Below are 121,896 nucleotides of genomic sequence, written 5' to 3' on the forward strand. Positions count from 1 at the left end.
AGATTTTGCAGCTTCTAAAGAACAGCAAATAACGAATAACTAGAAAAAAAAGAGCCGAGTTATAGCAGGTTACAGAGCATTAGCTGGCGCTATAATAAAACAGAATAAACCCTTGTATAATGCAAACGTGAATACATTTATAACGGGAACAAGAGCGCACGAGGAAGGACAAGGCATGGAAGCCTAATTCCAAAGTTTTTTAAGGAAAGCAAGCCAAGGTCATTCGGGGATCATCTTCCTGACACAGAAGAACCACCTGTTCCTGAAGGTGCTTTGGAATATTTTTTTTGGTCGCCCAAATATACAGGAAAAAATGTTTTACATTCAGAATCAGACATATATGACTTGGATTTGATTAGGAACAATAATTTGATAAAAGGATAATACTTTGTCCCATAACACTCCTCAACCTAATCCACATTGGCTCCCTGTGATTGTAAGAGAAACTTCTTTGTCCAACGTCTTTACATACCATATTGTGACATGACATAAAAAAATTGTCAAAAGTTGTTCAATCTGCCAGTGACGGATACATTTTTATGGATTCCCAAATAAACCACACCACTTGTAGGGCATGTTCTAAAAATTGTACAAATAATTAAAAGGTCAGGAAGCATATTTAATTTTCTAGGCCAATTTCCATGCTAATATAATTTCCGGCACATCCACATGGGAAATGGCTGGGTTTCAAACGCCTCTGCTGTCATTATGCATGAGGATAAGCCAGCTGTCAGAACTGAGATTCGGTTCCGTCCGGGCTCAGCTTTATCAACAAGTTCAAACGGCGGTTCACTGCCATTGTTATTGTGGGCTAAAAAAGAAAAAGAAGCAAAAAGAAAAGCTAATTGAGAAAGAGGACAGAAAAACGAGAGCTTAGAATTGTATAAATTATGGTAATCAGCTGTCAGAATTATCAACGAGCTGTCTCGTGAGCGAGACGTTTGGCCTCGGGAGGCTGAGGAGCGTTTCGGTAGCCAAGGGGCCGGTTCAACCAGGCCGATTACAATCAGCTACGGAGATGCGACGTCTTTAAAATGGAAGCGGTACTGATACGCACTCCTGCGCAACACTGAGGTGCACGTGGGTAACGCGAGAGAGACGCAAGCTTTTTCCTATTTTTTTAAAATTAAGATCGACTTCCAAAGTTTGGACAGCCCCGATACAGGGGTCACTGACCCGGCATTTCACTGAGCAGATGCTCTCCACCAATCACGAAGTGGAAACAACGACTGGGACTGGAACTCGTGCAGCGCAGGGAACTGAAAGGCTAGATGGGTCTGAGCTTAATTCCAATGCCGGATATAATAAATTGTGCCTCTCATTCGCTGTCTTCAACTGTAAAGACTCCTTTATAATGGTAACTGGTCCTTGAGCAGTTCAGCATGGGGTTAAAATGTTAATACTATTTCATAGAAGTGGTCACATCGAATTCTGCTCCCTGCTTGAAATGCAGGCGTTGTAGCGTGTCGGTGAAATTGAATGGTCATAGGGGGACCAGTTAAGGAGAGCAGAGGAGACGAGAAGGGACGAGGAAGAAAAAGAGGAGGAGAGAGGAGGAGTACCTGTTGTGCTCTCTGGACTCCTTCGCAGGGGTCTGGTCAGCAGTGGGCTCCAGGGGAGAAGGCAGCAGGTTCAGGCAGGAAGCGAGAGATTGGCTGGAGTCTTCCTGAGAAGCTAAAATAAGAACCAGCAATGCCAAAGGCATTTAAACTCATAAAAAAAAAAAACACGACATCACTCTTCTGACTACATTAAACAGAAGATGCCATCATACTTGCAGTAAATAAGTACATAAAAAAGAGCTGTCAGGATCTTAAAGAGAAAATGTGTATAAATGTTGTATGCCAGAAAACAAATGTAGATGTAGAGACATGAATATGCAAGGTTTCAGAAGAAACAAGATGACTACATTTTTTATACATATGGGCATGTGTGTGTATATATAATGTGTGTGTGTGTACACATACATCCAGTCATCCTGTTTTGTTTACATTTAAAGCATTTATCTGACGCTTTTATCCAAAGCAACTTACAATTATGACTGAGTAGAACTTGGGCACCTGAGCAAGGACCTTAACCCTCAATTGCTCAACAGTGTCAACTTGGCAGTGGTGGGGCTTGAACCAACAACCTTCCAATTACAAGCCGAGTACCTTAACCACTGAGCTACCACTGTCCTGTGTTTTTTTTATCTAAAACCTCACTTTTACTTTATTTTCACCTGCTAAAGTGAAACATTTCTGACAAAAAAAAAAGGTATTAGTGACCAATATAGCCTCCCTTCCTTTCAATAAAACAGTCATAAGCCTTCCATTCATGGAGTCTGTCAGTTTCTAAATCTGTTGATGATCAGCAGCTACCACAGCCTCCTTACACTGTTCAGAGAGCTGCACTGTGTTCACCACAAATCTCCCGCTTAAGAAGGACCCACAAGACCCCAATAGGGTTGAGGTCAGGTGAGGAAGGGGGCCATGTCCTCATTCTTTCATCTTTAAGGCCTTTACTGGCTAGCCATGCAGTGGAGCACTTCAGTGTGTGCGATGGAGCATTGTCCCGCATAAAAATCATGGTCGTCTTGAAAGATGCAGACTTTTCCTGTACCACTGCTGGAAGAAAATATCTTCTAAAAACTCACAGTAGGTTTGGGAGTTGATTTTGAGTCCATCTTCAACCTGAAAAGGTCCAACTAGCTCTTCTTTAATAATACCAGCCCATAGCAGCACCCCACCTCCACCTTGCTGGCGTCTGAGTCACAGTGGAGCTCTGTGCCCGTTACTGATCCAGCCATGGGCTCGTCCATCTGGTCTGTCAAGAGTCGCTCATCTCATCAGTCCATAAAACCTTTGAAAAATCTGTCTTCAGATATTTCTGGGCCCAGTCTTGACGTTTCACCTTGTGTGTCTTGTTCAGTGGTGGTTCGGTTTCAGCCTCCTTTGCATTGGCCATGTCTCTGAGTACTGAACACCTTGTACGTCTTGGCACTTCAGGGAGGTTGCAGGTATGGAATATGACACCATTGGAGTATAATGGGTTCCTGGTCGCTTAACGTTCGATTCTTCTCAAATCTTTGGCAGTTAATTTGCATCTTTTTTTCTCAACATGTTTCTTGAGACCCTGTTGACTATTGCAACAAAAACACTTGACAGTTCTGTGATCACAACCCAATATCTCAGCAATTTTAAGAGTACTGCATCCGATTTTGGCTCATTTTGCCTGAGGAAAAGAAGCTTCCTAATAATTCTGCACACCTTGATATAGGGTGTTGCTCTCCTTAGGCCACACCCTCCCTCATTACACAAATACACATCGCCTGTTCTGCTTAAGTCCAATAAGCATTCAAGTTCATACAGGTTGGAGTTGTATAAATATGCATAAAGATGATATGGTCAAAAGACTGTCTTGCCTAATAATTGCGCACACACACACACACACACACACACACACACACACACACACAGAGAGAGAAACACCAAAGAAACGTTAAAGAAAACTACTGATTAGTAGTATTGGGAACAGATTGTGTATGCTTTTTTTTTAAGAAAAATTTTTGGCAAGTAATGTGATTAAGTGCCTTAAATTTGATTTTTTTGTTTGTTTTACATATTACACATTAACTACATAAGCATTCATCAGTACCGCCATCCTGAGGGTTATTCTGTCTCGAGGGTTTGGCCTTGGTGTGTGTTTATGTGCAGAGTCATATGTACTGATGCAAGTGCTCTCAAAAAAACCAGCAGGGGATCTGGAACATTAAGACTGACTAGCTCTAATCTCTGTGGTTGCGCGCATGCATAACTTTCGAGGGCAACATTTTATGAGATATTAATATCACTTAATGTTTCCTTAGCCTCCTAAGAGAAGCCCTCTTGTATTGAAGAGATGGGGGGGACTAACCCCTGCAAGCAATCCAGCCACTGGAGAAGCGTGTAAATGACTACAGCAGGGGATTGAGTGGATTAAGCCCAGGGCTGAACACGAGGCTCGTGGTTCAAGGTAGTATTTGGACAGGCGTACCGTGCCGTTGCCTCTGGTCGTCCGAGAGCTCCAGGTCCAGCATTAAATCGTCCTCGTCTAGTTCAGAGGAGCCAAAATTGAGCATAAAATCCTGTAAGAAGAGAAATCATTTTGTCAGTGTGGCTGGGGGAGGGGGGAAACACACACTCCACTTAACGGCAAGAGAAAATCTGAGAATGTGATCTGAGAATGAGGTCTTCGGGGGGTGGGGGGTTAAATAACGCATCATGTATTGCTTGATCATTAAGTTGCTCAACCTAAACCCAAAGCTTGTTGGTGACTTACTAAAAGAAACATACTGCCATCTTGTGACCAATATGAAGAAATCACTACCACGCACAAAAAACATCAGTTCATTTCTGAATAAATAAATAAATAAACAGGAAAAAAAGAAAAGGGGAAAAAGCTAGACCACTGAAATGCAGCCTTGGGTAGAACTGCGCTTGTGAATGAATGAAAAATTGTAAAGAGAGTCAAACAGGCAGTCTTGAAATCCCCAGTAAAACAGAACAAAAACAGCCGTTCTGTGGGTAATTAGCCTACACACACCATCAGCAGAAGAATGGGTACGTTATTAAGCACTGAGACACGAACAGGAAGTGTGTACATCTCTGTCCCCATCAGTGGAATACTACCAGTGCTGGGGTTGCAACAACACCCTTTTGAAAGGTACAGGTAAATGTACACCCATTTTGGAATCAATTTTCATTGACGTAGGTACATCACTACACAACAAAACTTAAAAATACTACTTTATTTAGGCTTTAGTAGGCTTAAATCTACAAGTCCCAAAACAGGGAAACCCAGACAAGTCCACATTCGGAAGCGGCGTCCATCATCACTTTACACTTTTCATTGTGGGATTTCGGGAGTGACAACGGTGTGGAGGCATTAACTCATTAAGTCTGTTAATGAGTTAACGACAAAAAAACATGGAAACACTCAGCTGTCCGCCGCCGCGTACGAAGCAATGCCCGAACACAGCCTACTGCGGAGCACCTCTCACTGCGGTGCGACCTCACAAATCAAACTTGAACACCTGCAATTCAGTGAGAGTGGAAAGCCTTTTATACAACAAAACCACAATAAGCAGAGAAGACATAACTATGTAATGCACTCCGAACTCCAGAAAAGCAATGTAGCTCAACCCTCCTCGGCACGCCCTGTGTCACTGTGCAAGGTTCTGCTCGTTTCAGGGCAAGACGCTATCCATCCGTGTGAACGTTACTGTTGTGTTAGCACAGGAAGTGCTCCTCTGAGACACTGTAAGCCATCATTACCTGAGGCCCTGAAGGACATAGCATTTGTAAACTCCAAAATAACGGCTCAAAATCTGTCAGTCACTATCACAAGGGGGGGGAAACACAATCACTTCTGCATTGGAGCTCTGTGATGGGAAGTAATCTCCAAGTACACACAATGAAACTCTTGGCTAAGATAGATTGGTTCCTGAAACGGTTTACACTGAAATGTGGAACGCAAATCGCAAACAGAAAACGGGGGCGGAAACAAACGCTCCGGGACTCCTACAGGTTGCAGAGACACTCAGATGATGGAGGAGATGGAGGCCCACCACCTGTCGCTGACTCCATCCCGCTCTGGAAACCAGGCCTGCGGTCACTACGGGCGGAGTCGCTGTCTCCCGCCCTCAGAGAACGTGCGCGAGGGTCAAAAGCTGTGACAGCCGGTTACATAATTCCGAGCATTAGCGGGCTTTGGAGCCATCCCAGACAGCATCCTCCAAAGGACGCGGATAAGCCGGTAAGCAGGAGACCGGCCCGAGACGCGTCCGGCAAAGTCAACAGAAGGAAAGCTGCTGAGCGGGGCCCGATCCCTCACGCTGGCTTCCAGCCGCCCTGGTGGGACGCGGCCCGAGAGCAATCCGGCGCCGACAGAATGTTCGAGGCAGCGGGGAAAAAAAAAAACTTTAAAATCCACCACATCATTCGACGTGGCTGGGAGATTTAGTCGGGGTTCGGACAAACGGCTCATCGTCAACAAGGAGCTTGTGAAGTGTCTTTCTGTAACCCGTCTGCAGATGCCGGCTCAGCCGCCGAAGCCCTGGAACACCAGCGGTGATCTCACAAAAGGGCTTTTGGTGAAAACGATCAAACGATAAATTTTTTTTGGGTTATAGAGGATGCATTAAAAAAACAAACATCAAAAATACTGTAAAGGGTTACCATCTCCTGATACCTTTGAAAAAAACCTTTAATAACTAACTAAATAGATGTTTTAAAAACAGGAGCAGTGCTAGTTTTATTGCCTAGGACCCCTAGGACGCAACAACCTGCAGTAAGAATTTGCAAAGAAACACTTCACCAGGCAGCGGAAGATGAATGTGCTCGTGTTTGGGGGGCCCCAAATTCTGTACCAGGTCTAAATGTAATCATTGCACATGCTTGACAGGATAGCATAATGGGTTATTTCAAGCCAAGGCTAAATCTGGACAGTTACAAACTATTAAGCAAAATAAAACATGATTCCATAAAAAGGCTCATTCATAATTGAACAGCTTTTCCAAACTGCAGACGCTGTAGGAGTTCCGGGGCATGTCCGTTTACCTACACAACGCATAATGTTCTTCTCGGTCCTCGTAAAACGTGGTCTGTTTTTAGGCTGCAGCAAATAAACAACATCTTGGCACTGAACCTGCTTTAGAGGGCAAAGCAGACTCATTAATCCGCTGCCAGACGACTTTAAGAATGCTGACCAGTGAAAACAGGAATTATTTTATCCTTAATGTAGTTTTGAAGTCTGACCGTTCAGCACTTCCTTTGAGAGTTTCGCATGGAGAAAGGACTCTGGTTTTGAACTAATCTCCACTGGTACTTCAGCCACCGACCCGTTAGAGCATACACATCAACCGGCTACTCCGGTCCACCGAAACGGCAGGTCCATGCATCAAAGCGAAGCGATGTTAGTGTTGTGTATTAGCCATAAAGTCATCGCCGGTGATGAACACCGAACCCAGGAGAACGATTACGCAGATATTGACAAAATCTTAAAATGGCAGAATAAAATCACCTCCAACTTTCCCCGAGAGGAAAACTAAAAATGTGCGGGCAGGATGCATAAAAGGAGAAGAAGTAGCAGGCGAACTCATTTTCAAGTTCGTTAACGTACGCTAAAATATGCCGAAGGCGTAAAGATTTCACGAGAGCAGGTGAAGGGGCGGCCGTGACGGATTTCAAAGCTTTCGGATGGAACATCTCCGATCTCTGCAAGCGATGAAGGCTCTTGTTCTTGTTTGCTTCAGCGAGGCCTCTCCATGACGACCCCCTTGTAATATTCTTGCTTGTTTGGCTCACTGTACTGCCAAAACGGGAACGTTCACCTTAGCAGATCGAACAGCTTTCCTGCTACATCTGTCTGTAGTTTGCCGCTGGCTTTTTGTCCTAATCCCGAGTAGATCTCCAGTCCCTGCTGGGGAGAGCCAGCCTAGTTACACAGGATTACACAGGCAACTGCAACCGGCACACTGCACTAAACAGATGTCTCTTTGGCAGAGGAATGTGAAAAGCCGCACCACGTGTCGCACTTTCGAAGTTGGCCCCTCTGACTCACTCGTGTTAACTGAGAAAGGTGGACATGTGGTTTTAGTGTACTAACTTCTTTTTTGCCGGCATCGCCTTGCCTGATGTTAATATCTCCCTGAAGTTCATCATATGGCGATATATGCATTTTTTGCACCTTGCTATTTGCACAACAGGTAGCACCTGTTACAAAAAAAAGTCCCAGCAAATATTGCAAAATATCCAACTTCTTCGGAGTCCTCCAATGAGGACAAAGCCGTTTAAAGTCATCAGTCACCAAACCTCACACCGGACCTCAGGCCGTCAGAGGACCTCACACTAGACGCCATGCCTTCACCAAACCTCTAACATGCTTCCCTGAGCGCTGGCACTCTAACATGTCTACTCTCTACTTTAGTTGCCATGTCTTGTTTATTGAACTTTGTACTTTGAGTTTCTGTCTTTCCTTCATTCAGAAACTGACCAGTAAACACGCACAGAAGTAAATGATTACCATTACTGCAGTAAAGACTAAACTGTTAAATGGTGTAATCTTAAGATAAACGTTTTGCTACACAGAGCACACAGTTTTGCAACCGGTATTTCCGATTATAAAACAATTTGTATTCAGCTATATATGGCCCGCCTGAAATATCCAAGGTTTTTTCAAGAGAAACAGAACATCTTGGGCAGAGTTCCTTCGCTGGCCAAGCCAGTCTTTCTGCTCTAGCAGGTGAAAGCAGTTTTACGAAGGCCCTCGTCACATCTCCATCCACGCACGCAAAACCAACGGGAGAACGATAAACGCAACACGAGTGGCACTCTTCCTTGTACAGCTTTGGCACACTAGCCAAAAAAAAAAAAAAAAAGTCATCACCCCATCTCGGCACTCTGACTCAGATTCAGCAGACTGGATGGGATTTTCTCCCACAAATCCTTTTCTAGTGGTGGGAATCAGAAAGCATGCACCTCACCCCTATCTGGCGGATCATCAAATCTAAGCGAAAATGGCTGCTCATGAAGATTTATAAGCTCAGGTGTCCTACCAAATATTCCACGGCACACTTCTGTTCCTGCTCTAGCTGTGGGCTTTAGAGGATAAGCCTCTTCTCCATAACCCCTCGCCCAACCCCATTAGATGGTCCGTCCCGAGGAAATTGTTTCTCTCAAGATCTACTGAAGCGAGAAAAAGGAATAATGGGTACGGATGGGGCTGGTTTGGGTAGCGCCTCGATCATATATATTTTTTTAAACCCAAAAAAATTATAATAATTCCCCACCAATTCAAATTTTGGATGACATTAAAATGACAATTGATAAACAAAAAATAATTCAGAAACTGTGATATTAATGAAGCTCTTTTCTAAATACAGAATACCCTCACTACTAAAGAAATGTGAAATACATGCGAACAACGAACGGTGCAACATACTGGATGTATATTCTAAACTGAAAAGGGACATGTGCAGAGTTCCCTGCTTTGGCACATGAATGTGAGGCAGCACTTCCTCTGGTGCTCACAACAACAACACAGGATGCAGACCTCTGCTTGGCCGTCACGGAAGACATTACTGTGGAGACAAACAACGCAGGCATTATTCAGCGAGGCGGAAAAATGCCAACATGAACAAAATCGGGCTGAATCATCTCAAATGCTTGGGGCCGACGAAACAGGACCGCACGCCGTTAATGAAATATTTCATACAAAAGTGGACAGAAAGAATATTTCTGAAGAACTGTCTGTGCTGTCTAGAAGGGGCAGAATTAGTATGTTTTCGGAGGCGTTACACCTTGTGCTGTCTGCCACTACACATCAGGATGATGTATAATACATATACTTATCCAAGTATAGGACATATATTTAGAGATTAGAATATGCTTGGTGGAGAACATTTGTGAAGGGTTGGTCTTTCACATGCATTCCTGTCACCAAGTTACATATATATAGCCATAAATCCATTACATATCATAGATGGCCTAGTAATCAGATGACAATAAAAGCCAGTACTTAAAGTTAATAATTTATAAAAGAGAGCCTCGCCTTTTAAGGTCTACAGAACATAGTAATACATGCACAAAGGAGAGAAGTCAGTGTGAAGTGCTTTGCTTTTAAACCCAAACAACTTGCAGCGTGGCGGAACCTAACTTCAAGGCACAGGAACATTGTCCTACTCCGAGAACGCCGAGGATACAAACGAGCTTTACGGGTTGCAAACCTCTGCCTCGTACTCCTGTGGGCAGACGGTATCGATTGCATTACACTACTGCTAATTAACATAACCACCGGCAATAAATGCACAGCAAGGCCAGAACCATGTCAGCCATTTTGATAAATATGGCCCTAATAGTCTTAGCGCTGAAGTGCTGTAGTCTGGCGGACTATTATTTACGATGCTCTTCTGTATTAAAATATTCTCTCCATTAAATAGGCAAAGTTCATATTTATCCACATATTTATTCCAAAAGTGGAAAACAAAGTTCCTTAAAGTAAACAATAATCTGCTATAGTTCTTATATTATTTTTGGGTCGTGTTTTTTTTTTGTTTTTTAGTACTGTTAGTCAAAAATATGTTTAGCGGCTGAACATTCTCTGCAGAGCTCACCACAGCTCGGCAAGAAGCAGAATGAAACTGAGATGTCGAGCAGTCTGTTTGCCTACAGCTCCCTTATTAATAGTGCACCGCTAATCACAATAAAGGCCAAGTGTGCAACTCCCCTGAACGTGTCCAGCTCGGTTACGCTTGAGTTTTAAATCTCGGGGTAAATGATGTTTTGGCTACAGCTGAGGCTAGATTCATGACGATGTAAAAGTTTAAGCCTTTTTTTCTAATATTACACTTGGATTTAGAAGATAAATCCATTTCAGAGCATCTCTGAAACCCTCGACGAATACCAGCCTCTTCATCGAAATAAATGTCACAATAAATATTCATAGCAATGTGGGCTGTGGGCTGTGCCCCCCCCCCGCATCCTGCTGAACTGTAGCTTCCAAGACCCCTGCAAAACAGTGCCACGCTGCCACAGACAGGTTCCCACATTCTGACTGACAAGAATCTGAAACTGTAATGAGAAATTAGGCTTCAGACAGCAGCCTGGGTGCAATTACTGTTCAGCAAGTTTATATATATATATATATATATATATATATATATATATATATATATATATATATATATATATATACACACACGAATAAACAAGTAAATAGATTGCAATCTGCAAAAGATTGCGTACAGATGACAAGCACAGCTCAGGAGGCACGAGCTTAGTCAGAGGCAGTCGAGGCGGGAGAGGCCTCGGTGGCTGGATGCGCCGCCATGACTCCTCAGCGGCCCTGTGGCAGAGGACCCGACTGGTTAATTAAGAGGCTGCCACTGTATGCCCTTTTACAGGATGAAGACCTGAAGGACTAAGCTGTCCAAGGGGCAGCTTAAAAAGTCCGCGGTGGAGGCGGGGCGGCTGGCCCGCCGGAGAGGAGCGCTCCAGCCACCAACCGGGCGGACTTCCAGATGGCACGGAGTGGCGTTTGGTTACGGTGCGAAAGATTAGGCTGGAAACGCATCTCCCAAGCTCTTCTTCTGACAGTCGTATTTTAATCCCGCCACATTACATTAATCATCAAGCTGCTTATCGGCCAAAGCGTACCTTTGAAAAGAAGGACTGGCTGGAAAAAGGATCGACGTGATGCTCCGAGCCCAACGGCGCGTGGCGGTCCGTTCCCCCGAACCACCCCGCCAGGCTCCTCTGGACGCCCCGCACCCAGCTTACCAGGCTGCCCATCTTGGAGGACGACGAGTTGGTCCTCTGCTCGGCCAGGGTGCTGGTCTCCAGGCAGTGCGGCTCTCGGAGGTTGAGGTGAAGCCTGGGCCCCCCGGCGCCCTCCGAGGCCGACCTGAGCCGCTTCTCCATCCGCATCACGTCGTGGTAGGGACTGCTGCTGCACATGGACACTGCAGAGGGGCAAGGCACAGCAGGACTGAGGACACGCCACTCCTGCCTGCCTTTACAAAAACACTTTTAAAACATGTATTTAAAACAGTATTACAATGCGACACAGAAATTAACACTTTTCATTTAATACTTTTTTTTTTTTTTTTTTACTGTTTTAGTTATTTGGGGAGGGGGGGGGTCATATTTCCTTACGCTTTGAGGTCTTGTTTTTCAGAAATGATATTTAGTTTCTAGTCACACAACAATGAACCTCTCACAGGCTTCTCTGTGGCTTTCAACGTCCTACAATGCTACACAACAGCCTAATATTACCCGGTAGGCAAACCTGTGCCACCACCCTGCGTGTCTGGCCCATGCTCTGCGTGCACTCCCCACAGACTCCGACTCTTACAGTCTGGCGTACAGCAAGCCAGATCAAACGAACTTAGCATAAATCACCTTGACATGATCAAACTAATCCACCGAGTCAGTCCTGATTTAGACTAACGGCCTAAGACTTCAACGGCGTCCGCGCCCACCGTTTTACTGCGATGAGATGAGCTCTGACAAGACTCGAATGGAATGTTTAAGAATCGTCTCCTCAGTCGCAAAAGCAGACAACCGCCGCGGAGCGCACGGGGGTGCAATTTCTCCTGCAGGAGCACTGGGAAAGAGATAGATTGCTGGCTGAAAGCCTATATCAGGTCTCCACCACAGGAAGTGCCGCACAGTTTGGCTTACAACAAGCCTCTTAGCCACATGCATCCCGGTGTGAGAGCTCCATAATGGCAGCTTATAAAGTTGTGAAAATGCAGGCCTGAACCATCAGAGAGAGGATGCCAAGGGGGGGGCTGCATTTAACTGGACCTTCGCAGAACGTTTCTGAGAAGCTAAAATGTCCTGGAAAAAATGAAAATCCAACTTGTAATTCACGATAAAAGGGGACATTTGTATTCAGTTTTATTATACAGAGAAAAATATAACAAACACAAAAAAATTGGGCCAGTAAAGTCATTAGATTTGAGTCAGGTGTGAACATCTGAGAATTCTGAGAATAACTTGCCACCCACACTGTTAATTATATTAATAACTTGGCTTATCTGCAACAACCCCCCCCCCCAAAAAAAACAACATCCTACTTGCCTGTCAGCTCAGCACAGTCTTTATAGGATTTACTTAACCTCCTTCCTATTTTTAAAAATGCTACACATCTCAAAAAATGTTATTTCTACACACCACCTTGTTAATGTATGCTATGCTTCCTGAAAGTACGACCTAGGTTCTCACTTGTCTTTCTCTCACTTGTCACAGAGAGTTATCTTTTAGACAACACAGGAAAACTACCACACTTAATTATTATTAAAAAAAAAATAAAAAATAAAAAGTTAAACAGAATCAAAGCGACACCTGCTCCTGTGACTATATGGAAGTGTTTTAGTTCTGACATTTGAGACAAATGTCATAACACACGCTTGCTCACATGAAGGTGGCTGCCTATCTAGATTACTGTGAGATCTTCTGCTCTTATTGCTTAATGATTCAATGATTATCAGCTGATACAAGGGTATAACTGATTTCATATGCAGCCTGCAATGTAGGTAAACATTTCATGTTGGTCTACACTGTCTGTGGCTCATCACACAGATCCAAGTTTAGCAGTCTTTGGCTGAAATGTGAAAAACGATGCTGTGATGCTTAGTGCAGAGTTCTAATAATTTGTTACCAGTACACACAACTGGCTTAACTTTGAAGAACTTTGGCAAAGCATAAAATCCTCTCTCATATGTTTCAGCTTCACATGAGAGTATTTCCATCATGGGACTTAGCAAATTTGGTCAATTAAGCACAGCAACTGGCCTTATTCTAACGACACGTCTTCCCTTTGGACTTGTAAATCACCGTAATACAGCCAAAGGTCCTTAATAAATATACTAAATACTTCCAGATTTTGCATGCGGAATAAACTGGAAAAAATTGCACACCATAAACAAAAACTCATTTTTCAAGCCAAAGATCCTCTCAAACTGGCCACAAAAAAGAAAAAAAAAGACAACTGCTTTCGTCTCCATCAGTCGTGATTAGCGATAAAACTGAAGTATCGGTCATCGGTTCCAAGTCTGCAATATTTTACCTTGATGACTGCACTCTTAACTGGCCAGACTGTGAAATCTTCAACAGTAGTCCGTAAACTAGGCGTATTCTTGGATTCTCTGCATTCTTTTCAACCTCACACTAGGGCTCTGGTCAAACGCAGGATTTCTCCACCTCGGCGACACTGCTCGCCGTCAAAGATGCTGAAACTCTCGTCTTGTGATTCTAACGACCATCCATCTTAGATCGCTGCAACACTTTTCCACCGGAATCCCAACCAGGACCATCGGCTCCCTTCGGTAAGTCCTAAACTCTGCTAGGATTTAGTCTCCTTCTAAAACATCGGTTCACATCACTCTGACTCCTACAGACCTTTACAGGATCTAGAACCCCCATACTTGACTGGGTTTTGCATTCGCATTACCCTGCTCACACACTCAGGTGCTCTGATGCTGGTCTTCTAACAGGGTTATGGAATACTCTAGGGAATACTCTGCCTCTTTTCATCTGTTCCCTCCCTTAAAGCTCAACTGAATGCAAGGGAATTAGATCACTAGTTAGTGGACAGGAAATAGGTTCAAGCTTTTTATTCAAGACAAATATAAACATTCAAATGATAGCTCTACATTTTAGGTTTAGGGTGTGTCCTATAACAAAGCTAGCAGTGGCCTACAACAATACAACCCGCACATGCCCCCACGCTCACGCCCCCACACACCCTGATTAATCAGTAAATGTCCCCCTACGTATGCTGCAGAAGACTCCCGTGTGTCATACCTGTGTGGGGCTTCCTCGGATGTCTGGGCTTGCTCTCCAGTTTAGCCAGGCCGCTCAATTTTCCCACCTGCTGGATGAGAACTGGGTTCCGTGGCTTCCTCTCCCGGGGCTCTGGGTTGGAGCTGCTCTCCTCACTTGGCTCCGGGGCCTGCTCACACCCGCCGGCCTCCTGCTTTTCCAGGTGGATCTCCTCCACGGTCTGCAGGGTTGCCGGCTCTGCGTAGACCGCGGTGCTCTCACACTGCCCGTTGGCCGGGTGGCTAGCGTCCAGCAACAGAGGCTGCTCCGTAGCGGCCTCGCCCGGGCTGAAGCACACGCACGAGGTAGGCGCATCGTGGCCCGAGGTCTCAGGTGGGGCTGCCGGACTCGGGGCGGGCAGCGCATCCACTTCTGAGACAGAGTCCTCCGTGATGTGGACGAAGTCCGAGGGCGTGACGGCGGTCGTACGGTCCTCGGAGATCATGGGGGACTGCAGAGAGCTTTCGGCCAGCTCTCCAGGCCAGGAACCTGGGGTTCCTGTTTTGGGAGGTTCCCCCACCTCCTCCTGGCTTTTACCCTGCTCGGGAACATTGAAGGAGTTCTTGGAAAATCGGTGGTGAGCTGAAAAGGACTTGGGAAGCAGCTGCTTCCTGTGCCTAGAGGACCTCTTGCTGCTGCCATCATCCAGGAACCCCGAATCATCGCCCTCGTTAGTCCCCGAGCTGATGCAGTTGATGAACACGTTGCGATTGCCGGAGGCTTTCTCGAGGTCCTCTGTCTGGGAGCGGCTCATCCGCTTCCTGTGCCGCCCGAAACCGAAGGAATGGCGCACCTTGGAGTCGCAGCCCGCGGCCAAGCCCAGCTCGGACGCCTGGCTCCGGCCGTCCAAGCTGAGCGAGGCGGGGTCGGCGCAGGGCCCCCCGCTCCGCCTGCCGTGGAAGCCGATGGCGGGCGCCCGGAACAGGCTGCGGCGCTTGCCCGTGCTGCTCGAGCTCGAGTTGGTGCTGGAGGGGGAGGAGGTGTGGAGGCCATTGCCCACACCTCCCGAGGAGGGCGAGGATGGGAGCGAGTCCTGCCTCTTACTCACACTGCGCCGGAAGATGGGCAGCCTGGAGACCAGGGTGGAGCGACGTGGTCCTGACTCGCCCATCAAGCACAAGCATGGAAGTCCTCAGTCTGATCAAAGGGAAACAGGCGCATGCTCAGATTAAAAAATGAGGACCTGGCATTTTTGAACTGCAACCCGGTACTTCAGCCTTGTCAGTTGATGAAACGGTTTGTTATTTAAGGGAACGCACACAAAGCAGGATAATTAACGATCAAATGACAGCACTGTCATGGGTAGGGTGGGACGAGCTTTACTATAAATAAGCGGTATGCAAGGGATTTTCCAGTAAGACACATACTCCCTTCCACACAAAAGCGTGCATGATTCACCCTTTTCTACACCTGGTAATGAAATGAACGGTCCGTGGTTCGGTCTAGCTGCTGAACCAGAAACTGCAGCATGTCCACATGCCAGTTTTGTGGCCCAGACACGTTTCTTGGGCCACACTCCGACAGCTCTCCAAATGGTTAAGGCAAAGGTCGCGGAGGTTTGGCTTGCACCGTAAAAACTGCAGCGCAGGTCAGGCGGCACACGGAGATAAACGGCCAGTTAGACCCAAACCCATTCACACAAGCCGGTCTTTTCTCCGGGCGGGCCTCACACGCGCCATCCCGACGTCGGTAACACGCGTTAACGTGAGTGAGCAGAACAATGTGGACACGAGGGAGAGCTCGTGACAGGAGCCTGTCGGACGGAAGTGTTTACCGGTGTGGAACGTAACTAGCTACTTCAAAGCACTACGCGAAAATATGAAATATATATATATATATGTATATACACATATATACACATACATACATACATACATACAGTGCGCATCGCTAATTTTGTAACATGTGCAGGATCTGAATTGTGCAGGGCGTATTGTAACGCGGAGTGCGTGCAAAACGACGGAGCCACCGTGCCTGTCCAGCCAGGCTCGCGTAAGCGCTTGGTGCAAAGGCAAAGCACGGCCAGATAGCAACACGGCTAACTCTGCTAGCTCAACAGTCCGGCCTGGACAGCATAACGGCGTTACCTGCAGGATTCCGGAGCTCTACTACCCTTCTGGTGGTTCGTCTGCTTCCGATCTGTTGATGAAGCCGGAACGTGTACGGCACGAGCAGCGGCAGCTTTCATTGACGTGCCTGATTTCCACACAGAGCCATTGCGCGAGCGTGCAAGTACACCTCTAATGACGTGGAAGATGCTTCTCCTCTTCCGTGTTACGGCCCCCAGCGCATGACGCGAACACCTTGTCGTCACCGACTGCCGTTATACAGGTATGACGCGAACGCCTAATCAATCACCGACTGCCGTTATACAGGTATGACGCAAACACCTAATCAATCAGTGACTGCCATTATACAGGTATGACGCAAACACCTACTCAATCAGTGACTGCAGTCATACAGGTATGTCAGATTTGGTGTTTGGTAGGCTAACGAATGTAGATGATTCGGGTATTTCGAGTATGTTCGTTAGCCTTCTCTACCCTCATGTTGACGATATTGTTAGTGTGCGACTAGGGGAAACTTCCCAACACGGCTTCTTCTTTTTTTTATTGAATTATGAAAATTAACTGTCAAAACAATATGAAAAATTTTAACCCTCCAGTTCATACATAAATTCTGCTTCAGTATAAAAGTATTTTACAGTAGTGTTTCCAAGTCCTGCTTCTGAATGACCTTTGCAACGTAAGCATGTCCCGTCCCCTACTACCCGTTATAAATGAATGAGGGGCTCGTTAGCTGATGCGTGGAGGCCCGCAGAGGAAACACTAAAGTGCGTTGCGGGGGTTTTAACCTGCTCGACTTCTTGCCCTTGAGGCTGCAATTCCTCCGACAGCCACAGGGTGTCGGTGTTACCTCACACTAGTGTTTTGTGCGTTTCAGCAGTGTAATTGCGATTATTGAAACAGAACCAAGGCGCACGATTGTAGTCATCACCACTACCCGATTACTACCTAGATTTTCAAAATACTAAAACAATAGCTCCTCCTCCTTGTATTAAAAAAAATACAAAAACAAATCAGATGTAGAAAAAAATATATATAGCCGACCAATGCAAGCTGAAGACCAGAGACAATGGACCAATCACAATTTAACCACCTTTATTTTATATCAAAACCCAACATGGTAAATTAAAATAAAAACAAACAGTATAGATACATGTGACGGACAGCTTTTCATTTCCATTAAAGCATTACAATCACAAAAGCCAATGCCACACCCCAGCCTTGAACAAGTACAGTACTTCCTGTAAGTGAAACTATATTGCACACCAATTCACACACACCTGCACCAAGCCAATTGGCTAACATGCTATAAAGTGCTAGCTTCAAGGTAAATAGTAAAAATTACAATGTTCAATAAGAGACAGTGTCCTGTTTAATAAGCAAGTAAAGCTTTACCTCAACAATCTACCAATAGACTACTTCAAAAGCAACTAGTGGAAAAACTGGCTTTCTGCCAAAGTTCCCCAATTGTTCACTATGTACAAAGAAAACATTTAGTTGTGTTTCCCCAAACAATTTCACACAGATTATACAATAGCAAAAAAAAAAACAAAACACACCCAGAAGTAAACTAATGTGCATATATTCTTCCTCGAATCCAGTAAAAATATCAACTGGGTGGGGGGGGGGGGGGGGGGGGGGGGGGGGGGGTGAAAATGAACAATTAGTGTCTACAAAAAGAAAATGAAATGGAAGTGTTATTTCCCCATTTCCATGTGTGGCAATAGCAATGCAACTACTAAAATATGGTCACATCACATGATTCATCAATCACAGATTCAATTCTGATTCATTAACCATTTAGCACGAGAAGGAAAAAAACAAAACAAAAAACAAAACAAAAACACGACTTCACTGATAACATTTTCCTGCAAACTAAAACCTTTTGAGAAATTAAAGTTTATGCTACAATAAATTTAGGTTCTGATTAAAAATAAACCTTAGAGAAGGCCCATTTGCCATAAATCTCAAATGTAGCAGAGCATGAAGTGTAAAATTAAAACTCAGTGTTAAAATTCACAAATGTATTAAAAAAAAAAAAAAAAAACCTTACTCTTAGGTTTCCAGCTTTAGCAAAAAGAAACCCTCCAAACTTTAGTGATCGTTACATTTATACAGGCAGAGAAATGCCACCTCCTCAAAACAATCCAAGCAGGAGATCAGTGCTCCAAATCGACTATTTAAAAGGTTTCAGGACTAAGAGGTAGGTAGCAAAAAGCCCACAGGGCAAGTACCTGAGGAATCACACAGCAATCCCACTATATCTACCAAGTCAAGAAGAGAACCCTTCATAGTCAGTAACCCTGTTACCCTTGTTACAAGTCTATCATTTAGTAAGGCCTTGTTCACTTGGTTTTCCAGTAATCCAGCCAGATTTGCATTGGTGGCAATAGTGCATATCGACCTGATCATCTTTTTAAGCAGTGTTAAAAGTAGCTCTGAAACTGTAGCCTAGTTAAGAGCCAACAGCACAGGTGTGATTCCCATGGTGTTTTGCATTAAAAAAAAACAAACACACAAACAAACAAAGATACATTCTTAATGCAAAAGTTTTGTTGCCATGTTAACTTAAATTCAAATCAATCACTTACAATAGTTGCATATTTTCAACAAACAATACAGGACATCAAGATATTTTTTTTTAATTAGATATGACTTCATTGTAAATAATTTCTTCAGCAGATTATTCTCAACAGTCATAAGAGAATCAGCCTAGGTAGTGTTGCATGTGTTTCTACAATGAGAACACAAACATGGTTATTATTAGTGCACAAGTGTTAGGTAGTACCAAATAATTTAATCATGTGCAAGATATACAAATCTTAACGCATCCTTCTTATTCAAAACAACTGCACACAACAGCAAAAACAAGATTCGCAATACTGTGCATCATTAAGGTGTATCGTGGTAACCTGCATTCCAGTACCAACATTGGTCAGACCTTGTGTATTCCATTAATATTGTAAGGAGCACCTGTTTAGATGATCTCATTAAAAGGCACAAGGGTACTGAAGCACACCTTTTCAGGTCACTCACGGTCAAACCTGACCCAAAACGGCCGTTTTCACAGGGTGACGCCAGCAGTAGCAGGTGGGCAAGAGAACAAGTCGAGGGCAGAGAGGGGACGCATCGGGGCACGTGAGCGGCTCTCACATGTAACACAGCCGCTTGGCCGTGATAGGCTCCTCCAGGTGGACGGCCCCGCCCCCCATGAAGCCGAAGGCGGGGTACATGGTGCCGGAGCAGTCGACCTGCCGCTCGTACAGGAGGCGCATGGTGTCTGCGTCGTAGAAGAAGACCCGGCCCGCCTCGTAGTCCAGGCAGACGCCAACGCGCTGCGGCAGGGGTAGCACGCGGTTGCCGTGGTCGCCCGGCGCCGCGGTGACGGAGGCTTTGGGGATGAAGAGCTTGCCCATGCCCATGGCGAGCAGAGTGAAAGGCTGGGAGAGCTCGTAGCAGGTATCCTCGCTACCGCTGTCATGCCCGCTGTCATGGTCGTACCTGGGAAGAGGGTTTGGGTTGGCGCGCGAGGACTAACCACAGACCCTTCATGTGATCCAGCAACCTTACTGCGATACGCTCGGTATACCCACATAAACGCTGCCACGTGGCCAAGCATTTCTGCCGCAAAAGGGCAATAAACCGTAGATCCACCACAAGTGGGGGGCCAACCTCCTACAGCGTCTTGGAGTGGCTGGATTTACGTACAAGTGTGAAACGTGCTGTTCTCACCTCGGGCTGCTGGTCTCTCGGGGGTTGTGGAACCACTCGATGAGCTTCGTGTCTGACGCCACGCCCACTTTCACCATGTAAGAGCTGGGTTCCACATGGAAAGCCCAGTAGTGGCGCCCATGGGAGATGCCGGTGTCACCGACGATGTAGTCGAGGCAGATGTAGCTTCCTGTCTGGACGCGTTCAGCAGCCAACAGGAAGGGCAGGCCAGCCATGCTTTCCACAGAGTCCCGACTCTTGCTCAGCCGAAGACGCTCTACACTGTAGCCACATTTCTCACTGAACAGGAACCCAAACACTGAAATGGAACCAACAGGGTCTTCTTCAAATAGGCAAATTATGGGGCTTTGGTTTAAGGAGGATGTTATACACCTCTCTCTCTCCCCCTCTCTCCCCCAATTCATCTACATTTAGTCACCCGATGCGCTCAGTTACAGTATGTCACAAGCCATTACAGTCTTTAGAGGAAATAAAAGTATTATATTGGGGGGGGGGGGGGGGGGTCATGGGCAATGGTAGCTTAGTGTTTAAGGTACTTGACTAGTAATCAGAAGGTTGCCAGTTCAAGCCCCCACCACCAGGTTGCCACTGTTGGGCTCCTGAGCAAGACCCTTAATCCTCAAATTGCACTCAGTCATAATTTGAAGTCGCTTTGGATAGACCACCATAAATGTATGTTGTGTTATCTAATGCACTTGTAAAATACAACTACAAAATATTTTATAATACCATTTTGATACCTTAGTGACCCCCTCCTTTCACAGCCAAAAAAAGCAGATGTTCAAGACATCCAATATTCCCCCCAGCACTGCAGTGACCCAGAATTCCAGCTCATTAATAACAGCAAGTCCATCACTACACGGCTTGCTTGACACAGGAACGCTAGATTGAATCAGTGGTTGTCAGAACAGGCCTAGAAATACACGCTAGAAATAGAGGGTTGTTTTTAAAAGCATGCCAGGGTTGGGATAAATACTAGCACAAAACCGGAAAATACTCTCCATCGCTAAGACGTTAACCTTGACCAGTTAAGAGAGACTAGTGACCTTCAACGTTGTCAGGGGTTTGACCGCAGCTCAAGTCAAAGAAACCTGGTCTTCATCAACAGAGCTACAATTTGGCAAGAGTTGGAAGTCAGCAAGCAAACCTGCACACTGGCCTGTTGGTCTAAGCAAACAAACATTTTACAAACGGAGGCAACCTGAGGAAGAGCTAACGAGATCATAGTTATAGTAATAAACAGACATCCAATAAGGATATTCAAATGCACATAAAATGTGCTTTGATCAAAGAAGCATCTGTTTGTGTCATTTGTGGGCTAAACTGTACACAGAAATCAGTTACATTTAATCAATTACAAGTGATCATGAAATCCAGGATTTGGATTTGCATTTGAGGTGCTGGTTTGAGCAGCACCAGACCTAGGCCCAGCTCACATGCTGGCGACCAGGCTGGGAACGAGCTCAGCAGCAGGCCAGTCGTTACTGGTTACTGGACCTGTAAACTGTGACGTGGCGGGGTCCTTTACCTGGAGCTGGGGGTGTGTGGAAGGCCACCTCTGGGCTGTAAGGGCTGAGGATGGTGTTGCGACAACTCCGCACCCTGAAAGCGTAGCGGCAGCTGCTGGCCAGGTTACACACCACGGTGCTGGAGTTGTACACCTGCTCGGTGACCTGCCATGGACCCTCCTCTTCACCCTCCACCACCTTCCTGTACTCCAGAAGGTGGAAGTCTGTGGGGAGGGTGTCCTCGGGCAGCCTCCAGTGGATCAGGCCCTCGTTGTACATGCGACTGCGAGACAGGTCAATCATGGGAGGATCAGGAACTGGGGAGGAAAGGGTTAAAGATGAGACGGGATGAACTACACATGCAGACAGACAGTTCCTGTCTTAACGCTGGCTTTTAGGCCAGAGCATGTGAAGGTGGCGTGTGAAACCAAGTCTACAACAGAGCCACCCCAACCCAAGACTAGCTCCGTCATTCTTAACAGAAAGCATGATTAATATACAATGCATGATTTAATAGGTGCATTTTTGCTTTGCAAAAATCTCATTTTGCACTAGCAAAACTCCTTGAGATGCAGTGTTTCAAGTGTATAGATTAAACTGGGACCTAAATTAGGCCCTACATACTTTATCACAGAACAAACTTAAAAAAAAAAAAAAAAAAGATCCATCACATGCAACATTTACACACATCTATAGAGCCCCACAAAGATGAAGACAGTTCTGTTTGCTATACACTGATATGGCCTTAAAGCTGGCTGTGGCCACAGGACACTGGATTTGCACTCAGAGGACAAAGATGAAGCGAAGACCGTCACCGTGGCGACACAGCCCGTCACGGCCAGGACGGCTGCCAAGCCGAGGCACGACGCCAAAAAGAAAGGAAAAAAGCTTTTCTGTGAAAAACAAGCGATTGATGGAACAGTGGACGCAATAAGCCACACACAAGGAAGGAGGGAGCCTGGCGGGCCATGAGACAGCAGCACCAGGAAATGTGGCACAGTAAAAAGAGCAAGCCAAGGAGATGCATGCAGGATCTTCACGCTTCCATCAGCACTGCAAAACACCATTACAGCCAATTCTAAATCGGTGAGGGCTGCCCTTCCTGCTTCGTCCGCTTTTCCCTTCAATCTTTTAAACTGCAGCATCCGCTGCCCCTCCTACCCCTCCCCAACAAACTGCATTTTTAACCGCTGCATCGTGGCCGTCCAGAACAAGTTCCAAGTAAATGTTCTGCGTGTCTTTTTTTTTTTTTTTTTTTTTTTTTAATGAATCACAGCATTTATGATCCAACCAACAAATAATTCTGAAGAAAATACTGCAGGGCAGTCTTTAACTACGATATATGGGTTTACCACTGTAATTGTATTATCTAGCAAAATACAATGCACTCACAGTGTGTATCCATGCAATTGTGCTACAGTATCATGTAACTCTATAATTTTTCAGGTCTACCATTAACAAAATTATGCTAGCTTATGGAAATGACTGAAAACCCAGCCCCACCCTAATATTTAAGAAGCGCACCATTATTTCTGTCACTTCATCAGACCCTATGGCTCCTGTTCTTTTTATTTTTTCCATTTTTATTTTTAAATCAGGGCTAGATACCATGATTCCTAATAATATGCCGATTTCCCCTTATAAAAGTTATTAGAAAAGGTCAACTGCAATACTTTTAAAATACTCTGAACGTTTGTGAACCATGACAGTTTTATTATGCATCCTTAGCAATCTCCTTGGCGTTACTGACTCTGCTGCTCTGAGCATCCTTCTTCTTAAGTTAAATCATAACACACTTGTCTGTCGGTCCTTGGCCCTCATCTTCATTACCTCCATGCTACCTCTTGGTTAGAGCGTAGCCTCCACCTTCATTGTTATGCTGATAGGCGGATTTATTTCTGCACCAAAGCTGCTTTTTTGTCCTACATTCAAGACCTCAGCAGTGGATGAGCATAAATTTCTTGAGGCTAAACCCTTAGAAAGATAAAGTTGGTTAGTACTAGTTGGTTCCAAAGACACTCTCTCAAACATTTCTGATTTTATGCTCACTATAGATCATTTTTAAACATTCATCAGTAGTTCTTGAACAATGAACCCTCCTACATGAGCATTGGCTATGTACCTAAATCATTCAAACTGGCACTAATCAGACCACTTCTCCCAAAAAAAAAAACAACAAACCTCAACCCATGTCAGTTAAACTACAGGCCGATCTCAAACCTTCCCTTTATTTCCAAGATCCTACAAAAACTGATTGCACCGACTGTTCTCAGTGCAGCATTTCACACCATCGATCACATTTTACTAGACAGAATTGAAAATGCTGTCAAGATTAGGGCAACAGCCCTTTCCTTGTTTAAATCTTATTTAGCTGATCGCTACAAGTTTCTCAACAAAAATGGAGACTTCAGCATAGAGCAAGTTTAACTATTGTGTCCCACAAGGATCTGTTCCAAGGCCACTGCTTTTTTCTTTATTACGCTACCTCTAGGTGACGTTATACGTAAACACTGTGCTAGTTTCCACTGCTATGCTTATGATACTCCGTTATATGCATCATCTTGGCTTTAGCGAGGAATGCGTAAAGGACGTCAAACACGCACTCGACGGTCAGAAACTTAATCCTGACAAAACAGAAGTGCTTCCATTGCCCCACAGTACAATAGTGAACTCATATGCATTATGACCCACCACATCTGCTTAGATCAAAAGGTGCAGCTCTTCACTAGTACCAAGAATAAGAAAATCTACCGCAAGGCACAGAGCCTTTTCCTGACGTTCTATGGAATAAGCTTCCTGCATGTGTTCAAGTCTCAGACAGTCTCAACTGAGGCTAGGCTATAGACGTGTACAGTCAGGCATTTTATTAAATACTTCTCATCTTGGGCAAAGTTGTAGATCTGGGGGGTGGGGGGTAAACTGGGATGTGATGCTGTCTCCCCACCTCTTTTTTTTTTTTTTGTCACTCATGTCTGACTGAGAGCGGCGAGGCGTCGACATTCCAGGGAGCCCTCACGCCCGTGTTGCCTTCTGGCTCCATCCTTTTGCTCCCATATCTAGATCTGCCAGTCAGGCTTCTCACACAATTGCATTGCCAATTTACACACCTTCGTATTTGGACACTCCCAACGATCCATTCTGCCGCGGTACACCTAATCTTTCTTTCTGCCGAGGTACACCTAATCCGGATGCCACATCGCCATGGAGTCTCCACCTGTCTCAGCTGCTGCGGCTCCTCCCACCACCCACTAATGCCCCCCTGCTGTGGCCCACCACACCTCCACCCCAGCCAAATACTCCTCCGTTGCCCCCGACGGACGTTCCTGTACGAGACAGGTTTTGGACACACGATGACTAGGACTCCTAGAAAACCGGAAGAGATATTCATTGCTCATTTCTTGATTTGTATTATTCTCTTCTCTCACTACATGTTTGACTCTTTATTGTTTCCATCGTCACTACTGTGTCGCGTGGTGTCGGCCAGAGGAGGACGGGCCCCCCTCTAAGTCTTGGCTTCTCTCAAGGTTTCTTCCTCATGCCCTAGAGAGCTTTTCCCTTGCTACTGTCGCCCTTGGCTTGCTCGCTGGGGGCTCAGACATGAGCAGAGCTGCTTTGCAACAACAATCCTCCAATTTTCCACCATTCTCCTGCAGCCAATTCCTAATTGCATTTTTTGTGATACTCTGCAACATTCGTACGGTGGCCCTGCGTTCGAGAAATGCACCATACGAATTAAATGCATTGCCCTCATCAAAGAGGACGTCACCCACGAAAGAACGTATGGTCATCACCGACTCCAAAGTTAACGCTCACGATGCAAATGAATGACGTGGTGCACCAGTGGGATACCAGCTCCATTTCCGTGCCCTCGTTCCAAATGACATACGAGCGTCACTCCAGCAACACGCATCTTTAGAATACAACATCGTACGAATTTTAACCCTAGCGAGAAATGCAGATCATTGGCAGAAAGTCATGGAGAACCTGGGCCTTAAACACTGCCGATCTGGTCGGCCTGAACCAGGGGAAATCTTACGCTGGCTCTGTGACTGGCCACTGGAGCAGTGCCCGAGAGCCCTGCCCTACAGGAGCGACCGCGGTAGTCAAGGCCAGAGGACTGGTGCCATCACCAGTCAGAAATCAACGTTCAACGAGAAGGCCAAAAGTTACTGCTAGTTACATTTCTTGTCTTTCCAATGTAGTGCTAGGCTCTTGAAGTATTGTATAAAAACATACTGGCATATTTTCTAAACGGAGTTGCAAAATCATTCAAGTTTAGGAGAAAGGCCACACCTGAAACTCCACCCTCTCCACGCCTAAGCATTCTCTCCCTTCTCCCCACCTCCTCTCTGCGTCCTCTCCCTCTCCTCCAGTAGGGTGACGCTGGCTTCCCACATCCACGGAGGTGGCCCAGCGTGTCATCACCAATTCTATTTCCCACTCCAAACCTAGAGCCATTTCCAGTAAGACACCACCGGAGGCAAAGTTTACCCTCACAAACTGCACTGACACAAGAATGCTGGCCATTATGTGAAGGACTGAACTAGAAGCTCCCGCTAGCCTCTGCGCTAAAATGCAAGGATATATTAGGCCTTTAATCAGCCAATTCAATTACAGAGCAAGTCAAAGTGTCTCTTGTGGACTCCAGCTCATTCTTACCTCCCCCAAAGGAAAGTTCTCTTAGCATGGCCTCTTCTTTTGACGTGTCCAGGACAAACTCGTCAAACATGGGGTTGGCTGCGGGATGAAAGGTCTTCAGTGACTCGGTGGCTTTCTGAATCCTGTACAACGTGAAGAAAACCAAATTCCACACACAGACTTTGCTAGATTGCCACAATACAGTTCGTGAGCAGGTTTGGAAGGGTGAACTGGCATAGCGCATGCATGAAGCTTCCTTTCGTCTAATTGAGATTAATCACCGGTGGATCAAATCCACTCATGCAGGTCAGTTTGCAAAGCTCAGGGCTCACAGGCACATGGCCAGCTTCCACAGTCATAAGATCATAAGACATAGCATTGGCCCCTGCTAAAGAGCTCGTCAGTACAAGAGCCTCAGTGCTTTTTATCATTAGGCCTGCTTAACAGTAAACCGAAAGAATGACGTGTGCAAGTCCCAGGGCTTGGTCAGTAAAGACAAGGGATAATGAGAAGAAAGAACGGTCGAACCTGATGTGGAGCTGCTTAGCCGTCTGAACGAAGCAGGACTGGTCGGTCTCTTTCAGGACTTCCTGGGCGTAGCCCACTAAGCCACTGTTCTCCAGCATGCCCTGGTACTCCTCCACCTGGCCCCTGAGCTTGTCCAGCCGCCCGTTCCTGGACTGCTCGATAGACCGCAACATTTCCGACTTCCTTTCTTGGAGGGCTTTGAAAAGACGCTCAAAGTGTTCGTTGGCCTGCCTCTCTGCAAGCTGTCCGTTGTCCTACGATAACGAAGGTTAAGTGACCTTAAACTTTAAATATTCACAAAAATAAAATGTAATGTTTTTCTATTTAAAATAAATACATTAAAAAAACACTTGTAGATTTCTAAGGGATATACCGAACTTTCAACGTTTCCATAATGGAGCACTAAAGAGATGGGAAATACCACCAAGTACTGGTGAAAATCTTGGCTATATATGAGACCCGTTTCCCAGCCAAAGGTTTTCATAATCCACACCTTATGAGATTTTTTTTAAAGATTGAAAAAAAAAAGCAGGTTACATTAAACTGCCAAAGGGTAAAAAAGTCAGAAAATACGTCATACAGACAAGGATCAATACAAAAACACTGCACAGAAGAGCACCTAAGCAGGTAATTAACATCTGCATGAACAGGCTCATACGATGCATATGGCAAGGGGAGAGATCCACTCAACATTACTGTGTAAGGATCACTGAACGTTTCCGACAAAAGGCACTTGTGCATTCCACAAACCGGTTACCTCTGTGTGACGAATCAAGACCTCAAGTTCAGAAATCTGAGTCCTCACTTGGTCCTCTTTGCTAATTAAGAAATGGATACTCTTCGATAGCTTCTCCTGTTGACAGAAAAATGAAGTCTATTAGACTACAAAATGTACATGGTGGAAAACTGACCCAACCACGTGATTTCCAGGCAGTTCTGAGCATGCAGCACTACTGGGGGGAGGCACAAAGCAGAATTAAAGAACCTTGTTAGATACAATCGACTGCATTAAAAATACATGGCTCGGGTCCTTGGCGAAGTCATCTAAATGTTACACGGTTCACACTAAAGGGAAAAAACGGTGTTTTGCTTTTTTTTTTGGAATGTCTTTTCAGACAGATGCACACTCACTTGCCCCACTACCACATTCACATGCAACACGATCCCCAGAGGACTTGCCAAGCAGGGTCAAGTGCCTCCCACCATTGCTTATTAGCTACTGGGGGGGGGGGGGGGGGGGGGGGGGGTTACAGACGGATGCGACACCACATCTACGTGCTTGAAAAAGTCCCAGAAGCAAGGACGTGCTGGACACCAACACGAGCAACAAAACGAACATTTGTTTGGCCAGCGAACCTTGAGGATCTTGTAGGCGCTGCTCATGGAGGTGACCTTGTGGTTGGCGTGGGAGCCACCCAGCTTGCACAGGTGGCAGACGGGACGGCGGCACACCTCGCAGTACATGTTGACTTTCTCCATTTCGTGTTCGGGACACATCAGCACCTGCAATCGGCGAAGAGACCGTAAACGCTCGTGTTGAGGACACACGGAGGACACATTTACCAGAGCTGAAACATCAGAAGGTGTTGAGGAGACAAACATTTGATTTCAGACAAAGTGAAGCAGCTTAAGTGAAGTAAACGCTGAATTTTATGCCATCCTTCACTGATGAGGTCCGATTAAAGTGAAAGCAAATAATGTCCCATTAGGCCTGACAAGACAAAGTCTACAAGGTCGGCCATTGAGGAACATTTCGATAAAAACGCATCCAACCTTGTGCATCGATTTTAATTCTGTTCACACACGGCTGACGTTGTCTCACAGGGTGGATCATGATGTACAAGTAATGAGCATAAATCATTACACCTTATACCCTCATGTTTGAGTAAAACCTCAACCCCTGTTCACCCCCCCAGCAGAAACCCGTTTCCTCCAAACATCAAACGACTAGGAATCAAAAATTCTAAGAAATCCAAAAAAAAAGCTGAACTGCAAAAATATTCTCCCAACGCCCACACCGAAGGGCACTTCAAGCAGCGGTTCAGGCCGCCCTACCTTTGGTCTGAAGTTGGTGGTGGGCCCGACGTACTCATGCTGAGCCTTGGGCGTGCCCCACGGGTGGTTCATCTTGAAGCACTCATTGCAGTAGCTGGCCTTGCAGTCCATGCAGCTCTTGGTGGCCTCCTGCACGGGAGGCTTGCACACGTTGCACATGATGGCGACGGCAGCACGGGCCGCCTGCCGGTAGCGCTCCACGATGCTCTCCAGCGTGAAGTTGCGGAAGAGCATGCTAACGCCCCGCTCCCCGAGGTCGATGTCGTGCTGGCAGCCCGGGCAAGGGAAGGTGGTAATGCGGGGAGTGACGGAGGAACGCCTCCATCCGGGGGAGGAGACAGACCCTGGTTCAGCAGACACACAAGACCGTCATAAAAGGGTGGGGGGGGGGGGGTGACAGCATATACATCTGCACGATAAAGCCAAGCGCCGCTGACCTAAAAAGATGAAACCCTAGTCAGGCGACTCGAGTTTCAGGTTGCTCGCAACACAGCGCAGCGACAAAGGAACACACCACAAGTGCTCACAATGATCTGGACAATACACAGCTCAAAACAAAGTTAACAGAAAGGATGAAGGGACCACAGACCGATTTTATGATGACCGGAATTGAAAACAAAAATAAAATGGACAGGTGATGCAGGAAACTTTCAGAACACAAAAACTTTTGTATGAGAACCCAATAGTCCCAAACTGCTGATCACTTTGAATAATGCATTTGTCAAAAGAAAATTATACATGCATATATTTGTTTTTTGTTCTTTGTCCAGTTCATGTATTTAAACACTTATATACAGTACATTTACAAAACACCAGCTCCAATTGCTTCACTCATAGGAAAGACTCGGGTGAAAGTAAATCAAATCACATCACATCATCAATACAGAATCCCACACTCACTACAGACATCCATGGCAGAAGCAAGCAGCATGTTTGCAACAATAAGCCAAATGAACCGAGATGCACGACAAACAAGACAGTGATGTCACATTGCATGGCGCAATAGTGACCGGTCGATGCAAACAAAACCAAGAAGTGTTTCTGCAAACATGCAGTGGCCACAGAGACTCAGGAGTTTGTTTTTTTTGTTTTTTTTTTTAAATGGAGCATGGAGATGTTACAGACTCACGACCGCCGCACACGATGGACCGACGCGGTGAGCGAGATGTAATGACGCCATATCTGCGGTGACAGATGAACGAAGGGCACAGGTGGCCTGATTCACGGGGCAATGGGAGAGATGGGGTGGGGTTACGAAGAGAAGCGTGTACTTAGGCTGTGGGTGTGCTGCGCTGCTCGGGAGGGGGAGGAGCAGGCAGCGTCTGCAGCGAGGCTAGCCGGGGCCTGCGGCTGCTGCCACTGCCGCAGAGGGACTCAGGGCGGGGTGGGGGAGGAGACAGAATATTAATAAATCAAAACGCTCAGACCAGACACAGACGAGTCACCTCGAGGCCATCCGCTCAGGGCACGGAGGGACCTGCGCCTACAAAAACCACAACGTTGCACCCTTCTCTGTGCGAGAAGGAAGCGAAGGCAAGAGCCAGGAGAGACTACGGAGGCACAAGCAGACCGTCGTGTCATGACGAGTCTGACTGAGGGAAGTAACGCAGGCGCCTTTGCGACTTACGCTGGATCAAAAAAGTTAGCTCTAAGTGTATAAAGGCTCTCGCACCATTTCCGTGGGTTTGGCTGTAGCGTCACTGACTTTGGACAAGCGAGTTACATCCCGTGTTAGGCGGATCAATTAGCTTGCCTGAGTCATTAATGTCAAAGATGCGTCCTTCATGACTACTGAGCATATTTCAGCAAAACACCCATTCAAACCACTTATTACTGGACTTAAAGGGTCATGCAGATAATCTGATTTTAGAAAAGGTGAACATGAGCTGGCACTTCAAAGCAGTTCACAACTGTCAGTCCAGTTTATTAAAATGTTTGCATAGTAATTCTAAGGCACTCGTTTTTGAAAGCGCACCGGGAGGTCCCACTATGACCTCCAAAATTCCAGTCCCGAAACATCTCCACGGTAACATCCACGGTTCTTTTAGCCATTAACACTGTCCAGATGATGAAGTCTGGCTAGTTCATTATTCCCTAAAGGTTCTGCAATAATGTGGTGTCAATGGGTTACCACATCATCCTGTTAATATGCTCAGCAGACTTTTATAAGAGTCTCAAAGTCTGTCTCTGCAGTTCCTGTCATTCCATTACACCGTCTTGCAAAAGGAAGCCGATTGGAATAGGGGGGCACACAGAAACAGCACAGAAATGTGTTCAGAGTGGTCTAAACACACGGTACTCACTATAGCTATTCAAATAATGCAACCCACATCTACCTCTCCTCCCAAACGACCTTCTCAGCGAAGCTGCGAGCGACAAACAGAAGTGAAATAAGACTAAACAGAGAACAAATGAGAACCAAAGAGGAGTGAGGCCTGGTTGACAGCCCATGATTGCACAAACATGACATGACAGCGTTACATTTTTGGTAAAAACACAGTGGTGTGACGCAGACACGGTGGGAAAACAAGCAAATCCTTGCTATTCTATAAGGGCCCAACATACATCTCTTGCTATTAAACAATGCAGACAATTTGTTTAAACAAATTTAGAGGAAGCAAAAGGTAGATGTTAAAAATATGCCTCGTTCCTTCCACCTAGGTTGGGTCACCATGACAACCTGGTCAGCAATATAACTAGAAAACACCAAAGAATCCCTACTAGCTGCTGTGGACCCTCACAGAAGATGCACAAGCATTTGACCTATATAAAACATGCTATCTGGCTGAGGTGCTCATTACTTCACCTACATGTGGGGCTGTAATTCAGGGCTCTAGGTGGAACGCCCCCCGTGAAGGTTGTTCAGATCCTGGGAATGTCAATGAGTTTTGCATGCCAAGTGCAGAACAACTAAAACCGTCCCTGCAAATAGGAACTCGTGCACAAACCGATAAACACCAAATCTTCATCAGTCTAATTATTTTGAAAATGTAAAAAAGCAACCAGAAGCTAGTTTTGTTTAGTCCTGTGTCGATAAAACCAAACCCTCTGCATTTGCAAGGGGGTTGAGAATAACAAATCTCTTTCCCCTCCCCTCCTTAGAGAGCACATGTGCCTCAGCAATCAACCTAACCATTCCTTAAGACCGTGTGCATGTACACTCTTAGGTCGTTTTGACCCCAAGTGCTGGATTTGGAACGCACCTGATCGCACGAGCCTGTCCAACCTCTCCATGCTCGGAGAGGGGACTCTGGAACGAGGGCTGCCTGGGTTGGAGCATTCGGAGCCCGCATCTGTGCTGAAGGAGTCCTCGTGGTTTACCAGGAGAAGCTCTTTTACACACTTGTGACAGACGCTGTGCTGACAAGGCAGGATAAGGGGGTGTGTGAACAGCTCCTTACAGATCGGGCAAATGAGCTCCCGTTCTATGTTCTTTATTGGTACCTACAAAAGAGAGAGAGAGAGAGAGAAAGAACTGGAGGTTTTACTCACACTGAAAGAAGAGCTGAGAAATAAGTGATAAATATCTCTTAACTAAACAAACAATCAACCTTCACGTGCCACACTAATCCCAACTAGGTTCGTAGTCAAATGGCAAGCTTTGCATCCTAAAACACAATACTTGTGTACCAAATCACACAAACAAATAATTTTAAAGAAGAACACGAAGATAAAACATTGCTGCTCTCGTGTATGAACTTCTACTCCACGGCCCAGTCTCTGCAACTGAGCCCAACGCAAACTTGCATATGGCGTTAGAAAGAAACCAGTAGGAAAGAGGGGAGCTTAACCAAGCCAAGTAGGCCGAGCTAGAATTGAATTTTCTGGAAGTACATTTTAAAAAATAGTAACAATAATAACTTACCGAAGCGTAATTTTCTAAATTACGATGCAACTTTAACCAGCTCAAACGATTTCATCTTAGCTAGCTAACGCCATCTAAAGTCTTTAAAGTCCAAAACACAGTTAAATCCGGTGGACTTTGTATCAAACGTATATGACGGCTAATAAAGGATCACAAGGAAAACCCGCAATAAGAACGTATTTGCATCACTTACCAGCAGAGAGCCACGCCGTTGCACGGTAGACATGATGAATTATTAAACAGCTCGTTTGCTAACTTTCTTGAACTAATGACTCGGACAAAGAGGCCCAGGCCAAGAATTAATGAATGAACGAACGAACCAACGTGACCCGACGTTATTGATCACACGGCGCCATGAGTCAGCACCAAGAGCTCAACAAGCCGACACTGGGGGAGGTGCTCGTCCTGGTGTAGTCAAAGTAGGGGGTGTGGAGAGGGGATGGACTTGTTACCAAAAGGTGAGTATGTTGAAGCCAATCTGATACCCAAAGAGGCGGGGGGCCACCTACCCGGAGAGTCGGGCTATTTCATTAACTAATATTACGCACAAATGTGCGTATTTTGTTCGGGAAAGATGCAGGTTGCGCCTACTTCGGTTTCCCACCCATTTTTTTTGCGTTAGCAGAACTAAATGAGAATGCATAACGTGGCTGTTATCTTTGCCAGAACATACGACTAGGGTCCGCAGTAAATCCCCTAGCTAATGAAGTATCGTCATGCGCTTTCTTCGACTGCCTCGAAGGGTGCAGAACATTGGATTAATTTGATTAATTTCTTTTTAATAAATAAGATAAATGTTAACATCGTAAGCACAATAGCTCGCATGTTGGATTCTCCTTATTAAAAAACTTAGATTTGCACAATATCTTATTGTGCACGAAATCTCATAGGAGTGCCGTAGTCTAGATCTGACCTTATCGTCTTATGTCGAACAAACGATTCCTCTACATATTTCTAAGAAACGGGTACAGTGGAAAACATGACTTGAGACGCACTCACCTCTCCTTTCTCAATCCGCTCGACTATGTTCCCAAACTCCAACATATCCTCCGAATCGGACATCTTGAAATTTCGACTTGATATCAAATTAAAACAGTATTTAAAACAAAAACTAGGTGCCGGTAGGGGACGGACTACCCGTGACAATAAATCTGCCGAGCCCTTGTTTGGGTTCAGTTGCGGGGTTTGGTCGCCGTGGACACAGACTCCCGGTCAACACACAATGTCCGATCTGGGACGCTCCGTCAGCATCGTCTTCTCTCCGCCTGGACACTGTCCAGAGAACAGACCGCCCCTATAACGCAAGATCAATAACCAGCTGCTTTACGAGGGGAATTTTAATAAAGCATCGGGATCGTGTTTGAAGCGCGCAACCCCTCCCAGTGCCAGTCTCTGGTGATGTCGTCGGTGAGAGGGCTGGTGGAGGGCTTTGTGTGCAGCTTTGTGTGTAGGTAGACTCCAACCAAACCTACACATGAAGGAATATGAAATATGACAATGCTCGTCTTTCTCTTACGGATTATAGCACAGCGGAGTCCACGGCTGCAGTGTAGGCTGCGATACTGAAGACGGTTCGTCTGTGTCCTACGCTCTGTCAGAAGTAACTGGACACTCGCAAGGCTTGCGCTACCCGCAAAGTATTTTTTTCCTTCCAAATAATAGGTCATAAATATTAGGTTACAGTAAGTGAACAACGGCTATTTAGCTTGTTGCAACGGAAACTTTGTTTGACGGCAAATAACGCAGCAGGCCAATAATTCATATGCGATCGTGAATACTGACCCCACCCAATGGGAAGAAAGCTATAATTGCAGAGAAATTCTAGTAAATCCTGTTCAGCCCAACCTGAATTCTGGCTCACCGGTAAAATTGAACACGTAATCATTTACAGAAAGGTCAGCCATTCCCCGCACACCTTTCTCATCCATGGTCTGGGGGGCTACGGTTCAAGTACATAGCACTCCTACAGCAAAAGCCAATATTATACTTGAAAATGACCACTGAAACATGAGAACTGCAGTAAAAATGACTACTGAAACATGAGAACTGCCGTAAAAGTCAAGAAATTATAGTAATGTCACATTCATTCTAGGAGAGCTAGCTCAGAGTTAATTCAATCTTATGATTTTAGCATGTGCCAAAATTTGCTGCTGACTCATTACTCAAAACAAACGTGCCACGTTTGTTATTTCAGTATTATGGTCAATCTAATTATAAGGTGCATACAGCAAACAGGCATTAGAAACATCAATAAAGCTCTCCATATATTGTATTTTAGAACACACATTTGCATTTTAGAAAACTCTCCCTAAATTTGTTCACCAACTTATCTGCAAACCCAGTGGACTTCTCTGTAGCAATGTAATCAACCACAGTACAATTTATATATAATTAACATAGTGCACAAATCATGACAAACTAGATAATTACTATTCCCATGAAACCTTGTTAATAAATAGAATTTGATCAAATGGGATTGATGATGGCATTCACAAGCTGTGTTTGCAACAATAAAAAACACATTGCATTAGCAGTTTCCTCTGAAAGAATCTTTTGCTATATAACCACATATTGCTTCAGTGAGCGTATCGGCTCATCAGTGGTATTGTACTTCAGTGCTTTATACTGGGGAATGGAAGCAAGATGGGCAGGAGGTAGCTTCTGGCAGGTTTACAGTAACTGAAGCCCTTAGAAGAACAGAAGTCCTTTCTCTGCACAGATCAAGTAACTGAGGATTTCATAAGGGCCATTCATAACAGGCATACAAACTGGCAATCTGAATAAACCCATGACTCAATGCAAAAAACAAAAAACAAAACAAAAAACATTTTATTTTAGTTCTGATTAAATATGCACTGCCTCAATTGCACAATTATAAATGTTTGTGATATGAAAGGATGCTGTTAGTTAACACTGACTGGAATTTCAATTTACATTAACAGCACTTTATAATCATGATAAAAAGGCGAGTGCCATCACTGGCACAATATCCAAATATTGATTTTAGATATAGAAAAAAAGATTACCCCAATCTTGAAGTGAACATTCAAGTGTCTTAGTGAAATGTCAAACTGCAGCAACACAGTCAAACTGGTGGGAAGCGAGTGTTGTAAAGTAGCATTATGTGAGGCACAAGGTCTGTTCAGTTGACAGCTAATAAAATAAAGTCAATTTCTGTCTCTGAAAAGAAAGTCATCACATGATACATACAGTTCATATTTATGGTAACAAAAGGAATTTTCTAAAGAATATTTTAAATGAGGCTTTTTTTGTGTGGATATTCTAATGTTCACGTCATTATTAGACTAATAGTCTTTTTCAGAAAAATATTGTTACAAAAGCAAAAAAAAGTTTAAGTAAAAAAAAATAATAAATAAAAAAAAGAGAAAGATGATGTCTTAGGAACTTAATCAAGTGATTTTTATGTTTGTCAATGTCTAGCAAAAAAAAAAAAATGCCAGTTTTTGAAACACTTAATAAAGATCCCTCCTTATTAAGTGTTTCAAAGGAAACCATAAAACCTGTTCACGGGCGTAGGACCCAAACAACGTGGCCCGAGCAGCGACTCTTCCACAGTCTCACGTTCAATAATTGATGACAGCAGACGTGATTATTAATTCATCACCACCTTCCTGCCCACCCACCTCCTTCCGTTTCGGGAGATACACGCTCATCTCAGTTTCTTTCGTCAGGGCTGAGCCGCGCAGCCGGGCTTCAGAGGGAGCGAGGCTTGGCTTACTGGGAACTGCATGTGGCTTTGGAGGCTGAGGTGATCTTGATGCAGATGGCGTGGGACCAGGTGGGGGTCGGGGTCTAGGCCAGGCTGTGGGGTGTGTGTGTGTGTTACATTCCGAGGGGAGGGGTTGCACTGTCATGTGCAGCCCTCTCTCCACGTCTGGTGCAGCTGCTGCAGGCACTGGAGGGCCCTATCGCTGACGTTGAGGGCTGGGTGCACCCTCCGCAGGCCGGCCTCGCCCATCAGGGAGAGGCCGCAGATGCCGAAGTAGGTGTGCAGAGGGTCTGGCACAGAAAGGCGGAGACAGGAGGTCAGGAAAGCGGCACATGGGTGTAGTAACTGCTACTAGCGCTAGTGCGCTTCTTGGAGATGGAGCAGACACAGAGTATTAAGTGTACTCTCAATAGTGCACCCACACTATTCCAGCTTGTTGCAGGAAAACCATTAAGATGATTGCAATTCAAAACCAATGTTCAGCTTTTATGAATTTAAGGATAGCATTTGCACAACTAACAAAATATGATCTGCACCAAGTTATATAACATTGATGGGCATCTTTAATAAATCAAGATCAATACATGGTGACCCTTCTAACCCTCCTGATGCCCCCAGAGTGTCTTGCTAAAAGGGCTTTCCTGCCCAGTATGTTATCAGAGTTGAGTTATAATGAAAAGATAATAGGATGTAATCGAACACTAATGCACATTATCAAGCAAATGATCAATGGACCAAAAACATCCCTCAAGGAAATAAGGTTCTCAAGGGACTGCTGAAATATATTATAAATATTTATATTTTAAATGTTTATATCTCAAAATGCATAACTCGGGACACCTTTCCATAAATTATTTCCAAAGACAAAAGCCGGGCTTTTGGATATCAGCAGGAAAATTCACATTCACCTGTCACCCGAGACGGTTCTCTGTCATTCCTGTAGCTAAGTCTGAACAAACATCTCATCAATTAGACATCCCCAACCAGCAATGTACTGACTTACAGTATGGTCTCAACTAACAATCCTGTTAGTGAAAAATGCGCACTCCTGCGCGCACACACACACACATACACCACCTCCCCCAAACTTACATCCACACCCACAACGCACACATTCCCATGAAGAACACGGCAATCTTACCTGGATGGCTGTCTGGCCACTTTGCAAATCCTCCTACTAAGCTGTCCTGGGTGGACAGGATGTAGTTTCGGTTCTTTTCAAAGTTAGTATACTGAAACACGTCTAGAAGCTGAAAACAGAATGGCTGAAGTTAGGTCAGAGGCTTTACGGAGTTTGGGCCATGTCTTTCCTATATTATTCTCCATACTAAGTTACAAAGCCTGTAATAATTGTTTTACTGAATATTCAAAAGTAACAGGACAGCATAAACGGTCAGTTATTAATAGTGTTCAGAATGCCACAACAAAGTGTTACTTTTGCAAAGTTGTGATCTCTTAGCATGCGTTATGCTAGGTAAAAAAAACTTCCCATAAAGCAAAGAGCACAAACCTGTTTGTTTTCCAGTTATGGCTTTTAAAGAGTTATTATTGTTTTATAGAACTTAGTTTACAATGATAAAAACAGTAGTTTATAAGCTAAGAGGCGCAGACTTTACCCTTAGAAGGGTGATTATAGGATGCAGAGTTTCAGTATTGGTCCAATTTGTCAAACCCAATTTGTTAATGAGAACTGGACAGAACTAGTACACTGCACTTAATCTGCTACATACTGTGAATGCTATACACCTTGCGTTACATTTACATCCTGGCACACCCTTGGCATGCCACGGTTAAAGAGTGGTTATTTTCACCACAGTTATTTGACCGTGTGAATGCCATGGTTCATTCAAACACCTGTGAACTATTCACCTGGAATGTGAAAGATTAGTCAGCTCACAGAGCAATAAAACTGGTAAATGCACATTGCAAAGTCAGCCCTGCAGCTGCCGATACCACAATAAACGTTTAATAACTGATTTATTGTGCAAGTCTAGTCTAAGCCAGAAATCCTGTCAAAGAATACAACATGGAGCAAAACCTTATCATTGTAAAGGAGTCCAATGAATGGTGAAAAACTGGTAGAACAGACCATATTTGGAAATAGGGCATAAATGACGACAGCACATACAGAGAAGCTAAATGTAACACACGAACAGCTGTAACAGATGGTAAAAGGGTCTGAGCTCAGGGCTCTACACTGATACGTGGGCTTCTGCAGCCAAAGCACGCGCCAGCCATGCTGTGAAAGCGACAGGGCAAACGACAACACCGCATTCAACGGAGCCGTAGATCAGGGCTGCACTCGTGAAGCTCGCAGTGCCGAGCATGCGGGGCGAGGTTCTGCCTCACTAAAAGGAAGCGATTCTAAAAAGAAACCAGGACAGTAATTCTGAGAGCCACGCAACTTCCCCTCGGTAGAAATCATGCTGGAATGTATTCTCGGCTTGCCTTATAAGTGATGTTGACTTCTTTTTTTTTTTTTTATTTCCCTTTTTGTGTGTGTACGTGGCGGGGGTATTTTTGCAGGGAATCTAAACAAAGCAACAAGAAATCGATGATGGAACTGTGTGTCAGGAACATGTGCTCTCTTACCTCCAGGGTGGCGCCCACCCAGAAGGAGTAGCACGTGTCCACTGGTTTGTTGGGGCGGCCGTGGAAGCCGTCCTGCTGTCTGAGGATGCACCACCTGCGTATCCTGTTCAGCTCTCGCTCGCTAAACATCTCCTCTAATTTACCCATCAGACACAGCGTGGCTATGGCACAGAACGTGGACCCACCTGGGGACGGAGGCAGACGCGGCGATTAGGCCTTGAGCCTATGGTTGCATTTAGACTGAACTTTTATTGATCCCAGGGGTTATAGCAGCGGAGCACAGAATAAACATCACACATTATCTGGGGAGATATAATGAGCCCAGCTACATAAACATTTATATACGCATATATAATCGCATGTTCTTTATATGTACTTTAAGCGTTTTCAGCTGTAGTAGTCACTCAGTAAACAGTTATTTTCAACTTGCCTGAACATAGCACTTAAAATGACAAGCACACACTTTAATTGAGGTAGAATTGTCAACTAGGATGGTGATATATAAATCTTAACTGCGTACAGACGTTACATAATTACACGACCAAAATGAAGAATAAACACACACTCCAGATTAAATATAAGCGATGATTTTAGCAATATGGAAGCAACAAACAAGTAATACAGCGTGCGAGTTTCTATCATGTGACAAGAATATAAAAGAAAGCAAGTCACTTCCTGCTGTCCTCCTGCGCTCTGATCATAGCGTCTGTCCTGCCATGCATCTATCAATCAGTGTTTGGTGCGGATTTAAGGGCAGATCAAAGAGACTGTCGGCAGTATCCTGTGCTCTCCCGCTGACCCATCGTAGTGATCACAGTAGCCTCAGAGACGCCACTAACCGTGACTATGCAAAGGTAATGAATAGATGGTAAAGAGGACCTAGAGACATGCTGAACTGTCCTGAGGATGAAGCAGATGGCAGGGACATGCTAAACCATCATTTCGTGTGCGTCTCTGTGTGTATATAACATTTGCAAGCATGCCTGCTTACCATGAGACTCCAGGCCAGCTCCCTGCCCAATCCCACTGTCATAAGACTGCAGGAGGGGAAAAATATATATATATATTCATTTAAAACAAATCAAAACCCTATAAATTTCATTCTAACACTTTTTTTACTATATAAATTTTTTTAATTCTAATCAATGTTTTTCATTTTTAAAGGATATAATTCCATGTTGGGGAATTATATCACTGAGTGAACAAGCAAGTCATGTACACAAAATGTTTGGGAGGCACCACACAAAATGGGGCCACATTGGCTTTGAGTCAATCTAGGACTTGACCGCATTTAGAATTCAGAGTAAACAAATGGTGACGACAACTTTGTTTCTCTTTCTCGTGCCTCTAGAGGGTTTACGCAGCCTAGCTCCAAATGCCATCCATAAAGGCCCCTCCGGAACGCATCCATAACACCCATTTATAGCCCTCTGGAAATAACCTGCCGTTAAGGGCCAGCGGCACAAAGCCGCCTCCAGCATCACCATAGTAGCGAATGGTTTTAAATAAATAAATAAAATAAATAACCCCATACTGCTGACTTTGATCCACATAATCTACAGGATTAAAATTCCCATAAAACAGCGAAAAGCTTTCTGGGAGCTCCGTTAAGAGAGCCTGCCTGCTCATCCCTGCTTTCCATCTTTGCCCTCTCAGTGGCCCTGTCCCCCGGGGCTCAGGCTGCCGTAACAGAGCCTGGCCTTTTGTGCTGGGGTCATTAATATACAGTTTCCACGGCTTTGTTTGAAGACGTGTATCTGAGAGTTAAGCAGGGCATGACAGTTTATTGTGACAACTACATAGTTGAAATACAACGCAGGGCAAAGTTCAATAAATGGAAATATTGGATAATGTTTTTTTGTGTTTTTTTTTTTTACAATAGCGCTTCGGCAGCCTTGAGGATCATCGCTTAGACAGGAAAGAAGTTGTTGAATCCAACAGCGGAGAGCACTCAGACTCACCATGCTCCTCCTGATGTAATCGACGGCTTTCTTGCAGTCTATCCCCGACCAGTCGTCCAGCATGTAGCAGACGCAGGCGGCGCAGTACACAAACCTCATGTCGTTCTCACTTCCCTCTGGCACGGCATAGAAGCTGCGCAACAGGGCAGAAACTCATTCAAGAGCCAAAAAAGCTCCTGCGTACAGCACACAGCATGGCTGATTCCAAAAGGGTGTGTCAGATTGTGGGCATGTCTTATGCGGTAAAAGATTGAGGAGGAAACATCGAGTGTTCACAATATCTGTGCTGCAAGTTAAGTCACATATCTATTAGAGGACACAAATGACATGAGATTAAAATCCCGGGGGTCTGACGCAACCTATTAGAGGTCACGGGAGCCGTCCTTCGGTCTTGAGGATGCACCACCTACGTATCCTGTTCAGATCTTGCTCACTTATATGAAAAGAAATGCGCAAGATGGTATAAAGTGATGTCAAGGACGCCATTTATGATTGTTTATGGACAAATAAACAAATATTTACCAACAACCCTCAAGGAGAGGCTTTGTCAACAATTTATTTAGTAGCTCATCTAATAGCTCCCCCCATGTCTGTAATGGGAGATGTTCAAACTTCACTTCAGCTGATGTGAAATGGATAACCATAACCTGAATGTTTCTAGCAAATGATAGGAATCAGTTGTGTTTCAGAAGCTTGACTCTTTCGAAACTGTACTAGAGGGACTATGTACCTGCCATCTTCCAGTTGTAAGGACTTCAAGCCTGCCAGACAGGCCTTCTTATTGACACGACTCAGGTCATCTCCCAGAATAATCAGACAGGCTAGGCCAGTGTAGGTCATAGCCACGTGGCCACTGTCATAGGGATGAGGAGATCCAGGGCCCTAAAGGAGATGTGTGCATGTAAAACAAGAATAAAATTGATCTGGAATTCATTTCCTTTGAATGATAACTGAGTGTAAACTCTGCAGAAACAGAGACAGAGTTTCTGTAGTGACAGAGATGTAGTGAGTTCAGAGACATCTTCAATGCATTGAAAGTTAAGCCAGCATGAACACTTCAAACATATAGGTGATGGTTTTTCTACTAGACTGAGTTTCACAGGACCATACACCGACCGTTGAAGTATTGTATGGAACTCCAATGTGTGATGATCCTCGGAACCCACAACGCCAAAGATTGGATTCTGGTAATAATGAGAACAATGGACATGCAACATTATGTGAAAAGATACAGCTTCTAAAAATATTAACGCTGCCATCTAGTGGTGGAAGTGTTAAATTGGATACTTCGGATTCAGAAAGTAAAAGTCCCTGGACTAAGTCAGTCCCTGGATTAGTTAATTACCTCAAAAAAGCATGTAGAACTAGTAAGATCCCCTAGATGATAAAAAATCATAGCAGGACTTTTACAGGACTTTTTGCTTGTTAGTGCTTCACTGGTAATTCAATAATATTACATTTAAACCTGCTCAGTTCACCAACTAGTTTCAAACCACCAAACTGAGAAGATTATCTCTTTATATCCAGTTCTGCCTGTCTCCAAAAGTCCACCCTTTCCCAAGTTCATACTTCTGGACGGACTGGACGGAAACAGGGAACGGGCAGAGGAATTATGCTACTTAGCAGAGGATATGACAGGAGGATAGGCAATAATCTGCCCTATATTACAGTGTTTTAAGCAATAGCTTAATTTGGACATTACATGTAGGTTATAAACCTAGTTTTCTTTAAACATACTCTATGCACAAGTAAAGATCATTTAATTACAAAACTATACAATCATTTGCATCCAGAACAGGAGAACAGACTTACCATCCTCTGTGGGAACAACTTGTAGTGAGTATATCCACTCAACCAAGCTAGGCTTGTCTACAGCATCCAGTGCATCAAGAACATCAAGCCCAGATAGGGCAAAGAACACAATTGTCAACCTGGGTTTAAAAAAAAGGGGGGGGGGGAAAGTAAAACTAAATAAATCTAAACGTTTTTTTATCACTTGCACTGTAAATGAAATGCAGATGGATAGAGTAACAGTTTACTCACAACGAAGAAACCGTGTTACAAATCATTCAAACGTAAGCAGTACTATAATTACTGTATTAGTACTATAATAATTATTTCAGTGCAAATTAGATAGAAGATGCAGCTAGCTAGCTAACTTCCAGAAAGGCATTAACGCTAGGCTAATGCTGTACTGACAGGTTTGTTACAGCATGTTCGCAGATAAAGATATAATCTTTTATTATTTTCCTAATTACTAAAAGCATTCACAATACTCCCAGTCCAGGTAACCACCGTTTACCTTCCTACCATCCTACTCCAATGGACTGGTTAGCTAGCTAGGTTAGCTTAGCTAGACTGCAATACGGGAAACGTCTTCAAGTACCTGCTCGTCTCGTATGAGGAATATCGCTCTGGCAGCACCTGGAGACATCTCTGAAAAAATCGTATATGTCTGTCTCTTAAAAAATCAATTTGATCAAAATCGTCAACAGAAGTCACTTCTTCCGCCATCGTTATCTCTGAGGGTTAGCTAGCTACGCTAACTGCCGTTTCCGGCCTGTGCGTAATTGTGATAAAACATCCTACAAGACAAAAGTCCTCAGTGCTAGTGCTGCTGCTGCTGCTGCTGCTGCTGCTGCTGCTGCTGTTGTTGTTGTTGTTGTTGTTGTTGTTGTTGTTGTTGTCTCCCCATCGCATGGCACTCGTAGTTCATTTATATATGTAGATGGAAATAGGTACCTCATCACCCGTATATTTACTGTCAATCAGTTTTCTATAAATCCTGCCATGGAATGTTTCCTTACATTATGCAAAATCTTAAATTGTGCAATAACTCTTGCAAATAATTTTGTTCTATTTTATTTTTTTGCTAAAAGTTTTATATTTTTTTTATTGTTATTATATAGGTCATCTTTTGTTTTGTACCATTTGCACCTTTCTGTGTAATACCTGCTCTTATTATTTGTCTGTTTACTGTTAATTCTGATGATGTAGCAACAGCACAAATTTCCCCAGGAGGGATAATAAATATGAATCTTTTCATGTTATGTTATTGCAAGAAACCTACTAGTGTGACACTGAATCTCCTATTTGTAGGTTGAAAATGCAAATAAATAACATTCAATATATAATAAATAAATGTTTTTATAAATAACTTGTTTACACAGTTCATTAGAATTATGAACACCTTGCCCAGTCATGGTCATATCAATTTCTTAAATATTATTACAGTGTAATTTGGTGGAATTCCACAAGCCATCAGCATTATGAACTTGGCTCAGACAGGGTCTTAAAACAATTTCTAAAGTATTATTACACTGTGCAGTTTGGTGAAGTTCACCTTTTCAATATCTATAAATGTGCTTTAATGCAAGCTCATTCAATGATGTGCAGTATTGTTTATAGGTTTGTAGCAAACCAAACTGCCAATTCCTTATTTGTTAAGACACCAAAAACTATTATCACAGCACATGGCCAAAAGTTGTGTTTGAATAAGAAAAGCAGGTGGGAGTAATTTCAAACATTTTAAAGTGCCAATATAACTATTACTCTTTTTTATCAGTTTGAAATATTTGAAGCTCTTAAATACATTACTAGGCTCATTAGTAAAGTGATCATATATTTATTACACCAAGCAGTGAGCTAAAATAGCTTCTCATTGTAGTTCTTTATAATAAGAACATGAACAAATCACTGAAAGCCAACTGATTTGAAGGAATCAATCAATGTGGGTTTAGATAAATGAAGCACTGTAAAACAAGCAAAAGGAGGTAGACTAAAACCACAGTGCCTCAGACTTTCCCCTCCTGCATCTCCTCTACCAAAACCAATAGCCAAGTTTGCCTTTGTCCTTCAATACCCAACTGAATCACACTTCATGAAACCAAGCAACAAGACAAATTTCAAACACATTTCAGATATCAACTTCAAATGCATTTTTTACAAATGTAATATAAAAACACAAAATGTTTGCTGCTATTGGTCCTAATACAGCAAGTTAAAGCAATGAAGTAAACAGAACAATAGTAAAGTACATTGAAGCTTCATAACTCAGCTCAACTTTACAGTGGCTAAAGCCACTGCATTGTATCCGTTTATGACTAGTTAACCACAAATACTACAAATACAAAAACTACAAAACTATACTTTAAATTACAGGTGTTTAAATCAAATAAAAGGGACATTACATTGTTTACATAATAAACATATAACCAACATTGTACACTATACAGTGGATCATTTGTAAAGACTGAACTGAAGTTTAAAGGCCCTGTCTCCATGTTGGTACTGCCCTGTAGTAAAGGGATTAAGCAAGAAAGCATGTATATTAGGAGAAGGTTGATATAAAAATACATTTAACATTAGCATACAACACCACTATACACAAAATAAATCTATATTAATAACATGGTAGTGGCAATAAAACTAATATCAATATCAATCACTGGCTATCATGTACTTGCATCTTGAGTAAAGAGAAACATGTATAAATCCATACCTATGAAACATCTGATACACAGGTCCACCCCCTGTTGGACCAATCTCTTTTGTACGTTCTTGCCATCCTTTGGTTGGTTTCCAGAGTCTTGAAGGGTCTCTGTTGATGTGACTCTCAACCTGCATAGGTTCAGCCAAGATTGACATATTTATGCAAAAAAACAATATATCTATTTCTGAATGTAAGCTGCATATACAATTTGCTATTTCTGCTCACTGATAATGACCGTCACCTTCTCTTTTAGTTTAGCCAGCTTCTGTAGCCGCTCCAACTCTGCCTCTTCATTGGCTTGTTTCTCCTGCTGTTGTGTCTCTAATTTATGTAGATCCTTTAGTAAAAAAAAATGTTTTTACTATACTTGGACTTGGCACTACCACTGTGATGAAAGACTGAACTGAAACCTCAACTACAGTTTAGCCACTGCCAACTCACCCTCTCTTGAAAACGCCTAATGCCTTCGGCAGCCAGCCTTTTTCTCTCTTCCATTTCCACTCGCTCCTGCGCTTCCTTCTGAAGCAGCCGCAGCTCCTCTTCCTCCTTCTTCTGCCTGACATGCGCCTCCACGGCCAGCTTGACCTCCAGCTGTCTCCGCCGCTCCTCGTTTTGCCTTTTCCTCTGGAGCACCTCTTCCCTGAGCCTTTGCTCCTCCACCTGCTCCTGCTGCTCCCTCCGTCGGTTCCTCCAGGTCTCCAGGCGGGCGGCCGCCTCCTTGCGCTCCTTCTCCTGTCGGAGACGCCGGGCGTCTGTAGCAGCAGCTTTGGGATCCTTCCTCTCGGCCTCGGCCTCCTGGTCTCTGCTCTGCAGCCGGGCCATCCGCGCTCTCTGTCTGTCCGCTCTCCATTTCTGAATGGCCTAGACAGACAAGCAACAGCACTTTGAGATGATGACAGCCAACAGTAATACCAGTTTACATTTTAATCGTTTTAACACAAGGGCACACAAGAAATCATTAATGGATGAGAGTGAGTACTGAAAATTCTAAATCCCAATGCAACAAGACAGAAACTGAAACTGCTTTCAGAAAGAACTCATACCTCTTTCTTTTTGTCCTGGAGACAGCAGAACTCAATATACCAGTGCTCATGCAGTCTAATCTCCTGATCAGTCTTTCCCGGTAAGTAAAGCTTAACTTCCGTCCTGTATGAGGGTTTTCCACTGTGCTTGGTCCATACTTTGAGGAAGCTCTGGTGGTCATATTGATCCCAGCCACCCAGCTTCCCCCCAGTCTGCTGCAGGAAGGCTTCCACGGCTGTCACCTCCAAAGGAAGCTTCTCCCTCCATTTGTTGTCCAAGCTGGGCTTGACTTTGGGAAGCTCATTGTCCTTTTTCACAATCAATGACCAAGAATGGATCTTTCTCTCTAAGGCACATATCTCCTGCCAAGAAGTTCTCTCTTCTTTCAAGAGCTCCTCAAAACTGCATAGTGTAATCATAAAAATTAGATTTACTTTCTTCCTAAAAATCCTTTTTAGCATCTAGTTAAACATCTACAGTCTGTCAATGTTATATAAAAAAAAAGTTACGATTTCCATACCTTTGGTGCTGTTCTTCTTTGAAAGTGTTGACAGAACATTCAATCTCACTCATGATGTCTTTTAATTTTTCTATCACTATTAGAGAGATGAAATATGAAATTCTTAAATGGTTCCTGTTATGAAGTATGCAAATAATATTGTCTAGATTTAGGTATGCACACAGATTATGTTCACATTTATTAATACTTTTAAAAACAGGCTTAATTATCGTGCTGCTTACAATCAGGAGATGGCTTCACATCGATCAGCTGCCCCTGGAATCTGTAGACAGCATTTCTGATTTTTTGTAGTTGCTGCTGCACTCTCATTTCTTGTGAATAAAAATCAGATCAAGTCAAAGAAATATATTATTGAAGAATATTTAACCAAGCCACTAAACACAGGTCACAGCTATATGAAAGAAATGCACTAAACAATTATCAGGCTTACAAGAACAAACCATAGCTCTACCCTACCAGGAAAGATGGGGAACAATACCCATTTCTTTGCTTGTTCTAATTTTACTCACGTTCAGCTTTCAGCTCATTGTTAAGTTTCCTCTCAAGCTCATCCAAGGTGCAGCAACCATCTGCAAAACCAGTCTCTCTCTCGTGGCTATTCGGTACTCTTTTTTTCCCATGTTTATCAGCCCTGTACAGAGAGATGAATACTTGGAATATGTAGCGGATCAGCACAGTTCTTGCTCACTGTGTTACTTGGACGTATGCACACCCTTCACTTACAGCTGTCTCAGATGTTCAGCTTTACGGAGGAAAACAGCCGTCTTTGGCAGAGTAGTTTCGTCCTCTGAACGCTGCATTTTACTCCCCATGTCGTTTCATTAAGCAGGCACAGAGCTCATGACATGCCGTTTTTAATCCCAATATGCAGTTTAAGATTGCATGGTACTAAGTACATGATATGTACATTAGAGTAGTATTTACCTCCCGTATCGCAGAGCGGCTAAGAGGCTAGCTATCTTAGCTAACTGTATTAGTTAGCTTCACACCTTGAAACGTTACAGAACCAGCTGTAAATTTGATGGCGACTAGTATTCAAATGTTCCTGTGTAGTCTTTACACTTTTACGGTCATTTATAATGGTCATATAGAGCTAATAAATGTTATTTGTACAGGTGCAAGAGAATGAACAAACGCACCCTGCCTCTGTTTGTATAAAATGGTTGTCATGGTGGCCATAATCCATTTTGAATGGTGAGCTTTATTCTATCTGACAAGAGCATAGTTCAGTATCATTTTTTTCCCGGTTTTTTTTTTTTTTTTTTTTTGTACGAACACCTTAAAAGACCATGATTTCTCATGTCCCTAATTCTTTTCTAAAACGGGCTACTTTATCGTACCTTGGCGAATGCTACCACAGAGGCTTAGACTTTGTCTAGGTCATCATAGTGTTGTGGGTCTTAAAGCGACGCAGTCTCTATTATGTAACAAACTAATCAGGTAGCTAGGAATAGAAACAGAGCTATTACTGACAGAGGATATTTGGGATGGTCTATCCCCTTGATATGAAGGCATAATTATCTTTGAAACCAAAATAGCAATTGATCCTGTGGGCACAGCACTGTGCCCCATGCATCAACTACAGAGGCAGCATGAGCTACACCAACTATGTTCAGAGCCGTGTGGAGATATGGGCTAGTCTATTGTTTGATCATATCCACACGCTTTATGGCTTTTCCATTTGTTTTTATTTGGCATGATTTTGTTTTTGCAAAAGCAGCATTCTTAAAATTATACCTGTATGTGAATGCATTAAAAAAAAAAATCTTATTTGGAGAGTGTCCGTACAATTGCACCACGGATCTCGTTTTCAGTGACGGCTTCGTATTCTAACACACGCGGCACGCGGTATGTGCTACTGACGGTCTAGCTGCCTGTGCCATCAGTGAAATTTGACCAGATACTCTCATGCCATGTGACTTGCATGGCGCGAGAGAGGCCTCGGGGATCTGACCATAGCAGTGTGTATCTAGGGTAATGTTGAAAGTGATCCCAAAGTACATTTCAGCAGCCTGTGTGCCCCAACCTCTGCCCGAGGTCACCACTTCACATGCATAGTGAAGGGTAGTCTCGAGAGTAACTGCTCACGAGATGGATCGAATGATGCTATCGGATTTTCAGCATGTTAAGAAGACTCGCTCCATGTCATTTAAGATCTACTCATAACTGGCAGCATACAGATGAAAGAGAGTTATACACAGATGTTAAGGCTTTTTTTTTTTTTTTTTTAAACTCCCTTTAAACTTTAACACCCTAATGCCTTCAGGTGGTTCCATTTAACATGTTCATTAAACATGTTTATGATAAAGACTATTGTGAGGGAAAGGGTCTTTGTAGGGTGGATGAATGTTAATTAACTGGCTTGCCATGGCTAATTTTAAAATGGATTTAATGATATTTAACAAAGATTAAGGCTCATTAATAATACCAGTGCTTGTATGGGCTGGATGAAAAATATTCATCCTCATAAAATATATCGGTCTGTTATTAAAGCATGTGTACACTAAAAATATACTGTGTAAATAAACCTGTCACATGCCTGGTGGTTTTCTGAAGGATATCTACACAAAACCTTTCTAATCAAACATTTCAGCTAAACTTAGCATTTTTAGAACAAATCTGATTAAAACTGCAAGTTAATTAACACTGTTTTCTAAATGTTTCATTCCCACCTACTGACTTTCAAAATGAGCATTCTACATCATTTTAAGAGCTAGCTGGTATTTTTAGCTATTTTCATAGCATGTATCAAATAGATAATTATTTTAAATTTTGCTTTTAAGATATGAAGGATGTGACCATTAAAAACCGTCATATCAAATATATAGATCACGTATTAATAATTTTATATTTGAGCACAGGTTCTCTCATGTTCTGTCTGTCAGTGAAATTCTAGTCTGACTCACAGCATACATTTTGGCGCACATCGCTTACCTTGCAGCATTTCAGCTTAGGTCAGTAACCTTCCCATAGCAGCCCTTGCCAGAGACATGGTATCTTTGAGTCTTTCTCCCTAGATGTGCCGCAGCAAGCCATGCCAGCTTCATCTAAGTAAGGCAGAGTGCTGTTATAGGAATGATCAGTCCTGTAAAGAGCAAATATGTTTTAAATGCTTTTAATCTTAAACGTTTTACACCGTAGCGCAGGAAATCAGTGCACGTAAATAAAAGTTTTTTGTTTTGTTTTTTTTATCCAGAGAAGTACTTTAATACTATTGTGATCATGCTTGACAGGAACACACATTCTCATCATTTTATATTTGATAACATCTTAATGCCAATAACCCACTGGGTATTCCCTCCGAGAACAGCTGATTGCAACACCTGATAAATATAGCAGTGTCACAGCTAGGGACAGTGGCCTTATCTGCCTTACAAACTCACACTTGTTATGACTTTGCAGGGGTGGTCTTCGTGATATCCCCTCAGCTATGGCTGCTAGACTTATGTAGTATTTTTCAGTGTCCACAAATGAATAAATTACAGGTGTGGTAGAGCATCACTAGAGAAGATAGCCAGTTTCTGCAAAGGTTTGGCAGTGAAGTTCTAAATGTGATTTAGATTTCTCCAGTTATTTATGAGCTCTTGAAATGTATAAAACCAGGATATAACTTGTGTGTCTCAAACTCCAGATGTAAAAACTTTAAATCAAAAGTCTTTTGAACCTCAGTCACCATTTCATTTTAAATCCAATGTGCCAGAGTACAGAGCCAAAACAATAGTCATAAGTTATAACAAACATAGTAATGTGGCAATCCGCCTTTTATTTTTAGAGATATGGCAACTGGATTTGCATGCCATTATATAATTTAAGAACAGCTTATTTTAAACAAGAAGATAAAGCCTACATGTTTACAGTTTGAAGAGCTTTACTTAAAAACACTGCAAAGAAATCAGAAATGCTGTCTACAGATTCCAGGGGCATCAATGCAAAGCCATCTACCAATTGTAAGTAGCCCTATAATTAAATCTGTTTTTTAAAAAAAATAAATAACTGAACATAATCTTTGTTCATACCTAAATCTAGACAGCATTATCTGCATACTTCATAACAAAAACCATTTAAGAATTCCATACTTCAGCTCTAATAGTGACAGAAAAATTTAAATGCAAAATCGGTAAGAAAACATATATACTGCTTTTAAATAGTTTTAGTCAAAATATAATGCCTTTGTTCCCATTATCCTGGCTTGTGTAGCTCTTCCATACAATGAAGAGCAATGTACACCACTGCATAAATCCTAAGGGATGAGTGTCCCCGCCAGGCTTGGGAACAAAACCTCACCATAGAAAGCAAACCCCTCTCATCTGCTAAGAAAACAGCTGCTTGCTTACGTCACTGACCACAAGAGATCTCTTAGGCTGTGACGGCTTTAAGTCAGCGGTGCAGGCAACCGTCCCACTGCCCCAGCAAAACCAAGGCCGAGCTTAATTAAATACAACAACCAAAGGGCCTTGTATCTGCACAATTAATTTGCTAATCGTTACACTTGACTATCAACAGTTCTGATCCCCTGCTGCCAGTTTAGGCGTAGGAGCAAGATATTGTCTTGCCTCAAAATTGCTTCTGCGGTGTGGATTTCTTGGGATTGTTGACGTGTGCGCCACGTGAATCCCCTAATATACTGTTTTCAGTTAACTTACTCAGACCGGGTGTAGGGATTTCTGGGAGCTCAGCTGTTGAACAGCGCTTCCATCCAGTATGATTATCTCCATTTCAATGTCCCGTTTGTCACAGATCTACTTGTGCTGGGGTATCAAGTTCCTTGTGCTCAACCTGTTGCCCTCTCCTTTTAAAGCATACAGTAGAGAGACTCATATGTAACAGGGTCAGGCTTTTAAAAGATTGGACAGAGAATTCAAAGTGCCATTAGGATCACATCCAATAACCATGCGAAATCAAAAGGCAAGACTGCCCTTCATCCCAAAGCAGAACTGCAAATGGTGCTAGGTTTGTTTGTTTGTTTGTTTGTGCTTCTGCTTCAGTGGTGCTGTGTGCACAGGGCTCATAAAAGTGAAAAAGAACTCATGGGTGACGCTGACCATTAAACTTAACGAGTATAGTGGAGAGGCCCCTAAAAACACAGGCCAGAACCACTCTGGACTCTGTGATGGAATGGACTGCTTCACAAGCTGTGATCCATCACCTAAGAAAGCACTTATGTCAAGCCTGCATGTAGGACACATTTTCAGTGGGGCATTATTCAAGGTTATTTAAAGGCAGCACATAAGTAGGTTGAGCGTCACATGTCGAATAATGAAAAGGAGAAAAATAGAAAGAAAAGAATGGAGAGAGACTACATTTTGTCCATCGGTACGATTTACTTGACGCTTGCCACACAGCAACACCGCAAGTGTTGTAATCTTACATACTGGATTATAAGCAGGTGGCACACGTTTTTGGGTTAAAGGGTAAACACATCTTGCTTGCCCAAACTGGATCTCCTTTGTACTTACACAGCAACATCTTGGCATTACTATGAATCGACATCGCAAGCATAGGCAGTATTCCAGGGACTGAAATGTGCCACACTGAAAACAACAGGGAAATAAACAACCGCATTATCATGCTCAAAGTCCATGGGTGGACAGCTCCGCTGTTGTAACGCACATGGAATGTGCCTGCCCCAACATGACTCAGGAGAGAAAATTCAGTGACTGTGTTAATGACACAAAGAAACACGCGACGTAATCTTGGAATTCACCCGGCTTGAAACAGTAAAACGATCTACAACGAATACCTCTTGATCTGGCATGAAAAACAAGATAAATGACTTTTTTTCAAGAAGAGTAAGAAGTGCAACAAAAGTTTATTGTTAAATATGCTCTGAGGACATTGAAAACCAATTGAAAAAAGGAATTTTGAAATACCAATGCAATAAAGTGCAAGTTCTCTGATAGCTAGTACTGTACATTAGTTTCTTTTGCTTCTGAAATGTGCTCTTAAATATGAAAAGCCCTTGTTTTCAAACTGCACAACTGTAGCTGGAATAATAATCTGAGCAAAGTAGTAGTTATTAGATCATATTTCAAATGTTGACAAAATTTGATTCAACAGAGCAGATCTCTGAGAATATGAGCATTGACGACAAACTATAACAACTTAAATGCATGCTGTGCATGAAGAAAATGGAACCAACCTTTGTCTAGATTTGTGGCTGGCCTCAAAGGTCCCCTTACATTAGGTTTGGGGGGAGGAAGTCTAGACTTTACCTCTGAACACATGATTACTTCATAAACCTCAATTACTTCCTTGGTGCAGATTTAGTTACTAATTTGCATTTTAAGGAAGCCTGAGGAAGATGACTAAAAACAGGCAGTTACAAAACAGTGACACAGTCCGGTAACACAGAACAGTCGCAATATCATAGGCTGTGCATAGGAGAAATAAAGCACTTATGGCATTTGCAAACATTAACCACATCATAAAGCCTTGTTATGCTTGAAGGGAGTAATGAGTGCATTCCACCCAACAAAGACAATGCAATAAGGGCATAACCATGAACCTGGAGAACAGCAGTATTATGACCAAATACCAGCAAGGAAGTGAGGACCCAACTGGACATGTCCCACCACCTTTGTATAAAGAAAGAAATACAAAGCAGAGGGATCAGGCAGAAATGCAAAGGTATTAATAAACAGCAAGAAATAAGCATAGGGGATTTGTTAAAAATATTAGGCATGCCCACAGAATAGAAACAATCTATTATCCACCTCTGTCTAGCTTTATTCTGTACAAACAGCTCATGTGGAGAAAGGAGGTACTTAAAACAGGCTCCAGACTCCAAGATGCTTTTCATCAACCCCACAGTCCTCCAGTCATTATCTGTGTAGCAGCACAAAAGCCTCCAGCTTCTCCGGGATGTTTCCCCTGTATGTGAGATTGTACTTGATGATGGCCCGTGCAGCTAAACACTGTAGTGTGGTGTGATTTATAGGCTGAATAAGGTTCTTGGCCATTTCCTTCTCATCCAGCAAATCACAAGCAGTCTGTTTGAAGGAGTTGGTGCTGTCAAAGTGCGTGCCGCAGGCGATCAGCAGGTTCATGATGTCAGGGTGGTTGTTAGAGGCCGCCACGTGCAGAGGGCTGTTGTTATCCTCATCGCGGCAGTTCACGTCCGCGCCACACTCCAGAAGAATGGACGTCACTTGGAACGAGGGAAACTTGCAAACGGGGTAGCGACCCACGCAAGTGGTGTTCCGATCCACGGCCAGGTGCAGGGGACTGTACCCGTTCTTACCACACGGCTGCAGCTTGAGGAACTTGTAGATGGTCTCCTTCTTGAAGTGATCCTGCTCGACGGTGCACGGGACTTTCTCCAGCAAGCATATGAGGTGCAGGATGATGGAGAGCGCCTTGCTGAGCTGAGCTGGCTCCGGGCCTGGGTGCGGCTGTTTCACAGCTCGCTCAATCTCCAGCACACTTTTGCTGAGTATGCCCATGAGGTCACCAAAGGAGACAGAGGTTCCTAAAAGGCCTTTGGCTCGGTCTTGCAGCATGAAGGAGAAGAGTTCAGCGAAGGAAAGCAAGCTGCTGGCTGTCATGGGACTAAGAGGCTCTAAATTATTTTGCTGCATGTCCAGAGCATACTTCCACAAATTGATGCACCTCTCAAAATTTCCAGAATCTGCATAAACAGCTCCTCGGTAACGAATGTAGTACGACGTGTCTGGGTGCGACGGGCCAAGTATACGTTCCCTAATAAGTAGCGCCTGCATTCTCATCTCATCTGGGTCTGAAATCAAACTGTCCAGCTCTTCATTGCTACTAACCTCCTTGGCGTAATCATATGCCATTATAAGTTCCTTAGGTTCGTCTTTCACAAGTATATTGCTGCTATCACAGTATCGCATCTCCATGGCTCTTTTCCAGTATTTCAGTGCTCCCAAAAGATCTCTCTTTTTGTCAACAAATGTAGCACCCAGCAATTCCAAAGCGTTAATCCGTTCCATTTTGTTTGTCTGGGGGTGTTGTGTAAGGAAATCTACTATGTTTGTGTGCCCAGTGACGCTGGCTGAGAGCAATGGGGTCATTCCATAACCATCCTTTTCCATCGTGGCACCATACTTAAGTAGCATTTTCATGATCTCCAAACTTCCAGATTCAGCACAGTCATGCAACGCTGTGTTACCTACAGAACACAAAGACAGACTACTGGTAAAATGAGACACACCACAGCAGAGAGCATTCAAAATGAAACAAACAGTCAGAAGCCAGCATAGAGTACGACATAAAGCGTTATAGTGACTTCAATCAACCCCAACAACAGAGAGAGCCATGACTGGAAAAACAAGATTCTATAAACAGCACAAAATTATTTCTTAGTGTCATTAGCAATGTAGGTATGTGATCTGATGGTTCTCTTACCTTTGACACTTTTCCTATTTACATCAGCACCTTTCTCCAGTAGATACTGAGCAATCTCCTTGTGGCCTTTATAACAAGATATCATGAGGCATGTGTGACCATGCCGATTGGCCACTTCCAAGTCTGCTTTGTGCTCCACCAAATACTTGACAATGTCTAGATGGCCATCAAAGCAAGCAGCCCTTAAAGGTGTAGAGTTGGTAAGTGTGGTATTATTTACAGCCGCACCGTGTCCGAGCAAAGACTGCACTATTTTCAAATGTCCAGCTGCCGACGCAGCCCATAGTGGCGGGGCTCCTTCAATAGTCTCGCCGTCAAAATTAACCGAACCTCCCATTTCAACCGGTGCACAGCAACATTCCAGAAGGTATTCGACTAATTCAAGATGCCCATACCGTGCAGCCATCAAAAGTGGTGTGGCTCCATTTGTCTTCTCAGATATCAATTTTAGAATCTCATGGTCAATTTTATTCTCCAAAAGTTTTTGAAGTAACTTAAGCTTGCCGTCTCTGGCAGCATTGAACACTGCAGTTTTTAAATCCATGGCATTTGGTTGCTCGACTCCTTCCTAAATAAATACAGGAAAGAACTCGGTGAGACTGCATACTTTTAATCAGATGATTCTCTGCATCACTCTTATTATAACACTTGACATTTCTATGTGCGTGTAACAGATTTAAAACATGTCTACTTTGATATTTCTGGGAGAGAGCCAACATGTCGAGAACATATAATGGATTCGTCAGATAATGTCTGTCGTGGGCGATCACGACCCTTTCGTCAAAGTGACAGAGTACAAATTATCCTTACTGGCAGCCTTCTCGGGGCTTTGGGGCTGTTAAGCAGGTGGTAAACTCGTGTCTTGCCAGAAAATTATAGACTAGACCTTCTAGTAATACCCTAGACAAGAACTAAAAGAGTGAGCTAGCTATCTTACCTGGCCATAATAGACACAATGCAGTTAAGTTGGCCAACTTGGCTATGTGGTGTATGTGCACAGCACCATCCCAGAAATAGACAGCTAGCGACCGCTAACCTATAGCGTCCACACATCTTAAACGGCAAATGCGTGATAATATTAAACTCGTTATACGACGGTAAGAGTACTGAGAGTGTTTTCTCTAACCAGATAACCCCAGCTAGATACCCGGAGTCTTAAACGTGACCGACTTCTACCTTTCTGTCGTCGGGTCTTCGTCGTGGCGGGCGGCTGATTCCACTCAGTCGACTAGCGGCGCCATAAGACGGAAGGATCCAGCTGTGTGGGGGGTTTTATTCCCAACTCCAAGCGTCACTCGATAACGCAGCGGTGTAGCTAGATAACGATAACCGAGCTGAGGGACAGGAGAGGAGAGGAGAGCGCTGCACGGCTCGCACTGCGGGCTCCCACCGCCCCCGCTTCACTCGCTTCCTGCTGCCAGTCTGTTCGGCTTGCTAGCGTTAGCCAGGTTAGCTAGCGGGCGACCTTGCGACGGCAACAGCCGTTGTTTTTCCGATTACGGAGCTTTCTTCTAAGCAAGTGACCACAAATGTCGCTTGGATTTCACAATTGGTTGTTTATGTTATTTTCACTCGAAACTTGTAACGAGCTCCCCCCACGACGAATAAGGAAGTGTACGGTGCCATCTGCGCTCGCTCGTCGGTAGCTTCTCCGTTAAGGCGGAATTTCTCCCGCCCCGTTTATTAATGACACCGAACCTGCCCAATCGGTGGCGCCCATTCTGATGCGACACCGAATCTGCCCAATCAGTAAAGCCCATTCTGATGCGACGTCCGTGTAAACGTAAACAATGATTCTCCGTAGTCACGACGTTTAGTTTGAGATATGACAACGTACACACATATTTAAACAACAAACAATAACAACGAAAACAATAACCATGGAATATAAATTACAGAGTTTATAAACCCTACCAAACCTCACTTTACGTAAAGCAGATTCTTATGTCTAGTGTATATTACAGACGATTATAAAGCGAAAATAGCAAAGGGCAGACGTCCCTAACGTTGATACTGCGCTCTAGTGGCCAAACATCTAGCTATAACATCTGGACTATTTAGGAAGCACAAGTGCTTTATACAGACGAGTCAGACAGAACAGTGTGGCTCTTAGACATATTCATTCTGTACACCCAAAAATCAGTGTTTGTGCAAGGGCTGTTGATGTGCAGACGCGTACAAGGTGCATTCGTTTACATACTTCAATTCCAAACAAATCAGTGTACAATTTGATTACATAAGTGTTCAATTATGTTCTCAAAAAAAAAGAAAAGAAAAAAGAAACCTTAAGGACCCAAGATCATCTTATATAAAACAAGAGCACGTTTCTGTAGTGCCAGATTATGAGAAGCAAATGTGAATGTAGAGATTATGCACACTACCTTATCTGTTTCTAATACATATACTACTTTACCCACACTTAATCTAACTGGGTTACTGATAGAAAACTACACAGGCCTATATTACTTTTTATGGTTAGTTTATACAAGATTTCATAACACTAACTTTTTCCCAGTTACCAAGTTCCTTGATGTACACCCCCTTTCCCCACTAGACATTTATAACTAATCAAACAAACTGGTGTTTTGGTTTCCTTTGCTAAACAAATTTACCTGACACAAAAAAAAAAAAAATGTAAAAAAAAAAATCACTAAGCAGTTTAAAAAACCCCTCAAGACTGACCACCCCTTCCAGACCCCCACCCTTAAACAAGAACACAGCTATGGATCGGAAGTTCTCTGCTCTACTGTGGCTCCGAGCAAACATTTATATTTCAACTGATTTCCTTACCTCAGCAAACCACTGCTTCATATACTGCACTGCTGTGTTTGAGGCAATTTCTGGCTAGGGTTTGCAAAATGAGTTAACAAAGGCTAATTAAGACATTTGGCTGCGATTTATTTGTTCATTAATTTGACACCAAGGGGAAAAAAGGTTTAAACTGCTTCTGGTGTCATGTTGGTTCTTGCTACACAAAGGCTCCCAAGTTTGAACAAGTGGTGTTTAGCCCATGTAATCTGAACTGGAATTACTCTGTGCTCGAGTTCCTGATGGCTAAGGTCTACCTCTCTGCTAGTGTTCACACCTTTCATCAAGTAGGTGAATGCTCAGTATCCAAGTATGTTAAATATATACTGAAGCATAACTCTTATAGAGTAGGAAGATGGGTCTCCTGGAACATGGTTGAAGATACCAACTTGAATTTGTAACCAGGTAGTAAGCACATAGTAGCCTCCTATCAAAGTAATGGTATACAGTTCTCACTACTAAACCTTTGTGATGCAATAAAAATACAAAGAAATGATTTTAAGGAAACAGAAGCTCTGGTCACCTTCAGGTTTTAGCTACATAACAATAGGAGAAAATTTCTCATTCTACACTAACAGCAGAGCACTAGCAAAAATTGTTTTTTAATCTAATAAAACTGAATGTGTGCCTATACTGAGGGAACACAGGCTTTGATTTTGTCAAAATGCATTTAAAAAGTGAAAGTCCCTGTTTTTCCTCCATGTTTTTACTGCGTTTCCTGAACAATCCGTGGTTTTATTTGACTCATATCTGACACTGGGAAACAATCACAGACATCTAGATGAGCACAATGCAAATCACAGGACCAGTTTTTAAAATTCAGATGCATTATTTGTGTTAAGTAGGTCTCCAATTACCCCATCAAGAAAACACACATATACATGTCATCTTAGAGTACCAATTAAACACATACCCACATAATAAATTAAGATTTTTTACTTCTTAACAATGAAAATATAACTTGGAGGATATGAAACCGAAAACCACACACGTGTCTAAAAGATGTGAGGCCAAACAAAAACATCTTTAAATAATCATATTGTGCATGGAGTCTTAAAAATGAAGCATTAAACCATGAAGCATCACTGCTTTAAGTCCCTTGTGCATCTGTGTGTGTCCGCACACATGTATGCAAGACAGGAATTGGAGATGACCACAGGACGTTAGGATCCCACACGGGTTGTGGTGGTTTTCTTGTCTGAAAAGAAGCTCCTTAGCAGCACGACTTGACTGATACTGACCACCAGCAGGATGAAAGCCTCCCCAATGGACCAGAATGCCACTCTGGTATTGAGGTCTTCAGCTCTGCTGCGACCCTGGGCCTCCCTCAGTCGGAAGTGCGTCTGGTAGTCGATGACAGACTTCAGGGCTTCGTGGATGGAGACGCATGCCGATTCCATCTGAGTCCAAGGAGGGAAAAAGAAAAAGAAAAACAGTCAGGATGTTTTCAGCAATCTAGTCAGAAAAGATTTCACATTCAGTTTATCATCAAATGCAATTAAAATTGGTGGATGCTCTGCTTAAATGAATAAGGATGTTTGTTCAATTTGTCATGTACACACCTGAGTTAGTGCGGTCACTCTGTTTTCATTGGGGAAGAGTGGAGGGTCTTCGCCAACTTGAAAGTCGAAGTACACAGTCTTGTGGGTGAAAGTGGAGAATTCGTTGCTGAAACAGAAACTTAAAGGTTCCATTTTTGGCAGCTGTGAATGTGAAGCTGTCGTACTGCTTCTTCATTTCTTTGTAGAGAACAGCACCATCCGGATCCTCCAGACGACAGTCAACATCATAATGGCCCCCAGTCACTACCTGCACAGAACAAAAATAAAAACACACATACTTCTTAAATATTCTCATAGGGAAGAATGTATTATTTCTTTAGGTTGAAACATATTTTTACTGTCACACACTGATGCACATGTACAGGTAGTAGGGCAAACAATATCGTAAAATGAGCGTTGTAGTTCATCAGTTCGTTTATTTATTTTTGGGACAGAGCTAGACGATGGGTTCTCTCTATGAACATCAGCTTTCACGGCTTTACATGATTTCAGCAGCATCCTTTTGGCGATTAGTTGGTAGTCGCATTGTCCTGCATCCGGAAAGTTTAAATGCTGACAGACAAGACCTTTGCTTCGTGTTCGTCGAGCTGTAATCTTCAGGCCGTGCAAATTCTGGACCTGATCGCAATAGCACAGTTTACCTGGAACTCGAGGGTGCATTTCGTCCCTGTAGTAATGTCTTCATAGAAGCACTGCTTGGCGTTGTCCGGCAACTCGAAGGTGAGCTCGGAGCCGCAGACCCTGAGCAGGTGGACACACAGAACCTGCGCCAGCAGCCTCACGGCACGACGGCGGGCCAACATCACGGACAAGCGCTGCGCAACGGGGGACGAACGGACAGGCCTAAAACAACGAGACAACGGAAACGGCCTTAGACACAGACCAGCCGACCCTCACATAATGGTTCTGTAGGAAATATGAACAAATGAGCCAGACAGCGAGTTTGAAGTCAGCTAGCTTAGACGCTAGCTAGTAAACCTAGCGTTAGCATTCTGCTAAACGGACCCTTCGGCCAGGCTAATAGAGAGCTGACGGCGGATACAACATACGCTTAGATGCAATATAGGCGTGTCAGTTACCAATGAATGACGAATATTTACGCTAATGGCACTGAATTAAAAGAGTGCACAACAGATAATCAAATTTAGCGATTAAAAAGAGCAAAACTTAGAAAGTGAAGCTTCGCTTACCCAAACTCCCCTACCCGGATGAAGGAAGTGCACCGGTGACGGAACACGTACATATGTAGCGACGTAAGCGGGCAGTAAGGAAGGGCGTCATCCTTAACTCTTTCGTGTCCGGGTAACGTAGGTCGGCCTGCTGTGTTCGCTATGAGCTAAATCGGCCGAAGCAATGAAACGCCTGCATTTATAAATCTAGAGTTACATGTAGTCTGTCTTCAAAACCACAGGCGTTAATTGGCCTGCCAATTAGCCAGATTTGCTCAGAGGATACCATAATCTTAAAAAGGGTTAGTCTCATGACGTTATGATGGAATTTTAAGGAACTGTAATTTAGGTAAAAGTCTTTCAATCAGTTTTTTTTTCTTTTTTCTGTTGCGTTGTTACACTCTAGCCAGTATTGCATTTTACATTCTGACCACAAGGGTGCAGCATTTAGCAACTATGTAAAACACGTTAAGCGCTGTTGCGGTATTGGTTGGTTTTCATTTTGAATATCATTCTTTCATATCCCATATCAAATCCCAACACATTGTTTTTCATTAAAGAGATCAAGTGACATAAAAATGAAAATTAAGGTTTTGCTTTTTATATCGGTATGTTTTCTTTATGTCACAACAGAAAAGTGTGCTTTGGTTTTTCTCATTAGATTATCATCTGGTTGGTTAAGGTAGGCTCTGAGTTTACTTACTTTTGCCTTGGATTCTGTGAAATTCAAGACTTGAGAAAATTAGTTGTTAGTTGCTTGTTAGCTGTAATTACTCACTACGGGTGTAGTTTCGCCCTGGCCTTAGGTGTGAACTGAGGGGCAGGCTCAGCACTTATTGAACTGAGTTAAATTAGGGCGACTCTTAATTTAGCCTTCTAAAGATGTTGATTACCGTAGCGGTAATCAACATCTGGAGAAGGCTTTGTGATGCTCTCAATCAGTTCATCTACATCTCATCTACCAGACTTCACAAACTCATCTAAGTATCTTCTCATATTATCTCAATCTTTTATCTCATACATCCACAAATCAAGCATCTGAAATGTGTTTCACAATTCCTGTCCACATATCCCACAGATCTCCTCGACGCTATCATCATAGACGTCGCAATCTCAGCAACCTAACTTACTCACAATTTTCGGCACCATCACATATCGTGGTGGCAGGAGGGCTCTGGAACTGCCTATCTTCTGTCCAGAAGGCTGACTTCACCTCAGCATTAGCATCCGTTCACTCCCTCCACTTCCTGGCTTTAACAAAATCATGGATCACCCCTGAGAACTCGGCGACTCCGGCTGCCCTGTCCTCTGCCTTTTCATTCACCCATTCTCCGAGGCGTCTCAACAGGGGTGGTGGCACAGGTTTACTAATGCCTCCAGAGTGGTGTTTCACTCCACTTTCCTTTTCTACTCTTTCCATCTCCTCTTTTGAATTTCATGCCATTACGGTGTCTTTCCCCACCAAACTTTTTATCATTGTCATCTACTGCCCTCCAGGTTCCCTAGATCTCTTCATTGATGAGCTCGACATCCTCCTGAGTCAATTCACCATTGAAGGAATTCCACTCATTCTCCTTGGAGACTTCAACGTTCCATCAGACAAGCTGCATTCCTCCTGCATCCTTCTGCTGTTGACAGCATTTGACCTCACCCTCAACCACTCTCCTCTGACTCACAAAGCGGGCAATGTTCTAGACCCGATCTTCACCCGCACCACCACAACATCGGACATCGCAGTCACCCCCCTCCACCTCTCGGACCATCACTTTCTATTCTTCTCTCTCTCCCTTCCTTCTCTTTCCATCCAGTTCTCTCCAAAATGTTCCTCCTCCTTCCATCGCAATCTGCACTCCATATCTCCTTCTTCCCTTACTTCTACTATTTTGTCCATGCTTCCTCACCCTGACTCTCTGTCTTCTCTCTTTTTGGATGCAGTTACAAATTCTTTAATTTCTACACTCTCCTCATCAATGAATCTTCTGTGCTCTCTCTCCTCTAGACCTGCTAAGTCCTTGTCAACTGCCCCCTGGCTAACAGAAATATTTCACTGCCACAGGAGAGAACTAAGGACTGCAGCGAGGCGGTGGAGGAAATCTCACCTAGATTCAGATCTCAGCTCATACAAGTCTCTCCTTTCCAAGTTCTCACTGGAAGTAATATGTGCAAAATCATCCAACTACAGAGAGAAATTCGAATCATCAGCATCCGATCCACGCAAGGTCTACACTATTTTTTCTTCTCTCCTTAATCCTCCCTCTCCTTCCTCATCTCTTACTCTGGAGGATTTTATCACCTTCTTTGAGGAGAAGGTTGCAGCAATCCACCAGTCCTTTTCCTCTGTTCCCACCCCTCCAATCAACATGCATTCCCCAACATCCAACTCTCTGACTTCTTTTTCTCCTCACTCCTCAGATGAAATTCTTCAACTCCTGACTTCCAGCAATCCAACTACATGTCCGCTGGATCCAATTCCTTCCACTCTGTTCCAGACAATCGCAAGAGATCTGCTTCCTTTCATCTCTGTCATCATCAACAATTCCTTATCTTCTGGATACGTGCCTACTGCATTCAAAACTGCCAGGGTGGTACCAATCCTCAAGAAGGCCACACTTGACAGCTCCAGCGTTGCCAACTACAGAATGATATCACTTCTCTCTTTCCTCTCAAAAACCCTCAAACAAGCAGTTTATAATCAATTGTCTCTTTTTCTCACCTAGAACCAGCTGCATGATCCCAATCAGTCTGGCTACAAACTGGCACATTCTACAGAAACAGCCCTCATAGCAGTAATTGTCATCTGTGTTGATTCTTCTAGACCTTTCAGCAGCCTTTGACACAATGAACCACAACATTCTTCTCTCTGTTCTCTCCAGGCTTGGTGTGACTGGCTCTGCTTGAAGATGGGTTCAGGCCTATCTGGATGGAGGGTCCTATCAGGTGACATGGAGTTCCACAAGGCTCAGTATTAGGCCCCCTTCTCTTCTCTTTGTATACTTGTTCTCTTGGTGATGTAATATCTTCTCATGGCTTCTCCTACCACTGCTATGCTGATGACACTCAATTATTTCTTTCTTTTCCACCCACTGACACGCAGGTCTCCAGATGTATCTCGGTATGCTTAACTTGCATTGCGTCATGGATGACAGCCCACCACTTGAAGATCAACCCCAGTAAAATTGAGCTTCTGTTCATCCCAGGTATTCCCAACCCTTACCATGACCTCACGGTTTCCTTTGAGAACTCCCTGGTATCACCATCCGAAGATGCCCGTAGCCTGGGCGCAACTTTGGACAACCAATTGTCGTTCTCAACTCATGTTTCTAATCTATCCCGGTCTTGCAGATTCCTCCTTTGTAACATACAAGGGATTCGGCCCTTACTCTCGCAGGAAGTTACCCAGATGCTTGTGCAGTCTAGATCTCAAAACTAGACTACTGCATCTTGCTACTTGCTAGTCTTCCTCTAAGAGTCATCAAACCTCTACAACTTGTCCACAATGCAGCAGCATGAATGGTCTTCAATCTTCCGAAGTTCACACGTTACTCCGCTGCTGCTCTCCCTTCATTGGCTCCCTGTAGCTGCACGCATCAGATTTAAAACCTTGATGCTTGCCTCCAAAGCCAAAAATGGACCAGCCCCTTCATACATGAGGTCAATGGTCAAAGCCCATTCCGTACCTCAAGTACTTCGAATCTCAAGTACGGCTCGGCTTGAAATCATGGACGACAAGCATCGAGACTATTTTCTGTCCTGGCTCCAAGATGGTGGAATGACCTCCCACTTGCTGTCCGGAGAGCAGAGTTCCTTGCAGTCTTCAAACGCAGACTGAAGACCCATCTATTTGCAGAATATTTAAAGCACAACTGACCCTGCTCCCATACTGACTGACTAAATTAGTACTTATAGTAGGGTACTGTTTATGTTGTTTAACAAACTCTAGCACTTATTGTTTATTGCACTTATCATTGTCTAAGTTAGAGCTGATGTATTTTGTACTTCTAGGTATCAGCATTGATCCCTGTATTCTACAGTATTCTAGTTCATTGGTATGTTGGACTCTAACCTACTGTACAGTACTAGTATATTCTATGAGTAACTGAAAAGCACTTTTGTAAGTCGCTCTGGATAAGAGTGTCTGCTAAATGCTGTAAATGTAAATGTAAATGTAATATCCCGTGCATTAGATTTTGGCTGCCAGTATTTTCACATACATCATATTTTCCACTGTAACATTTGATAAAATCAAAGTTGAATTATGGCATAATGATCAATTCTGTAACATTTACGTTTTAAAAAGGACCTCACACTTGACTGATTTGCATGATTTGGGGGTTTCCACATTTAGAAGCAGTTATTTCACTTTTGTTTATGTAGTCTTCAGACCGTTTTGCATGTTTGTCCTTTGACATTGTTTGTAGATGGAGCATGTGCAAACATATTAACACACATACCATTTCGGGTGTTCCTGCGGTAATGTCTATAGAGGTCTGATGAACATACAGGTTACCTGCTGAAATCCATGCCACAGGAGTTTGGTGCTGCTGAGCTTACATGAAAATGTAGGTTTTATAGGGCAGTCTGCAGTATGAATCAAATACACCATCATACATGCACACTTGTGTATCCTTAAAATGTCCCGGCTGCAAATCAGCACATGTTGCAGTCTCGGATGAGCATTTGTGGGTTTTAGACGAGCCTTCACACTTTCAGTATTTAGTTCATTACTGTTTTTTGACTATTTATCAAAATATTTCCTAATAATCACCAGTAGCTCTTTTAAAATCCTTGTCATGGGGCAATAGAATACAATTTTTTATTCCCTGGATTTTTAAGGCCCATGATTTGAATTTGAATTCATCTGCTTAATCCTTACTCATTGAAACCCTCATGTGATATGTTTTATGGCACTTTGTAAGACCTTGATAATAACAATGATAACTGATGGAGACACAAAGTTTGTTCTGGTTATTGTCTGCTATTGATTACAGTAATTAATACACAATTGCCATGGTGAGCTATTGGCTATATTGGTGATATCTCTGCTTTCGGCACTCCGGGTACAAGATTTGTCATGTCAGTTAATATTGGACACTTTATCATGTACTCCTTGTCTAGACATGTTACATTGTGCACAACATTTTATGTTGCTTTCTTCTTAAAATTAACTACCACAATTGACCACAATTGATTTAAATTTCTGTATATTCAAAAGTGCCGCTGACTATGGATTTATGAAAAATTGGGTATCTATTACATATCAGTAAACACCAATTGAATCAAAGTTACATTGTGGTTGCAGGGAAACAAATTCTAGGCAAATAGCTTTGCAAATTAACTGCATATTTTGATGCAATGAGATTGAGGCAGGATTTAGTGTCTTTGTTACAAGCGTTCACTGAGTTACTCCTTTAATCGTTCACTACCAGGGAGAAAAATCATGGAAATCATGTCGTGGTAGATAAACATTGCAATAGGGTTTTATGAGTGTATTTTTAAGTTATCTTTTAAATCAGTATTGAACAGTAGAAAGTGCGATGAACAATTGGGCAATATTTCAAAATAAAGGAGGGAAAAGAACATTGTTTCTGTCTAAAAGAGCTAAAAAAAAAAGTTATGATACTGGAGAGTGAGAAATACCTTGCCCAGCAACACTTACAGATTCACACACAGGCTCTATGACAAACTCATAGCTTCTGAAAGTATCAAAACTGTCAGGTTGCACATTACCTTTGCTTTATTAATCTAGCCCTAGCATATACCAAAATAAGGTCTCAGAACGAACTCTGCTGACAGAGATTGCTCCTCACAGTGTCTTTCTGGGACACAGCTGAAAATGTAGACTATGGTAGGCTGAAGCTAAAAGCAGTGTTTTCATTTGACGTGCGATAACGGAGTTTGATACGTGACCAACTACTCCCTCTTCCTGGGCTCAAGGTTCTTGGGAATATTGACTTAGCTAGTAAAATATTTATGCTGCTTCCGATAAAAGCAAGCTTGTACAATCCATACTCTCCAGACCAGACTCTTACACAACTTTGGCTTTCACCAATTGTGGTAACACAGAATAACACATAAAAAGCTTAAGTGTTCTGGTCTGTGCTATTTCATACCTTCCTGAAGTTCAAACAATATTAAGCTCCAGGTGCAGAGATTTATGTGTTTCATAAGGGAATGCTTGGGTTGGTTGCTAAGGTTGATTGATCTATTGTGATGTGTGCTGTAAATTTTAAAAATGGTTAGGCAAAAAAAGGTGAGTGTAGGTGAGCCATGCAAGACATGTCTGGTATAGGCTTAAAAATATTAATTTTTCTTTTGTTTTGTACTGAGCTATTACGCTAATATTACTAAAATGTAACCTAATGAAAATCTATTTTGAGAATCTTATCTGCGCTCAAATCATCATGAGATAATTAAGCTAAATAACATAGTAAATCTAACTAATCTAATATTTCAGTAAAGGACTTTAAAATAGTCGGGATAGTCCATATTTACAACTTTATGTTCAAAGCTAAGTAATCATTTTAAACACCTCTTTCTAATCAAAAGTGCTGTGTTTTTATTCCTTATAGATGGGAAACACTTTCATAATTTAGTAATAAATATGGACAACTTTTATAGAAATAATATTTTATTGGTGTACAGTCAGAGCAAGAATTTTGTAGATCACAGCCGCTCTGCTGATAGAATAAGCATTATTACAGAAAAGGCTGTTCACGCAAACTTATAAATACCTCTACAGTTACAGCTTGAAATATTGTGATGAAAAACAAGTGTTATTCATGGTACCATTCACTACTTTATCTGCTGTTTAAAAAAAACTAAGAAAGAAACACATTTCTAATATAAGACTGAACTTGACTTTTAAATAAAGGGCATATCTCTGAATATGAAAGTCATAACATTATGTTAAAATTTTCTGACATGTAAGCTGACCTGGAAAGTCAACACATCTGCCAAAATAAAAAGTGATCTAATGTGTGTTCATGCATCGTATTGATCAAGGGCATCTTTACTTTGATGGGACCACAAAGCAAAACAAATGAAAACACCTTCATATACATTACATGATTTATCAAAACATCTTTCAGCCTCATTACAGTACAAAAATGATTACACAGGCCACAGACACTTAGGAATGCTGTAAGGAGAACGGGCTGTTTAAGCCTGTTAAACAGAGAACAGAGTCATGGCTCAGTGCTACCTAATACCATTCGTGTTCAGCAGTATTTATTTTTCTTTTGTCAAGATAACACTGGGTGATTAAACACTTTTTGAATTAGCACTGTCCAAATTCAATGTCCTTAGCAACAAAAAAAAAGTGTTGACTCAATATATTTTTTATTACCCAATATTGCCATGTCATTAATGATTCAATTTCCAAATTTGAGAATTCCATGTGTTGTCCTCTCACATCTCAGTTGTTTTCTTGTGAGACTATAGTTTCCTGCAAAAGACAATGAAGAAATAGTGAGTACAGGTGTTCAAATCTTGGCATGGCAAAACATAGGTACTTTTTATGACCAAGATGCAGAAACAACAAGAAAAAACATGTGAGGCAAGAATAGTCTGTTCAGATCCGTTCTTCCATATCTTATCAAAGGTTTGATGTTGCAACGCTCCTGCCAGACAGTAGTTTGGTCAAGGCGAGCTTATGCAACTTCTGAATGGAAGATAAGAACACTGTATTCGCAAAGGCTGCAGTGGATCGTCCACGGATCTGTTCCTCATTAGCTGGCAGCCAGAACACTGAGAGCAAGCGCTCACATGATGAAGGCATTAATCAGATTGCAGCCTGCAGAGGAAGCAGCTGTGTCATTACACATCTGGTAGTTTTTAAGATGAATTCCTAGAATTCCAATGTACACAGTGGAGATTTTGTGTTAAAAGAAAATAGAGCAAAATCCATAATCATTTTTGCATTGGTCAGTTTTAGATGCAACACAAGTAATTTGTTTCAGTGATGGGAAATGCAAAACTTTGCAATTTTACTATTTTCTTATGAAGGATTTTGCAGTAGTTTGCTGAAAATTCTGTCACTTATCTAGCCTAAAATGTAGTCTTGCTAAGACAGGTGATATTTACATAATCTATAATATCTTACAGACATTAAATGAATTGTGTGGAATTTTTAGTTAACCTTTACCAGACAATCGTTTTGATTATTTGCTCTGTATTGAGGAAAGTAAGCAACCATACAAATGGTAAGCGTAAAAAAGGTAATGTTCATCTGAGACTACAGTGGAATTTCAAAGGACTGGCTGTGCAAAAAAAGCACCCTTTTAAAGTGATCAAAAGCTCTGTAGCTCATTTTTGTGAGGCTTTTGAGCCGATGCATCCACTTTATTGTATGCGCACTATACATGACATCTCGGTGGGGGTCCCGAAGTCCCCCTGCATGACACTGCTAGGAGGCAAATGCCTTAGCTCAGGGTAGACCTCATATTTGTCTGATGAGCTGAAACTGATCCCTGTTTGAGGTCTTCAGCACCGGGTATAAGAGACTACTGATGCATTAGGACATCTATGACCAGTCCATTTCAGACAAAGGAACCCAACACTGCAAAAAAAGATTCTGTCAAGAATGTTTTTCACAAGTTTTTTTTAGTTTCCCTAATAAGGAGATGTTTGGAATAAAAATATAACCACCACTTACTCCACAATGTTCCACAATTCTTTCAAACATACAAAACAGAACCAAACTGCAATGATTCATGTTGTCGATGTGGTGATAATGTTCTAGACAGATACACATAAATCCCCAAAGCCTGATGCCGCATAGGTTCATGGGTCAATTAGTTTTAACAATTGCTAAACCTCTTTATATATCTATATGAATAACAGGTAAAAAGACATGTGCAACACCATTCAAGGGAGAGGTTCCATCACGGCTAATTTAGTTTTTATCTACTGCCCCGTCATTTTTTGTTTGATAATGCTCTTTCCAAATCCTGGGTGTACCTCTCCACCAATAAGACCATAAGGTTTAAATTGCCATGATACAGCGCTCATTTTGCAGGGTGATGTTGGCAATCATTAAGATCCCGCTTACCTTTATGTGTATGGAAATGAGGCCATTGACTAGAACAGAAAGGTCAGATACAGATAAGGCACTAACAAGCTAAGCACTGTGCCTGTTTTCCCTAATTACAAAGCTATTAAAAAGTTTACTTTGGTGATAACACAAGGGCAAAACTCTGCAGTGCAATATTTCATCTAAAACCATCTTTACAAATCTTTGCAGGTCACAATAACTGTGACCACTGTGTTTCAGGGAAAAGGTACAGCTATTTTATCATACCTGTATTAGAATAATGTATGTAGTACATGATTAAATGCACGAGTAGTTCATCATCTCTTGCTGTAATGCATGCCCTGTCTGCTTTTTTATGCCTTTTGCCTTTTTCACCATTTCATCTGGGTTTTCTCAAATAATTTACTGTTAACATTGATTCAATTCCTTTAGAGTTTTATCTGAATGCTTTATATGGTTATGTGAAGTGTGTGTGTGTGTGTTTTTAATGAGATGTAGCTAACAAATAGACTTACAAATGGCGTCCTCTCCCCAAATTTGCTCCAGAATGTCATTCTGACAGTATTCCTGTGGCCCGTTCGCTGGTCAAAGGTCTGGCAGTGTGAGAAGGGAGGGCTATACAGGTGCAAGCTGACTGCACATTCTGTGTGACTGACGTTCTCTACCCGGTGCAGGCCTATGGAATCTGCAACACACACGAATTCCATTGGAAGAATCCAAGAGAAGACATATTGATTTCACTTGGTACTATTGTCATATTTCACACTCAAGCAATAGAATCCTGCAATGAGTTGCAGCTTTAGCTGATATGGATATTGAAATGAAAATCATTTAAATTAACCAATTGATTTTATTTGTTCATTATATTTTACAGAACAAGTCAAAAGTTCAAATGCAACTTTTTATTTTTCTTATTTACGTCTTACAATAATAGTAAAGCCAGTGGACAAAAATAAGTAAACAAATAAATCTTTATACCTTATATTTCAGGTTTTTAAAAGGACGACAGCTCATTAGATGCTTTTCCAGTGGTATGGAGAGCACTTTTTGCTAAGAAAACGTTTTAAAACAAACGTAGAAATCTTTAGATAAAGATGTCCTTAAGATCAGGTGTGTTCAAACTTTTGACTTGTACTGCAAGTGCTCCAAGTTCTATTTAAATACTTCACTTCATATTTATAGTCTTAGTCATGTAATGAAATTTTTGTGCAACATTTAACGCTAGAAGAAGGGTTGGCATTGACTAGAATTAGTAGTGTATCAAATGACTGGACCTTCTTAGGAGCAGAGATATACTCATATTTTACTATACAGTATGTATAAGTATGTATAACTGAACACCAATTACCTTAACCTTAGAAAAATATAACAAAATGTTATAAATGGATTATTAGGACTATCTAAATTATTACACAAAAAGGCATTTTGGCTGGATATACCATTTTGTGTCATACTGCAGAAAGCCATATTAGGCAACATTAACCATTGATGTAAGCACACTGGTTTCCTTTAAGATTCGCTGAGATTTCTGGACCATGTCGCCATGGGCTTTACGATCAGGCCATTCGAACAGCGTTTCCTTCAACTGACCCTGGAGCAGCTTCAGGAAGCAGTGAGAGTCTGTGTGGTCATGGATACTACTGCAAATCGTGCACAGCACAGGCACAGTTAGAAAGAGAGAACGTTTGGGTCGTGGCAAATACAAAGTGCCCTCAGCATCTGACTCCATCCAAAACATGTGCTGCAATTGCTGTTGCATTAAAGAAAGTTATTTAACCTTACATGAAAATAGCCTCTGTGAGAAAAAACAAAAAGCACAGAATTGGCTGGAATTGCTAACTGAATGCTGAGTTAGAAATTGCAGCATTCCGGGTTAATGGCATGATATTTTTATGGAAACCTATCATTTCATGCTCACCAAGTATCTTAGTGGTCTAGCCCAATGAAGCATATAAGGTTTATGCTTTGGTAAGCAAGTATTTCTGAAGTTTTAAAATGTTTCAAATGATAAAAAATGAAGACCAGTTTGATGCAAAATCATGTCATAAAATAATTTTATATATGCTGATCTATGCATAGAACACAACAGTAAGTCATAGTATTTTAATGATGTCAACAGCTCCTTACCTGCCATGCCCTTCACCCCAACAGAGAATCATAAGGTTGAATTTGCCATTTCCCTCATCGACAAGATTCCTGGTATACCTGAAGGAACACATTAAATATCTCATAACATACATCTATTTTCTCACTCTTTAAGTTGCCAAAAGTTAGCTGCCACTCATATTCATGAATGTTGGCCAAAAAGCCAAAAGCAGAAAACACTTTAAAAAATAAACAAAAATAAATAAATAAATAAATAAATAAGAAATGAATAGGTAATGACTTAGAGATTTGGTTAATTTTTCAACAACTGTGAAAGAAACTGAAAATTTATCCGGCCAGTACAAAAACTTGGCCAAATGAATCATAGCTCACAAATGAGGCACTTGACATCCTCTGTAAATTAAAGCAATTACGCGCAAAAAGCCTACGCAAATTATATTTTTGTGACGTGGGATATTAATTCATGTTAAAGGTTGATTGCTTCTCAGTAAGACTTGTGCACTTGTTGGTGCAGTTCTGTAAATATCTGTCATTAAACTGGACATTCCCAGGAGTGTGTAGGACCCATTCTGCAGACTGCCCTGGAGAGTCCCACGTGAAGGGATTGCATAAATTGCACTGATGGCTCGATGTCTATGCTAATTTCCGAAAATGGAATAGAGTGAATAACAACTAAACGGTCCTCGGTTTATAAACATGAAAGCTGAGTTTTGACTGGAACATTCCGGTCCGGAACGCAGCAAACAGCGGGTGTGGTCGCTACTCCCCGGGCTGTGATTGGCGCCCCCATACCCGCCCTTTAAATTCCTCCTCTGTGAAGGGTTTTACTGAAGTGATCGGTATGACGTTGACAGCGCAGCCTGGCAATCTCGGAACATTTCCGCTCCAATAACAACACATTTGTGCAAACAGTTGGCTAGGATTGTCAGATAAAGCTAGCTTATCGTACAGTGCAGTGCCCCAGTTGAAAAAATAATTTAACTGCTTTTAAGAAACCTTTTTACTCATGCATAGCTCGGACTTACAATAGTGGTTTAACCTACTTTTCGTGAACGACAGATCTACTCTTCAACATCATTTATGGAAAACGAAATAATAGTAGTAGTAATAATAATAATAATAGTCATCTTTTTCATCTTACCTGTATTGGTCAAATTTTGCAAATTTCATCCATTCCTGAGGCTTACTTGCATATGCCTCCATAATGTTCTGCACTTCTTCCACGTTGATAATGTCATTTTCGAAGATTTTGTGTAGAATTTTAATAAGCCCGTCCAACGTCTCTGGCTTCACTAAACCGGCCTGCTCCATGCTCCACTCAGACGTCCGTCCTTCCAGGCTGGAGTGAATGAGCAATACTCACGTTTTTATAGACTTTGGCCAAACTTTAAAGGACTGTACCACTGTGCTGCAAGATGTAGTCTGTCTGTAAAACGATATCACGACGGGGAAAAAAAACAAAAACAAACTATTTAAGGTTTGAGTTAGATGTCTGCAGTGACCTACTTGTTAGTTTAAAATGGAAACTGAAGCAAGTTAGAGCTCATTCTTAAACAATGTATCACCCCTATCAGTTGGGTTAATCTGCATTCTCATTTTATGGGCTGCAATTCAAGTGCTCGTTGACCGAAATCTGGTTTTAAAAAGTTTATAACTGCAGATTACAAATAGTTTTCTGTTTTCCTTTACAAGTTTCTAAAATATTTTTACCTTTGGAGAGGACCGACTGCAACAATCCCTAGAGGGTTATTTTCTGAATGTATTTATTTTTTACTTGTACAAAAAAGGTAGTTATTTCCTTAGGGGAATTATAGCAATAAACCTATTTTACTGCACTGACTGGGTGAATGCTAGATGAATGTTAAATTGCAGATGCAAAGTACGTAAGGAACGTCCCAACAAATCAAGTTCCTTATGCCAAATTCCTTTTTTAAGTAACATGATAGTTGACGCAACGTCAAGATAATAACATTATATGCACAGCAAAATCACCAGTTTAATCAACTCCTGTTCATTTAACACATTAAAATTGTTTATATAATTGTGTTTTAACTTTTATCGATTTACAGTTAATTAAGGAATTCTGAACAGTGTTGTATAAACATTGAATAAAGATGAAACAAATAGTTTTGATTCCTCTGAGAATAATTATATTTATAGCTTTTTACTGGGTCAGGCTTATATTTGTGTTAAATGAGGTTGTGTTTTATCAGCGTACTTTAAGTCTGTGTTTTATTAAAAAAATAGCGACAGGAGCAACAATGCGAACCACGAATAAGGCCAGTTGTTCATTCTGCTCCATAATCCCAATTACACAACCGTGGTAATCGCAAATCTAAATTAAGATTCCTTAGCTGTGGTCCATCCCCGTCCGGTGTCCCCTGGAAATAACACTTCACACGTGTTGTCATTTAAAATAACGTATTTTCTGAATTTATATAGTGTTTATGAATCTGTATCACATTTCTGACATGTAGCGCCTGCGTGGTCATTTTGATCAATATGTTTTATATGACTGCAGCGCGATGGGTCTTCCCAGCTACCGTACTAAGAGTGTGAATAAGAGTCTGACTAGTATAGCTTCAGACACTTAAAGGGCCCCTATCACGGACAACTGAATTTCCCTCATTCGGTTGAGCTAAAGAATTGATGACCTGAATCAGGTGTATTTTAACTAATATTAATATAGCACTGTGACAAACCCTGTTCCAGGAGGTCCAGAGACCAGCGTGATTTGGTGATTGCATACGTAAACACAACTGATTCAACTTATCAATGAACTGCCAGAATAAGTAGGTGTTCTGTTGTTGAAACTTAAACATTTGTAAGTGGACAGTAAAGAAAAATATAAAATAAAAGACATCTAGGATATGGGCTCTTTTTAATAGAGGTAAACCAAATTTTCTTAAAGCATATGAAAAAACAAACAAAATTCTGGATGGTGTTGTTTTTACTTTCAGTATGTCATGTGAATTAAACCACTTGTCCACAGATTCATTCCATAATTCTTTATTCTGGATAAAATATAACATGAAACCATCAGACTTATCAGGATAATTTACTTATCCTTCATTTAAAATATTTTAACTCACATAATATTTATTAAATATTAATATATTATATGTAATAAAACATACATAAATACATTGCTCAAAATCATCTAGGGTGAATATTTGTAGCAGTGTACTCCAAGTTCACATTTTGGGGTGATTTTTACTTTAGAAGTATCCATAGTCAAATTAAAAGATTTATGAAAGTAGGTCTGACATTGAGATAAAATTCTCAGTAAATACCCAAACAACCTGATCTCAAGAAAACAGTCCATAATATCAAAGGAATAATTAATGCACACCTGAAAAAACTGCAGTGTGTTTAGAGTGAAATTTTTCTTGGTCCCATATACAGGATGAAGCTGTAAGTACGATTGAAAAGTCTCACAATGGATTTCAAAACTTTTGTTATTATGCATTACAAGGTCATCCTTACAAGACACATTCTGCACATATGCTTTATCCATCAAACACAAACAACAGAAATACTGTCCATCCAATGACTCAGTAAAGCCAAGAGGCACAGAGGCATTCCTAAACCATTCCATTTTTTTTTTACTTTCTCGTCATTGGACTATTTTTAGGGTGTGTAGGGAGTTCTTCCCCAGAGTTCATTGTGGGCATTACATTTACATTTACGGCATTTAGCAGATGCTATTATCCAGAGCGACTTACAAAAGTGCTTTTCACTTACTCATAGAATATATCCTAGTACAGTACAGCAGGTTAGAATCAAACATACCAGTGAACTAAAATACTGTAGAATACAGGAATGAATGCTGATACCTAGAAGTGCAACATACATAAGGTCTATCTTAAATAATGGTAAGTGCTATAAACAATAAGTGCTAGACTTTGTTAAACAACATAAACAATACCCTACAGTAAGTACTAAATAAGTTAGTCAATATGGGAGCAGTGTCAGTTTGTCCTATTCTGCAAATAGATGTGTCTTCAGTCTGTGTTTGAAGACTGCAAGGGACTCTGCTGTCAGGACAGCAAGTGGGAGTTCATTCCACCATTTTGGAGCCAGGACAGAAAATAGTCTCAATGCTTATTGTCCATGAGACCTGAAGCAAGGTATTTCAAGCCGAGCCGTACATGAGGTTTGAAGTATTCGAGGTACCGATCGGACTTTGACCATTGACCTCATGTATGAAGGGGCTGGTCCATTTTTAGCTTTGTAAGCAAGCATCAAGGTTTTAAATCTGATGCGTGCAGCTACAGGGAGCCAATGAAGGGAGCGCAGCAGTGGAGTAACGTGTGAACTTCGGAAGATTGAAGACCATTCATGCTGCTGCATTGTGGACAAGTTGTAGAGGTTTGATGACTCTTAGAGGAAGACTAGCAAGTAGCAAGATGCAGTAGTCTAGTTTTGAGATCTAGACTGCACAAGCATCTGGGTAACTTCCTGCGAGAGTAAGGGCCGAATCCCTTGTATGTTACAAAGGAGGAATCTGCAAGACCGGGATAGATTAGAAACATGAGTTGAGAACGACAATTGGTTGTCCAAAGTTGCGCCCAGGCTACGGGCATCTTCGGATGGTGATACCAGGGAGTTCTCAAAGGAAACCGTGAGGTCATGGTTAGGGCTGGGAGTACCTGGGATGAACAGAAGCTCAATTTTACTGGGGTTGAGCTTCAAGTGGTGGGCTGTCATCCATGACACGATATCAGTCAAGCATGCTGAGATACGTCTGGAGACCTGCGTGTCAGTGGGTGGAAAAGAAAGAAATAATTGAGTGTCATCAGCATAGCAGTGGTAGGAGAAACCATGAGAAGATATCACCAAGAGAACGAGTATACAAAGAGAAGAGAAGGGGGCCTTGTGGAACGCCAGTGGAGAGTCTACATGATTTGGATGTGGATCCACTCCATGTCACCTGATAGGACCGTCCATCCAGATAGGACTGAAACCATCTCCAAGCAGAGCCAGTCACACCAAGCCTGGAGAGAACAGAGAGAAGAATGTTGTGGTACACTGGGTCAAAGGCTGCTGAAAGGTCTAGAAGAATCAGTCATGGACATATGCTTTGCTCTGGAGCAAGAGGATTTTGTCTTGGTGCCTTGGGGTTGCATGTTGCTTGCTGTGCCCTGGGCTCGGTGCTGCGTTGCCCGCTGCATTCCTCCTGCAGGATGGCACAGCCGTGCATTCTTCAGGTAGTTGCGCTGATGTGACTAATGCGACCTATGTACATGCAGGCTGGGAGGTACACCTTCTGGCAAAGGTGGAAGCAAAATAAGATACTACTACCAAATGATCCGTTTCTCTAGTTTTACAATTGATGGGTGTGTGCTTGACCAGGCTGAGCAATATTTTATTTTTATTCTATAAACTACTGGCAGCATTTCCTCGAAATTCCAGATAAAAATATTGTATTTTAGAGCATGTTTTTTTTTTTTTTTTTTAATGAAAATGAATAAAATAACAAAACAGTTACAGAAATTTTAGACCACAAAAACACAACAGCAGTTTGTAATAATCAGTAACCTGTCATGTCCTTTACCCCAAGAGGGAGAATAAGGTTAAATTTGCATAAACCGGTACTCCCATATTTAAGCATTAATCCACTTAACTCAAAAGCAGAAAATATTTTACATTAATTTTACTCAGACAAACAAATGTATGCACATAAGTTAATAGCCCAGCTCAAATGGCTTAGACATATACACCACTTTATTAAAAACAATCATTTATTAGAAACTGTGAAATGTAGCCAATTTGTGTACAAAATATACACTATCTGTTAGCTATTCTCTACCTCTTCACCAATGGCCAGTTTCTGACCACCAGACTGCAGCTAGCTGGATATTTATTTTCAGTGGTTAATGTACTTGGCTTGTAATCGGAAGGTTGCTGGTTCAAGTGCCACTGCTGCCAAGTTGCCACTGTTGGGCACCTGAGCAAGACCTTTAACCTTCAATTGCTCAAACTCAGTCATAATTGTAAGTTGCTTTGGATAAAAGCATCAGCTAAATGCTGTAAATGTAAATGTACACACAAGGGGGCTGTTTCTGATCAAGTGGTATGATGTGGCCAGCAGGATTTTTTACTTGTTTAACAGATTTGCTCAGATTCTTTTCAGTATCTAAAAAGAACGTGAGATACCACACTACTGATTTGGAAACACTGAAAGCACAGCGCTCAGCAAGAGCACGACTCCTCTTCGTGCTCTTTTGGCTCAGCTCAGATTTACCGAGATCGCGCTCCTGATCGCACGTGCCCCGCATCCGCCTGTAAAGGGAACGTTCTGCATATTAATGAGTTTGTGCACGAATCATGAACGTCAAAGACGTCATATTTGTGAGACGACTGGTATTAAAAACCGACAAAATGGTAGCGCTAGTAACTCATGCATGCGTGCCGTATACGATCAGGTTGAGAAGTTTTAAAAAAGCCAGGCAACTTGGTTTGCTTTTTCAAATGGCTTGAAAATGCTGACGCTGTTATCCGGTGTCGTTTATCGCTAGGCTTTGAAATTCCCTGGAAATTATCTGTGCAGGCTGTCATGTAAATTATTAGTATAGTAATGTAAATGATCATACTTACGTTATTATGCGAGTGATGATACTTCTGAGCAATGCTGAATATAAGGTTTATACAGACTTTGATCAAACAACTTTTAAATGTCACCCATGCAGCCGAGACTGAGTCATCAACCTAAAGTCTGTTGAATAATCACATGCGACATATACAATTCAGTTTGTTGGTGTTTTGGTTCACTGCTTTGATTAGAGCCAGAGATCCATGTGAAAGTGACATGGACAACTTGTTACTAGTTACTCTAGTTCAATGGTATCTGAACTCAAATTTAGTGTACTGGCTAGGATTCATTCTATGAGTAAATGACTAAGCACGTTTATAAGTTGCTCTGGCATCTGCTAAATGCCAAGAATGTAAACGTAAAAACCAATGCCAATTCTTCAGTATGAATGTTTTTAAACCTTTCTATTAGTAGATATAGTTTTAGGTCTAGATGGTTGTTAAATAACTAAATGACTAAATGACTTATTGCATCAAGCAGAGAAAACATCTAAGGAGATTGCTGAAACTACTAAAATCGGGTTAAAAACTGTCCAACGCATTATTACAAAGTGGAAGGAGAGTGGTCGGATAAAAATCTTGAATGATCGTGATCGGCGATCACTTGTGTGGTGAAATCAAATCGTAGACAAAAAACAGTAGAACTCAGGGATATGTTTAATAGTGAAAGTAAGAGCATTTCCACACGCACATTGCGAAGGGAACTCAAGGGATTGGGACTAAACTGCTGTGTAGCCTTAAGAAAACCACTCGTCAGTGAGGCTAACCGGCAAAAACGGCTTCGATTTGCTAGGGAGCATAAAGATTGTACTCTGGAGCAATGGAAGAAGGTCATGTGGTCTGATGAGTCCAGATTGACCCTGTTCCAGAGTGATGGGTGCATCAGGGTAAGAAGAGAGGCGGCTGAAGTGATGCACCCATCATGCCTAGTGCCTACCGTACATCCTGTGGGGGCAGTGCTATGATCTGGGGTTGCTGCAGTCGGTTAGGTCTAGGTTCAACAATGTTATGTGCTCAAAAATGAGGTCAGTTGACTACCTGAATATACTGAATGACCAGGTTATTCCATCAATGGATTTTTTCTTCCCTTATGGCACGGGCATATTCCAAGATGACAATGCCAGGATTCATCGGGCTCAAATTGTGAAAGAGTGGTTCAGGGAGCATGAGACATGGATTTTCACACATGGATTGGCCACCACATAGTCCAGACCTGAACCCCATTGAGAATCTTTGGGATGTGCTGGAGAAGACTTTGCACAGTGGTCCAAATCTCCCATCATGAATACAAGATCTTGGGGGGGGGAGGGGGGGGGGGGGGGGGGGGGGGGGGGGGGGAATTAATGCAACTCTGGACAGAAATAAATGTGACATTGCAGAAGCTTGGGGAAATGATGCCACAGCAAATGCGTGCCGTAATCAACGCTAAAGGCGGTCCAACAAAATATTAGTGTGTGACCTTTTTTTTTGGCCAGGCAATGTATTTTACCTACATATTTCTTTGTATTTTATATTTTGGGCCAGTTAAAATAATTGTTGTTCTTTCAGCAAAATGTGATTTAATGGTTTATTGCTCAACACATGATGTTACTGAACCTTCAGTAATGTATAGCCTAGCAGTTACATTTCCTGTAACACTGACCGTCTTTTGCAGATAAACTGTCCCACTATAGCTGGAAAAACAGCTCTGTTGCAGGATCTATAATATCAAAATAAAAACTATATTCAATACAGTGACAATTATGAGTGTCCCCTTGTGCATCTACCAAAAAGTGCCCCACTTCAGTTTAGTTCACCCTACAATATAGCCTATATTTCTAACTACTCCTATTTTCAAAACTAAATTACCAAATATAACACACACAAAAAAAACAACTTTATAGGCATAAAATCTTGCACTAGGTGAAAGAAAGACAGCTAGATCAAGCAACACCAAGGTCACCGTGAACACCGTGGACACGAGTGTCTGACAGATGCTGTAAATGTAAAGACTGCTCACCCCCTGGTGATGGGAGACATGAAGTGGTGATGCAGGGTTCCTGTTGACGTCTAATGTCACAGTCGAGGTTCACTCAGCTGACCATGACTGTGCATCGATGCAGAGCTCAGAGCAAGCATCAAATTTACTGATGACGTGACTGTGGTGGGTTTCATTAGCAGGGATGACAAGTCATCATATGGAGAGGAGGTGCAATGGCTAACGGACTGGTGCAAATGTAAAAATATGTCTCTGTATGCAGACAAAAAAGATAGATGATAGTTGACCAGGAAAGTATGGAGCTGATCCCTCTCCAACAGATACTCTGTGGAAATCTTCACAAGCACCGAGTTCCTTGGTGTCCACCTAGCAGAGTACCTCACGTGTATTCTCAATACTAGCTCCATAGTCAAGAAAGCCCAGCAGCGACTATTTCCTGAGAAGGCTGAAGAAAGCGCTCTGCCTGCATCCTCACCATGTTCTTCAGAGGAACAACAGCAAGCATCCACAGCAGCTGTGTTCCTGCCTGGAATTTCTCCGTCTCAGACCGCAAGACGCTGCAGAAGATACTGAGGACAGCTGAATATTGGGGTGTCTCTCCCCTCCATCATGGACACTTACACCACACGCTGTGTTCACAAAGCTGTCAGCCTTGTGGATGATCCTACACACAAACATGTCTCTCTCCCACTGTCTGGGTAGATGTATTGAAGCATTTGGGCCCTCATGAACAGACCGTGCAACAGTTTCCTCCCCCATTGCATCAGGCTCTTCAACTACCAGAGAGTGAAAACAAATATTAAACAGGTTTCATATTCTGTTTAACAAATATTGTGTTCTTGTACTGTTGTTCCGGTTGTTCCCTCAATGACTACTATATGTTATAAGCATATCTGTTAAAATGTCACAGCATGTTACATCCATTCACATTGCACAAAGCTTTGTACTGGGTGGTGTATTTCATACTTAGTGTTTGCACTTGTGCTTCTCTTTTGTGTTGCACCATGGTCCTGGAGTGATGTCATTTCGATTCATGTACACTTATATAGCTGGAATGACAAAAGCCTCTTGACATTTGACTTGACGCAAGTATTTTTTTATACACAGACATTTCTATCTTTATCAGTTTGAAGTTCTTTATTGAGGCTAGTCTCAAGATCAAATATTTTAGCTCAGTGGTTATGATACTTGACTTGTACTCAGAAGGTTGCTAGTTCAAGTCCCACGCCTATGAAGTTGCCATTGTTGGGTCCCTGAGCAAAACCCTTAACCCTCCCTGCTCAAGTTGTATTCAGTCATAATTGTAAGTCAGTTTGGATGAAAGTGTCAGCTAAATGCTATGTTAATAAAAATTAGCTAGCTAGGTGTCAGAACATTAAAAAAAAATAGTTGACTCTTTACTGTAGTCAATCTTTAAACAGAAATATCACATTTTAAAATTAACTTGTGTTTTGCATTAAGCTTATCTTATGTTACTTAATACATATTCCTAGCTAAAAACTCATAATGATTAATCACAAAATGAAACATACTGATTTATATTCACATTCAAAATGATTCATATTGATTGCTTTGCCATGTATTAAGAGCTTGCACTTATGGAAATATTGCACCACTACTGATGAACTGAAACCTTTTAGCACTTACTGTTTGGTATTGTACTTGTTCGGTATCAACATTCCCATGCATCCAGCAGTAACCTAGTTCCCTACTATATTGGACTCTAGCCTACTTTGCTAGGATGCATTCTTTGCGTAGATGTCAAATCACGTTTGTAGCCAAGCAGCTCTGGATAAGCGTTTGCTAAATGATGTAAACGTAAAAGCGAATTACCCGAATGTTTTGTTTTTAAAAACTAGTTTCCTGCGGAAGGATCTTTAAAGCCGGCGTCACAAGCGTCATCTGTGTAGTCTTCCGCTTGTGTTGTTGAGTGTGGCTCAGGTGCGCGTGCAGACAGGTCGTCAGTATCTCGTCTGCCTCAACATCTTTACAGTTTAGTAGCTGTACTTGTTGACAAAGTGGTAACATGATAAAGGCCATACTGATATTCAACAATCATGGGAAACCCAGACTTTCGAAATTTTACGAACATTACGTGAGTATTAATTAACACAGAAACTAACTTGCCTTCTCCAGCAAACTATTGAATATTCACGTTAGCTGGTTAGCTAGCTAGGGTTATCTGGCTATTAGCTGTGCTTCCAAGCTAACCAGCTAACTGTTATACCCGTGATGTGAAAGCCTCATTTCACTTATTTCATAGTGAGGTAATGTTAATAAAATCAAAATATCTACCGTAGCTCGCTGGTTTTAGATGGTGCTCAATTTGCTAGGTGGCTAGTTAGCCACCTTTGAACTATAACGTTAGCTAACCTAGCTAATATGCATAATAAATAGGCAACTTGTGTGAGTGGACTTTGCTAAGATAGCTAGCTAGCTGTCTCTAAAACTAACTGTCACCTTAACGCTACCTAGCTAGTTAGGTTAGCTAAGCAAAATAAAGATTATGTTCGAACCTTTATATGAAAAGATTTGTCCATCTCCGTATCATTAGTTTTGTCTGTCTAAAACTCTAGCCACGTAGCTATATAGCTGTGATGTAACTTATCATGTGAGTGTGTAATGACCACACGCTACAGCTAACTGGCTACAGTTGTCAGCTCGCTTTTGCTTATAAAACACGGTGAGTATTTGTTAGAGTAACCGAATCACTCTTACTAAGTACTTTATTTGATAAGTGCTATTACATGGAAGGCCATTCGTATGCTTGTTTTGTATAAATGTCTGTGAACTAGCTACTTCTTTAATCTGTCTAACCTTGACTTGCAGCTGTGACAAGTCAGTTACGCGGATAAGTCAGCATACCAGGCTTCAAAGCTGCGTTGAACAAACAGTTGTAACTAGATAGTCATTCGTGGTAGGCATTGCTAACTTTTAACTGAATAATTTATATTTGCGTGTTACATTATCCTGATAAAATATTAAGGAAGACTGTCGTTTTACTGTTTGGTAGCTAGGGTGATCTTGTACTCAGAATACGCCTGCACTGCACTGAGTGATGTGGGATTTAGCCTTGTGATTCACTTGTGCTTAGTTCAGTGAAGTATTCCCTTCAGCTTCTTATGTAGCCTCATTTTTAAAATCAAACAGGAATATCCAGCCAGGTCTGTGTTTTAAAAAGACAGTAAATATTTATTGATTTTCAGTTGACTAAGGTAAAATAAGTTATCCTGTATTTCCCAACACAATGTCCTTCAGCATTTCATGTCAGTTGTGTTTTGATTGTGATTATACTATATATGTTCGTCAGCTTATTTGTATATGCTCTTTCTTCAGCTGCAGTTATCACTCTCCTAGAGAGATTGTGTTCCTATCAGGTCTTCTCACTGATATAAACTTGAATATTTCTATTTAGACTCATAAATTACCAGGGTGTTTTTTTTCTTTCACATGCCTTCACAAATTCTTTTGGACCTTATGGTCTTGTACTGCTACAAACTGCTGAATAGTAAATGTGATTTACCATAAATCAAATCAAGTATTTGGCTTAGCCAATATAAAGGGGGGGGGGGGGGGAGAAAGCTAAATATGGGAGTTAGCAATTACACTCTTAAGGAGGTGCACTGGCATGTTCTGTTCAGTGAAGTTTACATGAATAAAATCATCCTTTGTCATAACTGAGCTGTTTTGGTTATGGTTTTGGGCATGATGGAGGGTAACATTAAACAAAAACACACATGCCCAGTCCTTAAGGTTTGGAGAGGCGCAAACATGTCTGTCATGTAGGTTCCACATGACATTTGAAAGCTTGTAGTAGGCTACTGTTAATGTTTTTGTATCACAGCTTGATGCATGACCTTCTTAGAAACAGACTAATAACCCTGCTGAGTAATGGAGTCTAATTACTAATTACTAAATAAACGACTATACTGTTGACACTATTGGCATGATATTATTTTAACGTCTGATATGGAGACATGATGACAGGTCATTGGGGTACATGGGGCAGCAAGGAGCGGCTGGGTCTGTAGCTGCTTGCTCTACTTTCAGGGAGAGGAGTTTTTATATCAGAGTTGTATAGCTAAACGTTTTTGTCTGAGGGCCAAACCTGAAATAGTTAATAAAGTAGCCGACTATATATGCGGGTGAATCTAGATGGAATGGAATTACTTTTTTTCCACTGAAAAAGTGTAAGAAAGTTTTAACCTTTTGCTGGCCACCTGGGCTCACACTTTATATTGCTACACTTGACCATTTAAAAAGAAAATTGACATATTAAGCCATATTGCTCAAAGGAATAGATAAACTTGCATGATCTTCAGGTTAACCAGTGCCTGCATAGCAGTATATATGATATAAATATGTTGATAATTAGTTATAATTTGATATACTAATTTAATTTTGATCAGACTGTAACATAACTAAAGTTACAGATCACCTTTACATTAGTATATAAAGCCAGAAGCGTCAGTGAAACTTTACTACTATACCACACTCACAGGCTGCTATAAGAAAAGATTGATTATAGTTTAAATTTATCTTAATTGTTACCTACCCTGTCAATCAGTATACCTTTAGAAATTAAGCAATGCTGTAACAAGTAGACCATTTGCTACGATTTGATTTCTGTTTTTTTTTGTTTTTTGTTTTTTGTTTTTTTTTGTAAAGAGGTTTATATGTGACATACAAGTCCAGTGGCATAAGATGGATGTTAAATTATGGGCTACAGGAATTCAGGCTAACTGTAGAGACATTTTATACAGAGGGTTTTTCATCTGTGTATTAGTATGATATTACACAAGACACTGTACATGCACTGTAGCCTAGTGTTTTGTGCCCATCCTCAGACTCTCCTGTAAATATAATACTACTACTTTGCATTTAATTAAAATTTATGGCTCGTTTTCTTTTTACTTTGGATTTTAAAATGCACATTGCAGAGTTGCACAGAAATATGTATAACTCACTGGATTAAGTTGCCCCTAATGATCCTGTATATGTAATCATCTTGCTAAAGTTTTGAATGCTAAATAAATATATCTTAATCATCTTGTTGTAAAACATGCAATTAACATGCCAAAGCAAGTGCTGTTTTAAAGTATGTCATTAGAACAGGCCATTTGTGGATTTTCCCTGTTTACATTAAATGTGTACATTCTGGACTTGTAATTAATTTGCATGTAAGCAACTCTAATGTCGATGACAGATGAGGGCTAAATATGTCCCTTGTATACACAACATGTAGGCTTCAAACTTGAGCAGCCCTCACCTCCTTTGGGAGGACTTGTGGACGAGTGCAAACAGGTCCGCCTGCTGGCTGGATTAGAGCTCTGGGCCTGGCATGTGCCTCCAGGGTCTGGACAAGAGCAGAAATAGGCACTTCATACTGGTCTTTTACTGATGGTTTGTTTGTGTAGCATTAATGTTTTATTCATTCAAACTTTCTATCAAACCTGCAAAACATTCAAGACATGTTCAGATGTTAAATTGTTTTTGCCTCCTAACCCAGAATGAAGACATAGAACAGCAGATCATCAGAGAAACGTTCCACCTGGTGTCGAAGAGGGATGAAAATGTCTGCAATTTCCTTGAGGGTGGACTGTAAGGATTGCAACGTTTTGAGCATGGAAAAAACAACTTTTTATGTTAGTGATGTTATTGGCTGCAATGCAGCAGCTATTAAATAACTTCTCCTTGTGTCCACTCAGGTTGATAGGTGGATCAGACAACAAACTGATCTACAGGCACTATGCCACACTGTACTTCGTCTTCTGTGTGGACTCAGCGGAGAGTGAACTCGGCATTCTAGATTTAATCCAGGTCCTTTTGTTTTTACATTTTAAATTTAAATTAATTATGTGAACATTAACGACTTTCCTTGCTTAAACAGTTTCACTTTGTTTATGCTCGTCATTGCATTGGATCTAATTTCAGAATAAACTCTCTTTTTCTTTACAGGTGTTTGTGGAAACGCTGGACAAGTGTTTTGAGAATGTCTGTGAGCTTGACTTAATTTTCCACGTAGACAAGGTAAACTGTGCTGGAGAAGATAGGCTCCTCTAGACAGACTCTGGTACACAGTAATATTGCATACCTACGCTGATTGAATACAATGTCCACGGTTTTAATTGTTGGTAGACATAGAACTTTAAAAAAATATATATTTGAAACTCCCTGTATGCAGTTTTCAGGGTTTGTCTTTGTCTTAATTTTTCCCAGGTCCACCACATTCTGGCTGAGATGGTGATGGGTGGTATGGTTCTAGAGACCAACATGAATGAGATCATCACACAAGTGGATGCTCAAGTCAAGATGGAGCGGTCTGAGGTAAGAGTGATGTGGCTGTGCAGCTCCACTCTAGGTATGTGCAGGCATGTCTGTGTGTGGACTGCATGTGTGAGAATGCCCTTTTGTGATGCCTTCTGTTCTCTGTGTCTGTGGCTCTATGGCCCACTGCTGTTGCTATGCCGCACCGTGTAAGCTCTTCTCAACTGATAGACAGTCTGTAAAAAGGATTCGATCACAATGTCCATGACTGGTATAGAATTCTGATTCCATGCAAACACCTACATGAGTACCACATCGTTTCTCACTGATAGTGTTTCATCTATATGGAACAGAGCTGCACCATCAATAAAACATGCATTTAAATTAGATTTCCTGTTAGTCTCCACAGAGAGAATATTTAGGAAAGCTGTGGTTTGGGGTTGATGGGATGATATAAGGAAACGTGACAAGATTTGATGGTTAAAGTCAGACTTTTTTCAGTTGTTAGAATGATTTATCATTTTAAAGCTGGTCTGACAAACAAGCACTTAAAAACTTAGCTCTCTGCTGTTGCTTAACAGGAAATGCAGAACTCTTCTTGTCTAAAATTTTGGTTCCAAATATGCTTAATTGTAATATTGGCATTTTATTTTTTTCCCTTGAAGTTATGATTTTGCTTTTGGCTTATAATGTATTTTATAGGGCCGGTTTCCCGGACACGGATTAAGCCTGGTCTTGGTCTAAATTTCAGTGAATCCCCATTGAAAATTCTTCTTAGTCTAGATTTCGGCTTGGTCTGGGAAACTTGCCCCTAAGGTGTTAAGTGATATCCTGATGTGATGTTTTATCTTTTAATGTGTTGAGGTGTTGATCAGTATATACAATTATAGCTTCAGTTAATAACCACAAATAACCATAGCAAAGTTCCTCAATATTTTGTCTAATCAAGTTTTCTCCTGATATGACTAGCTTGAAAAGTAATGTGTGTACCTTTCATAAATAAAGCTTTGTGTAATTTTATAGGCTGTTTGTTACTTCCCATTGGTTTCAAATGAACAAAAAAAAAATTGATGGTCTGATGGTTTCATTAAGCTTAGATTTTATTTTTGTGATTGCATGTTGGAAATATGTAGTAGTCTAACCTGTAGTATAGGTTTATTATACCAAGTGGCCAATTTTGTTGACAACTGAATCATTCTCAGCATCTTTGACTGTATCATAAACATCAAATCTACTTGATCTTGCTCTCTTTTGATGACCTAGCCTAGACCGCTAACAGTGAAAATTACTTGAAATGCATTTATCTCTTGTAATTGAGATCAAATTGCCAAATGCAGTGGGATATTTTTAATAAATTAGGCAACTCTCCCTGCAGTTTCTCAAAAAACAAAACAAAACAACAATTGTTATATGGCAAGGTTGTTAAGTCACTAGAGACCTACAGTTGCTTTTTCTAACATTTTGGTTGACTAACTCTTTACAAACTACTTGTTTAATGAGTATTAACTGATCTGTTTGTTTACTTTTTCCTGCGGTCTAAGATAGGTTATGTCACTCTTTAGGTGCTACAAACTGTAATTACTTGTCTGCTTTAACTACCATTCCTCATTCCTCTTTTCTGACTTTCTCTAGTTCTTTCCATTCTCTTTTTGCAGACGTTTATCTTTCAGTCCCCCAGGCAGGACAGGTAGACCCAGGTACTGCGCTGAATTCTGAACCAAGTAATTGTACACAAGTCATCCTAAGGGCGAACATTTAGATTCTCCAAAGGCACAAACTGCATTTCTGTAGACTTGGGGCTCCATTTTTATGTTGTTGGTGTGTCTGATTGGTGATAAAGGGCAAGTAGTTTGCTTCTTGGAAATCCTGCATTCAGGGATGCCTGCTATGAATAAGTTAAAAAATCAGACGAAGGTTACAATACTTTATTCATGATATTTGAATGAGGGCATTCATTACTGTAGCTGTGATTTGTACAGCAGTGTAATAATGTAGGCAATGTTTCAGTATGCTCACAATGATTTTGTGTGTGTTCACTGTAAGCTTTAGATGCTGAAGTCATGCTGATATTATGCCTAGTGATCTTTTTTTCTCACTCTCAGAAAACCTAGAGTAATTTTTCTGTGCTATGATACTTTGGTGCTAATTTACAATCTAGGAGCACTGTTCTTCTCACTATAACTATAGAACTGAAAAATTGTAAAATGGTGCCCAAAGACTCTGGATTTCTTTTCTGTTTGAAGCATCAGTGGTTTTTTAAATGGTGTTCGTTCTCAGGTTTACATGGTAGAATGCAGCAGGTTTGCCTTTAATTTTCATCTGAAACCTCCTAGCAATTACTGAGAATACCTCTCATCCATTTGTAAGTAGATGTCACCATAGCATAGTTAGATTAGAAGCTAAATACACTTCTTAATTGATTCATCGTAATTGGTAAGTACTATGCACATCTGTTACGTTGATTACCACCCAGGCTGATTGTTGACAATACTTGTGAAGATATCAATTTGTAGTAATATCTGGTAATGACTGACTGACTTGTAGAAACATCCATGTTTGTCTAATTTTCACTTTGTTCATCATTGTAAGATAACATGCCACCAGTCTTACTAAATAATTGTAAAGAATGGAATTCTCAAACTGGTCTTGCATCCTTCCAGTCACAGCTCTAGTTGTACCATTCCTGGCTCTAATCAGCTCTAATCAGTCCTACCGACAAACTTCATAGATATTACAGTCCGTCAGTTCTTACCAGTCTTCGTTGTGTCTGTATCTTTGTTAGTAGTTGTAGCTCCATTTTAGTTTGACAATTTTAGTTTTGTCTTTCTACATTTGTTGAGACTTTTAATGCATTCCTGTCCAAACTAAGTCGTAAGTGTAAAGGACAAATATTGCAGTATACAGTATTTTGAGTTGTATTTTTCATTGAAACAAAAAGGGTTTTGACCAAATGTGTTCTGATGAGCTATGCTTGGTAAAATGACAAGGAATTTCAATTAATCTTTTGTTAGTAATTGTCTGTCAGCTGACACTCTCAGTATTCACTGATGCATGAAAATGCACAATTGTTCACACACTAATGCTAATTTTAAAGGTTTACTTTTAGCAACACATACACTGACCCTTGCATGAACTGAAAAATGTTACCCAAGATCTTATTATTCATGCAGGAGCAGCCCATGACCATTGTAAAGGTCTCACAGTGGTGGTTCTTCTATCTACCAGTGTATTCCACCACCATGTATTCTGTCATGTGCAAGAGACTTGTCTGTATTTTTATGGGCTAAAAATATCCTGTTGTTGGAGTGCCCCATCTTGACTCCTCTGTGAGGATTAGGACTGTGAGGATTAGTAATTCGGTATTTGAACTGGCTCGTATGTAGGCTTGCATCATAGAATAAACATAATGACTCAACACCCAGCATTCAAGGCATTTCACAATTTAACACATTAGCCGTTTCAAATGTGTGGTCTCTTAGAATAGCTGCACTGAACATAAAGGGATTATTCTGCTGCAAGCAAAAACATACTGTAATATTTTTATCTTTTTAATGTTACTGAGCAGATGCCTGATTTTGGGCAATAGGTAGGATCTGTAGCCTGATTTTGGGCAATAGGTAGGATCTGTAGCCTGATTTTGGGCAATAGGTAGGATCTGTAGCCTGATTTTGGGCAATAGGTAGGATCTGTAGCCACATGCCATCGTGGGGGAATGGCTCGTTTAATTTCTTCAGTAGGCTCACCTTGTCAAGTCACGATTAGTGCAGTCACTTTTCTTCCCCCTTTTCCCCCACTTCTTCTTCTTTTGGTGTTATTGGGTGCATTAAATTCATTTTATCTTCTATTATATATTGAAAATATTTTACATGGTCTTGGAGATTAGCTAAAATAGTCCTGGAAATGTGCTTGGCACCAGGTTACACATACAATCAAAATGTAAATGTCAAGATTCATCTTAAGTTTACAGTGCCTCATTTTTTCTTCATCACTTTCCATCTCTCTGCATTGCCCTGTCCTATCTTTTGCATACCAGTTCCTCAATGTAGTCCCAGAAAACTCTCCCTCTAGGATGTCTTTTCATTTAAAAAAATCCCCAAATCCTTTGATCGTTCTCATGTTTTGTATTTCCGTAGTTAAAGTTTACTCTGTCTTCCTCTGATTAAGATATGTCTTAAATGACCTGGGTGATGCATGTGCATATTGAGCTATGGGAACAAGAATGCCAACTCGCACACATGTAATGTGCTTCGCATTTTGTGTGATGTCGAATGTGTCTGTGCAGTGTGAAGGATTGAGTGTCTGTATTGCCTGTCATTTATATGAAAAACATCTCAACAAGATTTAAGCATGACTAAGTGTTTTTGTGTGTTTGTGTGTGCGCAGGCTGGCATTGCAGGAGCTCCTGCACGTGCTGTGTCTGCAGTAAAAAACATGAACCTTCCAGAAATGCCCAAGAACATCAACATTGGAGACATCAGCATAAAAGTGCCAAACTTACCAAACTTGCCAAACTTGCCAAACTTGCCCTCTTTCAAATAACAGAAGGCAGCCCACTGCCGGTCTGGACAAGTGTGTAGGTTGAAATGTGTTTACCGAACTCAAAGCAAGTAACTTGTTACTTCAGCGGCTATGAAGGTACCGTGTGATTCCGATTGTATTGCTCTTGGTTGTGGAGTGTCCTCTTTTTTTACTCTATGAAAATGCAGTATTTATTTATTACATTCCTTCACCTCTTACGATGGTGTGCCCGTACAAATTGGCTGCTACAGTATTCGAAGATCATGTCTTTATAGTACTTTGTACATCAGACTTAAAAATATAATTCAGTATGGAAATATCTAAATAATACTGTATAAGCTCAAATGATATTACTGGTATTATATTGTATCTAATCAGAATATTTTATATATAATTTATCTTTTCTTACTCAATGATTTTATTTTAGCTAGTGCATGTGATTTTTTTTCCTTCCTTTTCACAGCAAAATAAAGTAATGCATCATTTTTGTTTGTAACTATTTTTATTTTATATATATATATATATATATATATATATATATATATATATATATATATATATATATAAAAATAGTATTTCACATTACTACATTTAAAGGAAGCAGAATGCCAATAAGTTCAGGTGTAGGGCATATTTTTTTAAAAATCATTTGGTGTATAACAAAAAGAATGTAAAAGCAAAAATATTTTCCAAAGCCACAACTGAGAAGGATTTAGATGGTTATTTTTGACCTTGTTGGCTGGTGGCAGAAAGTATTAAATTATTCTACTATATTAAAGTGGATTTTTAAATAATCAAGTTCTATTTAAAGACCATGGCCATAAGGAGGAAGATGACAGGACCTTGACTGAGGGCTGTAACCAAGATCAAAATTTTAGTATGTGACCTACTTCACATAAGTAATAAACCACACTGCTGGGTGAGTGTAGATCTGGTATTGCACATTTTAATCACTTTTACGTTTTGCACTGCGTTGTTCCCTTGACAACATGGTGTACATTCATTTATTTAAACTGCTTTAAAGCAGTTTAAATGGGACATTATGTAGGATTACTATTTTTTTGTACACAATTTTTGCCTTTCTCATCTCCACAAACGTATTACTTCATAAATGGCTTTTGTTATATTGCATGATTTTGTTAAGGTAGTTATTTCACTCGAATTCGTTAAATGACTAATATTATTCAATTATTTACAAAAATATTTCCAATTGAAAATGCACACTACATACAATCTTCATCTGTACATTGATTTATTTGTTAATATTCTTATTTTAGGTTATACCAACTTTACAGGCTCACCGTTTTAAACCAACTTCTAAAATCTGTCCACTTATTTATCTGAACATTGTTTGTGAAATGGACAATTCTCAAAAAACAGAAGGACACCCACATTTTGAAAGTTATGATGCTGTTTATTAATAGGAGTAATTAATAGGAGTGTTTACGTGAATTAGCGCTAGACGACGTCTCTTGGTGCCTACAGGATTTTCTGAGATTTTTGCAGATTTTCCCATTAGGGTAGTTCTAGTTGAGCAGGTACCTCTAAGAGAAAAATCCATGAATAGTCCATTCGTGTCTTCATAGGTGGTTATCCTTATCCTGAGTGCAGAGCAAAATCCCCAATGTTGAATTAACACCTCCAGCGTTCACGTAATGTCACCTGAACGTAAACGAACTCCGTAATGGTTATAACAGCAGAGCAGGTGTTAATTCAGTACTGGAGGTTTTACTGTGTGTGTCCTAAGATATGTGTCTCAAACGACCTTCATTCAACTGTTCTACCTTTAAGCGATTTGCAACTATAATCTCAAGTGCAAATAAAAAGATGACATGGTTTCCGTGGAAACCACCAGAGGGAGACATTATCCCGTGTTTCTATCTCTGGCGTACATAACGGCTTGATTTTAGTTAAAAACCTTTCCTTATGTAACCCATTATTATAGTGGTTTGAGTACCATTACGACTTAAAGAAATAGATATTTAGGAGAAACGTTTGGAACGGGAAGATTTCTATTTGTATATGTATTTTATTTTGTTTATTACTCAAAGCGATACATTGGCTATGTAATGCAAACAACAATACAAACACATACCCGAACATGTAAATATCGCTAAGGGGAAATAAAATACTACATAAAAATGTTAGCCTAGTTTTAATTGCTTTTAGTTTTTAAAGTTAAATCTCTTCCACTCTATAAAAAAATATTTATCTTAAAAGCTTGCATAAACCGAATGATAAATGCTATACATTTAAATATAAGATTTATTATAAAGACATGAGCTTGCTTATCTATAATTTCCAAAATACGAAATAATATTTTTTCATGCTAAAATATAATTATCAACAGTATTGTTAATAAAAAGGTCTCAGAATATTTACTACATAATATACTGGCTGTATCCACATTTTGTTTTAATTTCATAAGACGGGTTTTAGCTTTTGTATATTTTAAGAATAATTCAAGAACTGCGGCCTATATTCGGAAGTGGCGTCACACGACCGGACGCCAGACTGCTAAACAGGAAATACGTCTGTTAGCCAAACACGACGGGGCCTCGGTTTTAAGATTGCCAGGTTACGGCTAACCGACACGCCACCATGGCTTCAATCGTCAAAGACACACAGAGGTAACCGAAGTTTAAGGATAAAAAAAATGCAGCGAACCGTCATTGATCACTTTAATTGCGTTTGCTTGTTAGTTGTTTAGCTAGCTTAAAGTTAGCTCGCTCGGCGTCTGGTGGCTTGAACAGCGGGTGTGCAATTAGGTTGTGTTTTCACCCCCAAAAGCAATCCAAACCTCCTGATTACTATGTAAAAAATCTATACATAGAAGCATTTAGACATAAAATATGCTTCCCTGCTGATAGGTGAGTTGAGTTTGAATCGGTCTGACCCCTAACTAGCGAACCTTATTTATCTTCACAGCATCAGAGAGGCAGTAACTTACATCAATGCCGTTGACTCCAGTAAGTTCTCCAGACTTCTCAGTCGCATTCTTCAGAAGCTGCATCTCAAGGTATGAGCAGCAAAACTGCACAATTCCCCTAAACAGCAGTGCTTTTATTTGTAGACAAATTAGGTGTATGCTTACATTTTTGCTACTTAATATTGTGACATGAAGCTGTAATGTAACGTACATGGGCTGTATTTAGACTGACTATTGGTACCTACATGCTATTTTTATGCCTAAATTGCATTTGTGAATTCTTTACGTTTAGGGAGAGCGCTCCTTTAGTGAAGATGAAGAGCAGAAATTGCAGACTGCCTTGGCTCTGGAGAAACAAGCCCTTCACCTTGTCCTGGAAACCACGTCATTCTTATTAGAACAGGTTGGTATTATACTAGATCATGATCTCTTCTGTAGCTGTGTGTTGTGATAGATGTAAAGCACATTGTCTACTCATTTAGCATTTTCACATTTAAGGCATTCAGTATCGTAAGAAGGACCTAGTTCTCCTAGCAATATTGTTATGTAATGTTAACCTCATATGTTCCTCTAATTAGAAGGCATAATTACTGAATGTGTAAGGTGACTGATGGGTGAAAACACTTCGTTGTGCCCTTGTTTGTGTTTATGCAGGCTGTGTATCACAATGTTAAGCTTCCATCACTGAAGCAGCAGCTTGAAAACATACATGTTTCCCCAGACAAAGCGGAGGCGTTCTGTCAGGCTTGGGCCTCGGCTGGCCCTGACATGGTAGAGAAGATTAGACAAAGAATATTTGCCCCCAAGAAGGTGAGTTCTTGATACTTAGGTTATTTTACCTGAAATTATATGAGAGTAACTTTAAATGTGTTCCCATTTTCAAACCAGTGAAAACGTATTGATCAGTACTCTAAGAACATAAATGAAAATTGCAACAGCAGTCATCATATTTCCATGTTTGTTATAGAAGCAAGAGATAATTAGAATCAACTAGAAGGGGAGAGGGTTTGAAATGCCACATTTAGGATGCTGATCAAAAAATATTTTAAATTTGTGTTTGTGTGTGTGTATATCCATATGGATGGATGGAAATGAGGAGAAATGGGCCATCATGTATGTACCACTGGCAGATAGTAGAATTGGCCGATATGGAGAAATCCTACCAATGGCTGAAAAAGGCTGGATTGAAAGACAGCACAGAGGCACTAATCATGGCAGCACAAGAACAAGCTCTAATCATGAGATCAGTAGAAGTTGAGCTCTACCACACCAAGCAGGACCCCAGATGCAGGATGTCCGTTTATTTGTTTGTTTGTTTGTTTGTTTGTTTATTTATTTAGGAGGGTGTATCCTACTTTGACCTTGGAACTTTAAGCCTGAACTCGGCACAGATGTTACTGTGTACTATGCCAGCCACTGGGTTATGCTGTTCCATGTACACTCTTGACTGCTAGCATCTTTCATCCTGCTGTTATGTGCTGGATTGTCTCAGGGGCATCTTTGCACAGCCTGCATCTGGAGTCCTTCCTGGTGTGGTAGATCCCAGTCTCTATTGATCTTGTATTCAGAGCTTGTTCCTGTGCTGCCATGATTAATGCCTTCTTGCTGTCTTTCAGTCCACCCTTTCCTCCCCCCTCCCCACATCTGCCACTTCAACTATTTGCTGGTGGTACACACCATAACGTGCAGAGGTTTATCCTCCTATGATGGTCCCTGTTCCTCCTTATTTCCATCCTCCTCGTGTTTCTGCTGTCTGAGGTACTCACTAAGCACTTCATCACTTGGGGCTATTTTTCTGGCGTACTCCTGGAGGTTGGTTGTTTCATCCTGGCTTACAAATCCTCGGCCCCCTCCTTCTCCTTAGTTTACAGTCTTGGAGTGCTCGATTTGGGATAAAATCCTCCATGTATTGTGTGGAGTTTCCTTGTCTTTTCAATGGATTCTGTCTCCTCCTTTGGCCAGCTTATTATGTCAGTGATGTATCTGATGACTGGTAGAGCATAGATGTAGGTGTTGACAGCCCGGATCTTGTTCTTCCCATTCAGCTGACTTCTCAGGACTTCCCTCACTCCTTATAGGTATTCCCATTTGCCTGTGGGATTCCAAGTTACTTGTTGCTGTCTTAAATGTCTGTTAAATCACCTTCTGGTAGTACGGTTGCATCAGTTCCTTGCCTTTCCTTGTAACCACCAACCACAATTATCCAGTCCGAATGATATTCCGGTGTCATTGCGGTATATCCTGGTGAGATGGATTAGTGAGTCTATATCTTGTTCACTTCTTTTATACAGCTTGATGTCATCCATGAAGAGGAAGTGGCTGATGGTTGTTCCACTCCATAGCCGGTGTCAGTGGTAATGATCTCACTGAGGGGGTCAGACCTTTTAAAGAGCCGCAGTAGGGACAGGGCATCTCCTTGGTAAATCGCCTGCTTGATTTAGACTCGTGCTGTTACCCTGAAGGGTTGTCTTCCACAGGTCCACTTGAGTTCCTGATGAAGACTCTTATTGTCCTATTGATGTTATATGGCCTCAAGCATTCCATTATGAATGTGTGGGGCATTGAATCATAGGCTTTCTTGTAGTCTATCCAGGTGCTGCACAGGTTGGTCTGTCTGATCTTATGATCTTATAGCCTTGAGCGACTTTTATCCACCAGTAGGTGGTGCTTGGCTCCTCTGGTGTTCTTAATGCCTTTCTAGACCCTACTCATGTACTGAGCGATGTGCCTACTCAGCTTATCCACAGTAACACTCGACAGGATCTTCCATGTTTTGTAGAGGCAGGTTATTAGCCTGTTCTGGGGGTCCTTCTAGGTCAGGACTGTCTGAATGGTTAACTGAAGGCCAGAGCGGATTCCATCTGTTAGCAGCTGGTTCATTTGTGCTGCCATGCGCAGGAAGTGCAGTTAGCTTCTTCAGCCAGTAGGCATGGATGATGTCAGGACCTGGAGCGGTCCTTGAGCTTTTTGAAGCTTCTACAGTTCCCACATCCTCTCCATATACCCCCTTGGTCTGGGGTTGATTGTGTAGTAGCATTCCAACAGTCCTTTATTCTGCACTTATTTCTATGAGTATGAAGAATATATAACAAAATACTCACAATTTACTGAAGACTTGTTGATTTTTCATTATTATTGAATGCTATATTGTTGTCTTTACTGGTTAAGAAAACAGTTGTTTTACTATAAAAAAAAATCCTTTAGTTTTATTTTTAAAATTAATTTTTGTAGACATTATTTATGTTGATTGAAATGTTGGTCAGTTGATCTACGATGCCAGTTTGTTCTTATTCTACATCCATACCATTCTTAGTATAAGCAAGTTTGAATATGTGTTCAGCTGCTAAATGTCATTTGTGCTGTAGTGATTCTTTAAAAATTACATAGCTCAGCACCTTTTGCATTTGTGTGTAAGCATACATTTTGCCCACGATGTGCAGGACATTGAGCATCATTCAGTTTAATAGAAGGATTAATTTGTGACAAATAGACAAAACACAAAGACCAAACACAAGCGGTTGACACATGATGTTTTATCCCGCTCAAGAAATCCTTTTAACAATGCTCAATTTTCTTAGAACTTCTAAGAGCTTCGTAGGCGAGATGATTTCAAACCTCACAGCATATTATCCTGTCACAGTCTTTGGCTGTTACATCAAAGGATTCAGTCTGATTTGGGTTTATGCCAGTCAGGGGCTTGCAACATCAAAGCTAACAGTTTATAATAGCTATTGAAATGTTTTTTAGATTTAAATAATTGTTGGTGTGTGTCTTGTGTAGATAAGTTTGCTATATATATATATATATATATATATATATATATATATATATATATAAATAAAAATAAAAATATGGCTTAGACATGTGGGGCATTTTTTTAATCCTTCAAGTGGCTGATGAATCTCCCTTTTGAAATTGTGAAATTCACAGTACCTTCATATGTGCCTACCACGTTCTACCAAGGACAGAAAAAAACCTTGCTGTCTATTGGGTTTTATTGAATTTCTCTGTGCAGACGATTACAGTTAGGATATGCTTTGGCAGTTGCAAGTAGCTCCACAAAGAAATGTAATGTTGAGGTCTCGTCTTATAGATGACATTTCACTCGGGCCTCATCACTGTGCCTTTTAATGTCACAATACCTTGAACTGTAATTTCACGAGTGCACAAAACCTGTCTCTATATCTTAAGCCTAGCGCTGCACCATATTGGTGCTTTAATGGTGCCAAGTGCATTTTGGTAGTTTCATTCCTTTTGTGTATTTGTGATTCAAGGATGAGAGGTTGCATCCAAAAAAAATTTGCAATCTGTATTTTGGAGAAAGCCAAAGGCAATTTTTCACTTTGTGACTAGACTTCCGTGGACCATGTCTATTTTCATTGTAGTAACTAAAGCCCAGCGTAATCTGGTTTACTCATCATAGCATCAGGCAAAATCAAAAGGCATGCTCAAAATGCATGGTTGCCCCAGTGGGTGATGGGATATGTAGTTAAGATCCTAAATTAATAGGATTATCACAGGATTATAATATTATATTGAGACAGCGTATTAAAATAAAGACTTGTATGGAATGAGTCATAACTGGCTTCACCATTATATGGCGTATATAAGAAGAGGATATGAGAGATGTAAACCTCATAACACTTAATGCTCTGTAGCATTTACAGACTGCTTGAAAACATACAACATAGATGCACTGTTTTCTTTCATCGTATTGCGTTTACTCAGTTTTTCAGGGCTAAATTCGGGTGCATGGTCTCTCTCTACCTTTAATGCGGTTTCAAATATTTTCACTTGGCATGCAAGCACCTGTCTTGTCTTTTGTAAACTCTTCATGGCACTTCCTTAATGTTTTTTGTGTTTAGCCATCGTGTTTAATGCATGAATTGTACAAGATGAGTAACACTGATTATTCACCCCATTCACCCTGGTAGTGTAGAGTGGCATGTATTCCACGTTATACAACAGTTTTGTGCATAACACACTTGCACTTGCATAAAAATACTGCTTGTCATTTGTACATACCCTTTACATTTTGTAATGTGGTGGCATTCGATAGGACATTGCGTTTTGCATCATGAAAACAGAGCCTTAAATCACAATAATTGCATGTAGCAGCGTAATCAGAATGTGGCATTTTCTCTGCTAAAATGATACTTGAGTTCCGGTTTTATATTACGGATATGTTCAAAGGCAGGTGCTCTGTTGCTGCCGATTTCAGAGTTTTCTTTTTGATGACGGGTGGCCGGGTGCGTCGTTCCTCTGTGTAATACCATGTGTTCTTTTCCCCTGTTAGCTGGAGCACATAGGCTGGCAGTTTAACCTTCAGATGGCTCGATCCTCGCAGGCCAAGCTAAAGGCTCCTCACGCGGTGCTGGACCTGGGAGTCCAAGACGAGGACAAGCTGGAGGTGAAACCCTTCCCGCTCCTTATTCCTGTCCGTCCAGCGTGCCGGCCCCTCTTCACACCGAGGAGATGTTTGCTTAGCCACGATCTCCCAGGATCGGCGCCAGCTGTGAAGCTGATGCAAATCCGGGCCCGGTTCACCATCCCGGCGTGACGGCAGAAGCCGTGGAAGGGGAGAGCTTGTTAAAGTTGCCCTCAGGGCCCCGGCTGCTATGATTAGCCGCTCTGGGTATTATTGCACAGTTTGAGGGAGCTTTGTTTACCCTCGGTGGTCTGAATAGCCAGGAACCAGGAATAATCCTAGCTTGCAAATCAACCAAAAATCTAAAGGGGAAAAAAAAACAACAACAAAAACATAATCTTTCTCCTCTCCCTAGGTAGCATGGTATTTGCATGAGGTATTTGCAGTTTCCCCCTTCCTTCCTTTCAAGTATAATATGTAACCTTTTTGCTTTGTTTTTGGACAGCAACATATTTGAATGTATTCACAGTGAGTCAAACATGTTTTATATGTTGCCTTTTTTCAGTTCTAAGAGAATATGCAGAAAACATTTTTCCCCTTACAGTAAATCCACACAGGCCTCTGTTGGATAAGAGCAGCTCTAAGACCCCGAGCAAGCCAAGCAAATGGGAGGGACTTGGCCTTTTCCTCATTGTCTCAAATGGGGGCACTGTTGCCACATGTCAGAAGTGGAAATGTGTGCAGTTTAAATGGAGTCTAGGCAGTATAGGTGCTCTCTCAAATCAGTGTTTGGGTTTTTTTTGTTTTGGTTTTGGTTTTTTCCTCAAAATTCTCAACCAAAGTGAAAAGAGGACAGTTGACATGTCACATGGTGGTCATGTGGCTCTTGTGGGCTGAACTACTTCTTGAGTTTAAACTCGGTAAGGAATGTCCTACCTGATTCTTAATTGCTTTAAACTAAAAATGTTTCCCTTGCAAATTGAAGTTTCAATCGCAATTTTAAAGCTCAGATTCATCATGACTATTATTATTATTATTATTATTATTATTATTATATTTTGCATGCATTACATTATACTAGTGAGTTGAACTAAGTTTATGAGTTACAGAGATAAACTAAAATATTTTGTTCTCCATCATAAGTGAAGCCAGCCTTTTCAGTGTGTCTGTAAAAAGCTCAGAGCTCGGAACTGAATTACAAGAAAGTTTGTGTGTCACTTTGGGGAGAATTGCTTCAGTGACAGCTGTTCAGATGATGGATGATCGTAAGCATTCATGTAGAAATTAACAATCTGTTAAACTCTTAATTCAAAAAAGAAAAAAAGTGGACACCGATTTGTTTCCGAGTGAAGTGAAGCGGAACGCATGTTGCTTCTTTGCCTGTGCAAACGGATATTCACAGAGTTAGAATACCTTTTTCCTTTGTGTATTCAGTGTGATGCCTTTTGCAGCAAAGTTGTTATACCTGGTGATTTTGTGTCTTTTCAGGGGCAGCATGTGACGGCACTCTGGTATGGGTGAAAATGGTTATTAGACACCCTCGTATTCTCTGACACTCACCGTTATGTCATTGCAGTGCCAAGTTGCCCATTTTGTTCCCATTTAAATTAACACTCTGTTTCAATGTTTGGATAATTCGTAACTGGACTGCGTGCTTGTATTTTAAATAGCTGGAGTATCGCTCGCCACAGCAATTCTGTGCCCCACTATAAGTATTATGTATTGCATGGAAAATGTAACAACCATGGCCAACAGTCACGTTTGTGAAATGAAACAGAAGCAGGAGAGGTGACACAGGACATCTGTATGGCATTGATCTGAAACCCAACCAACTCTGGAGAATTCACCTTAGATGGGCAGAGGTGCTTCATCAGCATGGTGCCTCCTCCTTCTCATCTCATCATGGGCTCACTCTCGTCATAGCCAGTTCACCGTGGGCTGCTCCTTAAGGAATAAAGTGGCAGGCTCTTTGATATTGCCCTGAACTTCCGAGCTTTCCTCCCGTTTCCTTTTCCTCGGAGATGAGGCTTCGTTAATCTCTGTCCACCAAACAGAACATGGGTAGGGTCTGCAAAATGCTCCCCTCATCGTAAAGATGCTTTGGATGACCAAGAATAATCAGAGAAGTGACGAGGGTTTAAGTTTTCTTCACACTCGTTTTTGCTGCTCGCAGGCTCCTTGTGTCTAATACTGAGTTGTGATGGCCTAGGTCACCATCTGCATTGCTGCTGTTATCCGCCTTGCTAACGTCAAGGCGTTAACTAATTCTGCCATCAAACCTGCACGGCTTCCATCAAAGCATCTGACTTGAAAGCCGTTCTTGCTTGTTTTTCTGGGTTCCGCCACGAAGGAGCCTAAACCCTTTGTTGAAAGTCTCACTGGTAAAGGCGGTGACCCCATTGATTACCACCTAGAGTTATAGAATGTAATTAAACTTCATATTTTAACTTGCGAATAAAAACCGTGATCTCATTTGAGAACCTCTTCAAAGCATTTCACACGTCACAGCAATAGACAGAACCGATGTGGTAACATTTGGGGAAACCTCAAAAAACCCTAAAACAATAACAAAACAAAAAAAGAACCCTCTTTGTACATGAGAAACCAAGCAATGAAGTTCTAATTGGCACCACTTTAACATAAAAATAACTCTATCATCTAGTGCCTGAATCAAACCCAAAAAGGGACAGGGGGCTGTAGAAAAACTAGGATGTGGAACAGTAGAGCCCCTGTTTCATTGGGTCTCGCTCTGTTTGTTTAAGGATGCTCCTTGCAAGAATTCTGTATGTCCATTTGCCAGGGAGACCGAATGGCGTTCTCCGCAGGGCTCCTGCAGCCGGGGCCTTTTGTAGCGTCCTTTATCCTTCTATTTGCCACCATAGTCTAGTGGCAAGCATCCGTGCATGATGTCACATCTTTATTCGTGGCAACGCTCAATACTTCTTTCTTTAAAAAAAAAAAAAAAAAAAAAAAATTGAATTCCATTCTTTTGGGGGTGGCCACAGTTCACTGTGAGAAGACCTAGTGTAGAAAGGCTCAGTAGTTGTGAATTAAACTCAAATCTATTGCATATTTTGTCTGCATACTGATCAGCGTGCAAGCAAATCAGATTTTGGCCACAAAACAGAATTTGGCTGTACACTGACTGTCTCAATCAGTGCAGGCTCTAATCCACTTGTACTGCTGTTCTTGTTTCACAGATAAATCAGTGCAGTGCTGAACCACGTAATTTTGATGAAAGAGCATTTCGATACTCTTTCATTTCTCGATTCATGTACGGCTGCATCCGGCCTGGTTGCAAGATCCAAATTTTTGCTGGAAACTAGTGAATTAGATCAATTTTCTCCACCTAGTATTTGACGTGATTTGGGATTTTGTTTTCCTGTTTTTTTGCTGATGCATTTTCCCCAAACCCAGCAGTATCTTCAGCGTCCATGCAAGCCGGTCATCCCGGTGCTTTAAAAGTTTCTTGGCAGTGAGCCACAGCTTTGTTTCCTGCTGCTGATGATGCATTTGATCGGCATCTGCGCAGGTGGACGGGGAGACCGTTTGTTTTCGCCTGCCAATCCGTTTGAACCCTTGTGCTGGCTAATTGCGTTGGATTTGGATATGGCTGTAGGCAGCCTGACCATTCGAAGCCTCTTCTTTCCCACAAGCCGTACAGTATAATGGACGAGGCCCTCTAGTTCTTGGGGGGCTGCAGCATCGACATACCAGAGGGATCTAAAAGGGTGTCTAGGCGATCGCTGAAGTTGCCACACAAGAGAGGTTTCTGTTGCTATGAATAGCAGCCCATGAGCCTCTCTCTCTGCGCAGCTATAGTGTTTCAGAATGGACAACAGGACTGGTTTTATCAGAGGAGGAATTTGGCGTGCCACTGTTATGTACAGCATGCCTTCTGATGGCAGCAGAGCCGATGAGACACTCGGCTTCCGTGAATTTCAGGCTGTCAAAAGAAGCTTTCCAGCAATCTTAGCTTATTCTTTTGTTTTTGCAGTGGTCTTTGTTTTTTTTTTTTGTTTTTTTTGTTGTTGTTGCTTTATTCATTCATTCATTTATTCACTAATTTATTGCCACTATCGGAGAAGGCGATTTGGGAGTTTTCAGTTTTAATCAATGTTAAAACAAGTGCCTAGGTTAAGATGCCTTTCTGCACAGATTTTTCATTTATACCATGCATTTTAGGAAGATGTAATGGCTGCGTATCTGGGTAGACAAAATCTTTTAAATATGCATGTCTGAAATGCGAACATATTCTTCTCACAGGTTTGGCTGAAGCTTTTATTTCGCTCCTTTTAAAACAGCCTAAACATGTCAGTCAGAATGCTGTTGCTATTGTATGAGCTGTTGCTATCATATTCTGCAGGCACTTCTGGAGATTTTAATTAATGTATATTTATATGAATTATTATAGAATATTCATATTCTACACTAAAATATTTATAAACATTTGATCGGGTTGGCTTTTAAATGTCACCCACCCACCCCCTGCACCAGTTGTTCTTTTGACTTTCATGGAGTTGCCCCAGAGATGCACAAAAATGTTAATTTTGCTTCGCTGTTTGCCAGGACTGCGCAAAGGCGCCACATTTCCCGTTACTGTCTGGTCTTGTTTATCCCCTGAATGTTTTCCCTCCAAACGTACAGAAGGTTGCACTACTGTTCTCTCCCAGTCCGTCCACTCCCCGAGACCCATCGTATTTCTGCCAGCCGTTTTTCTCTTGTCAACATTTACTTACTAGCTGAGGAAAAAAACCAAACCAACAATGAAACGCACGCGTGCACACACACGCGCGTGCACGCACAAGTGAGGCGTCTTGTATATTCTCCTTTATGTCTTTTTATCGCAGCATGAGTCGGTGTGTGTATAAATAGATACCATGAATGGCATGCAGTGCTTATGAGGGTATAATCATAAGCTTTCTTGCATTCACTTGTTCTCGTACTGGTAGCAGATGTGGCGTTCTCATGGGACGTTTTCATGGGGCGGCCTTCTACGGCACGTCGCGGGTGGATTAAAAAAAAAAAAAAAAAATCTGGCCAGGCTTCCGTGTTTCTATTTTGAGGCAGTGTTCCACCTCTCATAAAACAGGTTTCTGCTATTGAATGTTCACCAGAAAAGTTCTACAAATGGTACCTACATAATACTGAGTTAGCCAATCAGTAGACGGATAGCTGATTGCACGTTCACAATGAGCTTCATTTTGGTGATCTTCCTTCCTCTAGGTCTCTTCAGAATATGATCTCAATTAAGTTGAATACAAGGTACACTAGATCATTTTTTATGCGGTGAGGTACAGGGCTGTGTGTTTCACTGTGTAGTAATGGCTTTAGTGTTAAATATTCGAGGCACAAAAACTAAGTTCCACACATTGGCAGAATCTTAAATTTAAACTGCCTAATGCATTAATAACTTAATTGTATTTAATATATTTCATATATTATTGCATTTATTCATCTTAGGATATGTTTACTTCCAAGTGGCATTTTCATGGGCATCAATTAACCTTAGCCATGGGCTAAAAATGTTTAGTGCAGTAATATTGGCATTTTAAGTTTAAGGTTCTGGAAAAAGTTCTGTGTTGTTAATTTACTACTGTCTGGTGTGGATTGGAGGAGGATGGGCTGTCCTTGTGAACCTTGGTTCCTCTCAAGGTTTTTATTATCTTGCTCTCAGGGAGTTTTTCCTTGCTCATGTTGCCTTGGCTTGCTCCTTAGGGGCCGGGGGCCGGATTGTCTGTAAAGATGATTTCTGTAAATCCGCTTTGTGACTAAGAAATGTTGTGCAAACACATTTGAATTAAACTGAATTCATTGCAGCCCTGAAATCAATCACTTTTAACTGCTAGCTAATTTTGTTTGATACATTTTAGTATTTTCTTTGTATTCATGCTTTTTTTTTTTTTAATAATCATTTGATTATTTCAAGTGTTGTATATTTGGGCAGGGTTGAGTTCAGAAATACTGAAGAGATGTGTAATCTCCTCACGATTCAATCAGTGGTCTTTTGTGAACCGCTAACCTTGGGTTTACTGTTAGTTAACAAAACCCACCGTTTGTGACTAAAATCAGGTGTCCTGATGGATAGAAAAGGGCGCACCCGTGCAGTCAGATGCACCGTCACGCTGCCACGGCCATAGTTAAAGCAAAGATTTGCCTGTGTCTGCTCTCTTCTGCATGTGCGATCAGGACCGGAGCTCGAGCCTCGGTCTTGATGCGGCTGGATGAATCTTAGACGGAGAGTGTCACTCCCCACTGTAGTTCATCTATAGGAAGTTGCACCATGGGGAAGGGGTTTCTGCCACATTGGCATGGTGTGTCCTCTTGGATGCTTCGCTTTAGAAGTGTCACATCAAACCAAAACGGGTCCGACAGGAATGATCAGATATCTCATTTACTGCAGGTTTAACTCGGTCACGTCCAAACAGTCTTCTCCTGGTACAGCGTCAGAAAAAAAAGTTACTATATTGAGCGCACAAATCAGACACAAATTGCCAACTGCGCCTTGGCACTCCTGATGAGCTTTGATGGGTACCCGGACATCATTCTTGGGGAGGGGACACCTAACAAGAAAAGCATTCTTCATCCCCCATGTTTCTGCGTAGCAGCACCTAAAAATTCTGCTTTGGTTTGCTGTTCAGCCTGCTGCATTTTATCTTCTCGCCTTCGTCCCTTGGTACAGCGTGCAGTCTGGGACTCGCTACTGTATGATTGTAGTGAATTTGCTCTGCTCTGCTTCTGTGCTTAACATGCTGCTGTTGCTCTCCATTATAATCAATGCTGTGTAATGGCTTTGATGCTTACCATAGCACTATGAGGATAAAAGCCTTAAGTGGGTTATTTATTTATTATTATTTTTGTTGAACTCTGCCGTGCCTCTGAAAAACAGTGCATAGCAGAATGACTCCGTAAACGTTTCACGACGTACCGCCATTATTATTTTTACTGCAGGTTTCCATGCATTATTAGGTCTATCAAAACATAAGCACACGCCTGGCCTGCAGATCGGCTCTGATCTCTTAAGCTTGGCAGAGCGGAGATTTTGAAAGACAATAAACGAGGCCAGATACCGTCTTTGCACCTGCCGGGGGGGGGGGGGGGTGCATCGGAGTCTAAAGTTCCCAGACATTCTTTAGGGCGATGGTGAGGTTGCAGACAAAGCCCACGACTGATCTCCTCACGCGAGAAGTGCAGAACATAAGCAGGGATTAGAGGCCACATCTGTGCAGGTGCTCCTTTAAGATTCCAACCTCAGAAGACCTGGAGACCACTGACAAATGCACAATAAGGCTGTTAGATTTGTCCCATTTACGGAATGAAAATTAATTTAACATTTGGTCATACACCAGTAGAGCATCAGGACGGCATATTTTGTTTTGTTTGGCATTTTCATATCATTATTTTACCTGCCGAGGGCTCTTGAGTTTCCAGTTATCCCTTTGATTGATCTAGACAAAGGCATGTTGGTCTGTAGCAGCAGTGTTGTTTGTAGCTTGATTTTAAGGTTTACTATTTATCAGCTGATCCAGACAGCTATGTCGCCCTCATCAAGATACGATACTTGGCGCTTGTCAGTTGTTTAGGAAGATTTAGGGTTAGGGTTCACAAGCCTCACTGTTATATAATTTATGCCAAGAGGGGAAAAAAGTTAGTTAAAACTAGTTACTGAAGAGAGATATATAGTAAACCTGAGTTATAAACACAATTATATATCTTGAGGGACTATCACCGAAATACTGGCTGGGACTTAGTAATTCTCAGACAGCTGATGGGAGGGGGTATTCACTGTTTTAATTGCATGAATCGTTTCAGTCATGACTTTTATTCTATTCATAGCAGGCTGTGGACTTTATTCCTCTCTCAAATGAAAATATAGCATACAACTGTTATGTCAGACAGCTGGAAAAATGTTTTCACCCTGTCTTTTACTCTCTTATCACCCCAATGATGCTTTCAATTTTCAGAACTGAGCTGAGTTCTAAGCATTACACAGCCACGTTGTGATTTCTGTATATGTGTTTCTAGGGATGCTATTATTTTTCTTCCCCCCCGTATCTTTTTGTAAGCACCTTTCAGGCAAGCTGAGAAGTACACACTATAAACAAACATGGTGAAGTGTCACAGAAACATTTCTTATTTACCTTTCCAGCTAATGCATTTCTTTTGTAAATGTTTCACTTCATACTCATATTGTACATTTCCTTTGTACATATTTCACATGCCTATAGTAAATTAATGTTATGCTTGAAAAAGAGAAAAAAATGAGAGACCCGCATAATATTTTTGTGGCTTGTAAATATGTTTAAGAAGGTAACCCTGAGCAGAAAGTTGTTGTTGCATATCCTGAGCTTGATTCAAAGTTATATGGGTATGGCAGTTGGGGATTACAGCGTGACGGCTTCCTCCACTCCTCTTCTACAGACCCCCTACTAAACAGCAATTTGACTGTGGCTTTGCAAATGTAAACCTGCAGTATTTCCAATAGCATCGACGTGTTCTTATGCGTAGGGTTATTTCTGCCGGTTCCTTACGCTGTTGTTGCCGCGCAGATTACATTGATCTGTGTTTGCATTTACACACCTTCTCTAATAATGTAATTATTGGTATAGTTTCAGTATTAACTTGTAGAAATGAATATATATTGAATGGAAGCTTACCATTTAACTGTAGGTTGCATTGCTTGCTCACGTTGCCTTTCCTCAAGCCTATATAAATGTATTCCTCACCGTGGAGAGATGTCTTTGTTGGGCATGCTGTTTTATGTAGGCAGCATGCATACGTCATCTCTATTGTGATGCTGCAGGAATGAGCTGGGCAGAAATTTGACAGGGCTTGTCAACTCTGGATAGCAGCAAACGTGTGAATTCTTGATAAGATGCCAAGCTCTCAAACCCTAAAAAACAGCTACTGGTGTGGGGCAAAATGAAAAGATAAGATTCACTGTTTAAAGAAAAAAAAAACAGCTGCTGGTAATTACCCAGAGAGGAAGTCCTCTAAGTGTTATTGAAAGCCGCCGCAATCCTTTTAGTTACAGTTTTGTGTGCAAAAGCACCTTATTGGAGGCTGTCTGTCCCCCACATTTTGAGTATTTACTTTGCTGTGAGCTTTGGTTCGATGGTGTGCCTCCATTTGGAGTCAGACGCTCTTCTGCAAGCATTAAATAAATTAGCTAGGAACAGTAAAAAATGCTTGCGGCTTGGTAAGAGGACGGGGGCTCTTTGCGACGGGCGCACAGCATTGGACTGTCAGCAGACTCTATAATTCATGACAGTCCAATGGGGCTCAGTCATTCGGCAGCTGGTTTTAATGCACCTGACTTCAGACATGTTTACTGAAAGTGTGTCGCACGGCAGTCCAAGCTAAATTATTTACACCGTGTTTCATTTGCCAAGCTATAGGGCATTACATACAGATCTCAAGGCACACGGTGGCCTACTTGCAAAAAACCGTCATCTGCACTCAGTCGGTCAGCAGAAAGGTTTCATGCTTTCTGGAATTGGCTTTGTAAACCCGCAGCGGCAAGCCAGGTAGGTGTGATCATGGTGTGTGTTTTGGTATGACCAATGTTTGACCCTTTCGACAGTTGTTGGTCTCAAACATGACCCTGTGATTCTAGGGGACACAAGACTGAGACCAGCATTGGCTGTAAAGTGCCATGCTCACAGCATGTGTCAGAAGCTTACTTCAGTATATGATGTAAACAAGATCATGCTTTTTAAAATGTCGCTGTTTTGTTATTTCAGCCCTGTTAAGATATACATTCTTAGCTACCCTCTAATTAGGACAAGGATTTTTTCCCTCCCCTCACTACAGCACACAGCAGCAGGTCTTGGCATAATATCCACACCGAAACTACAAGAGAGTTTATACCCTGATTAATGCAAAACTCCAGACCAAGCTTGAGACATCAGAACATCTGCAAGCTCAAAAACCGGCATACCCTTCCCTGGCTCCCAACGCTACTGCCAACCTCATATTTTCACAGTGCTCCTTTTTGATTTGGAATTAGGCTTGAGTTGCTAATCTTCTCATGAGAGCGGTGCTTAATGAGGGCGACTTATCCTCAACGAGAGCAACGGTATGGAAATCGGCTGCATCACGGCATTGGAAGAAGTGAGCGCCTTTGCATATTTTGAAGTCTCACAAACCAGGCCGGTTGTCCTCCGAGGCCGCTATCGGAAAGTAAACAAACAGTAATGAATTGCTGGAAAGAATCTTCACTTGTGAAGTCGGCATCCTTAAACCACTGGATGAAAGAAATGGAACACAGTTAATGACAGAGTATTCTGCATATAATAGGGGTACCTCAGAAATCTCCTTCCAAGCAGAAATGTTGTGGAAAAGTGGCTGTGAGTAAATAAGGTGCATGTCTTAAGTGCCAGCCAATTTATGGAAATACAGTGGGATACATGGAGCTCAATTTCAAAACCACTGAAATTCTGAGTTCATTCAAAGCCTTGTCTTGTTCTAAGGGACACGGAGGAGCACAGTTATCCCCAATTATAGGTTGTTCCCTAGTAATTTATATAATTTATAGATTTTATATACAGCTGATTTCAGTGAAAATATTTCATCATATATTATTTGTATTAACCAAATCATATAGATGCAAAAAAAAAGTCACATTGAACAAAACTATTGGCAGAAATTGAGAGTTTAATTCCAAACTCTGTTATCAGACCCCATTTTCAAATGCTTTAATTTGTGTCTCGTGCCTTCTTTACCACTGGAGATATGAGAATAAATGTCAAAATGTCTACAAATTGAACCCGATGTGTGAGATGTAATTATCCAGTTATGTCTGTGCGCGAATTTGCAAAGTAGTGAGGAAGCTTCTGGAAAACTTGCTGGTTGGGGAGCCATGTCCATATGAATATGGCAAGGCTTTCTGCTCCCTTCGGGACCTGTTTAAAAAGGCCATAAAGCTCGGCAAATGAAAAGCAGCCCGAGACCATTACAGCCCGGCTCGGATAGGCTGTGATGTGGTGGACCAGTGACTGCTCTTATGAGAAAACTGTTGAAAATGAGTCCTGACCACAGTGGCTATGGGAATTGGGGGTGGCTCATTCTGTGAAGGCATGGTCCATAGGAAGGCATGGGGCTAAGCGTGGTGAAAGCTCATGGTCTTCATTAAAGGGGAGAGTACAGAAAAACCTCATCACTCACGGACTATTCATTTTCAGACAGAGCAGCTGTGAAACTCTTTTAGCCGTATAATCTATTCCAGGATGGAAGCAGCTCATTCAGCGCTCATGAGTCCTTGCAGATGTAACTTGGACGAGAACTTTTCATTTTCGTCTGGAACCCAGCAGGCACTAGCAGATAAGCACTGTAAATGAGATGGAATATTGCAGTAAACTGTTTAATGTGCAAAAACATTGCGTTAGCTGATTAATGTTGGCGTGGTTAAATTCAATTTGATGAGTATTCATGATGGTGCTGCAATGATGCTCTTCACTAGACTTTGTATCAATAGTAGTATTTGATCATGTAGCTGGATTTATTAGAGAATTTTATGGTTTGTGGGGCTTCGAAAAGAACGACCACACAACCTTAAGCCGTTCAAAAACGAACACCTCATTTTTCAACATACTATTAGGTATCGCGGCATATATCCAGAGATATGAAATGCATGACTGGTAGTATAGTTTTGGCCTGTTGTTTGAACTGTTATCATATGCTAAACCAGTGCTTAGCACTCTATTCATGCTATTCATCACAGCTCCACTGAGGGAGCTTCTCTGCATATTATTTAGGCTTATTAGAGTCAAGGAAGAGGCCTTTGTCACTCCTCATTTTTCTCTGCTAAGCTGGTTTGTGGGGAACCAGTGGGGAAGGTGAGGCCTACCCAGTGCCCGGCAATGAAGAGCGCTCTGTATGGCCTGGCCTGCCATTACGTGCTTTTGAGCGCGGGGCCATTGGGGACAATCCCCTCCTTTGTACTGGGCCGTTATTGCACTCTGACTGTGTACTGTACTGAATGGCAGCGTGAAAACCGTGTGAAAATCCGCCCCTGGCCCACATGAATTCGGGCAGCTTTTGGTAAGGGGGGCAGCAGGACCTCAGTGGAACAATAAGGCTTTTTTTTTTTTTGTTCTAGACGTTCACAAACACAATATCCAGACAAATGCCCTAAAGGCGTGGAGCCCAGACTAATATGAAGTTCGGGAGATGTTTCGTGTCGTCACTGGTGGGTGGTGGATGCATATTATGTGGGTTGGATGTGCACACTGCTTGTTTCTGTCGGAGCGAAGCGCCATATTTTTTCCCGCCATCCAAAACCACAACACAGGATGTGGTCCATTGTAATGCTGGGATAACGACGAGCCTGTTCCTGTCCTAAGTGACCTCATCTTTATTAACCAAATCAAATGATACAGGCTGCTTTCTCATTTGCGTGTTCATAGAACCGCATTTGCCTCGTGTGTACCTATAGATAAACGCTGACTTTTTGTCCTGTGATGATTAGGATCAAATTGGATATAAACACAGCATAAAATCTAATTATAAACAAGAAATTAGCACTGCTTCTAAACAAGAAGATGCCTGATTTATGGGGGCGACATCCTACAGCGAGCCATACAAGAACGCATAACTGAAATTGAAACCCCCCGCCATGCGTCCCCCCCTGCCGCAGCAGTCTGACATTACCTCAGGCCCCCCCCCCCCCCCCTCCCAATTACGGCTGCCATTTTGTTTTCTGTCTTTGGCAATATGAACGTCTGGCCAGGCATGTCGACATGCACTCCTCTTCCATCTAATTGGATCATGCTATTCATCTGGGGACTGACTCCGTCTTGCTTTCAATAAATGCCAATCCAGTGTTGCGGTGGATGGATGCCTCCCCGACAGGCTGTCCGCATTTGGGCTTCTCCTTTCTCCCTGCGCCGAAAAACGCGCGAGAACGCATGAAAACACACTCCGACTGCCTGCAGGCCGCCACAGCGGTGGAGGAAGAGGTGTGAAAATCGCAGGGGGTGGGTTGCACTCCTGCTGCTACATGAACTATTAGATATTTTTTTGCCGTCACATCTGGTCTCCGTTGCTCCAGAGAGCGCCTGCTGCGAGCGCGACAACCAAGCTTGATTTTCTGTACCGCGCGCTTTCCTTCAAATAAATGCGTTTGCAGTCTGCGAGACTGATAATAAAGGAACTGTGGACCCGGGGTCCTGTATGAAATCAACAGGAAATGAACCATATAGATAAGCCACCCATCCCTGTTCCTGTTTATTCTCATAGCTGGAGCAGCCACTCAGCGTGTCCGTGAATGCGTGCAGGTTTCCTGTCCGCGTCCTGCCGGCCTCCCGTCGCCTGTTTTGCAACAGATCCCAGTTCCTCCAAGGCTTTGCAGTCTTTGATCACCCACCTTCTGGCTTGGCGCCCTCAGCGTGTTTATGGGGTGGGCGTTGCCGCCCCTCGGACCGCTGCTTGACGCGGCTCTCCCGCTGGCGTTGGCTTCAGCGGACGGCGAATGGCTGCCGTGCTTGATCGACTTCTTGTTTATCGCTCCTGGGCCGGAGTCGGCATTCTTGTGGTGTTTGTCCTTTTGTAAGCGTCAGGGTGTGTGGCCAAATATTTGGGAGCTATTCTTCGACAGGATGTGGAACATATTTTATCGTGTAGATATTAGCGTTTCACTAAACCGAGGCAATATGCTCATCACATTTGTGCAGCATGTTTCATTAGCATTTCTTCGTTGATGAGAACCATACCATTCAATTAAGATAGAAGCGGGAAAATGTTTGACTATTTTCAGTCGGAAATGAAGGGAAGTAAACAATTTTCGTGAGACATCTTTATTAATATTTCAAATGTCAAACCATGCGTACTGCAAAATTGCTTTTAAGCTTAGTTATTTACAGGTTCTATTTTTTGTCACGATTTCCCAATTTTCACCATTATCCCCAAGAAACTCCCACTACCTAGCAGTGACTGACATGGAAACAAAAGTTTACAATGTATTCCTCAGAGCAACAGGGCAATTACACAAAGGGAGACTGACATTTTGTACAGAGACAGACAGCGTAGTACAGCAGAAAGGCTTTCCAAGAGCTCGGTGGCCATGGCAACCAGTTAACCTAGGAATTGCCTGGGGGTGGGGGGGCACTGTTCATAATTAAGGATGTCTGGGGGAGCTCTGCTTTAGACAACATTTTGGTTGAAGATTCACAGGGTCAACACTTGTCCTTCAAATCAAAGACAGAAATGTATAGTTTCAGTTTATACCCACCCACCTACCCACCCTCGTTTATTTATTTTCCCACCTGCTTAGCATGGGGGCATATCGGTCTGTTACGTAGGCCTTAATGCCAGTTAAAGGATGAATGAGGAATTGGTCTAATTAGATTTCACATTCAGGCATGGCGTATTTTTAACATCCAGAATTCAATACTTTTTTTGAATGTATTTTAAGTCCTCAGAATGAACGGATACAGCACACGTGCATCATGCATCAGATCTATTTCCAGTCTCTTCGACCGTATGAGGAGTGTGTAGTCGGTTTTCAGGTTTTAACATGGTTAAAGACCCAATGCTCTCTAACGATATTTTTAGATATTTTTTGGTCTTAAGCCGCCACTGCATCTGGCAACCCTGGTTGCCATATGTTATACTATTTATTTATTTATTTATTTATTTATTTATGAAGAGCTTTTGGAATACCAGACCTAAAAATACTCAAGACAATGTTACCCATGACTAAGCGTCTCATGTACCACTTTTATATAATACATTTCTCATTGTTATGCATTTGAGGAGAAAAGATTGCGGAGGCGTATGTGCATGCCTCCTACCATGTGTTGTGGATTTTTTGTTTGTTTGTTTGTTTGTTTGTTGTTTACAAAACTTGCGCTCAGCCATTTAATCTCTTCTCCTTTTGGAACAGTATTGAATTTCACTGACAAACAAAAAAGGCCAAATGAGAAGTCCCCCCTTTCCCCCCCCCCCCCGTCAGCCGTCCCTCACTTGCTCAGTCAGGAGGAAGCGTCATGCACTCCCGTCCCAAGAAGTGTTGGTCAGTGACGTCCCATTTAGAAGTCGAGCGCAGAACCGTGCAATGGCTGCCAGGGAAAACGTCATCTTTCACAGTGTCAGCACCGCCGTACGTTTCAACACGGCATCTCCATGCAGGCTTTGAGGCGAGAGGGCTCAGACACCTCTCTTTCAGGCCTTATCTCCAGAGTCCAGAGGATCACCTCTGTGGTGTTTTTTTTTTATTTTTTTAAGGTGTGCAGGAAAGCGCACCCATTAGTGTTCAACCTAGATATGTCAAACGGGTCTCTTTTGTGCTTTGGTGGGTTTAACCCTCGATTTCTGACACACATTTGCTTTCATCCCCTGGTGTGTCAAAGGCGCATCACATGTGCACGCAGCGCAGGTCCCGGTTTTGTGACAGAAACCTCCCACGTTACAAGATAGGGGAGTGTGTTGCGACACACTTGTGTCAGACTTGAAGATAAGAATGTTTTTGTGTGGGTATACTGAGAAATCTTGCCAGGGTGTGCAGATGCTTTGCTTCTCACAGATTTGGGGATTCTAAGTCTGGGAAGTCTATGACTCCAGCAAACAGCTTCTTCCACATCACGTTCTAGGTAGGTGTTGTGTACACCAGACAAACAGCATGATGACATCGTTAAGATATAATCAGAGCTTAAATGGTACAGCCCCAAAAGACTATAATGCTAGAAATTAGTCCACTGTTTGTTTTCCAAGTGTTATTACATGCTGCAGTTGTCTGCAGATTTTCTGCAAAGCTGCACTGTTTTTGGATGAGCGTATTCTATATGACGTTGTACTGCCTTTGTCCAAGAGGAGTCTGACCTACATATGCTCCATGTCTCCAGTGGCTTCTGCTAAAGATAACATTTCCCCTTTTACTCTTAATTATGGATGATAATGTTGCGTCTAATTAATGTCCCTGCCATTAATGTGGGCTGACAAATTCCTTTCCCCTAAGAGACTTCAACCCCACAACTAAATCCACTACTGTGTAGTTTATGAAGTTTCACAGCTAACTGCTAGCACAGGTGGTGATTTTTCTTTTATTATGCGTACTGCAGCTTCCACGTGGCATTTGTTCAAAGTCACAGTTTGGTAATTCGTATGCTGTCTTTCATGTTCTCTTGTTGTCTGCTTTACAACAGAGCCTATATCTGAACGAGTGAACCTTTTTGTTTTAGGTCTGTTTTTATTAATGTACCCATTTTTCAAGCAAAAAAAAAAAAACAGGTCAGTGTCGCTTTGATGGAAACTGACTTGATGTGCACAGATGTGCTCTAATAATTTATGAGAAGCTTTTATATGGAGAGCTGACGGGTCTGCCTGCACTACTCACTTCTTGTTTTCTTGCTCTTTTTCCCTTTTCCTCTAGTGCCAGCAGAACATTTTTGTGGAGTTCAGCCACCAGGAATTGCTGGAGTTCTACAACAAGGTCAGAGCAGATTAAATTAGTTTTTTTTGACATGACTGCAGACTCGGTGACTCTATTTAAACTGTCATACATATCTCCCCCCCCTTTTTTTTTTTGCAGCTAGAGATGATTCAAGCACAGTTGGATTCCCTCACTTGATGCCAGTGTCATCCTTAATGAGGGCAACTGGCCGGTGAATCGTCTACATTTTCAGCATAAAGTGTGGCGCCATTCCAGTCAAAAATAAAAGGTTTCCTCAGTTCCTTTCTTTTTGGATAAACACCACTTTGTGCACACGCCATCTATGTAAATCACCTTGTGTGTAATTCTCTTTTGTATCTGCCTGGTGCCATGCCTGAATCAAAGCACAACCCTGCCCAAAGTCATTCTGTCTCGAAGCCCCGATTGAGTTCCTCCGCTTCGTCTCTGCCCCATCATGACGTAAAGCAAGGGAAATCGTGAGCACCATCGCTCGCCTTAAGCTCCTCCTCATCACATGGTTTCACCACTTAAGTGTGATGGTGTGAAGTCACACTCTTGATTGGTTACTAACTGTACCCTAGTGCCTGCATCAGATGGCTTTACAGATTTAACTATTTAAATAAAATTGTTAGAAATTGTCATGTGGCAGTGCATTCAATATTGGGATTTCTTGTAATGAATGTGTAACAAAGCCCATTGTGTCAGTGATGAAGCATGTAATATTTTTACTATGGAGTGTATGAATATTCTCATACATTGATCTCCTGTGAGCTGTACCATGCCATTGTACAATTAACAGTTTCCATGCTGCACGCATAGCAGTAGTAATGAACTGATCTGACGTTAAATAGTTAGTGGAAGTGCTAACAATGGTGCTAATGAATGTGTAATGATGTAAGAATCTAACTCTGGTTAATTGTTACCAGAGGTCTTCCTCACAATTTTCAGTTCACTCCTGTCCTGTCTTATTTTCGTCTTGGGATGAAGTAATGAATTCTTTATAATTCCTAAGTAATAATTAATTGTTGTCATTGTAAAAAACAAAACAAAAAACAATACAATAAAAAAGGAACCCTTAGTTTATTAGAAGTTACATACTTGTGTTTTCTTCAGGTTGGAGTCCAAACATCCAGCTCCTCCTCATGCTACTTAAGTAATGATGTATGTGCAGCCCATCGCTTTGGACCAGGGCTAACGGGATAATGAGAGATGCAGTAAAATGGATGAGTTACTGCCTCATTTAGGATTACCTTAACGGAGCCCGCCACAGACCAAAGGCCGTTCACAAGCTGTCCCGTTCCCCGTGCGAAATGCTGAATAAAGGGAGGTGCCTTTAGAGTTGCTTGAGCAATGTCCATTCATGTGGTCTGCACTCGCTGTTGCTTTTCCCCAGTTTACAGATTTCTCTGTAAAAAAATAAAAATAAATAAATAAATAAAAAATGCAAAACCCACTGAAGCTGGTGCCTGCAGGAGAAAGAGTGTCCCACAGCATGGCGAACAGATGGCAGCTCGGAGCCTCGCGATGGTGAGAGTGGTTGGTGCTGAATGACTCCAGCAGAGAGGGAGCAAAACACAGAACAGAGAGTTCTGTAATGGAGATGAGCTCTGGAGGCCTTCTGCACTGTACACACTGACATGAGGCACTCTGAGCAGATGAGGCGTTCCAGTAGAGGATCTCACCTGCAGGCTGCCCACCTAAAGCAGATTAACCTTCGGCGGGCTTGCAGGGCCTCCTGAGGAGCTGGGCGGAGAATCGCTATAGTTCTAGTTCAGTTAGTGGAAAATTAGGCAAGAAAAGACAGCGGACTCTATAAACGCTGCACCGGAGTTCTGTCCACTTGGCTGGGACAAAACGGGCAAATATGGAAGATTGTCGTGTGGAAATGGTACGGGGTATAAATGTTTTCTGTGTTATTTTGCTACCCATTTATGACGTTTGCTGTTACTGATAGGCACAGGGCATCAGAGCAACTAATGACTAAGAGCAGAATGTGACAGAAAGTCTGTGGTTTAACTGTACAGCAAGCCATTTCCCCAACTCCCGCAGCACCACAGACCAGCCTTAAGTGCCGCTTGCACAGCAGGGGGATCATTTTAAGGATTTCAGGAATTTGAAAGTTCGGAACAACCCCCCCAACGTGCCCCCACAAAGATGTGAGAGTATGTGACTGATGGAGAGTGAATAGGGTGCAGAGAGAGGAGCTGCCCAAGGCTCCTGTGAGAGAGGTATTGACCTGAAGGGCGGCGGTATTGACCTGAAGGGCGGCGATCTCGACCCCTGATGGGAGCTGTGCTCCTCAGGCTGCCTCCAGACACAAACACACACACACACACACACACACACACACACACACACACACCATTTCAGCCTGTCTTTTGCAGCCACGTCGCATGCCTTTTCAAATCGCACTGCCTTGGGATTGCTAAACACAATCCCGCCTACTATCCCCGTGGCTCTCCAAATCCAGCAAAACGAACGCCGAAGAAAGAGCATTGTTGAGGCCACATTGCTCGCCAGTGTCCTCTCGACAAGGACTCTTTAAGTCTGGCCTGTGTCTACAGAGGACGTCTCTGGCTTCTTGGAAGCTCACGCGGGTATTACACTATACTTAGTGAAACACTGTCTCTTTTCTCTTCTGGCTCGCACGTCTCTGCTCTCACTCTGTTTTGCCTTTTGCATTCGTTGCCCCCAAGACAAGTCTGTTCTGGGACCACGTTCAAGAGATAAATATTCTTGCAGCGAAGCTTGTGTTGTTATATTGTTTTAGCAAGTTGATGACCTCGCCGTGGTACCACACTGGCTCGGGTCATTACGCTCTGTGACCATAGATGATGTCCATATGGACAGCTAAATACATTTTTTATATATATATATATATATATATATGAATGATGTGTGTGTACTATAGGAGATGTAGCATTAACTACAAAGAAAGTAGTACAAAGTAACTACAAAGAAACAGGATGAAGCACTTTGTTTGCACAGCTGATGAAGGACCTCCAAAACAGCACGTTTCTTTAGAAATGTTATGTACTACTCTGAAATACACAAGCACACAGGCACGCACACACACACACACACACACACACACATATATATTTATATTTCCAGGCTAGACTTTGTTTCCAGCTTGTCACCAGCAGCCTCACACTCTTTAACTATTTATCCTCTGGTCTGTCAATCAAGTGGGCTTGCGTTATTTGTTAGTTATTTTCATTCTGTGCTGTGTATGTGCGTTCCAAGCTACGTCGGGCGGCTCCACACCCCGGCTCCCAGTATGAAGCCGTCTTCTGTGTTGAAAGCTGTAAGAAATGGCCACGGGTTAGAAAGGGGATTCCCCTGCTGTCAGCTGCTGCAGCTAAGCCTGTCTGGCTTTGGGCTGCACCGCTGTCCAGTGCTCGACACGGCCCAGAGAGACGGACGCCATTCGTCTTTCAGTGTGGCCAAGAGTTTCTTTAAGTTCTCCGAAGTAAGATAGAGAGAACTGTTGTTTTGACACACACACAATCTGCACCATCCCCTCTTCTTTTCTCCACACACGTTGCATGGCAAGCATACCCCTGCAGCACCCATATAATTACACACTAGCTAATCCTGTTCCCCAAATCCAGGAGAAAATCCCATTGCTGCTGCGCACTCCCCATCTGCTTAGCATAGTCTGGTTTTTATTCAAGCCTTTTCTTTGTCTTAAGCCAGAGTGTAAAACACACTGACAACGCATGCACCCGTTGACACTGCGGTACAGTGCTACATATACATATGAATTCCTTGTTTAATAACTGTTTAAAATGTGTTCCTTTTATTTGTCAGTCACTTTTTTGGATATCAGAAGTGTGTGCGTTGATAAAGAGGTTGATGCTTCCTTCACTGAATTTTCCTTACTAGAGCTATCCAAGAACAGATTGTTCTAGGCAGATGATACTGCGTTTATCAGGGGTGGAGACGGCAGTTGGAGGAGAGCATTACTGTTTGAGGATGAGGGTGGAGGTGGGGTTTGTGTGTGTGTGTGTGTGTGTGTGTGTGTGTGTGTGTGTGTGTGTGTGTGTGTGTGTGTGTGTGTGTGTGTGTGTGTGTGTGTGTGTGTGTGTGTGTGTAGGTATGTGGATTGAGCAAAGAAGGATGAAGAACAGATTAAAAGAGGTGTGTCATTGCTTCCAAGTAGGAGAGATTGTGTGTGTGTGTGTGTGTGTGCGCATGTCCGTCCGTGTGTGCATGAGCATGTGCGTGATAATGAAATTGGTTAAGAGTCATGCTGCTTCCTCTCCACGCCACACATGGCAGCCTCCCCGAGCGGTGGACTTAACTAGCCCTCTCCCACGGCAGTAACCTTACCTCAGTCTCAGCCATTCTGCACCAATAATTAGATTTCTATCTAGCACATTGTATACATCGTTTTCATATTCATTTATGTAGCTCAGTATCAGTTGCCACCCACACAACTATGAGATCTGTTAATCATCTCTCATTAAAAAGGTGTAGCATAAGTGCTGTGTAGTGTGCGTGGAGATGTGATCGTTGTATTACATTTATCTGGTGTAAGGGCATTCTAATGGGTTTCTCACAGCATGTTTAGTTCCGTTCCATTGTTGACTGAAGTGGGTCCGTGCTGTTATTTTTCCACATGCTGTCTAAACATGACACAAGGTAGTGGATCTGTCTCGTTGCCGGAGATGAGGGAAAGGCATTGGGCTCAGCTGTCGTGCAAGATGAGACGTTTCCAGATGCTGTTTGTTTTCATGCTCTCTCTAACTGAACTGCTTGTGTGTTCAGACGTTCGATACGCTGGGGCTGCTGCCCCAGTTGGAGACTTGCAAGGTGCATTCACGGCTAAGCACGCAACTAACCCTGACGTTGGAGAGAGAGCTGTCACAGTCGTGTGGCTATGCACTTGAATTGCATCAGGTATGAAATAGTTATATTAAAACGCATCAAACTTAACATCCTGAATAAAACTGTAAGACTGTGACATGGCCTTAATCTCTGCTTTTATGGCTCTACTATGGCTTCAGGATATGTGGGCTAAGTAATAGAGATGCAGTCTTGGGGAATGGGAAGAATTTTTTTTTTGTCAGTTTAGAAAATCCTGTTTGAGTCAGACGTAGCAGGAGTCAGACATATGGGAATTGTGGTCCACACTCTGTAGACACAATGCTTCATATCAGATGAATATTTAAAAAAAAAACATTGTCCCAAGATACCGAATGGGTTTGTTTTAGTTATGTTCAATAAAAAAAGTTGCAAACAATGTGGACTAGAAAAGGGAGAATACGGTCTGTATAAAGATTGTACGGTGGATAATGATGAATTATGATAATCTAGATAGCCTTTAATTACTCCCAGAAAGCATCTGCAGACTCAGATAAGGGGCTGGAATGAAATGCACTGATGTGTGCATGCATTATTAATTCCTAAACTGAAGTTGTTTTCATTCGTTTAACCGTTTTCGGGGGTGCATCTTCGGCACTGCCATCTGTGGGAGCAGCCCACTGCTCGAGGGACCTCTGACCCAGTCTCGTCTGCCTGCGTACTTCCTTCAGAACCCCACGTGGGCCGGAATCCACAAGTTCCCTCTGAGCGAGAGTCTGCCAGATCTCAACATGGTGGGTCCCCCCCCCCCCCCCCCTTCATTTTTTGTGTTTTCATTTTTTCCCCCAAAATTCACACGGCACCAGGGTGCAGACATTACATTAATGATAGTCCACCGTTTCCTCCTTCGGATTATGCCCGGGTTGAGGTTCAGACATGCTGCTT

The 121,896-nt window shown here is 42.0% G+C and overlaps 9 protein-coding genes and 1 long non-coding RNA gene across 16 annotated transcripts in view; 2 read left to right on the forward strand and 8 right to left on the reverse strand.

Moving 5' to 3' along the window:
* Positions 1 to 16,576, reverse strand: part of ccser1 (coiled-coil serine-rich protein 1) — a 52,969-nt gene extending 36,393 nt beyond the window's left edge. Inside the window, exons 1-5 of the mRNA XM_035522017.1 lie at positions 16,433 to 16,576; positions 14,328 to 15,482; positions 11,298 to 11,479; positions 4,015 to 4,105; positions 1,563 to 1,674 (exon numbers count right to left, since the gene is read on the reverse strand). Coding sequence (XP_035377910.1) covers positions 1,563 to 1,674; positions 4,015 to 4,105; positions 11,298 to 11,479; positions 14,328 to 15,456 — 1,514 coding nt within the window. The 5' untranslated portion in view covers positions 15,457 to 15,482; positions 16,433 to 16,576. The remainder of the gene's footprint in view (positions 1 to 1,562; positions 1,675 to 4,014; positions 4,106 to 11,297; positions 11,480 to 14,327; positions 15,483 to 16,432) is intronic.
* Positions 16,577 to 18,058: 1,482 nt separating this feature from the next.
* Positions 18,059 to 34,458, reverse strand: trim36 (tripartite motif containing 36). Of its 2 annotated transcripts, XM_026999731.2 has the most exons (10): positions 33,737 to 34,458; positions 32,076 to 32,316; positions 28,873 to 29,216; positions 28,174 to 28,320; positions 27,575 to 27,670; positions 26,818 to 27,071; positions 26,311 to 26,432; positions 21,672 to 21,968; positions 20,144 to 20,441; positions 18,059 to 19,912 (listed from the first exon to the last, which is right to left on the reverse strand). In XM_026999731.2, exons 1-10 carry the CDS (start codon positions 33,797 to 33,799, stop codon positions 19,561 to 19,563), a joined length of 2,214 nt encoding a protein of 737 aa, XP_026855532.2. In that variant the 5' UTR covers positions 33,800 to 34,458; the 3' UTR covers positions 18,059 to 19,560. The 2 variants fall into 2 exon arrangements, with proteins under 2 accessions (XP_026855532.2, XP_026855533.2); XM_026999732.2 differs by lacking the exons at positions 32,076 to 32,316; positions 33,737 to 34,458 and adding an exon at positions 30,144 to 30,217.
* Positions 34,459 to 35,544: 1,086 nt separating this feature from the next.
* Positions 35,545 to 43,572, reverse strand: pggt1b (protein geranylgeranyltransferase type I, beta subunit). Its single transcript, XM_026999735.2, has 9 exons — positions 43,407 to 43,572; positions 42,833 to 42,951; positions 42,137 to 42,204; positions 41,751 to 41,902; positions 41,021 to 41,153; positions 40,051 to 40,096; positions 39,060 to 39,244; positions 37,609 to 37,717; positions 35,545 to 36,757 (listed from the first exon to the last, which is right to left on the reverse strand). Exons 1-9 carry the CDS (start codon positions 43,532 to 43,534, stop codon positions 36,609 to 36,611), a joined length of 1,089 nt encoding a protein of 362 aa, XP_026855536.1. The 5' UTR covers positions 43,535 to 43,572; the 3' UTR covers positions 35,545 to 36,608.
* Positions 43,573 to 44,629: 1,057 nt separating this feature from the next.
* Positions 44,630 to 48,280, reverse strand: LOC113571039 (coiled-coil domain-containing protein 112). Its single transcript, XM_026999794.2, has 9 exons — positions 47,779 to 48,280; positions 47,565 to 47,686; positions 47,277 to 47,366; positions 47,056 to 47,131; positions 46,556 to 46,937; positions 45,954 to 46,373; positions 45,754 to 45,849; positions 45,522 to 45,640; positions 44,630 to 45,315 (listed from the first exon to the last, which is right to left on the reverse strand). Exons 1-9 carry the CDS (start codon positions 47,865 to 47,867, stop codon positions 45,285 to 45,287), a joined length of 1,425 nt encoding a protein of 474 aa, XP_026855595.2. The 5' UTR covers positions 47,868 to 48,280; the 3' UTR covers positions 44,630 to 45,284.
* A 4,565-nt stretch (positions 48,281 to 52,845) lies between these two features.
* On the reverse strand, positions 52,846 to 57,078 carry fem1c (fem-1 homolog c). Its single transcript, XM_026999813.2, has 3 exons — positions 56,599 to 57,078; positions 55,423 to 55,990; positions 52,846 to 55,186 (listed from the first exon to the last, which is right to left on the reverse strand). Exons 2-3 carry the CDS (start codon positions 55,964 to 55,966, stop codon positions 53,877 to 53,879), a joined length of 1,854 nt encoding a protein of 617 aa, XP_026855614.2. The 5' UTR covers positions 55,967 to 55,990; positions 56,599 to 57,078; the 3' UTR covers positions 52,846 to 53,876.
* A 740-nt stretch (positions 57,079 to 57,818) lies between these two features.
* On the reverse strand, positions 57,819 to 61,016 carry tmed7 (transmembrane p24 trafficking protein 7). Its single transcript, XM_026999729.2, is given in 5 exon segments — positions 57,819 to 59,630; positions 59,793 to 59,909; positions 59,911 to 60,039; positions 60,434 to 60,635; positions 60,983 to 61,016. Coding segments are annotated over 4 exon segments (645 nt in total). The 5' UTR covers positions 60,596 to 60,635; positions 60,983 to 61,016; the 3' UTR covers positions 57,819 to 59,393.
* Positions 61,017 to 67,571: 6,555 nt separating this feature from the next.
* On the reverse strand, positions 67,572 to 73,459 carry cdo1 (cysteine dioxygenase, type I). The gene is given in 6 exon segments (XM_026999730.2): positions 67,572 to 68,405; positions 70,508 to 70,677; positions 71,476 to 71,499; positions 71,502 to 71,632; positions 72,120 to 72,197; positions 73,240 to 73,459. Coding segments are annotated over 6 exon segments (603 nt in total). The 5' UTR covers positions 73,410 to 73,459; the 3' UTR covers positions 67,572 to 68,375.
* A 6,693-nt stretch (positions 73,460 to 80,152) lies between these two features.
* On the reverse strand, positions 80,153 to 82,575 carry LOC113571028. 2 transcript variants are annotated; one of them, XR_003409953.2, is made up of 3 exons: positions 82,504 to 82,575; positions 81,637 to 81,719; positions 80,153 to 81,446 (listed from the first exon to the last, which is right to left on the reverse strand). It is a non-coding gene; the product is annotated as an uncharacterized LOC113571028 (long non-coding RNA). The 2 variants fall into 2 exon arrangements; XR_003409952.2 differs by lacking the exon at positions 82,504 to 82,575 and adding an exon at positions 82,318 to 82,475.
* Positions 82,576 to 82,591: 16 nt separating this feature from the next.
* On the forward strand, positions 82,592 to 91,903 carry ap3s1 (adaptor related protein complex 3 subunit sigma 1). Of its 3 annotated transcripts, none has more exons than XM_026999778.2 (6): positions 82,592 to 82,765; positions 86,180 to 86,271; positions 86,379 to 86,490; positions 86,629 to 86,700; positions 86,890 to 86,997; positions 91,321 to 91,903. In XM_026999778.2, exons 1-6 carry the CDS (start codon positions 82,697 to 82,699, stop codon positions 91,474 to 91,476), a joined length of 609 nt encoding a protein of 202 aa, XP_026855579.2. In that variant the 5' UTR covers positions 82,592 to 82,696; the 3' UTR covers positions 91,477 to 91,903. The 3 variants fall into 3 exon arrangements, with proteins under 3 accessions (XP_026855579.2, XP_026855581.1, XP_026855580.2); XM_026999780.2 differs by lacking the exon at positions 91,321 to 91,903 and adding an exon at positions 88,593 to 90,341; XM_026999779.2 differs by lacking the exon at positions 82,592 to 82,765 and adding an exon at positions 85,729 to 86,073.
* A 129-nt stretch (positions 91,904 to 92,032) lies between these two features.
* commd10 (COMM domain containing 10) lies at positions 92,033 to 117,235 on the forward strand. Of its 3 annotated transcripts, XR_003409949.2 has the most exons (8): positions 92,033 to 94,085; positions 94,384 to 94,474; positions 94,677 to 94,787; positions 95,039 to 95,194; positions 99,681 to 99,794; positions 116,122 to 116,181; positions 116,281 to 116,410; positions 116,527 to 117,235. XR_003409949.2 is itself a non-coding variant. In XM_026999751.2 (7 exons), exons 1-7 carry the CDS (start codon positions 94,057 to 94,059, stop codon positions 116,317 to 116,319), a joined length of 600 nt encoding a protein of 199 aa, XP_026855552.1. In that variant the 5' UTR covers positions 92,033 to 94,056; the 3' UTR covers positions 116,320 to 117,235. The 3 variants fall into 3 exon arrangements, 2 of the variants coding, with proteins under 2 accessions (XP_026855552.1, XP_026855553.1); XM_026999751.2 differs by having other exon boundaries at positions 116,281 to 117,235; XM_026999752.2 differs by lacking the exon at positions 99,681 to 99,794 and having other exon boundaries at positions 116,281 to 117,235.
* Positions 117,236 to 121,896: the final 4,661 nt, after the last annotated feature.

The sequence above is a fragment of the Electrophorus electricus genome, chromosome 23, assembly GCF_013358815.1.
Source record: "Electrophorus electricus isolate fEleEle1 chromosome 23, fEleEle1.pri, whole genome shotgun sequence".
Classification (NCBI taxonomy): Eukaryota; Metazoa; Chordata; class Actinopteri; order Gymnotiformes; family Gymnotidae; genus Electrophorus; species Electrophorus electricus.

Coding starts and splice junctions, on each gene's coding strand:
- trim36 (XM_026999731.2), bottom strand. CDS start 33,799: ATGTCCGATTCGGAGGATATGTTGGAGTTTGGGAACATAGTCGAGCGG. Junction 26,433..26,817: donor GCTAAGCAGCTCCACATCAG/GTTCGACCGTTC, acceptor CACGTTGTACAG/GATTCAGAAAGCCACCGAGT. Junction 20,442..21,671: donor CCACACACCCCCAGCTCCAG/GTAAAGGACCCC, acceptor GTTCCATTTCAG/TGTTTGGGTTCCTGTTCAGT.
- pggt1b (XM_026999735.2), bottom strand. CDS start 43,534: ATGGCGGAAGAAGTGACTTCTGTTGACGATTTTGATCAAATTGATTTT. Junction 41,903..42,136: donor TTCCATACAATACTTCAACG/GTCGGTGTATGG, acceptor CATCTCCTTTAG/GGCCCTGGATCTCCTCATCC. Junction 39,245..40,050: donor AGCTGGCCTGGAGTCTCATG/GTAAGCAGGCAT, acceptor CTCCGTCCCCAG/GTGGGTCCACGTTCTGTGCC.
- LOC113571039 (XM_026999794.2), bottom strand. CDS start 47,867: ATGGGGAGTAAAATGCAGCGTTCAGAGGACGAAACTACTCTGCCAAAG. Junction 47,367..47,564: donor CAATGAGCTGAAAGCTGAAC/GTGAGTAAAATT, acceptor TTTATTCACAAG/AAATGAGAGTGCAGCAGCAA. Junction 47,132..47,276: donor TGTGAAGCCATCTCCTGATT/GTAAGCAGCACG, acceptor TCTCTCTAATAG/TGATAGAAAAATTAAAAGAC.
- fem1c (XM_026999813.2), bottom strand. CDS start 55,966: ATGGATTTAAAAACTGCAGTGTTCAATGCTGCCAGAGACGGCAAGCTT. Junction 55,187..55,422: donor AAATAGGAAAAGTGTCAAAG/GTAAGAGAACCA, acceptor TGTGTTCTGTAG/GTAACACAGCGTTGCATGAC.
- ap3s1 (XM_026999778.2), top strand. CDS start 82,697: ATGATAAAGGCCATACTGATATTCAACAATCATGGGAAACCCAGACTT. Junction 86,491..86,628: donor GCATTCTAGATTTAATCCAG/GTCCTTTTGTTT, acceptor TTTTCTTTACAG/GTGTTTGTGGAAACGCTGGA. Junction 86,701..86,889: donor TAATTTTCCACGTAGACAAG/GTAAACTGTGCT, acceptor AATTTTTCCCAG/GTCCACCACATTCTGGCTGA.
- commd10 (XM_026999751.2), top strand. CDS start 94,057: ATGGCTTCAATCGTCAAAGACACACAGAG. Junction 94,086..94,383: donor ATCGTCAAAGACACACAGAG/GTAACCGAAGTT, acceptor TTATCTTCACAG/CATCAGAGAGGCAGTAACTT. Junction 94,475..94,676: donor TTCAGAAGCTGCATCTCAAG/GTATGAGCAGCA, acceptor CTTTACGTTTAG/GGAGAGCGCTCCTTTAGTGA.